The following is a 144,179-nucleotide window of genomic DNA, read 5'->3' as shown; positions in this document are numbered from 1 at the left end:
TTATCTCCAATTAGCCATCAGAAAATCAAGTGGAGGTGTGGCTCAAAGTGGTAGAGTGCTAATATTGAGCCCTGAGTTCAAGCCCACAGCTGACAAAAAAAGAAAAGAAATGGAATCTTGGGCTGGGAATGTGGCTTAGTGGTAGAGTGCTTGCCTAGCTTGAATGAAGCCCTGGGTTTGATTCCTCTGTACCACATAAACAGAAGAGGCCAGAAGTGGAGCTGTGGTTCAAGTGGCAGAGTCTAGCCTTAAGCAAAAAAAGCTCAGGGATGGTGCCCAACACCTGAGTTCAAGCCCCAGGACTGACAAAGAGAGAGAGAGAGAGAGAGAGAGACAGACAGACAGACAGACAGAGAGACAGAGACAGAGAGAGAGACAGAGAGAGGAGAGAGAGAAAAACCAAGTCATTTTATAGCTCTGGAATATAAAATCTGAATAGTCCTGAGATTTAACCCATTTGCCACAGACCCCAAACCCAGTGAGAATCCTGAAATGAAGACTGAAAGTGAATAATTTTATTGATTGATTTTTTTTAAAAAAGGCTTTTCACAAGTCAGGTAGTTCCCAGTGGTTTGCTATCAATAATTGGCAGGACACCTTAGCTGATATAACACTGATAATAACACCTAGTAACATAACATAGCAGGTTTGTGATCTAAACTGGGAAGGAGTTCAGAGAACTGAATGACGTTACTATAACAAAATCTTCTTTCCCATCTGCTTATTCAGGGAAACAAATAGGGTTCTGATGTTTTCGCATCTATAAAGTAACAAATCAGCATAGAATCAATGTTAATCTATCTCATTCTACTATAAGTGATATGCAAACATGTTTATAAAATTAATTAAAACTTAGTTCCACATATCTAATTAGAAATGTATTCTCCTGGTTCTGGTGGCTCATACTTATAATCCTAGCTACTGAGAAGCTGAAATTTAAGAATCATGCTTCAAAGCCAGCTCAGCCAGATAAATCTGAGATTCTTATCTCCAATTAACCAGCCAAAAGCCAGAAGTAGAGCTGATAAAACACTAGTTTTGAGTGAATAAAAACCAAGCCAAAGTGTGAGGCCTTGAATTCAAGCTCTAGTACTAGCACACCAAAAAAATGAATTCTAATAAATAAAATTATTCTTTTGTTGTTTCTTTTTTTCTTTCTTTTGTTGTTTCTTAAAAGGCTGTTGAGTTGTAATTTTTTTAATTTAGAATAGTAATTTTATATGCTTATAGAGTATGATGTGGCATTTCAATCCAGATGTAAAATGTATAATGAATGATGAGATCAGTCAACTGGCATAACAAGCACCTCAGGCACACAAATTTTACTTTTTACTTTCATAATTGCAGATCAAAATAGATCATGTTTATATATATATATATATATATATATATATATATATTTGGTTATCTGTACTATTAATAACTGTCATAAGCTGGGCGCCAGTGGCTCATGCCTATAATCTTCATGCCTATAATCCTAGCAACTCAGGAGGCTGGGATCTGAGGATTGTGGTTCAAAGCCAGCCCAAGCAAGAAAGTCCGTGAGACTCTTATCTCCAATAAACCAGCGGAAAACTGGAAGTGGCGCTGTGGCTCAAGTGGTAGAGTGCTAGCCTTGAGCTGAAGATGTGAGGGACAGCGCCCAAACCCAGAGTTCAAGCCCCACAACTGACAAAGAAAAACAACAAAAATAACTGTTATAACTCAGCTCTGAAGAAAATTTGAACAATCTGAGACCTGTAATCACATGAAACTTTAAAATTTTATATTTAAATGATTTATAAACATTTTGGCAGAAGTCTACTCATAGAGGACTTTGGGATATAAAAATATATGAAATTGAGAGGGAAAGTAAGAATGGAATAAAAATACAAGTTTTGGGAGAAAAAATGAACACAGTACTATTTTCATTTGTTGAAGATGAACTCATGATAGAGGAGGAGAGACTGTTAAGAATACAATAGAATAGCAGATACTAAGCAAAAGGAAAGAAATATACATTTCACCTGATTTGTAAAAAAATAGTTTTATTGTTAAAGAGTTCATAAGCAATGTAGATTAAGATATGATGACTATCATTGTGAAGATTAAAAGGTGTTTTAAACTTAATTTTTTTTAAAATCAAAACAAAGAAAATACAGTAGAAATTGTGTAGAAATGTAACTGTGAAATACCCTCTCTGTATAATAAAATCTAATTTAAAATACATATATATATCTAAAGCCAAGGGCTGGTGGCTCACACCTGTAATCTTAATTACCTGAAAGGATAGGATCTGAGGATCCCAGTTTGTCCAGCCTGGACAGAAAATTCCATGAGACTCTCTCCAACTAACCAGCAAATAACTGGAAGTAGAGGTATAGCTCAAATGGTAGAGTACCAGCCTTGAGCAAAAAAGCCAAGTGAAAGTAAAAAACATGAATTTAAGCCCTGTCAGTACCAGCACCAAAAATATAAAAATAAAGATTAACAAAGGTAAAAAAATAATATGAGCTCATTAATGTATATTTAAGGAAATAAAAGCAAGACTCAAGTTGATGTGGTATTTTATTTCTAGTTACTATATTCTGCTTTTTAGTGTCAATTTAAGAGGTTAGAAATTATATCCTTAGCAACAATTTAAATCTACAACTTCAAAAACAGATGGCTTGAAATGTATAAGGGTGCCAATTGTCTTGTTTTAAAATTATTTGTGGGCTTAAGGAGTAGGCACATTTGAATAGTGCCATTTCAAAGATCTGAGGTTCATGCAAATTCTAAATAATAGTGGCTTTGCTACTCCACAATTTCTCATCAAAGAAATAAACACATTGGTACACCAGGTACAAAGTACTATATTGTTTCAGAAAATGGTCCAATTAGCTAATTAATGTTTATATTACTATAACACATGCAATTGAGTTGAATTAAGATGGTTCTTAGGAAAAATTGACATTTACAAGTTCCAAAAACATATTCCAGAGGCTGAGATTAAATCCCATTTAACAATCATTGACAGCAGCTGACAAATACTGTGGGAATCCCTGGGAGCCCAGTCTGAACCAGTGTCCTCCACTTCTGGAGAAAAGCAACATAAATAAACTAAACAAGTATGCCAAGGGAGGCCATGAGTTCAAACCCCAGTACATACCACACACACATACAAACACACACACACACCACACCACACCACACCACCACATCCAGCAACAACCCAATTTCTATAAAGACTCAATTTCTGTAAAGCATAAATTATAAAGTCACAGACTTAACAATATAACTGTCAAGTAAATCTAAAATACTAAGCACACAAACTGATGACTAATGAAGAACAACCACCCACACAAGGATCTCTTTAAAGCTGACTTTAAGATCCTGATAGTTACCACTTCCCTCCTCTCTCCTTAAAGTCCTTACCTCCTTGCTTTTTTTCTGTTTACTGAGGGACTGCTTTGTTCTGGCATAGGTCTAGAGGTCAATCTAGAGGTCAGATATCAGCTTGAAGCTCAGTAAAGGAAACAGGCATCACATAAAGAATTTATTGGTTGTTACTGTGTTGTCTGCTACTAACAGAAATTTAAGATGCATGGGAGCTTGTCAGGACATGAACCTAGTCTGGGAAGATAGGAAAGTTTCCCCTGATGCAACTAAAGCCTGGTGGACAACAAAGGATTAGGCATGTGAGGGTTGAAGGAAGAACAAACATTCCAGGCAGAAGATTAGTGGGAGCACTAAGAGCAAGTAATGTACCAGGCAGTCCTGTGTATTTTCTTACAATAAATATTTTTAAAGGCATGGAGTTGAGAGAAGCCGGTAGTTTATGCTTTTAAATGTCTGCTATGGTTTCTTTCAAGATTTGTCTTCGTGAGTTTGGAATAGTATCCATAGCTTCTTTAATAGAGCTAAGATTCTGTAAAGGTCTTTAAAGTAAAAACACAGCTGAAATTATGTTAAGATTCCCATCTGAAACAGAAGTATGACTGACACAAATAGACGAGGACCTAGATACAAGGTAATCTCATTTTAAAGTTTTGTAGTCACAGTCAATTTTTTTTTTTTTCTGTCCGTCATGAGGCTTGAACCTAAGGCCGGGGCTCTGTCCCTGCTTTTATGTTCAAGATTAGTGTTCTACCACTTTGACCCACAGCTCCACTTCAGCCACAGTCAATTTTACATAGCGGCCCTCAGGTCAATCTACTATCTTCAGCCACCTGCCTCCCCCCACTTTCATAAGTTACGAACTCATAACTTAAGTAGATTCATCTATGTTATAAATGATTTCATTGATTCCTTCCTTTCTTCCGTTCCTTCTTCCTTCCTTCCATTCTTCCTGCCTTCCTTCTTCCTTCCTTCCTTCTTTCCTTCCTTCCTTCTTTCCCTCCTTCCCTAAGGGATTTTTTTTAATTCAAAAAAGTCATTTTATGACCAGGTGTGGTAGCAAACACTTATAATCCCAGCACTCAAGAGGTAGAGACAGGAGGATTATGCATTTGAGGCCAACCTGGGCTATGTAGTAAATTCAAACCTGGATTAGATAGTGAGTTTGGGGTCAGTCTAGGCTACCCAGCAAAACCCAGTCTCAAAACACCAAAGCCAAACTAAACGAACAAAACAGTCACTTCCTACAGGAAAACTAGAAGTTTCTTCTCCCCCAGGCAAGATAAACCATTCCCTATGCTGCACTGTGAATAGCACTGTTGCTCACACTGTGATATAGTTCACTTATCCCCCTTACAGAGCTGATGTGGGGCATTTTTACATTCTATTCTAATTTGTTTTACAAATCCCAGTGATCTCTATCAAGGGTTCTGCCTCTACTTTCGTAAATGAAGTTTTATCCAAAGACAACCAGGCTTACCTGGCTCCTGTCTCTGATTGCCTTCACATGGCAACAGCAGAGTGAATATTTTGCACAGAGCCTCAGAGTCTAAATTATCTCATCCTTTACAAAGACAAACATGCCAACTTCTGTCTTTGATGGTTCCCTGAAAGTACTCCCAGATCTTAGGATATGCCCTGGAAGTATTAATTATCTAGAAAGAAATGTAGTCCAAGAGTAAAAGACAGAAATTCAAAGCACATTTAAGCATGTTGACACAAAAGCAAGGGAGAGAGAAACGTGTCTCTGTGTATACCACATTCATTTAAGGGAAATACTCATGGGCTGTTTGCAAAACAAAAGAACACAGTTTTTTTTTAATTTTTTTTGTCATGCTAGGGATTGAACATAGGACCTCAAGCATGTAAGCTAAGCAGTTCTATCACTGTACTACACAGTCCCAACCCTGAACTGGTTAGTCTCATTCCAAATAAATAAATTTGATTTAGCCTAAAGATGAATGGATTCTCAAAAAGAAATTTGGTTGCTTCTGTGTTTCAGTTACCATCTGGAATTCTGGAAGAAGTAAGCAAATATCCCATGTTGGATGTATCTTAAATTGAGACAAGCTTGAAAGTCTTTCTAGCATAACTAAATTAATTCACATTTGCAGCCTGGAAGTCCTGGCCCACGTGAGGGAGAGACAAGTGAACTTTGACCTGATCTCATTGTCTCTCTATTGGATATTTTTAAAGAAATATGAAAATTACATTAACAAGATCTTTTGCATGAATAATTTGGCTGAACACACTCAGGTCTTTGTAGTTGTTTTGTGTAGTTCTACATCTGCATGCAAAACTGACTGGTAAGGGATTTTATTATTGTATGACAGATAGGGGAAATGTGAATTGTGTCCTGTGTGGTACTGATGAGTAGAGCTTATTATTTAAGCTTAGAAGATTTTTTTATTATTATGAGACAAGGTCTCACTGTTACCCAGGCTGGTCTCAAATACCTGGGCTCAAGTCATCCTTGTACATCTGGAGTAGCTGGGATTATAAGAATATTCCTCTGTGCATAGCGGGAAAATAAATCTTTTTTTGAGACACAGTCTCACTATGCAGCCCAAGTTGACCTGGAAGTCATTGTGTACCTCAGGTCTACAATTCACAATCCTCCTGCCTCTGCCTCCCACACCATAAGATTCCAAGCATATGACATCACCATACCTGGTGTGTGTGTGTGTGTGTGTGTGTGTGTATTGATGGTCCTGGGGCTTGAACTCAAGGCCTCAGTGGTGTTGCTGTCTATAGGCTTCTTTTACTCAAGGTTGGCAAACTAACCCTTGAGCCACAGCTCCACTTCCAGCTTTTTTGGTGGTCAATTGGAGATAAGAGTCTCATGGGTTTTTCTACCTGGGCTGGCCATGATCTGTAGATCTTAGCCTCATGAGAAGCTAGGATTACAGGCCTGAATGAGTCACCAAATCCTGGCTTAAAAATAATTTTGATTACTGTTACAAGCAAGAAATCAAAGCATCTAGCACTAACCATCGAAGCGATTTAACTATTAGCAGTTCTTCACAATGATAAAACTTGAACCATTGAAAACAAGTATTAAAATATAATCAATACAAGGGGGAAAATGACTCTGTATGTGACAACTGGTTCTTCTTTATAGACAAATAGCTCATGCATACATTCTATTTGTACGGTGCTGAGGAATCGAACCTAGGGCCTCATGTGTGCTAGGCAAGCATTCTGCCACTAAGCCACATTCCCAGACCTATGCATTGATTTTTAAGAAATATTATAAGCAACAAGAAAGGCTCTGAAGAAACTAGGAATAAAAGGAATGTATGATGTTGACAAACTTATAGTCCACATTATAGGAAGTAGGATAAAACTAAAAATCATTTCCTCTGAAGTCAAGAATGAGGGCAAAGGTATTTACTCACCCTTCTTATTCAATATAGTACTGGAATTCTTAGTTAGCAATAAGGCAAGAAAAAGAAATAAAAAGGATCCAAATATGGAAAGAAGTCAAATTATCCCCATTTGCAGATTATATGATGCTGTAACTAATGGACCCTAAAGATTTCACCCCAAAACTCCTAGCGATGACAAACAACTTCAGCACACAACAGGATATAAAAGTCAACATTAAAAATCCAGTAGCTTTACTGTATACCAACAATAAATGAACAAAAACTCTAGAAATAAATTTAACTAAGCAGGTGAAAGACCTCTACAATAAAAACTATTAAACTTCAAAGAAATAAATTGAAAAAGAAATCAGAATTAGAAGATTTATCATGTCTATGGATTGGAAGAATTGATACCATGAAAATGGCCATATTGCCAAAAGTAATCTACCAATTCAATACAAAATCCATTTTTTAAAAATGCCAATGTCATTCTTCAAAGAAATAGAAAAATCCATCCTGAAATTCACTTAGAAGTATTCACTTTGAGCCAAGCACAGTGTCTCACACCTGTGCCTAGCTACTCAGAAGGATCCCCATTTGAAGCCAGCCTAGGCAGGAAAGTTATGAGACTCTCACCTCCAATTAACCACTAGAAAAAATGGAAGTAGTGCTGTGGCTCTAAGTGGAAAAGTGTTAACCTTGAGTGAAAAAGCTCAGGGGCGAAGTATTCACTTAGAAGTATTTACTTAGGGGCTAGGAAGGTGGTTCAGTGGTAGAGTGCTTGCCTTGCATGCATGAGGCCCTGGGTTTGATTCTTCAAGACCACATAAGCTGAAAAAGTCTGAAGTGGCACTGTGGCTCAAGTGGTAGAGCGCTAGCCCTGAGGGACAGCATCCAGGCCCAGAGTTCAGGTCCCACAACTGACAAAACAAACAAACAAACAAAAAACAAGTATTTACTTAGAAAATTCAAATAACCAAAGCAATACTGAGGTGGGGAGGTAGGAAACAAATTGTTGAGGTATAACAACGCTGACCTTCAAATTATACTATAGAACTATAGTATCTTGGGGCTAGGAAGGTGGCTCAGTGGTAGAGCGCTTGCCTTGCATGCCTGAGGCCCTGGGTTCGATTCCTCAGCACCACATAAGCAAAAAAGAAAAAAGCTGGAAGTGGCACTATGGCTCAAGTGCTAGAGTGCTAGCCTTGAGCTGAAGAGCTGAGGGACAGTGCCCAGGCCCAGAGTTCAGGCCCCACGACCGCCCCCCCCCCCCCAAAAAAAAAGCAAAAACAACTTACAGACAAGGTTTGCTTTTCCTGAAGGAAAGTAAAAGTATGAGCTAGAGATGTGGTTCAGTGGTAGAGTACTTGGCTAACATGTACAAGGTCCTGAGTTCAATCTCTAGCACTCAATTAGGGGGCACCCAGTATTTAAATGCATTCTAAGATATTTTCTTCTCAGATCCTCTCTTTCCCATTTCTTCATTACCACCAATGCAGAGGTGACTTACAAATTTATATCTCCAATCCAAGCCTCTGTCTCCTCAGGTTTCAAACCTGGTTGTATAGGAGATAACTTGCCTTGTACTCAGGATTCTCAAAGATGCACAAGCTTAACAGGAATTCATGTTCTTCCCATCCTACCTACAACCATATTCCTTACTTGGTTTGCTTCAATGGACCTCAAACTCAATGAACTACTCATCCAGCTGAACAAGCTCAAAACCCATAGCAATTCTCTCTCACCTCCCTCTCATTCATACCCAACGTACTAAAGTTCTATCTTCAATTCTTCCTCTTCCTCCTCCTCCTCCTCCTCCTCCTCCTCCCTCCTCCTCCTCCTCCTCCCTCCTCCTCCTCCTCTTCTTCTCCTTCTTCTTCTTCTCCTTCTTCTTTTTCTTCATTACCTAAAGAAAAAGACTTTGTTTTTCTTTCTGCCAGTCTTGAGGCTTGGACTCAGGGCCTGGGCACTGTAGTTCAAGGCTAGCACTCTACCACTTGAGCCACAGTGCCACTTCCACTTTTTCTGTGTATGTGATACTGAGAAATCGAACCCATGGCTTCATGCATTCTAGGCAAGCACCGTACCCATGAGCCACTATTCCAGCCTTTGTGAAGAATTTTAATTCATTTTTTCCTTTCCTTTTCCTTCCTTCCCTCCATCCCTCTTTCCTTCCTTCCTTTTTTTTTTAATTAAAAAATTTTTTTTTGTCGGTTGTGAGGCTTGAACTCTGGACCTGGGTGCTGTCCCTGAGCTCTTCAGCTCAAGACTAGCTCTTGAGCCACAGTGCCACTTCCCATTTTCTGAGTGGTTTATTGGAGATAAGACTCTCATGGACTTCCCTGCCCGAGCTGGCTTTGAACCGTGATCCTCAGACGTCAGCCTCCTGAGTAGCTAGGATTACAGGCATGAGCCACCAGCACCTAGCTAGCTTCCTTCCTTCCTTCCATCTTTCCTTCCTTCCTTCCTTTTGACAGTAGTGAAGTCTGAACTCTGGGTCTTACATATAAGTTATGTCCCCAATGCTTTTTGCCTTAATTTCTATTTAATTAAATAATAATGATAACTATTATTATTATTATTGAGGTAATGTGCAGAGGGATTGCCATTTTGCTTTAGTTTTTCAAATGAGGTTTCATGCTTTTGCCTGTGCTAGCCTTGGACCATCATCCAAGAATTATAGGTATAGATCATCATGCCAAGACCTGTGAATAGTCTACCTAGAGCCCTTTTAACCTCAGCCAAATCTGTTTATCATGTTAAAGCAAAAGTAAAAATTTTAATACATATCATACCCCTTCACCCTCTAGTACCACAGATACTTTGCACAGTAGAGCTGATTTGAAATACTCTTCATCTCCTCTTAACTAACTCCAACTTCTTCATATCAGTTTTCTGTGAAGCTTTCCTTGCTTTCATGACCATGTTGAACCCACTGTCAATCCTAGCTACTAAGGAGGCTGACATCTGAGGATCATGATTCAAAGCCAGCCCAGGCAGGAAAAAGGCTGTGAGACTCTTATGTCCAATTAACCACAAGAAATCTAGAAGTGGCGCTGTGGCTCAATTAGAGCACTCGCCTTGAGCTGAAGAGCTGAGGGACAGGGCCCAGGCCCAAGTTCAAGCCCCACAACCAACAACAACAAAAAAAAAAAAACACTGTCGCCCAGCACTTTAACCATCTCTTTCATAGTGCTCATCCTATTGTGAGACGAAATAAATTTGTGTTATTATATTGTCTTACTTGCTAGTTCAAGTCATATCATAGATAAGTCTAATTTTTAAAATTAGATCCAAACACCTAGCACACTGTTTTATACATTGTAGTATCTCAAGAACTTTTTACTAGGTAAATAAATGCATGAATTAAAATGTAAATTAGCAACATCAAATCCTTTCCCACCAGTAGGTTTTTATGATAAATGCCAACCGGGATGCTAATCAAGTATTTTCTTCAACATTTGAAAAAACTGCCTTGTAAAAAATCTATCTGCTGTCTAGCTTTTCATGAAATCAATATCTGAAGTCTGTCCTTTATTTATGGAAAATGGAACCAGAGCAATGCAATTTGCTTCCAGAATGCTAACAATGGAATGTTGCTTTTTGCTCTGTGTAAATTTAGAAGGACCTCATGAAACATATCAGGCCAAATGAAAGCAAGAATTTCTACTTTGCAAGTTGGTCAAGATGTGCAGGGACCATGTATACATCTTCCCATTAAACAGACGTACTTACTGTCCAGTCTTAAGGCCCACATCAAGACTTCCCAAGAATGAAAATTCTCTCTAAATTCAGGCCAGAGAATTAAGATTTCAAGTTTAGCTTCCTCAATGTGTGAGTAAGACACTCAAAGGGATAGAAGTGTTTAATCTGCATGAGTTCACATAAGGACATGTCCCAATAAGGAAAAGCTGTAGGGCATATGATTGTTTTATAAAAACAGCGTGAAGAGAATTGTTCAGCACTGTTTGCACATGACAGACTCACAATTCATTTCTTTAAATATGAAGCCCTAAATCACATCTAAAATTGTTTCTTACCAAGATTGCTTATTCTATGTAGAAACAGAGCTGGGGCCTGGAAGTTAACACCCTCAGCTCTCCTCAGATAAACACTTCCTCTTCCATTTACTCAGATGCTGGTCCAGACACTTCCTGTTTCTGTCCCATTTCTCCACCACTAATTAGCTTTGTGGTTCTCACAAGGTCTCAGTGCTTCCTATGTAAAATGAGAGGGTTGGATATTTTAAGTTGTTAATGTCTCTTACAGTTCTGACTTCTCTGATTCAGGCCTGAATTACTGCCAGCTGACTGGGTTTATTAACTCACCTACATGATTTGTTCCATATCATGAGTATTTAGCAGAGGGTCCCTCCTCCCAGGAAGGAGCCATTCATAGAAGGGATTTATGCCACCTTATTAAAATGAGCAGAGAGAAACCTGTCTTTTCTTTCCAGGGGCATAAACAGCCTCAAAGTGGAAACTGGCTAAACCAGTGGAGAGAAAGACAAGCATCTGAGGTAAGAAGCTGCCATGCTAGTGATGAACTAAAGTGGCTCCAGTCCATACCGGTGAGGTTTCCCTTCCCACTGCTGTGCTCTGGGCATGAAGCCCTGACACCCCCTCCTCCCTCCTCCCCCACTCAACTGAAGAATCAAGACTTCTGTGCCACATTTGTCATGAGTTTTGTTGTTGTTGTTGTTTAAATATTTGTTGGTCCTGGGGCTTAAACTCTGGGCCTGGGCACTGTCCCTGGGCTACTTTTGCTTAAGGCTAATGCTCTACCATTTGAAGCACAAAGCCATTTCCATCTTTTTCTGTGATTAACTGGAGATGAGCATCTCACAGAGTTTCTTGTCTGGGCTGGCTTCAATCCATGATCCTCAGAACTAAGCCTCCAGAGTAGCTAGGGTTACAGGCATAAACCACTGGTGTCCAGCTTATTTATCATGTTTTATAGACAACTCTTCCTATATTAAAAACAAAACAAAGCAAAACAAAAACATATAATCCAGGTGCCGGTGGTTTATGCCTGTAATCCTACCTACTTAGGAGGCTAATATATGAGGAATGTGGTTATAAATCTGGGCTAGAAACACCTCGAGACTCTTATCTCCAATTAACCACCTAAAAACCAGAAGTAAAGCTGCAGCTTTACTTCTGCAGTGGTAGCGTGCTAGCCTTGAGCAAAAAAACTCAAGAACATTGCCTAGGCCCTGAGTTCAAGCATGACATCCAACAAGGAAGGAAAGAGGGAAGGAAGGAAGGAAGGGAGGGAGGGAGGGAAAGAAGAGAGGGAGGGAGGGAAAGAAAGAAACAAAGAAAAGTTAAAAGTAAATCTTGGGCAGGGCTATTTATAACTGGGCCAGGAGCGGGAAGATCAGAAGCAAAGGAACTTATGCAAACACAGTGTGTGTGTGTGTGTGTGTGTGTGTGTGTGTATGTGTGTGTGTGTGTGTGTGTGTGTGTGTGTGTGTGTGTGTGTGTGTGTGTGTGTTACTGGGGTTTGAACTCAGCACCTTGGGCTTGCTAGGTTAATACTGAGCCTTTTGAGTTACTTTACCCATTTCAGTCCCCAACAAGGACTCTGAAATAAGAGGCAAAGGTGAGTGCACTGGTGCAAGCCAGCAGTCCTAGCTACTTGAGAAATTGATCCATGGAACAAAGGTCAGATACTGTGAAAACATTACAGGAAGGGGTGGGAGAAATCCTAAGCCTTCTAGGCACAGGGAGAAACTTCCTAAACAAAGATCCAGAATCACAACAAATCAAAGAAAGGCTGGATATTGGGATTGTATCAAGCTGAAGAGCTTCTGCTTAGCAAAGGATATAGCTAGCAAGAAAAATAGAAAGCCTACAGAATGGGAGAAAACCTTGACTAGCTATATATCAGACAAGGGCTTTATATCTAAAATACACTTAGAGCTCAAAAAATTAACTCCCCCAAAAATAAACCCTCAAAAACACAACTCACTCAACAAATGGGCTAATGACAGAGACTTCTCAGAGGAAGAAAAAAGAATGGTCAATAGACACAAAAAGAACAACATTTCTGTCCATAAAAGAAATGCAAATGAAAACAACAATTAGAATGGCCATTATCAGGAAAACTGACAATAACAAATGCTGGCAGGGATGTGGCCAAAAAGGAATGCTACTACACTTTGTGGGAATGTGAACTTGTTCAACCACTCTGGAAAACAGTATGAAGTTTCCTTAAAAGACTAAACATAGAGTTTCCCTATTATCCAGCAATTCCACTCCTAGGCATTTATCCAATGGACCACAAACAAAGCCACCCTAAAGCCACCAGCACAACCATGTTTATTTTAGCATTATTTACCAAAGCCAAGATATGGAATCAACCTAGTTGTCCCTCAGTAGATAAATGGATCAAGAAAATGTGATATATTATATACACACATACACACACAGACACACACATACACACACAGACACACACACACACATATACACACACACACACACAATGGAATTCTACTTATCCATCAGAAAGAATGATATTGTAAGGAAATGGAAAGACTTGGAAAAAAATCATATTAAGCAAAGAAAGCCAGAGCCAAAGAAACACAGGCTGCATGTTTTCCCTCATTTGTGGTAACTAGAGTGTGCCTATAAATCTACAAGTAAACACACTGAATGACTAAAATAAATAACACTATCACATGATAAATTATATAGGACCCTAGTCATTAATATACAGAGGCCAAAGGAGGCTATGCATAGGAGTGGTGAACAAAGGCTCAATAGCTGTGGAGAGATGATCACATAAAATAATATTCTATGAAATGAACTCCAAGCAAAGGGAACAAGAGACATTTTTTCAGTTGCCATTGTTGCTGTTTTCTTTTCATTTTGTCTTGTTTGTTCATTTGTTCATATTTGGGAGGGTAAGGAAGGGCACATAAATGGTGGAACAAGAATGAATAAATATAACAGTGATACTCACGAGACACTATGTGGAAAATGAACTAGATATCTTGTGGGTGAGGATGGGAGGGAAAGCCCAGGAGAGAGCAATGAAGAGGAGACATGGTTCAAAAAGAATTGTACTGATTGTACCTGATTCCTGTAACTGTAACCCCTTTGTATATCAACTATACAACAACAACAATAATAATAAAATTTTTTTAAAAAAGAGACTGGTGCATGGGGTCTATGGTTCAAAAAGGGGACCTTTCTTAAAAAAGAAAAGAAAAGAGATGAAAAGAAGGAAGGATGAGAAGTACCGAGAAATGAATAAATAAAATGAAATAAATGAAAAAGAAAGGAAAACATAGGAGACACGACTTCAAGTAGCCTCATTGCTTTGTGCTTCCTTTCACCACAGAAAGACACTCCCCTTTTCCAAATGAGGTATTTTGTGCCCTGTTCAAGACTCTACCTTGGGTAGGAAGATGAATGTCAATTTCTTGCTGAATAGGACCAAGTCTATATACCCCTATAAAGAAAGCTTTGTTCAACTAACCTAGAAGAGATTCTTTAATATTTTTACCTTGTTTTACATATGAGAGCTACATTGCCTTGTAAAGGATAATATTCTGTTTTGTTTTGTTTTGTTTTGACAAGATCTTGCTACATAGCCTAGGCTACCTTGAACTCATGATCCTCCTGCCACAGCCTCTCAATGCTGGAATTATAGACTACACTACCACATCCAGTTCATATTTTTGTTAACGTTGTTCAAAATAAAACATGTCAAAATAATTTTCACATGTAGTATCTACAATTAGACAATTTCTAAAATGTGATAAAATATAGTTTCCTTAAGAGAAATATTGATACTTAGGGGAGGAACACAAAGGCAGAACACTGCCGTGCCTCTGATCATATAAAATAATATTTATTGAAATGAACTCAGGAAAAAAATGTTGAAAATTGGCTATTGTATACAGTTGTCCCTTCTTGGACAAATGTTTTGTTGACTGCCTATGGAATCATGTTTGCCTCTGTAAATGGAATCAAAGATTAACTTAAATCATGTGGTTAAAGAGAACTTTGGTCTTGAAAATCCACAATATGAACTCATTCTTTTAGTATCCAGTCTTACAAGTTTTTGTTGACTATTTTTAGCCTAAACCAATTTTCAATATTTATTTAATGTATGTAAATAACACATGGTTCTTCTGGCCATGCTACTTACATTCTTAAAAAAAAAAAACAGTAACTCTGTCCCATTTTGTCATGGGCATCTTGAAATTCTAGTTCAAGTTTCCTGAGTGACTGTGGACATTGCCCTCATCTATTGGAGCATTATGGACAACACAGCATATGGATAATGACGCTTGTAATTACTGACAGCTTGCCATTCTCTTTGAAGTTCCCCAAAGCAAACCATTCCAAATGTCTGTGCACAATTGTTTATTCGTCTACCAGATGACCAACACAAATATTAATTTACTCAAAATAAAACAGCACTGTTATATTTTTTAATTTGACTTATAATAGCTCTAAGTTAAACATGGAATATGTATATAGATGCAGAACCTATTTGCATATAAAGTGCCACCATCAGTGCAAGTCAACATAGAATGGTGTTTGTTTTAAGGGGACTGTTAGTAATGTTGAAAATGGTTGAATTTCACTTTTCAGATAAAATGATACTGTTTTTCTTGGAAGGTAAATGGTGTATTGCAATGGTGGTGATTTGCAAATCATCATTTCAAATTGCTTAGATTTTAGTGACCTAATGTCTAAAGTTCTATATTCACTGTACTTCCTGCTCCTCACTACATTATAAATTAAATCTCTTTATATTGTTTGGAAAGCCTTTGTCTGGACTTCCTTCTGGGCATCCTATTTTTATATTTCATATTTCCTGACAATCTGAAGTCTAAAACTCTGTGCCTATTTTCATCATTTCCATAGTAACTACACATTCAGCACACTGTAAAACACTGAAGACAGAAACATATAGCTGAGAAGAAATTGTTTCCTAAGCACTGGCTCTGGGAGCCAGGTGGTACATTTAGTACTGATTCCATCTCTGCATCTTTGTAATGGAATTAACTGCTGGGGGGAAAAAATGACATAATATCCTGAAGAATTGCTCAAGATTCAATAGTAAAGACAAAGAATGGCGCACACTGAAATCCAAATGGGAAGGCAAATTACAAGACCAAGTAGAACTTCAGCAAAACAATTACTTGAGCAAAACAATTACTTCCTCCAAGAGAGCAATTACCCCTCCCAGCAGGAAATTCCCTGGAACTCTTCCTAGTTACTTGCAAAGAATGTTGTTATAGATATGACATCAACTTATACCCACCATCATAATCTTATAATCCTTCCATGACCACTCCAAATCCAAAGGTGTCACAGTCTTGCACATTTTCTAGATAAAGACAACACATTCTACAATGATATTAGCCAAGGTGACAGTAACCCTGTAGATCCCTGCCTGGGAAGACTAACTACATGTTTATAGATCAATTTCCCAGCACCTGTCATTTCAGTGTTGAAGTGTACAACACATGAAATATTCCAAGACAAGAGATTGTCACAGACATATACAAACTATGAAGTCATAGTGTCATTGGCCAGTGAGTCAAATAATTAAAACAAAAATAACATCAGCCCAAAGTTTGTAAACTGAACTAAATATTAAAGAAAACAAATGAAGCTTTACTGTGTAGAGGATGCAAGTTCTGGCCTAGAATCACAGAACCCTCTAGTTAGAAAATGCCTTCGAGATTATCTAGTTCAGCCACTTACTCGGTACAGAAATTATTTTTCTACCCTGTTCTTGACAAGTGGCTACTCAGCCTCTCTGTGTTCCTGTCCTGTGTGCAAGAGTACCTGCTACTGAGTCCAAATTAGATTTTCTGAAACTTCCAATTATTGATTCTGTTGTTCTTAGAGCTTTTAGATAAATTCTGTTCTTCCTTATACTAGTACAGTTGGTTTTGCAAAGCACATTATAAAAATAATAGCAAGCATTATTGAGTACTTGCTAAGTGCCAGGCTTTTGACTGGGTATTTTAATATGAACTATTTTATTTATGTGGTGATTATGAGCATAAACTCTGGAGCCCCACTGTCTGAGTGAGAATTCCAGCTCTGCCTAAACTTTTGACAAGCTATTTAATCTCGCTGTGTGCTACAGTTCTTCAACTATCTAAAAAAGGGATGACAATAATGACTATCTCAGAGGTTTAGGAAGACTAAATGCTATGCATAAAGTGTTTAAAACTGTACCTAAGCTGGGCACTGGTGGCTCACGTCTGTAATCGTAGCTTTTCAGAAGGCTGAAATCTGAGAGTTGTGGTTCAAATTCAGCCTGGGAAAGAAAGTTCATGAGATTCTTATCTCTAATTAACTAAAGGTAGAAGTGGAGCTGTGGCTCAAGTGGTAGAGCATAAGCCTTGAGCTAAAAAGCTTAGGGACAGTGCTCAGGCCCTGAGTTCAAGCCCGGACTGGCAACCCCCATCCCTCACTCCCCTATCCTTTTAAAGCCAGGCATGGTAATTCCTGCATGTAGTCCCAATTAGGAGACAGGAGGCTTGCAAGGTGGAGGCTAGCCTTGGCTATACACTTAAACCCTGTCACAAATAAACAGAAAATAAAGAAAAAAGCTGTATTCAGTATATGAAGAAAGCTGTAGAGATGTACTAGTCAGTGTCATTACTATTTCTTCTTGCAGCACTGAGGTTTAAATCCAGTTTTGTGCATGATAAGCAAATACTTCACCTCTGAAATATATCCCCAATCCTAATATTTCTATTATATTCCCGTTTTATGGATGAGGAGACTGAAGTTTAGTAAGGAGGTTGGACAACATAAGTGGGCTTTTCAACCACTATTGTAAAATCACACCAGGAATCAATTTATTTCCTGAATTGTTTGCAATTACTTGCATATTTACTATTTAGTTTTGACTCTTAATTTGGCATACTAATTTATTTTTAAACAGATTCAATTCCAGGAATTCTTTTCATTGTTTGATGTGTTCTAAGAATTTGGAACCAAAAGCGCAACTTATCTCCTCTCCTGCCCCCCCAAAAATTTATATTATATTATCACATTAAATCATCTAGTGTTAACCCCAAAATAATAAAAGTATATATAGACAATAATATTACATATGAACCAAGAATCATCCATTTGAGCTGAATATTGTCATATACACCTGCAATTTCAGCACTTGGACTGGTCTACCTACTAACTTCAAGTCCAGCTTGAGGTATATATTGTTTAAAAAAACAAAAACAAAAACAAAGTCATGGGATGTAGTTCAGTGATAGAAAGCTTATCTATCATGCACAAGGCTGGTCTTGATTCTTAGTACCACAAAGAAAAGAAAAACATTATGCAGTTGTCCAATAAACAAATTCTAGTCCTAGAAAGTTATTCGAGGGAAATAATGTAACTAAACAAAGAAGGTACATGATTCCAGATCTTCATTATAATATTACAAAATCCATTCCCCCAAAACATATTAGATGAAAACTATTAGAGCTATAGTTAGGCAAAATTGATAAGTAAAGATGAAGAAAAATTATGAAAACAACCATATTACATATGAAAATACAAAGAACCCAAATTGAATTATAATGAGATTGACACTACAATAATGTGTGTGCTTGGTTGAGGGATGGAGGGAGATGTCTCATGCTAGGACGCATGCTTTGTATGCCCAAGGCGCTGGGTTCAATTATCAACACACACACACACACACACACACACACACACACACACACACAAACATTGTAAACATAATTAATTATAATGTGACTTGTTGAACTGTAACTTCTTTTTTTTTTTTTTTTTGGTCCAGTCATGGGGCCTGAACTCTGGGCCTGGGCACTGTCCCTCAGCTCTTCAGCTCAAGGCTAGCGCTCTACCACTCACTTGAGCCACAGCGCCACTTCCGGCTTTTTTCTTTTTGCTTATGTGGTGCTGAGGAATCGAACCCAGGGCCTCAGGCATGCAAGGCAAGCCCTCTACCACTGAGCCACCTTCCCAGCCCGAACTCTAACTTCTTCATACTTAAAATTTAAAATAATATTTAGGTCTGGGAATGTGGCTTAGTGGTAGATTGCTTGCCTAGCATGCATGAAACCCTTGGTTCGATTCCTCAGTACCACATACACAGAAAAGGCCTGAAGTGGCACTGTGGCTCAAGTGGTAGAACACTATCCTTGAGCAAAGGAAGCTCAGGGAAAGTACCCAGGCCCTGAATTCAAGCCCCAGGACTGGCGAATAATAATAATAATAACAATGATAATAATAATTTTTAAATATGTCAGGTGGCATCAAATCCGTAGAAGTCAGGCTTCTCCCAGGAGGCATTAGGAGAGGTTGGTGGTTTCTGATTGATAAAGTGTCTATTTAGTGCTTAGCTGGTGGTTCCTGAATAGTTATACTTAAATTGCATTCTTATCAGTTATGATCATTCACAGAGTTGAGGGTCGATGTGACCATAGTAATTCTAGGTATCAGAACCATCTCAATCTAATGGCTCCAAATTAACTTTTAATATCTTGGCAATAGTATGCCCAGAGAATGGAAATCATTTTGCCAAAATACTTCAGAAATAATTTTCAAATATTTCTAGGGTGGAATGAAGTAATGCAGATGGATAATCAATACATAAATCAATATGATTAAAGCAAGTTAAAGAAAAGTATATATATTAATCCACTGACAGAAAATTTTAAATCATAGCACATAGCATATGCTGTTTGGTGTTATAAATATGTGTGCACATACTGGAGAAGGATGGAGGCTGTAGCTCAGTAATGGAGTGCTTTCCTAGCATGTACAAGGCTCTGGATTTGGTCCCCAGGACTGCAAAACAATAAAAAATAAAATAAAAAGAGAAAAAAAGAATAGAAATAGTTGTATGAGAATTATAAACACCATATTAATTCTACTGGGTTTTTTTTCTGAGGCTAGGAAGGCATTAAGATCAAGAAGAAATTATTTCACTGGCTGTGGAAGGCGGCAACAAGGCTGAAGATCCCTCTCCACCCTCCCTGGGCCCCCCACTGCCTCACCCCTCCAGGCCCAGCTTCACCCAGCTGACTCACAAAGAGGTTGCTAAGCCCTCAAGCCTCCAGTTTTTGTGCCCTGATCTTTTAAATAAAGCTCTTTGAAACATTAAAAAAAAGAAGAAGAAGAACAAGAAGAAGAAATTATTTCTTAATCTGGTTAGAGAGTAAAGTGTTTTGTTTTTTATTTTGGAGTGTATGTGTTCAGATGGAGCCAGGGTCCTGTATATGCTAGCCAAGTACTCTACAAATTACCCCCACAGTGGCTCTTTTCAATTATCTTCTACCAATGAGTCTCAGCACATGTGAGGAACTCATAAATACCAGTGAGCATTTGGAGAAGGCCACGAGGAAGTCTTCAGTTTTATGATACCTGGTAGTCTTATCTTGGATAAAATCCCATATTTCCACAGTGTCCACACAGTTCATCCTTTCCTATACTGACCACCTCACCCCATTGATGTATACATTTACTTTGATAAAAGTCATTCTTTTGTGCCAGTCCTGGGGCTTGAACTCAGGGCCTGGCCTTTATCCCTGAGGTTTTTCAATCAAGGTTGGCACCCTACCACTTAAGCCAAGTAGATCTGTGGCTCAAGTAGTAGTGAGCAAAAAGCTAAAGGACCAGGCTCCTCAGGGTCATGCCCTAATCCTTCCTACTCAGGAGGCTGAGATCTGAGGACAAAGGTTCAAAGCCAGCCTAGGCAGAAAAGAAGCCTTATCTCCAATTTACTACCAAAAAGCCAGAAGTTGAGCTGTAGCTCTAGTTGTAGAATACTTGAACAAAAACGCTCAGGGATGGGGCTGAGAATATGGGCTTAGTGGAAGAGTGCTTGCCTAGCATGCATGAAGCCCTGGGTTGGATTCCTCAGTACCACATAAACAGAAAAGGCTAGAAGTGCCATTGAGGCTCAAGTGGTAGAGTAGTAGCCTTGAGCAAAAGAAGCTGGGCGGGAGTGGGGGGTGGGGGGGAGGGTTGGCAGCGGGGAAGCTCAGGGACAGTCTCTCAGTTCAAGCTCCAGGATAAGCACACACACACACACACACACACACACACACACACACACACACACACACACACACACACACACACACACACACACACAGCTCTCAAACACAAGAAGCTAAAGATATAGCCCAGGCCCTGAGTTTAAGCCTCAGTACTGTGACCAAAAGAGATAGAGAGACAGAGAGACAGAGACAGATAGAATGATTATGAGTAAATTATTTAACTGGCCTTTCATATTGATATATCGGTTTAGTGATTTAAAAATAGAAGAATGTATCTTGGAGTCTCTTTTTGACTCATAAAATTAGATAATTCTACAACTTGGCAAGCACAGCTCTCTGTGGGTTCTCTTCTATCCACAGCACACACAACCTGGCATGTGCATTATGCAAGAGTGGAAACCCAGCCCAAACACATCAGTGAAACAGTGCTGTTTAAATTGTCATGCCAGCAACAGCACAACTGAATATGACACCCCCACAGTATTGTTTTCCCCTCCCAGTGAATTTCCTTGTACACTCAGACTTCCTCCTTCTCTGGGCCTAAAGGAAAAAAGAGAGAGAAACTGATCAGTTACATCTGCACAGGCAGGCTTGTCAGATTTCCACTGTGCTAGGCCAGCAGGTCCAGTGGCAGAATCACCCTGCAGGCCAACAAGGAAGCTCATCAACTGCCAACTGTAGCAGTCTGCTCTGAGCAGAAGCCAAAGGAAGCTGCAGGAGTCAAATCTTGCTTCAGGTTAGTAGAAAGGAGCCCAGCAGTTGCCTGACCACCCACCACTCACCAGCTCTCTCCTGTTCCACTTGCTAAATCTGTTTACCTTGAACTTCTGTCTTCACCCTTACTCTTATGCAAATTTTCTTAGGAAACCAGTGGTTTATGCCTCTAATCCTAGCGACAAGAGGCTGAGAGCTGAGGATCAAGGTTTGAAGCCATTCAGGCAAGATTCATATCTACAATTAACCAGTAAAATGTCAGAAGTGGAGATATGGCTCAAGTAGTAGAGTACCAGCTATGAGTAGAGAACTTAAGGTCATGAGATCAAGCCTCAGTTCACCATGCATGCGCATACCTGCACACACACACACACACACACACACACACACACACACACACACACACACACACACACATACCACAAAGAATGAGAGGGTCTCTTAGGCAGAAATGAAATTATTTTTTTGTTGGTTGGTAGTTGGTTTGGTTTGGGTTGGGAATTTAGAGAAGTCCAAGCTGACACCCCATCTTCCTGCCTCAGTTGCTCAAAAGCTAGGATTACATCTATGCTTTGAAGTTATTATTGCAGCAGAAAAGATCAATGAAATGAATGAATAACTAGGAAAGAGCCAAATTAACAAAATAGCTGGTATGGACTTAACTGTTTCCATAGTAACTTATAGAGAATAGAAATGCTTGCTTAGGCAGACAAACTAGTAGCTCACTATCCACTCTTTGCTGTTCAACTTGTCCTCAACTGTAAGAACATCCAAGATGTATAAGGCGTATAAAGGGACTTAGAAATTCACTGATTCGTTAATATGTATTGATATACTGTTTAATGCTTTTTAAAAAAAATAGAAGATGTAGCCGGGCACAGGTGGCTCATGCCTATAATCCTAGGTACTCAGGAGGCTGAGAGCTGAGGAGCACAGTTCAAAGCCAGCCCAGGCAGGAATGTTTGTGAGACTCTTATCTCCAATAAAGCACTCAGAAAACCAGAAGTGGCACTGTGGCTCAAGAGGTTGACTGCTAGCCTTGAGCTGAAGAGCTGAGGGACAGCGCCAAGGCCCAGAGTTCATGCCCCATGACCAACAAAAAAAAAAAAAAGGAAAAAGAAAAAGATGTGTGTGTATGTATATATATGCACATATGTATCTTAGAGTCTCTACATAACTCAAAATTAGAGAACCCTACAGTTCAGCCAGAGCTATTAATCCTACTTTAATTTTTAGGATTATCAAGAAAAGAAAACACATATGGAATAAAAATTCATTTCTACTAACCTGTGATTATCTAATTGTTTGTTAGTTTGTTTGTTTGTTTTTGTGGTGATAGGGACTGAATCCAGGACCTTACACATAATAAACACTGTACAAGACTCTGAAATAGGAATATGTCAATAAAATATTCTGGCCAGAAGAACTACCACATATATTCTTTGGTTTTTGTTTTTGTTTTTGCCTGGCCTGAGGCTTGAATTCAGGACCTAGGCACTGTTGCTGACCTTCTCTTGCACTTTAACTTGAGCCACAGAGATACTTCTGGCTTTTTCTGTTTATGTGGTACTGAAGAATTGAACCCAGGGGGCTGGGAAGGTGGCTCAGTGGTAGAATGCTTGTCTTGCATGCTTGAGGCTCTGGGTTCGATTCCTCAGCACCACATAAGCAAAAAGCCGGAAATGGCGCTGTGGCTCAAGTGGTAGAGTGCTAGCCTTGAGCTGAAGAGCTGAGGGACAGTGCCTAGGCCCAGAGTTCAGGCCATGACTAGACAAAAAAAAAAAATGAATTGAACCCAGGCCTTTGTACATGCTAGGCAGCATTCTACCACTAAGCCACATTCCCAGTCCCTTATACGTATCTTTTTTTTTGGTCAGTCATGGGGCTTGAAAGTTGGGCCTGGGCACTGTCCCTGAGCTCTTCAGCTCAAAGCAAGCGCTCTACCACTTGAGCCACAGCACCACTTTCAGTTTTCTGGTGGTTAATTGGAGATAAGAGTCTCACAGGGCTGGGAAGGTGGCTCAGTGGTAGAGGGCTTGCCTTGCATGCATGAGGCCCTGGGTTCAATTCCTCAGCACCACATAAACAGAAAAAAAAAAAAAAGCTGGAAGTGGCGCTGTGGCTCAAGTGGTAGAGCGCTAGCCTTGAGCTGAAGAGATGAGGGACAGCACTCAGGCCCAGAGTTCAGGCCCACGACTGGACCAAAAAATAAAAATACAAACACATAAATAAATAAAAGAGTCTCACAGACTTTCCTGGCCAGGTGGGCTTTGAACCGTGATCCTCAGATCTCAGACTCCTGAGTAGCTAGGATTACAGATGTGAGCCACTGGCTCCTGGCACATTTCTTCTTCTTCTTCTTCCTCTTCCTCTTCCTCTTCCTCTTCCTCTTCTTCTTCTTCTTCTTCTTCTTCCTCTTCCTCTTCCTCTTCCTCTTCTTCTTCTTCTTCTTCTTCTTCTTCTTCTTCTTCTTCTTCTTCTTCTTCTTCTTCTTCTTCTTCCTCTTCCTCTTCTTCTTCCTCCTCTTCTTCTTCTTCTTCCTCTTCTTCTTCTTCTTCCTTCTTCTTCTTCCTCCTCCTCTTCTTCTTTCTTCTTCTTCTTCTTCTTCCTCTTCTTCTTCTTCTTCTTCTTCTTCTTCTTCTTCTTCTTCTTCTTCTTCTTCTTCTTCTTCTTCTTCTTCTTCTTCTTCTTCTTCTTCTTCTTCTTCTCATATCTTCTTAAAAACAGTAATTTTTTTGCTCAGAAAATTAAATTTTTGTCACTGAGTGGTTCCTTGGGCTCCTTTGTCTGAAAAAATTCATTTGCAAAGGCTCAGGGAAAAGGTCTATCAGTTTTCTCTAGACTATCAGGACAATGATGAACTCAGACTTTGCAGCTGATGTTAACCTGCATGTGAACACGTGTGCAGAAGCAGGAAGGTTAAGGAATGCTATCATTGTTGTTATGGCTGGCAGATAATCTTGCCCACAGCTAATCATCCTTGCATCAGAAAACAAATCTGAAGAATCAAGCTCTGTTCCATAATCACAGTTTTGATAATTTTAATTATACTAGTAAAGAAACTCAGAGCAAACATAAACAAATGAGAGATATTTTAACTTTATTGAAAAGTCATGGTTTTCCAGATGAAAAAGGCCTACATAATAGGAGAAAAATTATTTTTAATCTCCCAAAGGAAGTCTAGCCATTAAGACCAAACACTTATTCTACAAAGGAAGGAGAAGAAAGCATTTGGCTACTGTGATAAACAGTGAAGTATGCCAGGCACTGGTGGCTCATGCCTGTAATCCCAGCAACTCAGTAGGCCCAGATCTGAAGATCACAGTTCAAAGCCAGCCAGGATAGCAAAGTCTGTGAGACTCTTATCACCAATTAACTACCAGAAAAGGCCAGAAGTGCAGTTGTGTCTCAAAGTGGTAGAGGTCTAGCCTTGAGCAAAAGAGCTCAGAGACAACACCCAAGCCAGAGTTCAAGCCCCAGGACTGTCAAAAAACAAAAAAGAAAAAAAGGTTCTCCTAGACATTCCTGCCTACCATGAGGTTGGCTTAACCTCAATCCTCAGATCTTGGTCTCCTGAGTCTCCTTGGTCTCTAGAATTACAATCTCCTAGCACATTGTGATATTTTAAATTAAAAAAATATTATTATTAAGATGATGTTCAGAGGACTGGGGAGGTGGCTCAGTGGTAGAGCGCTTGCCTTGCATTCCTGAGGCCCTGGGTTCGATTCCTCACCACCACATAAGCAAAAAGAAAAAAAAAAGCCAGACGTGTTGCTGTGACTCAAGTGGTAGAGCGCTAGCCTTGAGCTGAAGAGCTGAGGGACAGCGCCCAGGCCCAGAGTTCAGGCCCCACGACCGGACCCAAAAAAAGAAAAAAGAAAAAAAAAAAAAAAGGTGATGTCCAGAGGGGTTACAGTTATATGTCAGGTAAAGACACTGGTATTTTTTTTTAAAGAAAATTAAAAAACATCCTAATGACTTACACCTACTGGTGATTCTGGAACTGCAAAACAAGCAAGGTTATCTAACAAGAATGTGCCTCAAACTCATTAGTCATACGTGTAAGAAGGAAAGCAAAGACTTTTATGTAGCTTGATGTCTTCAGAAACAAGTACCAGTCAGACAAGTTTCCAGTTAGAAATAAAAATAAATGTAAAAAAATAAAGTAGAGATTGGAATTATATGGAGAAGGTAGAGATTGTCAATAAAGAGAAGTGGACAATTCTTGGTTTTGCATGAATTAAAAACTCATTGTTCACTTAAAACAGATTAATTTAAAACACAAAAAGTAAATTAAAGCAATACTATCATTTAGATATCTAAATATACTACTTCGGTAGATCAATCTGGATTAGAAACATGACAACAATAGCTCTTACACGTGAGTTTGCCATCAAGATATAATACAATTCACAGACATTATCTCATTAATTTCACACCCCTATGAAGAATAGGTGGGAGGAAAAAAATGCTTAAAGCCACCTCACCCATTTCTAAAATTGCTAACCTAAGTGCTTCATTGGATTAAAGCTGAAACACCCTTTGGGTAGATTGAAGATGTCAAAAAGAAAATTGGAAAAGAGGTGAGTTCTAGATGAGTGGAAAAAAGGTCTATCAATTTTCTGTAGACTAGAGGGATAATTTTTCTCCACATATTCTACAACATTGCTTTCTAAGCTGTAAATCACATACCTTTGGTAAGTAGTCCTCCTTCAAGGATCTTGGATGCATTTCTTCCATAATCACGCTGTACATTTCTTCAGCATAGGTGTGTCAATAGTAAATATGATGTTCTAATATTCTATATGTATGGCATAAGTCCTTCTGAGAAGCTGGGTGCTGGTGGCTCACACCTGTAATCCTAGCTACTAAGGAGACTGAGATCTGAGGTTCTTGGTTCAAAGCCAGCCCAAGCAGGAAAGAGACTCAGTCCATGAGACTATTATCCTCAACTAACCACCAGAAAAACCAGAAATGGTGCTCAAAGTGGTAGAGTGCTAGCCTTGAGCAAAAGGACAGCACTCAGCTCAAGGACAGCACCCAGGCCCTGAGTTCAAGCCCTAAGACTGACCTAAATAAATAAATAAATTCCATCTGAGATTCCATTTTGAGATTGCCTCTAGACTGGCTAAAATGGTAGAATGGCCCGGGCGCCGGTGGCTCACGCCTGTAATCCTAGCTACTCAGGAGGCTGAGATCTGAGGATCGTGGTTCAAAGCCAGCCAGGGCAAGAAAGTTGGTGAGACTCTAATCTCCAATAAAAAACCACTTGAAAACCGGAAGTGGCCCTATGGCTCAAGTGGTAGAGCACTCTCCGTAAGCTGAAGAGTGCAGGGACAGCACCCAAGCCCAGAGTTCAAGCCCCATGACCGACAAAAAAATAAATAAATAAATGGTAGAACGGCTGTCTTGTAAATATGAGTCCCTAACTTCAAACCCCAGGAGTGTGGGGGGTGAGGGGTGGGTGGCAGAGAGAAGAAGAGAGATTTTCATACATTTCTTTCTATTGATTTCATACATTTCTTTCTATTGTTTGGAGGCTATATCCTAGTGGTGGTATTTGCTAAGGCTTATTTCTGGAATTGCTCTCTTTTTATTCATTCATTCATCCATTCACTTATTACTGATTCATTAGTGATTTCAAAGGGTGTTTTAATAGGACATTAAACTTGCCCTACTTTTTTTCATTTGGTGGTCATAAGGCTTGAACTCAGGACATGGGCGCTGTCTCTGAGATTTTATGCTCAAGGCTAGCACTCTACCACTTTGAGCCACAGTGCCACTTCTGGTTCTCTGGCAGTTAACTGGAGATAAGAGTCTCACAAACTGCTGCCCTATCTGGCTCCAAACTGCCATCCTCAGATCACAGCCTCCTTAGTAACTAGGATTACAGATGTGAGCCACCAGCACCCCATTAAACTAGTCCTTTTTATCACCATTATTATCACCATATATAATTTAAATTTAAGCCCCCCTTTTTCCAAATCTAACCAAATAATCACTTCTAAGTCATTTCTATAACAAAATACTAGAGATATTATTGCATTCATCTTTCACAAATACTTTTTCAGGCAGTAGGCTGAAATCTAAGGCTATTGCTAAGAACAAGCTCTGTCCTGGTTCTTATCTTTACAGTGGTAGAGCTGAGATAGTGTGTCTTCAGATGAGATGAGGGACAGGATACACTTAGAATAAGAGAATTCTGACTTCTCACAGTTCTAAGGCTAGGAGTGACCTACAGAAGGATCACTGATGTAGATATCCCTAAAAACTCCCAATTTAACAAAGGTAGAAAATATAACTTTATTACATTCCCATAGTGTACTTTTCAGAAATAAGTTTAAAAGTAATAAACTCCAAAATACATAAATGCTTCCTGATTTACATACATCTAATACTGATTCTTGCTCTAACAGAGCAGAACACTCTGCAAATGCTCTGAAACATTTACAATTCGGTTTCGTAGTTCTTCACTGAGAGGTAAAATAACTGGTTCAAGATCACATGCCAGTAACTGGAGAAGAGGGCTTTCTATCCTGCCCATCTGTTCCTAGGCCTTGTACCTTAACTACCATTCTCAGCATGAGCTGTGGATGCTCCTGTTTCCCCAGTTCTCATATTCTGGAAACCTTCACAATGTAATGACAGTAATTATTTTCAAAGACTTCTCTGTGATGTAATGAAAATAACTCAACAGAATTCTGTTCTTGTCTTTGCTCTGCTAATTAGCCCCATGAAAAGACAAATGTCTTCACCTCACCACCTTTCAGTCCCCTCATTTAAAACATGCTGACATAGAAATGAATAGTCTTTAAAGACTTTTTCATTCCAAAAATTCCAAGCTTTAAGAAGTTTATTTTTTGAACTAAGGAGTATGTAGCAACTTAAATCACTTCTTAAACTATAATGATAGGCTTGAACTTAAGCATTCCTTGATAGGAATTTTTAACAGCAGGCCTTAAAATTTGAATTTTAGGGTTGGGGAAGGAATGGCTTATGATCAACCACTAGCATGTACAGGGTCCTTGGTTTGATCCACAGCACTGCAAAATAAATAAATATGAATTAATCGATCATATTTTAGGAAACTGGACGCCAATGGCTCATGCCTGTAATACTAATTACTCAGGAGGCTGAGATCTGAGGATCACAATCCAAAGGCAGTCTGAGCAGAAAAGTCCTTGAGACTCTTATCTCCAATAAACCACTAGAAAACGGGAAGTGGCTCAAGTGGTAGGGTGCTAGCCTTGAGCTGAAGAGCTGAGGGACAGTGCCCAGGCCCAGAGTTCAAACCCCATGACTGGCAAAATAGAGAGAGAGAGAGAGAGAAACAATACAACTGTCTATCTACAAGGATGAGAAAGAACAATGAACAACCCTGATGAGCTTTTCTTTTTTAAGTATTTCATCACACACACACACACACACACACACACACACACACACACACACACTGCACAGAGTGAAGAATCCTGAGCCAGACTCAGAAAGGCCCCATCCTATTTCCACCACTCTCACTGGGAGACTCAGAGGAAAATTACTTAACCTTCCTGTGCTTGGCTTCGGCCTCATAGGTCATAAGCCCCACAGGGGCTATGTGAGAACCTCTCACAAGTTAAAATATACCAAGCATTTAATGTTAGCTGTTGTTAGAGGCAGCATTTGTTCTTCAAATTATACCCACCGGAAAGATGCTTTGTAAATGTCTTGCTGAGGAAACAAAAAAACCTGTCAAATCCAATCAATGCATGTCAGTGATATGCCTGAGATAGTCCAGGACACCTAGTAGACGTCAGTATTACAACATCTGTGCCTCTAGGTCTTTCTCAAGGTAATCTGAAGATGTCTCCTCACTCTTACAGAGTGTGTAATAAATTGTGCACTAGTACAAACACGCACATACATGATACCCTCTAAGGATAAATTATTCTCAAAGAATAGTACATAAAGCTGGGCATACTGTACATGACTGTAAGCCCAGCACTCAAGAGGATCATATGATCATGAATGTGAGGTCAGCCTGGACTAAACAGTGGGAACCTGTCAAGAGAGGGAAAAAAAAGGGAGAATGGGAGAGAAAGAGAAAGAGGGAGAAGAGAGAGAGAAAGAGAAATATAGAGAGGGAGAGAGAGAGAATATCCAAAGGCAGTATACTAGGAAGGAATATTAAGAGAATGTAATAGTTCTCTGAATACAAGATGGTCAGCAGTGACACTGCTTGCATGACTGTCTATCCATATTGGCATCTGCTTGTTGAGCAAATTCCTAGCTTCTGGACTCACCCAGCTTATTATTTGTACACATACTAGGTCAAAAATTCAAAATTGCAGTCTTTTTTTTTTTAAAGCACAATTAGATTCAGTAGCAAGACATGGCTAATCTCCTGTGTTAATTTCTGCAAAGGAAGGATTACAAACACAAGTTCTTATTAACTTCCTGTGTAATGTCCAGACTCCAAGGAGCATGAGGATGAGAGAGAAAGATCTGTTCTCCAAAGTATATGACTGGCAATGTTTTCGTATGATCTTAGAAAAAATTGAACTTGTATCATTTCAATCAAACAAAACATTTATATGTATGTTATTTGTGTGAAGTGCTTGGTTCATTAACATATTCATAAAATATGCTAAACAAAATAGTGATATAAGACTGTTGACTGAGAGTTAAATCTCTCAATGAATTCACAACTGTTAGTTTTAAATGCTTTGTTTCCCTGCTTAGCAGCAGAAATAATTTGATAAATTATCAAAACAAATAGCCACTTGAAATGTATAGCATAAGCCTTCTAGAAATGAAACTACATTTATTTATAAGTAGAAAACCCAATTATGATTATCAAACAAGAGATAGTAAACTTCAGTCAAAATAATTACATTTCATCTTCACTCAGACTGCTAAGTAGTAATCTAAATTTAAATCTAAATCAATTCACACTAAATTATGTACATAAATGCAATCACATTGAATAGTAGATGGAACAGACAAAGAAAAATACTCAGAGATTAGTAGGATGACTAGAAAAGTAGCTGCTATCTTGTCCTAATTAGATGAAATATCAAGGAAAAGTAATCATGAGTACTGGGAAGAAAGCCTTCAATTCACATTTGTCAGATCAACCTACCTAGATCTCTTAAACTTTTCTTACCAATTCATTTTAGTTGATGTTAATCAACTCAAAATTTAAAAAGAAGTGTGCATAAGAAGAAATGCAAAAGATAAGGTGTAAGAAGTTAAATAATCAGTCAGTATTATGAAATTTCATCTTGTTTCCAGATCATCTGCTTATATTTCAAATTTATTTTTACCTTATAGCATATGTCAGTTTTTATCCAAATCATCAATGAATATAGATGACTCTAGATGAAATAGTTCCAGCATGTTCTAACTAAGAAAACAGTTACAGAGGAGCCAATGGTTTACAAACGCAATCCTAGCAATTTGGGAGGCTAAGATCTGAGCACCTTGCTTAGAGTCTAGGCTAGTCAGAAAAGTCCATAAGACTCCATCTCTAATTAACCTGAAAAAAAAAATCTGGACTAGATGTGGCTCCAATGGTAGAGTACTAGCCATGAGCAGAAACAGCTAAGGCCCTGAGTTTAAGCTCCTTCACAAGAAATGAGAATGGGCAGAGAAAAGAGAGAGACAGAGAGACAGAGACATCAAGAGACAGAGACAGAGACAGAGAGACAGAGAGAGACAGAGAGAGAGAAAAAAACAATTAGAGAAAAATTGTTTTGATATGCCAGATGCCAGTGGCTCATGCCTGTAATCCTAGCTACTCAGGAGGCTGAAATCTGAGAGGATCATGGTTCAAAGCCAGCCTAGGCAGGAAAGTTCATAAGACTTTTATCTCCAATTAACCACAAGAAAACCAAAAAGCAGTGCTGTGGTTCAAGTGGTAGAGCGCTTACTTTGAGCTGAAGATCTGAGGGACAGAGAGCACCCAGGCCCAGAGTTCAAGCCCCATGACTGACCAAAGAAAGAGAGAGAGCGAGAGAAAGAGAGAGAGAGGGAAAGAAGGAAAGAAAGAAACAAAGAGAAACAAAGAGAAAGAAAGAGGGAAAGAGAGAAAGAAAGAAGAGAGAGAAAGAAAGAAAAAAGAAGAAAGAAAGAAAGAAGGAAAGAAAAAAAGAAAGAAAGAAATTGTTTTGACATAAAAAACTATTGCTCTTTGGAAGCAAAAGAAATTCAGGTTCCTATCCACTATGATTATGGATAGTATGGATAGTTATGAAAGTAAATTACCACAATATACTTGTTCTTTATCATCAGCACCAGAACTCTATTTTGTTGAGTTTCCTTCCATTCTCCTGCCTGTCTGTGACCCTGGTCATTGTTGAATAACAGACAGTGTTTTATTTCTTTGGGTGTGGTTTCATGTTGGATAGAATAATAGAGCAAAGCAGGATGCATACGTATGACAAAAACAGGAATGTTTGCAACTCTATGGACTTATACCTAATGGTGTTGCATATTAATTTCCTGTGATTTGATGCCTCAACTCTGAATTGCTCCATTTTGCAATTAACTACCTGCTGCCAATAAAGCAGGTTACAGTCACCAGATGAGTCAGCCTCACACTCTGAAACTATTTTGTACATTTGTCAACAATGTTCAGAACAGAAGCACCAAAGGGCCACAATAGTCAGACTGGTAAGGAAAGATGGTAGACAGCAGTGGTTTTCTCAAACTGTGGTCCCAGGATAGCAGTATCAGAATTGCCCCCAGAAATTTGCTGGAAATTAATTACTTTATTTATTATAATAGGATCCTACTAGGTATTCCAGGCTGCCATCCTTTACTTAAACCAGGCACTGGTGGCTCATGTTTATAATTCTGACTATTCACGAAACTAACGTCTGAGGATCAAGATTCAAAGCCAGCCCAGGTAGAAAAGTTAGTGAGACTCTTATTTCCAATAAACTACTCAGAAAAAGCCGGAAGTGGTGTTGTGGTTCAAATGGTAGACACTAGCCTTGAACACAAAGAGGCTCAAGGACAGTACCTAGACCCAGAGTTCAAGCCCTAGGACCAACAAAAAACAAAACAAGGGGCTGGGAAGGTGGCTCAGTCAATGATAGAGTGCTTGCCTTGCATGCATGAAGCCCTGGGTTTGATTCCTCAGTACCACATAAATAGAAAAAGCCAGAAGTGGAGCTATGGCTCAAGTGGTAGAACGCTAGCTTTGAGCTGAAGAGCTGAGGGACAGCGCCCAGGCCCAGAGTTCAAGCCCCATATCCGATTAAAAAAAAAATCTTTCTTTACTTCCTTGGTGCTGAGATTAGCAGGCATGCTTCTCCAGGCCTGACTAGAAACCCTGTGTATATACCTGGTGTGTTTGTGGGGAGGGGGGTGTAATACAGGGGTTTGAACTCAGGGCCTCCCACTCCTGCTTAACAATTTTGCTCAAGGACAGCACTATACCACTGGAGCCACACCTTCATAGACTCTTTTGCCCAAACTGGCTTTGAACAAGGACCCTTAGATCTCAACTTCCTAACTAGCTAGGATTACAGGTGTGACCCATCATGCCCAGCTTAAAACACACATTCTTGAGTCCTACACTACACCTTCTGACACTGAAACTGTTAAAAGAGGGTTGGAGATTTCATAGGCTACAAAGATGATTGTAATATGCACTAAAGTAATTCAGTCTATTCAGGAGGCTGAGATTTTTTTTTACAGTTGTGTAAGTATCTCTCATTTTATTTTATTTTTATTTTTTAAATTTTTTATTGTAAAGATATTATACAGAGGGTTACAGTTACATGAGCAAGGAAATGAGAGATTTGAGGATTGCAGTTCAAAGCCAGCCTGGGTAGAAAACTCCATGAGACTCATATCTCCAATTAACCAGTAAAAAGCTAGAAGTGAGGGTATGGTTCAAGTGGTAGGTTGCCAGCCTTGAGTGAAAAAGCCAAGGCCCTGAGCTCAAGCCCCAGTACCAGAACAAACAATAAAGTTTTCGAACCATCAGACTGATGTCATTCCCCAATGCTTTGATTTTTTTCTTAATTTTTACTATTTCCATGTTATAACAAAACTACAAAAAACCACAAAATAATATTTATGTTACTTTGCCTTATATACAGCTATGAAAAATTAGGGGAAATGATTTTTAGGGAGGATTTGTGGGGCTACTAACGAGCATAATACTCTAAAACTTTATATTTATAGGGGTGGAGTTTGGGTAGACAGGATGTGAATCAGCTTTCTAAGACAAAGGCTCTGCTGCAGTGGCTTTCTTGTTGTCCCTGCATGGAACATGGAAACAGCTTGATGAGGGAGGAGACCCCTGTGTCAATCCCAGGTGCAGGGTCACGGCCATCCGCTTGTGGGGTGCACCTAGGGCAGGAACCATCTGGCTCTGCCCAGTGCTGCCATCCAGTTCCCTCTCTTTCATCTTGGCCAGGTCCCACAGCCAATACCTGCCTGTTGCCAAGGCAGCCTGTACTCCCCTCTCAGCTCCACATCTTCCTCTCTCTGGTCTCTGGGGCTCTAAGCAGGATGACAGTGGAGTAGGGCCACGTAGAAGCAGTACAGTGTACTCTCCAGCCCCTCCCATTCTCCTCCTGTTCATTTCCACTGTTCCCTAGAACTGGTGGGATGCTGTAAACCGTCAGAGTCCAAGGGGGCCAAATGCTCAACCTAGGCCAAAAGCTTCTGAAGATGCTAAGAAACCTTCAAGTGCAGCTTGGTGTCTCCCTCAGTCATTCTGCCACTTTCTGGTTGTTCTATACTACATATCCTCCTCTTCCATCTCTTCCTCCTCTACTATCAGCTTCTGGGCCTGGAGATTCCCATGACTCTGTGTTTTCTTGGGGTGGGGGTCAGTCTTGAAGGGGGTCCCTGCTGGACAGCACAGATACTTGATACATGAGCAGAAGATGGGCAGAAGGGAAGGCCTTATGCAATTTTTTTTGAATATTGTGACCTGCTGGCCCTTCCAGACATACTTAGGTTCATGCTTCATGTTGAAGGAGCCACCAACTCATACCAGGACTCTGGTCCTTAGGACCCTTGCATTTGGCCTAGGTCAGATCAAAGGAGGGTAGGAATTTTTTTTTTTTTTTGCCGGTCATGGGGCCTGAACTCTGGGCCTGGGCGCTGTCCCTCAGCTCTTCAGCTCAAGGCTAGCACTCTACCACTGGAGCCACAGCGCCACTTCTGGCTTTTTCTGTTTATGTGGTGCCGAGGAATCGAACCCAGGGCCTCATGCTTGCAAGGCATGCACTCTACCGCTGAGCTACCTTCCCAGCCCTGAGGGTAGGAATTTTTTAAAAACGTTTCTCTCTAGCCAGCACTGGTGTCTCATGCCTATAATTTTTTATTTATTTAATATTTTATTTTATTTGTGAACATACTGTACAGAGGGGTTACAATTACATGGGCAGGATAATGCATACATTTCTTACCAAGTACTGCAGCCTCCTCCTTTGTTTACCCTTCACATCCCTTCCCAGCCTCCCCCCTCCCCCCCCCAGTCCCAATCCTTCCTCCCCCTCCCCCCCCATCGACGTTGTAAAGCTCGTTTTGGACATGACAACTTGTACTTCTCATTGTTGCAACAGGTCCACCTGTATCCTTAAACGACTTGTTTTTCCCCATCTCCTCCACAAGTTATACTGACATCAAATATAGTGAAAGCAGGGGTTATACTGTGGGAGAGGGACATACAAAGCAACAAAGAAATAATCTTATAAATGCGTCAGAAACACATTCATGCCTTTAATTTTAGCTACTTAAGAGGCTGAGACCTAGAACATCTCTGTTCAAAGCCAGCCTGGACAGAAAAATCTGTGGGACTCCATTTACAATTAACCAGCAAAAAACCAAGCTGGAGGAGTGACTCAAGTATAGAGCACAAGCCAAGTGAGAACACAGGGACTGGGTTTGAGCTCCAGAAACCAGACAACCTCTCCACCATTTCTGACTTCTACTCTTCTTTCAAGCAAAAAACAGCTTACTAAGGAGTGCTTACTATCTCCCCTCAAGCTCCAACTAACCATCAAAAGGAAACTGGGATCTACATACTTACCTGATTAAATCAGGCCCATCCAGGACTTCCTCTCTGTATAGTGACTTAAAACTCTTAGGACTATCTTTTTTTTTTCAGTGATGGGGCTTGAACTCTGGGCCTGGGTGCTGTGCCTCAGCTCTTCAGCTCAAGGTGAGCGCTCTACTACTTGAGCCACTGCACTACTTCCAGTTTTCTGGTGGTTAATTGGAGATAAGAGTCTCACAGACTTTCCTGCCAGGGGTTGGCTCTGAACTGACATCTTCATTTCTCAGTCTCCTGAGTAGCTAGGATTACAGGCACCAGGCCCTCCTGGGACTTTGACTATACCAGTCAAATGCCTTCAGGTAGCTCCTCAACTAACATGTGATTGGCTCAATGGGAAAGGATGCATTTGATTTGCACTACAAGAATCCCAAAGGGGGCTGGGAAGGTGGCTCAGTGGTAGAACGCTTGCCTTGCATGCATGAGGCTCTGAGTTCGATTCTTCAGCACCACATAAGCAAAAAGAAAAAAGCCGGAAGTGGCGCTGTGGCTCAAGTGGTAGAGCACTAGCCTTGAGCTGAAGAGCTGAGGGACAGTGCCCAGGCCCAGAGTTCAGGCCCCACGATTGGACTCCCCCCCCCCCCCCCAAAAAAAAAAAGAATCCCAAAGGATTCTGGGTCCCACAGCCTCATTGCAGGACCAGTTTTCAGACTCTACAAATGCCAGTCACAGTTTCTGAATTTTTCCCGTCTCATTGAGAGTTTTCATTAACATTAGACCAGAGCAGATGTTTTCTTCTGTCTGGAAGTAACAGTTCAGGCATTAAAGGTTGTTTCTATGAGCAGCAGCAATAATTTTTAAAATCCTACAAAGAAAGGAGGAAATGTTCTTTTCTTTTTACAGATTTTGTATTACCATACATTAGTGTACAAGGAGACTTTTAATGTAACATTGCCATGCATGCATACAATGTACTCCAGCCCTCTCACCCCATCTATCACGCTCGCTTATCCCCACGCCACCTTCTGTTGAAACGATTTCAACAGATTTCATTGTTCTTTTTTATTTTTTTAATTAATTTAATTTTTTTATTGTGAAAATACTGTACAGAGGGGTTACAATTACATGGGCAAGATAATGAGTACATTTCTTATCAAGCATTGTAGCCTCCTCCTTTGTTTCCCCTTCCCATCCCTTCCCATCCTCCCTCATTGTTCTTTTTTCATACAGGCAAATAAACTACATTGACCATATTCCCCCTCATTCATCCTTTCCATTGGCCCTTACGCTTCCCTGATCTCTACCCCCAACATACACACACTCACAACACAGGCTGTTTTCCTTTCCTGTGATTCATCTTTCTTACTTTTTAGCATATACTAAGTGCACAAAAGGGTTTTACTAATGCAATTCATAACATATCATAATTTGGTCAGATTAGCCCCATCATTGGTCAGAAAGGAGGACATTTTTTCACTCCAATATTTTTTAAAAATCTACAAGCATATCACACTTAAAGGTAAAACATTCAAAAATCTTCCTCTGCATTGGAGATTGAGACAAGAAAAAGGACAGATGATGAGACAGGGAAATTAAAATTAAAAAGTACTAAATGTGGGCAAGGGAGATTTAGATCTCCCCAATTAGGTAGATAGGGATAAAAATGGTGGGCATGACATGTGACGGATAACATGTAGTCCATCATGGCCCATTTCCCACAATGCCTTGGGTGCCCATTCATCTAATGAAAAAAACCAGAGCAGCAAATGCATAAACCCTCAAATAATTAGCACAAGACCCTGGGGGAAGGTCTGAGCTGGCAACAGCTTTATGATTTTTTTTCTTTTCTTGTGCTGGTACTCAGGGCTTGGACACTGTTCCTTAGCTTTTTCTGCTCACAGCTACATCATCAACATAGAAGAGCCATAGCTCTACTTCTACCTCTTTGGTGGTTAACTGGAGATAAGAATTTCTCAGACTTTCCTTCCCCAAGTGGGCTTCAAACTTTCATCCTCAGATTTTGGCCCTCTAAGTATCTATGCTTTTGTCTTCTCTGATATAATGCAAACTCTACCAGAGGTAAGAACACAAAATTGGAAGGCATGCCTGATCAAAGGAAGTCCTGAAATCACCTATTGTCTAGTGCTTTGGATGGGATGATCTTACCCACCTAAACCCATTGTTTAAGAATTATGGTGTAGGGCTGGGAAGGTGGCTCAGTGGTAGAGCGCTTGCCTTGCATGCATGAGGCCCTGGGTTCAATTCCTCAGCACCACATAAGCAAAAGGAAAAAAAAAGCTGGAAGTGGTGCTGTGGCTCAAGTGGTAGAGCGCTAGCCTTGAGCTGAAGAGCTGAGGGACAGTGCCCAGGCCCAGGGTTCAGGCCCCACAACCGGACCCCAAAAAAAAAAAATTATGGTGTATTCTTTCAGCTCAGAAAATATAAAGGCTACCCTGATGTTGAGTCTTTAACTCCCATTCCCTGAATGAGGAGCAGGAAAAGTCTGTGGGTTGCTTTTTGTTATTGTTGTTGTTGTTTTACTATTTTATTTCCCCCTCCTTTCTTCTGTTCAATTAGATTCTTGATAAAACTTGTACCTTGTGAGATTTCTTCTTGTGAGACCCCTTGAAATGCTTTTCATGTATGGATCTCAAGGACTTAATTTTTTTTGGAAATTGATGATACAGGGTTAGAAAACAGGCAGGGAATTTCAGCCTATACAGCTTTCAGATGGCAGAATAAGCTAATAAACCACAACCTGCCTGGCAACTAAAAGTAGCTACCCCTACAAAAGGGAAAATGACATAGAAAGATGTGTAATACTGACAAAAGAATGGAAAAGTGAGCCAGGCATCAGTGGCTCACATCTGTAATCCAGACTACTTAAGAGTCTGAGCTCTGAGGATTAAGGTTTGAAGCCAGACAGGGCAGGAAAGTCTATGAGCCTCTTATCTCCAATTAACCAGCAAAAAGTTGGAACTAAAGGGCTAGGAATATGGCTTAGTGGTGGAATGCTTGCCTAGCATGAATGCATGAAGCCCTGGGTTCGATTCCTCAGTATCATATAAATAGAAAAAGTCAGAAGTGGCTCTGTGGCTCAACTAGTAGAGTGCTAGCCTTGAGCAAAAGAAGCTCAGGGACACGCATTTATAAGATTATTTCTTTGTTGCTTCGTATGTCCCTCCCCCACAGTGTAACCCCTGCTTTCACTATATTTGATGTCAGTATAACTTGTGGAGGAGATGGGGACAAACAAGTCGTTTAAGGATTCAGGTGGACCTGTTGCAACAATGAGAAGTACAAAATGTCATGTCAAAAAGGAGCTTTACAATGTCGGTGGGGGGGGGGTATGATTGGGTGGGGGGGAGGGGGGAGGCTAGGAAGGGAGGTGAAGGGTAAACAAAGGAGGAGGCTGCAATGCTTGGTAAGAAATGTACGCATTATTCTGCCCATGTAATTGTAACCCCTCTATACAGTATGTTCTCAAATAAAATAAAATTAAATTTAAAAAAAAAAAAAAAAAGAAGCTCAGGGACAGTGCCCAGGCCTTGAGTTCAAGCCCCAGGACTGGGGAAAAACAATCTGGAAGTAAAACTGTGGCTCAAGTGAGAGATTACTACTCTTGTATGAAAAAGCTACGGGATTATGCCCAGGCCCACAGTTTAAATCCCAGTACTGGAACAAAACAAAACATGCTTGTAATCCTAACAACTCAAGAGGATATCCCAGGTATTACTAAAATAACCAGACAAAATCTGGACTGGAGGCATGTTCAGATGGTAGAGCACAATCCAAATAAATACTAGCCCCTGTATTCACATTCCAGTACTGAAAAAAAAAAATCTGAGAAATGTGACACTGCAGGATATAGTCATGAGAGAAGATTTCTCCAAAGTTTTCTATTGCTATTCTAAAATTATAATCATGCTCTAAACATTCTATTGGACCTAAGATATCTTTTGGTATATGTTTAATAAAGTCCAAAGCAACAGACAAAATATCTGTAATAGAATAATGGCCCCAAAGGTGTCTGGTTCCTATGCCCCAGCATCTGTGAATGGCTAGGCTATAGGACAAAGGGAAATTCATGCTGAAGACAGGAGGAAAACTGCTAATTAGCTGATGTCATTTGGTAGGGAGAGTAGGCTGGGCTGTCTATGTGGGCCTCATTCTCTCGTGAGAGTTCTAACTGAGGAGAAAGGCAGAAGAGGTAAGAGTAGGAGATAGGCAGAGGGAAGCAGGATTGCAAGATGTACTTCAAGAAGGATTCAACCTTCTATGGCTAGCCTTTGAAGATGGGAAAAAGGCCACCAGCCAAACAATGCAGGTGGCCTCCCAGAACTGGAGAAGCCAGAGAGGGAACTCCCCCTAGAGCCTTCAGAGAGCCGCAGCCCTGCAACACCAAAATTGAAAGTTACATGTGGGTTTTTTGGAAGTTATTTGTATATATTTTGGGTATTTTGTTGGTATTATATTTGGATTTTGGTTTGTTTGGGTCAGTATTGGAGTTTGAACTCAAGACCTTGAGCTTGCTGGGATTGCTTGCTCAACTGGTACCCTACTACCTGAGCAACATCTCCAATTCAGGTTTTCTGTATAGCTTTGGGGCAATCTTTCAGCCTTTTCTGCCTTGGCTGGCCACAAACCTGGATCCTCTGAATCTCATACTTCTAAGTAGCTAGGATTACAAGCATGAGCCACCAGAACCTGACATCAAAAGATTCTTTAGGCTGGGTACCAGCAATCATAATCTGTATTCCAGAAGTTTATGTCATTTACAATGTTGGAGGCTGAATGTCCAAGATCAGCAGCTCCATAAATTCAGCATCTGTGAGGACCTCTGGGTAGATGGCCTCAAAATAGTGGGTGGTGTACCAAAAAGAACAGAGGAAGATAACGGATAGTGGGCAACATGGGGCCAGCCCTGATTATTGAAAATAACTCACTGTCATGAAAATTAACTCTAAAAATAAATAAATAAATAAATATCTGACCAGATTAGAAAACATCAGAAGGGCCGGGAGTTGGTGGCTCATGCCTGTAATCCTTGCTACTTAGGAGGCTGAGATCTGAGGATTGTGGTTCCAAGCCAGCCCGGGCAGGAAACTCCATGAGACTCTTAGCTCCAAGAAACCACTCAGAAAACTGGAAGTGGTGACATGGCTCAAGTGGTAGAGTGCTAGCCTTGAACTGAAGAGCTGAGGGACAGCGTCCAGGCCCAGAGTTCAAGCCTCACAACTGACAAAAAAAAAAAAGAAAGAAAAAAGAAAAGAAAGAAAAAGAAAACATTAGAAGGGGAGATGTACTGCAGTTTTATTCCACTGGATATATCCCAAAATTTTTTGTGAGGTTTTATGCTTTTTCAGAATTTTATGTTTTGTATTTTCAAGAAAGGTGAACACTGGGCTGGGAAGGTGGCTCAGTGGTAGAGCGTTTGCCTTGCATGCCTGAGGCCCTGGGTTTGATTCCTCAGCACCACATAAGAAAAAAGAAAAAAGCCGGAAGTGGCGCTGTAGCTCAAGTGGTATAGCGCTAGCCTTGAGCTGAAGAGCTGAGGGACAGCGCCTAGGCCCAGAGTTCAGGGCCCCACGACTGGACCCCCCAAAAAATAAAAAATAAAAGAAAGGTGAACACTTTTATCCATGCAGCTTGTAGAGTGGGGGAAAGGAGAGAAACTGCCTGGTCTGGATTGTACAGATAGAAGGGAGCTGTAGATGCACCCAAATCTTTAACAAGGCCTGGTAGAAAGCAATTCCAGTGTGGAAGAGGTGTGGTGGAAGGGCAAACTAGTGGATCTGATTATTTAGAAGTTCATCTGACTCTGTGTTGAGTATCAATATCTGCACAGACACTTTGTTTTGTTTGTTTGTTTATGGCCAATCCTGGGTCTTGATCTCAGTGCCTAAGAGCTGTCCCTGAGCCTCTTCATGCTCGAGGTTAACACTCTACCATTTGAGCCACAGCACCACTTCCCGCTTTTTTTTTTTTTTCGGTCCGGTTGTAGGGCCACCTTCCCAGCCCCATTTCCCGCTTTGTCTGAGTAGTTTATTGGAGATAAGAGTCTCATGGAATTTCCTGCCCAGGCTGGCTTCAATATCATCAGGTCAGCCTCCTGAGTAGCTAGAATTATAGGCATGAGAAATTGGTACCTGGTTTTCTTTCATTTTTAGCTACAGGGTCTTGTTATGTTGTCCGGACTGGCTTTGAATTCACTATCCTCCCGCCTCTTCTTCCTAAGAGCTGAGATTATAGACACAAACCACATTCAGCCAGCGTAGACCTTTTTTTTCCTTCTCTGTGTGTGTGTGTGTGTGTGTGTGCCAGTACTGAAATTTGAACTCACGGTCTGGGCATTGTCACTTAGCTCTTTCACTGAAGGCTGGTGCTCCACAACTTGAGCCACAGTTCCGCTTCTGGGGCCGGAGTGGGGGAGTTGAGGGGTAGGGGAGGGGGGCATTAATGAGATAAAAGTCTCCCAGTCTTTCTTGCTTCAAACCATGATCCTCAGATCTCAACCTCCTAAGTAAGTACATTTATAGGTGTGAGCCACTGGTGCTATATGCTAGCATAGACTTTTAAAAATCAACCAGAATTAACAAGATACACGTAACAACCATGGTTTAAATGTTCAGCCTCTACCAGAATTAAAGTTAGAAAATAAAGAAATGGTTTACTGGAAACAACAGGGTTTGACATCATCCTAACCCTGGATGAGGTCATTACCATTGGGAGGAAGCTGATGTGTCAGTGGGGTTATAGGGAAATAACTGCATAGTGGTATACAGGACTTAGTTGGGCAGCTGGCCCCTTAAACTGCCTGTCTCCCAGAAGCAGAGAAGCCCAAACCCTTCAATCTGCCTCTGTTCTCCAGCCTAACTGATGCCAATTTCTCCAAGCATAAAATTTGGGTGGTGGGATTTGCCATGTCTGTATAGCCAAGGCCTGTGGTGAGGACTAATTAGTGTTTTTAAAGTGCTGTGGGTCTGGATTGGTTTCTGCATTTTCTCAGGCTGAAAGCCAGGAGGCAGCATGTGTGTTACTGGCTAGGGTTCCACATGTGTTACTTGAGATGTGCTGTCTGGCAGGGAAGTACTGGGACTGGAGATGGTAGGGCTGCTCTCTGCATCCAAAAGGCCACATTTCCAAACAAATGTTGGTTCTCCTCAGTATAGAGGAGCAGACTAGAGGCCTCTGAAAACTTAAAAGGAGCAACATGGTCTGGAATGACGAGTGGCCAAGGACAGACTTTGGCAGCTAGAAGCACATTCTGTGAACATCGTGACCAGCTGTGAAATAAGCCTTATTGGATAGAGAGAAAGAATCTCATGGCAGTGGGGCCGGGGGGGAGGGGGTGTGTGTGCAGGTTATTGAGGGCTGACAGGCAAGGAAAAGGAAAAGTTTTGTCACACTATGACCTCTCTGACAGACAGGTGGGCAGAGGTACAGTCACAGCTTTGCAGACAGCAAGGCCTACCCATATGAACACATTGACACCTGGATTGTGGGAGAGTCTGAGGTCACAGAATGCCATCACTGGTTGCCAAGGTGAGCTGAGGTCTCAGGGGGGGAGAAGAGGTTAACCTGGTCCTTCAAAAGGACTCACTTTTTCTAAGGCAATCAAAGTGATGCTCCTGGCATCTGAGTTAGTCTAGCTTGGGTAGAGAAACAAGATGGAGCTTGGCATTGGAGCACTGCCAGTCCTCACTATAGTGGGATCCCAGCAGCCCCTCCACTGCAGACTTTTTCCAGGCCTGGGATTCCAGCTGCTTGCTGGTCACTTCCCCTGCCCACCCTGTCCTGTTGAGGAAGACACTGAGTAAGGCCAACTAGCTAGAAAGAAAGACTTTCAAGACAGAGGCTATAAATAATTCTTTAATTTTTTTTTTTCTTGAAGGGAAGGAAGAAAAAGGAAAAGGTGCTATCTAAACAGAGAACCAAAATACTTCAAGGATCCCTCAGAACAAAGCCTCCAAAGATGAATAAGAAGAGGCCTCAAAGCTCACAGGAAAGCAATTACAGCCCACACGCCTAAAGCTGCCCAGGGAGCAGGGGTGGGGGAGGATAAAAGCAGAGCTGGTTTCAGGGCACTGAGGGGACCAGTGACCGAAGCAACAATGAGAGGGACCTTCCCAGGGAGGGAGGAATAGAACCAAACACAAGGAACAGCTAAAGGAGGGACTGCCTGGACTCAGAGGGAGTTGGGGGAGCCAAGCCAGAGGCAGGGCTTCCTAAATCTCTACTCACTAGCCAAGTGTGTGTGATGTACATACTTGTAGTTCCTGCTTCTGGGATAGAAGCAGGAGGATCTTCAATTTGACACCAGTGTGGGAAAAATAGTAAGACCCTATCCCAAAACTAAAGGTTGAGGATATAGTTCAGAGATACAGAACTTACCTAGAATGCTTTAGGTCCAGGATTCACATCCCTGCCCAGAGAGAGAGGTGTGTGTGTGTGTAGGGGGGAATAATTGTCATCTAGAGGTACTTTCAGGTTCAGGAAAAGCTATGAGATGATAATATTACTAGTCAGCTTTCCATCACTATGACAAAACATCTGAGAAGAGAGGAAAGAGAGTGAGTTAGTATCAGGATCCATTCAAGAGCATACCCTAAAGCCAGGCACTGATGGCTCACACCTATAATCCTAGCTACTAAGGAGGCTGAGGTCTGAGGATTGTGGTTCAAAGCCAGCCCGAGCAGGAAGTCTGTGGGACTCTTATCTTCAACAGACCACCAGAAAACCGGAAGTGGTGCTGTGGTTCAAGTGGTAGAGTACTAGCCTTGAGCTGAATAGTTGAAGGACAGCATTCAGAGTTCAAGGTCCAGAGTTCAAGCCCCACAACTGACAAAAAAAAAAAAAAAAAGCATACCCTACTAACCTAATTTCATCCAACTGGTTCCTACCTCTTTTCTTTTCTTTCTTTTTTTTTTTTTTTTAACTCAAACTTGGTACCTGATACTTTTGCTCATTTGGCTAGTGCTCTCCCTACTAAGTCATAACTCCAAACTCTTGATTCTTAATTCTTAAAGGTTCTATCACTTCCCAATAACAATACCATCTAGAGACTAGATGTGAGCTCTGCAGTACATTTAAAATTGAAACCATAGCCTGAGAATGTAGCTTTGTGGTAGATTGCTTGTCTAGTATGCATGAAGCTCTGGGTTCAATTCCTTAGTACCACATAAACAGAAGAGGCCAGAAGTGGTGCTGTGGCTCAATTGGTAGAGTGCTAATCTTGAGCAAAAGAAGCTCAGGAACAGTACCCAGGCCCTGAGTTAAAGCCCCAGGACTTGGATAGGGGGGAGGGGAGGGGAGAGATCTACAGGAAACAAGGGGCCTTGAGCGCATCATGATATATAAACAGACCTGATTGGGCAAAGTACATTTCCCATGCTTTCAGTGATTTGAAGGCCCTTTAAGTAGGCTTTAATCTACACTAAGACAAGGTCTTACCTAGAAGACCTCAGGGGTACTTTAAAACATTCATACTGATAGGGCAGGTAAAATACTAGAATCCCCCCCCCCCCTTTTTTTTTTGGTCAGTTGTGGGGCTTGAACTCTGGGCTTGGGCACTGTCCCTCAGCTCTTCAGCTCAAGGCCAGCACTCTACCACTTGAGCCACAGTGCCACTTTCAGTTTTCTGGTGGTTTACTGGAGATATGAGTCTCATGGACTTCCTGCCCAGGCTGGCTTTGAACATTAATCCTCAGATCTCAGCTTTCTAAGTAGCTAAGATTACAGGCATGAGCCACCTGTGCCCAGTCTCTCTATATTATTGAGGGCTTTTTTTTTTTTTTTTTGTCAGTTGTGGGGCCTGAATTCTGGGCCTGGGAACTGAGCCTGAGCTCTTAAGCTCAAGCCTAGTGCTTTGCCACTTGAGCCATAGCGCCACTTCCAGCTTTTTCTGGTTATATGGTGCTGAGGAATGGAACCCAGGGCCTCATGCTTGCAAGGCAGCACTCTACCACCAGCCCCCCCTCTTTTTTTTTTTTTTGAGTGCAGATAAAAGTGAGATCATACATACAATCCTGTCCTCACCCTCCTCAATCTACGTTTGTCTCTCAGTTCCTGGCTTATTTCACTTAGTACATCATCTACGGCAGTTATTCCTAATTAAAATATATTTTGTGTGCAGTATAGCAAGCAAGTTGGGGGGTTGTGTGGTCATGTCTTGGAAGCTAATGGCTGAGCAGCCACTAAGGTTGCAGACCACAGGCTCTGAGGAAGTTTTTTCCATTTTTTTTGACAGTGATGTTGGCAGAACCATAATCAAGGAAATGGGAACTGTACTGAGGTGTCTTGGCAGTATCCCACAAACGGAGTCATAGGGGGTATGGTTTTGCAGGGTGTATCTTGTCACCACCCCCTTTTTAAGGGTCTTTCTGCCTCATGTCCATGAGGTGAACCACTTTTCTTCCCCATGTGATATTAGGTTTCACCACACACTGGCTCAGAAGCAATGGAGCCAAAGGTTTCATAGACTGAAACCCCTAAACTCATGAGCCAAAATATAGCCTTCTTACATTAAGCTGCTTTCTTAGACATTGTGTCATCGCCAGGACTACAACAGGGAGTTTGGTAGTCCAAGTCTAGCTGGTAGTATTTATTGAAAGCTTCCTAATCTAAGGGGTTCAGCTCATTGGTAGAGTGTTTTCCTATCTAGCTTGTACAAGTCTGTGTGTGCCCCAAAAGTGGCAAAAGGATAACAACAAAAAAAAAAGTCTCACACCTATAATACTAGCTAATCAGGAGGCTGACATCTGAGGATCCAAGTTTGAAGCTAGCCCAGGTAAGAAAGTCTTGAGACTCTTATCTCTACTAAACTACCAAAAAAGCCTGAAGTGGAGCTGTGGTTCACATGATAGAGTGCTATCCTGGAGCTAAAAGAAGCCCAAGGTCAGAGTCCAACCCCTGAGTTCAAGACCAGGACCCCCCCCCCCCCAAAAAAAAAAAGTAAGAAAAAATAATTCTGCTTTTCCATCTATCACTTAACTTTTCTCTCAATCAACAGACATACTAATCAATAGGTCCTCTCCCCTCTGAATCAGGCCCACTGTGTCTTCTTCCCAGTGGAGTGACTCACACATTGGGGACTTGGATTAGACCTGCCAAATGCCTTCAGGCAGCCCCATAACTAATCTATGATTGGCTCAGTGGGAGAGCATGTGTCTGATTTCACTATTACTTTTTCTCTTTTAGGGTATGAGAAACAGATCTGCAATAAAAGAATTGGGATTGATGAAGAAAATATCCTCTAGTGTCTCCTGTATAAAGCATTATATGAGAGATTGTTTTATTTTGGAATTTAGTGCTAGAGAAGAATTCCCTTCCCAATTTTCTATTCCCAAAGTTATGCAACACATTGTATTCTTTCTGGTTAGCAGAAATTGAGTTCACTGTTCACATTTATTATATCAGTCTTTGGGGCTATCAACTCTAAATAATGAAGTCAGAGAGATTGTGAAGACAACTAAGTTTAAGTTACATAAACATACATTTTTTTTTTTGGGTCCGGTTGTGGGGCCTGAACTCTGGGCCTGGGCGCTGTCCCTCAGCTCTTCAGCTCAAGGCTAGCGCCCTACCACTACATTTTTTTTTCCAGTCGTGTACCCTTAACTCTGGACCTGGGAGCTGTCCCTCAGCTCTTCAGCTGAAGGCTAGTGATCTACCACTTGAGCCACAGCACCTCTTCTGGTGCCTTTTTCTGCTTATGTGATGCTGAGAAATCAAACCCAGGGCCTCATGAATGCAAGGCAAGCACTCTACCACTGAGCCACCTTCCTAGCCCTAAACATACAATTTTATGGTGACCTAATGCAATAATGCAATGTATAGACATATTTCTTATTTAATTTTTTTTTTTTTGGGTGCTGGTCCTGGAGATTGAGGGCTTGTGCTCTGTCCCTGAGCTTCTTTTTGCTCACAGCTAGCACTCTACCACTTTAGCCACAGCACTACTTGCTTTTTCTGAGTAGTTTATTAGAGATAAGTCTCATGGACTTTCTTGCTAGAAGATGACTCTGAACCAAGATTCTGAGCTCTCAGCCTCCAGAGTACTTCGATTATAGGTGTGAGCCCAAGCTAGCCTTGTAATCCTTTTGCTGTAACCTCCTGAGGGCTGGGGTTATACATATGTACCCCTACAATTCAGATCTTAAAATTTAGAGTTGTGGGGGCTAGGAGGGTGCTCAGTGATTCAGTGCTTGCCTTGCATGCATGAGGTCCTAAATTTGACTCCTCAGCACCTCATAAGCAAAAAAAGCCAGAAGTGGTGCTGTGGCTCAAGTGGTAGAGTGCTAGCCTTGAGCTGAAGAGCTGAGGGACAGTGCCCACCAACTGACAAAAAAAAAAAAATTGGGGCTGGGAAGGTGGCTCAGTGGTAGAGCGCTTGCCTTGCATGCATAAGGCCCTGGGTTCGATTCTTCAGCACCACATAAGCAAAAAGAAAAAAAAAGCCAGAAGTGGCGCTGTGGCTCAAGTGGTAGAGCGCTAGCCTTGAGCTGAAGAGCTGAGGGACAGCACCCAGGCCCAGAGTTCAGACCCCACGACCGGACCCCCCCCCCAAAAAAAAAATCAGATATGTGTGGCTATGAAACCAAGAGCCCTTAAAGCTATGGGCCAAGATTGATATTCTCCATAAATGCTATATGCACTTAATAGCTATGTCCTCCTGAAGAGATAGATTTCTTATTAGCTTATATAAGTTATACAGAGAAGGATTTCTTTGTTATATTTCCACACGTTTACAATATATTCCAATCAATCTCTATCACTGTCCCTTCTCCCCTTCCCTCCTTTCCAAAGCAGTTTCAACAGGACTCCTTATTAAGTTTTCATTGTTGCAAAGAATTATGACATAATCCATGATCACTTATGAGGGAAAGTAAATTAATATCTGAAAGTCTCAAAGGAGCAGGGGGGTTGAGGAGTTAGCTCAGTGTGGAACATTTACTTTGTACCACAAAAAATGTAAAATATTTGAAAATTCGAGGTTATTTTCCACTAAAATCTGAAGTTATTAGTATTTTATATGGTACGTGGATAGGAAATATGCAAATCTTGTATATCAAGCAAGTGGGTGGCAAGACTCATTCTATTTGGCAAGCGGAGAAACTTGCCCATAATTCTTGGCTCAGAGAGTATGTACATCACTGAGTTCTGGGCCAGGGCCAGAACTTTTCCTAATAAACACTTTTGCCCCTCATTCTGATAACTGCAGATTTGTGTGACATTTGTCTTCCTAGCTTTCTACTTAGAAGGAAGAGATAAGGTTGACTTGGAAACATTTCAGAGCAGGTATATTCAATTTTGTCCCACAGTCATAGGAAAAGTCCCATAATAGTCCTGTGGAACATTTGATTCTGAGCAGCACCATTTCCTGACATGCTTGCCAGAATGTATTAGCTACAGAATGAACAGCCACCTGCACAACTTGACCTGCTGCATGGAGTTATTTAAATTCTGGTGACTGCCCAAAAGAGGCAGTCATCGACACTTGAGCCATTAGCTAGGAAGAACCATTGCTTACAGAGCCTTCCTATAATGAATACTATATCATCATTTGCTTTGGTTAAAATAAAAAAGGCGGCTTGTATTCCAGTCATCTGAAAGTGGCCTCCCCGACTAAAGAAGCATAGGTTAAGGAGCAGGGCTGATAAAGCATAGTCCTGTTTCATAACCCTTGAGATTGTTATTTGAGTTCACCACTTTTGGCACCCTTGGATTAAAAAAAAAGAGAGAGAGAAGGTACTCATTCATATTTTTTGCTTTCTCTTTTCCTTCTTTTATTCCATTCATTAATACTTCCAGACTGCTTGATGGTGCTATCCACATTCAACGAAGTTCGCTTTGAGGATCTGGGACCTCTACCAGGTATAGAAATGCATGCCCAGGGGCTGGGAAGGTGACTCAGTGGTAGAGTGCTTGCCTTGCAAGCCAGAGGCCCTGGGTTCGATTCCTCAGCACCACATGAGCAAAAAGCAAAAAACCGGAAGTGGCGCTGTGGCTCAAGTGGTAGAGCGCTAGCCTTGAGCTGAAGAGCTGAGGGACAGCGCCCAGGCCCAGAGTTCAGGCCTCATGACCGGACCCAAAAAAAAAAAAAAAAAAAAAGCATGCCCAGGGCTGGGATGGTGGCTCAATGGTAGAGCGCTGCCCGGACGCTGGTGGCTCACGCCTGTAATCCTAGCTACTCAGGAGGCTGAGATCTGAGGATCGCGGTTCAAAGCCAGCCCGGGCAGGAGAGACTGTGAGACTCCTATCTCCAATAAACCACCAGAAAACCGGAAGTGGCGCTGTAGCTCAAGTGGTAGAGGGCTCACCTTGAGCTGAAGAGCTGAGGGACAACACCCAGGCCCAGAGTTCAGGCCCTACGACCGACCCAAATAAAATAAAATAAAAATGCATGCCTGTAATCCCATTACTCCAGAGACTAAGGCAGGAAGATCACAAATTTTAAGCTATCCTGGGCTGCATAGTGAGACCTGTCTCAAACTCCAACCTCCACAAGACTCCCTATCTTTAAAAAAGCAAAAGAATGCCAGCGCTGGCAGCTCACGCCTTTAATCCAGGCTGAGATCTGAGGATCATGGTTCAAAGCCAGCCCGGGCAGGAAAGTCCGTGAGACTCTTATCTCCAATAAACCACTAGAAAACCCGAAGTGGCGAAGTGGCGTTGTGGCTCAAGTGGCAGAGCGCTAGCCTTGAGCTAAAGAGCTGAGGGACAGTGCCCAGGCCCAGAGTTCAAGCCCTAACTGACAAAAAAAGAAAAAGTACACAAGGGTTAGAGATTTCCATCAAGGTCTGTGAAGACCAACAGTATGAATTATCTAATGAGGAGAATAGCAGTTCCAACATGGCCTGTCATTGAAATCTGAGAGACTCTCATCTCCAATTAACCAAGAGAAATGCTTACTGGAGGTGTGGCTCAATGATAGAGCTCCAACCGTGAGCAAGGATGCCAAGCAAGAGCAAAAGGTCCTGTGTTCGTTCAAGCCTCAATTTTGGCATGCATATACAAAAAAAAAAAATTCAACTTATAACTCCAGGCTGTACAAATCAAGCCTCTATCTGAATTTTTTCCACAAGATCAAAAGTTGACTGGATTGCAAAGAAGGTAACTGTAAGCGTTGCCAAAAGGAGATAAGCACAGGGCTCAGGCAGAAGAGAATTTATTGGGAGAGAAAACAAACTTCCAGCTTGCACCAGATGGAGGTATGCAGAGAGCAAGAACTAATGGCAGGAGATTATATAGGGAAAGGTAGGGAGGAGGTGGTTTCTGGCAAGGCTAAGTGCCATTGTCCTTCAAGAAGAGGAAGGGGGAGAGGACTATTTTCCTGGCAGAGTTAACAGTAGCCATCATATTTGCTGCCCAATTAACTGATTATTAAATGTGAAACACAAAATGAATTTTTTCTTTCCAATTAGCATAGGCTGGAGGTGGATACATTTCCATGACTTACTTCTAACCTATTATCCTAAAGATTTTCTTATTCCAGTTTTCCTTCTTTTCTCTCTTTTTCTTTCTTTCTCTCTTTTTTTCTCTTTCTTTCTTTTTGTGCCTATCCTTGAACTCAGGACCCTGGTGCTGTCCCTGAGTTTCTTTTGCTCAAGGAAACCTGGGTAGACAAATCTGAGAGACTTTTATCTCCTTTTAACCAGCAAGAAGCCTGAAAGTAGAGGTGTGACTCAAGTAATAAAGCTCAAACCTCATGTAAAAAAGTTTAACAAGAGTATGAGACTGAGTTCAACTTCTAGTATTGGCCTATACAAAAAGAAAAAAGGAAAAAAAAAAAGAATTAAGTGGAAGAAATGTTAGATAAAATTAAAATTCTGTGATAGGTTCTCTGGAGTTATATACAATTCAAGAATAAAAGGAAAGAGGGGCTGGGAAGATGGCTCAGTGGTGAAGTGCTTGCCTTGTATGCTTGAGGCCCTGGGTTCCATTCCTCAGTACCACAGAAGCAGAAAAGGCCGGAAGTGGTGCTGTGGCTCAAGTGGTAGAGTGCTAGCCTTGAGCTGAAGAGCTGAGGGACAGCGCCCAGGCCCACAGTTCAGGCCCCATGAGCGACCAAAAAAAAAAAAATTGAGGGTTTTGGGGGTTCTTTTTTGGGTGGGGAAGTAGAGTTCTGGGGTTTGAACTCAGGGCCTGGGAGCTGTCTCAGAATTTTTGGGTTTTGTCCATTGTAGGGCTTGAACTTAGGGCCTGAGTTCTATCCCTGAGCTCTTTTGCCCAAGGCTAGGGCTCTACTACATTAAGCCATAGTGCCTTTTGTTAGGTTTTTAAGAACTGCACCACCCACGTGTATTCAGGTAAGGGGTAGGTTTATTCAGTAGACCTGCTGGGACCAGGCAAGGTTGGCACTCCACGCGGCTGGCAAAGGCCTGGGAATGAGAGAGAGCTAGGAAAGAGAGGAAAGAGCTAGAAAAGAACAGAGAGAGCAGAGAGAGCTAAAAAGAGCAGAGAGAGAGATAGAAAAGAGCAGCAGAGAGAGCTAGAAAAGAACAGAGAGCGAGCCTGGGGCTGCGCTAGGCCTTATGTAGGGGATGGGCGGAGAAAGGTGTGGCCACATCAAATTCAGATGTGACCTCAACAGATGCAGATGTGACCTCTTCCAGGTGTCCCAGTTGCCTAGGTAACGCAGGTACTGGGTGGAGACCTTGCTGCGAGGAGGGTGGAGTTTGCTGGCCATCCAGGAGCAGACCTTACACCTTTCCAGTTTTTGAGTGGCTAATCGAAGAGTCTCATGGAGACTTATATACCTGGGCTGGCTTCACACTGCAAACGTCAGATCTCAGCCTCCTGAGTAGCTAGGATTACAGACTAGCACTCTACCATTTACGCTGTAACTCCTCTTCTTCCAGCTTTAGTCTCAGAGACTTTCCTGCTCATCCTGGCTTTGATCTGTGATCCTCAGATCTCATCCTCCAAAGTAGCTAAGCTTACAGGCATGAGCCACTGGTACCTGGCTGAACTTTTTATTCTTATTGACTGATATTTTAAAGCTAACAGACCTTAACTTTTAGACTATGTTTAGGTTTACAATAAAACTAAGCAGAAAGTATGAAATTGCCATATTTGCCCTCCATTGACATAAATATGCTCTCTAGGAACCATTGGAGTCATAAAAATAGACACGAAAATAAAGAATTGTTTCAGCAAGACAAAATTTATTTCAGCAGAAGGGTGTGGTATCAGCCAAAAATCTGGCAGGCAAGCACACAGCCGGCAGGGGGGCTGCCCCCACAAATTTACCCCTAATGCAGCAGGCTCTGCTTCTTTGCTCTGATTGGCTGAGATCTAGATTACAATCTGCTTATGACTGGCTAGTTTGAATAGGGTAAAATTTATTTACATAAGGTCACTTTGAAATGAGGTAAGCAGTACCCAAGTAATCTTTTTTTTTTAATTTAATTTAATTTTATTTGAAAACATACTGTACAGAGGGGTTACAATTACATGGGCAGGATAATGCGTACATTTTTTACCAAGCATTGCAGCCTCCTCCTTTGTTTACCCTTCACCTCCCTTCCCAGCCTCCCCCCTCCCCCCACCCAATCCTTCCCCCGCCCCCACACCGACATTGTAAAGCTCTCGTTTTTGACATGACATTTTGTACTTCTCATTGTTGCAACAGGTCCACCTGAATCCTTAAACGACTTGTTTGTCCCCATCTCCTCCACAAGTTATACTGACATCAAATATAGTGAAAGCGGGGGTTACACTGTGGGGGAGGGACATACAAAGCAACAAAGAAATAATCTTATAAATGCGTTAGAAACACATGCATGAGAGAAAAAAAACATTAAAATACATATTTAAGGGTTCGTTTTCCTAACATCACATTATCTGACCTTTTCTGCTTGACTCATACATATACTAGATATTGCAAATAAGGGAAACCATGGGACCTATGTTTCTTTGGGCCTGGCTTACTTCACTTAATATAATTTTTTCCAAGCCTTTCCATTTCCTAACAAATGGGGAAATGTCATTCTTTCTGATGGAGGCATAGAATTCCATTGTGTATATATACCACATTTTCTTGATCCATTCATCTACTGAGGGGCATTTGGGTTGGTTCCATATCTTAGCTATGGTAAATAATGCTGCAATAAACATAGTTGTGCTGGTAGCTTTAGTGTGGTCTTGTTTGTAAACATTTGGGTAAATGCCCAAAAGTGGGATTGCTGGGTCATAGGGGAGTTCTATGTGAAGTCTTTTGAGGAACCTCCATACTGCTTTCCAAAGTGGTTGAACAAGTTTACATTCCCACCAACAATGAAGTAAGGTTCCTTTCTGTCCACATCCCCTCCAGCATCTGTTGTTGTTAGAGTTCTTGATTTTTGCAGTTCTAACTGGAGTGAGGTGATATCTCAATGTTGTTTTGATTTGCATTTCTTTTATGGCTAGGGATGTTGAACATTTCTTCATGTGTCTATTGGCCATCCTTCTTTCTTCTTCAGAGAAGTTTCTCTTTCGCCCACTTATTTATTGGGCAGTTGTTTCTTTGAGGATTTGTTGTTGGGGGGTTTAATTTTTTGAGTTCCAAGTATATTTTAGATATGAGACCCTTGTCCGTTGTATGGCTAGTAAAGATCTTCTCCCAATCCGTGGGCTTTTTATTGATCTTGCTAGCTATGTCATTTGCCCTGCAGAAGCTCTGCAACTTTATGCAATCCCATTTGTCCAACCTTTCTTTGATTTGTTGTGTTTCCGGGTCTCTATTCAGAAAATTTCGGCCTGAGCCAAGGAGACCTAGGGTTTCTCCTATTCCATCCTGTAATGTTTTCAGAGTGTCTGCTTTGAGTTCAAGGTCTTTGATCCATTTGGAGTTGATTCTGGTGCAGGGTGATATATAAGGATCTAGCTTTAGTTTTCTACATGTAGTTAACCAGTTTTGCCAGCACCATTTACTGAAGAGGCTGTCTGTCTTCCATTCTATTGTTTTAGCTCCCTTATCGAAGATTAGATGGCTATAGGTCTGTAGGTTCATTTCTGGGTTTTCAATTCTATTCCATTGGTCCTGAGGTCTGTTCTTATGCCAATACCAAGCTGTTTTGATTACTATGGCTTTATAGTAGAGTTTGAAATTTGGTATTGATATTCCTCCAGCAGTGTTCTTTCCGTTGAGGAGCGTTTTTGCTATTTGGGGTCTTTTATTGTTCCATATGAATTTTTGGATTGCCTCTTCTATTTCCTTGAAGAATGAGGGTGGAATTTTGATAGGTATCGCGTTGAATTTGTAGATAGCCTTGGGAAGTATTGCCATTTTCACGATGTTAATCTTTCCAATCCAGGAGCATGGGAGGTTTTGCCATTTTGTAAGTTCTGTGTTGATTTCCTTTTTCAAGACTTTAAAGTTTTCATCATAGAGGTCCTTCACTTCTTTAGTTAATTCCTAGGTATTTTATTTTTTGTGGGGCTATTACAAATGGAGTTGCTTTCCTAATTTCAGCCACACTTTTCTCATTGTTGGCATACAGAAAAGCCATTGATTTTTGGGGGTTAATTTTATAACCTGCTACTTTGCCAAAGTTTTGAATCAGCTTGAGTAATTTGGGAGTGGAGTCTATGGGATTCTTTAAATACAAGATCATGTCATCTGCAAAGAGGGAGAGTTTTATTTCTTCTTTCCCTATTTGGATCCCCTTTATGTCTGCATCTTGTCTTATTGCTGTAGCTAGGCATTCTAATACTAGATTGAAGAGAAGTGGAGAGAGTGGGCATCCTTGTCTTGTTCCTGAGTTAAGAGGAAATCACCCAAGTAATCTTAAAGTACACTAGCACCCTCTGCTATTTCTTGAATAATCTGAGGTGTGCCTTAATTCCATCTTGAAAAGAAACTAGTTTAAGACATAACCTTACATTTCAAAATTCTTCCTTATCCCAAGGCAGTTCCTTTTTTCCTGAACGAGAGCCAAGCCACTAAGCCAAAGGAATTTTTTTTTTTTTTTTTAGGTCCGGTCGTGGTGCCTGAACTCTGGGCTTGGGCGCTGTCCCTCAGCTCTTCAGCTCAAGGCTAGCGCTCTACCACTTGAGCCACAGCGCCACTTCTGGCATTTTTCTTTTTGCTTATATGGTGCTGAGGAATCGAACCCAGGGCCTCATGAATGCAAGGCAAGCGCTCTACCACTGAGCAACTTCCCAGCCCAAGCCAAAGGAATTTTTAAGCAACATTTTGGTAGAAAAGACCATAATCTCCCCCACTGTTAATCTTGTGCCCAGATAAGGATCCCCAAAGACCACCAAGGAGCAGATTCTGATGCAAGTACATGAGATACATCCGAGTCGTTTATTACAGCTGGAGTGGGATTCACAAACCTTCCCTGATACAACAGGTCAGAAATTGTGAGCCCCGATCCTTCCTCTAACAGGGTTTTAGGGACTTCCATGTGCCATTGCAACACTTAACAAATCATATCACACTGTGGGAAAATTATAAAATAATTCACCCTGATGGGTCTTTTCAAGCACTTACCAAGACTTTGGACTTTAACTCTCAGTGCTTCTTTGGGTCCTGGGGAAAGGCCAGCTGCAAGGTGACCTGAGATTCCACCAAGGATCTGAACATTCAGGATTTAGTTCTCAGTCATTCCAAATTAGGAAGGAGGAAAAGAAATTGCAGGCATTCGTTTGAAGAGTTATGGCTAGATAGCAAAGAAACATGAAAGAATTGAAAATTTGCCAAGAGTTGGCAATGAATGTAAATGACAAGATCCAGTCTAATTTGTGGGTAGGCAACATGTGTGGAGATGTTTTTCACATTTCTTAGTCATCTAGAATTAACAAAGAGATGCAATATAGCTCGAGGAATGAATAGGACCAGCTCTTCATACCTCATTATGATTGCCTTATAGCTGTCTATGAAGAACAAAGGATTTTTTCTTTTTGAGACAGGGTCTGGCTATGCAGCCTAGACTAGACGTAAACTCTGGATCCTCTAGCCTCAGCCTCTTGAGTGCTGGGATTATAGGTGTGTACTACCACATCCGACTCCAAAGTATTTTCTTAATAGGCATCCTGTTTTAACCAAAGAGAATCCTGAATGATTATTCAGTTTTTTCTTTAAATTCTAATTCTATTATCTGTATTCTAGCTATAAATTTCAATTCATATTTGAACAGTAACATTAAATAGTAGCATCAGATAGTAACATGTTCTAGGCATGGTGATGTATGTCTGAAATTCCAGCACCCAACTGATGGGGTCAGGGGAATCTAGTCCAAGGCCAACCTGGGCTACACACACACACACACACACACACACACACACACACACAGACACACACACACACACACACACACACACACACGTACATTGCATAAATGTAAAGTCATTCTGTTTGGGTGTTTGTACTAGAGATGGAATAACTTTGGTTAAATTTATTTTATTTTATTTTATTTTGGCCAGTCCTGGGGCTTGAACTCAGGGCCTGGGCACTGTCCTTGAGCCACAGTGCCACTTGTGGCTTTTTCTGTGTATGTGGTACTGAGGAATTGAACCCAGGGCATCATGCATGCTAGGCAAGCACTCTACCACAAAGCCACATCCTCAGCCTAAAACTCTGGCTTTACAAAATGGAGTGAGTCAAAATTTAGGCACATCTTACAAGTTACTGCTGTTACACCCATCCTAGAGAAACTCAGCAAACCCAGCCTGTTCTCTTCAAGTAACATGTTTATGGGAAACAAAACTATCCCCAGGGAACCTCCCTACAGACCACCTACCAGACAACTATCTATTGACCAGTGAAGGCAACCTTAACACCTTCTCCTGAAATCCTCCCAAAATAAGGAAATAATTAGTCAACTAGGACTGTTTAATAATGATTCCCACTGTCTCAAGTTCCCAGTCTCCTCACCACTATACTTCAAAGATGGCTGAAGATGTATTAAAGTTTTGGTCTTCTTATTGCTGTCATGTAATAAATCTTGTTCTTCACTATGTTTCTTTTTTTGTGTATATGGGCAAGTAGCCAGATCTGACATGTGGAACTCCTGGAGGTTTTCCCTGGGATCTAAAAATTCTGATTTTACTCTGTGTGTGTGTGTGTGTGTGTGTGTGTGTGCGCGTGCGCACATACGAGTGCACTCAGCAATCCTGAGGCTTGAATTCAGGGCTTGGGCTCTGTATTTGAGCTTTTGTTCTCAAGGCTAATGCTCCAACACTTGAGCCACAGCTCTACTTCTGGATTTTTGGTGTTTAATTGGAGCTAAAGAGTCTCAGCAGCTTTTCTATCCAGAGTTGGTTTGGGGTCACGATTCTCAGACCTCAGCCTCCTGAGTAGCTAGGATTACCCATGTGATCCATTGGTGCCCAGCTGGTTTTATTTTCTTTCCCACCTCCAAGGCTAGAAACTATGCAAGCCAGAGAGCAGGTTAGATTTTCCCAAAAGAGCTTTATAGGCATGGCACTAGCATCATAAAATTAGATTCTAAAAAATAAGTCTAAAAGTTATTTACTTAAATTACTTTTTATTCTATAACTGTTGTTCACAAATATGATGCTTCAAAAACTGTTTTGGGGTTTTGTTGTTTTTTTTTTTTTTTTTTTGAGCCAGGATCTGGTTAGTTTAGTCTGACCTTGAACTTAAAACTCTCTTGCCTCAGCCTGCTGAGTAGAGGGATTATAAGTATATATCACCAGGCCTGGTTTAAAAAATATGTGTTTGTTTATGCTTGCTGTGCTGGGGATCCTACCCAAGGCTTTGTGAATGCCAGGGAAGTACTCTACCACTGTGCCCTGAAGCTGTACTTTATAATAGGATTTGTGTTCATAAGCCAATCACAAAAATATCATGCTCTAATAAGCATACCTCATTTTCAAACCATACTAACAGAAAAATATATGTGGAGCATCAGTACACTAAAGTACATACTAATAAGTTCTATAAAACCTATCTCTTCAAAAGAGTCCACAGATCAAATTAGATTCGAATACTTTAATACATATTCCTCCTAGAAAGGTACAATGAACTTTGCACATTAAATGATCTAGAAGACTCAATATAGAACATCTTTCTTTTTTATTTTCTGTTGGTACTAGGGCTTGAACTCAGGGTCTTGAGCTCTTACTCAGATTTATTATTTACAGCTGGTACTCTACCCCTTGAGTCACACCTCCAACCTTGGTTTTCACTGGTTATTTTGGAGATAGACTCTCAAGCACTTTTCTGTCTTCAAACTGCCCTCCTCCATCTCTCAGGATCCTGAGTAGCTAGGATTATAGGCATGAGTCACTGAGTCCCTAGACACCCAATGGAGTTTTCTCATTCTATTTAGCACACTGTTCTTTCACATGTATTTTCTGTCATAACAATGATAATTATCCTGCTCAACCAGATTTTAATAAATAAACATAATGTCTGGGACCATGAATCCAGACAGTAACTAGGATGCTAAGGATGTCCAAGGAATGATGAGGTTGGGATGGGAAAGAATGTGGAACTTGGACTCACATACATGTTTTTAAAATCCAAGTTCAAAAAACAAACAAAGATCAAAGTTCAAGGGGAGCCTGGACAAAAATTTGAGACCCTCATCTCAATAAACAAATGGTAAACAAAGGCAAAAGTGGTAATACCAGTTGTGAAGAAGGAATAGCTATGTCTATTGCTGTCTAAGACCAACGCTAAGCAAAAGCACTAATTTTGTTTTTTTGAACTCAGGTCCTGGGCGTGTCCCTGTGCTCAAGGCTAGCACAACACCACTTGAGCGACAGTGCCACTTCCAGCTTTTTCTGAGTAGTTTATTGGAGATAAGAGTCTCAAGGACTTTCCTGCCTCGACTGGCTTTGAAGCACAATCCTCAGAACTCAGCCCTCTGAGTAGACAGGATTACAGGAGTAAGCCACCAGCACCAGGCTCATATCTCTTTCTTACTGTTAATGACTTCACCGAGATAAAAGAAAGCAGCTAGACGATAAATGTTTGAAAAATCTTTCATATAGAAAAGGAACTAGACTACCAAAAGTCCATTCTGAAGGTGGAGAGAAAACTGGTGGGTTTAGAATTTGCTAACTCTTAAAATATGATACCTTGGCCTTTGCAGAACTTCAGAAGCTGAAAGATCTCTAAGACCTTCTCTGATGAAGCAGCTCATAAACTTGCATTCCAGGGGTGCCCTCCTTCTCCTCCCAGGAAAAGAGCATGCTGATCCTCAAAGACACAGAGACGCCAAAAAGAATCTCAACAAACAGGCTTGCTAAGTTCTCCTAGCTTTTTACTATTAGGTCATCATCCAATCACACCTCTGAATCACTGTCCACTCTTCATCGGGGAAGTGGGGGTTGGGTCTTTCTTTGTCTGAAAGTTCTGATGTCATAGAAAAGTGGTAGTAAATAAATTTGCATGTTTTTCTTTCTTTCTTTCTTATTTTTGGGTCCGGTCGTGGGGCTTGAACTCTGGGCCTGGGCGCTGTCCCTCAGCTCTTCAGCTCAAGGCTAGCACTCTACCACTTGAGCCACAGCACCACTTCCAGCTCTTTGCTTTTTGCTTATGTGGTGCTGAGGAATTGAACCCAGGGCCTCATGCATGCAAGGCAAGCACTCTACCACTGAGCCACCTTCTCAGCCCACATGTTTTTCTTTGATTAACCTATCTTTTGTTAGAGGTACCTCAGCCCTCAACAAAAATATTGAGTGAAAAAAATACTGCCTTTTGTCCTCTTCAGAACCAATGGGCAGAAGCTGTAAAAATGAATTTTTACCCATGCGAAAATGTGCTTTATAATACTTAAGCAAAGAGTGAAAATGCTGCCAAATGAAACACTGAGTATCATGGACCCCCCCTCCCCCCTTAAATGGCTGGAGATTGATATGGTGAATAGTTTAAGTTAGAATCATGCAATGGTGGAAGATCCCTTCAAATCCAGAGTTGTCTCTTTCCACACATATCTCATCTCAGTGGTCCATGCCTATAAAAGTAAATCAACACTAAACTTTCATCTGTGAAGCTCCTATCTTTCTCTCAGGTTGGGAGAGAGACTACCTCTTGGCTGTATAATGACTATAAATGTGAGGGGAGATTTGATGAGTCAATCAAACCATTTATTTCTTGTGTTGGAACCACGCCATTTCTTCCTTTCCCCATTTTGGTATTATATACTCAAAGGCTATTCTTTTACTTCTCAATCTCCAACATGGTATTGCATGCTTAGGACATATTCCTTTTCCTTGAGCTTCTGCTCACCTCGTTCCTCTATTTCTTTTTAAATACCATCCCCAACAAAATAGATGTTAAATAGCACACAAAAAATACTAAAATTGACAGCTGGGAATGTGGCTTAGTGGTAGAGTACTTGCCTACCGTGCATGAAAGCCTGGGTTTGATTCCTCAGTTAAACATAAACAGAGAAAATGTCATACTTGGTGCTGTGGCTCAAGTGATAGAGTGCTAGTCAAGTTCAACCCCCAGGACTGGCAAAAAAAAAAAATAAGTAGGTCTGGGAAGATGGCTCAGTGGTAGAGTGCTTACCTTGCATGCATGAGGCCCTGGGCTCGATTCCTCAGCACCACATAAGCAGAAAAAGCCGGGAGTGGCACTGTGGCTCAAGTGGTAGAGTGCTAGCCTTGAGCTGAAGAGCTGAAGGACCGTGCCCAGGCCCAGTGTTCAGGTGCCACGACCGACCTAAAAAAATAAAAAAATAAATAGACTAAAATTCTGCTAAGAAAGATGAATCCTAGAAGAGATTAAACCTTAATGTTTGTGATAACAAAGATTTGGACAAGGCAAATGAAGCATTCACCCAAGTCTATGTTATTAAATCAACTGTACCTCATCGAGTTTGAAGCAGTTTGTTAATTTATGGTGCTGAGGATCAAATTCAGGTCTATGAACAGGAAAGACAAGTGCTCCACCACTGGGCCACATCCCTGAGCCTAGAGTAATTCTGTTTTGTGACCTGCTTCAGGAGAAGATGAGATGATCTAAGGAAATTTTCTGCTTTTGTCAGTTTCCAAATGCCAACATATCATACTTTGGAGTCCTAAATCTCACTACTTTTTTTCCTACCATTTGAACAGGATTGTAGTAGTCTATTTTCTCTTCTATATGCAAAGGTTTTCAAATGTTATCTATCTTCTTCCAGCTCTCTATGTAAACACTTAGGTGACTATGCCAGACATTTCCTATTCCTCTACATCCTACCTCTGGGACCCAACCCCACAGACCTACCTCTAGGAAGTACTTCAATAGATGCTATTGCCTTTTGGCTTCCTGTTGGGGTTGGCCAGTGGAAATCATTGGCCAGGATTGGACAAAGGGGCAAAATGAAGTTGGGGTGTTATTCTACTACCAGAGGCTAAATGTCTCCTTCACAGATGATCTTAGTTCCTGTAGGGTGGCCCTCTCCACACAGTCCCTCTTGGTCTCCATTTCTAGGACCAATTCTACCCTGTTCTGGAAGGGTTTTAAGACAAGAGTATGCCATGTGGTTTTGAAGCATGATAAATAGATGAAGAGACAGATCAATTATATCATTTTAAACAAATATTAAGAGGGCCAGACTCAAAAGTTAGAAGCAGGAAGTAAACTGAAAAAGCAAATGATGGGCTGGGAATGTGGCTTAGAGGTAGAGTGCTTGCCTAGCATGCACGAACCCCTGGGTTCAATTCCTCAGTACCAAATCCACAGAAAACGCCGGAAGTGGCACTGCGGCTTAAGCAGTAGAGTGCTAGCCTTGAGCAAAAGCTTAGGGACAGTGCCCAGGCCTAGAATTCAACCCCCAAGACTGGTTAAAAAAAAAAAAAAAGCAAATGAATTCCTGTCAAACCATACCTCTTGGGTTTTTGTTTGTTTGTTTTTGTTTTTATCTATTATTTTGGGTTAGGAAGAGGGGTGGGTCTAACTCATGGCCTATGAGCCATCATCCTTCAGCTTTTTTCTCCAGGCTGGTGAGCTCTTTTTTAAAGTTAAGTAACAGGATTAGGAGATATAGAAGAAGCTATCTAAAACTACCTTGTCCTTTAAAATGTAGGAAAGGTTATCTAAATCTATCTTTGCCTTTGAAATAGAAGTTTCGCAAACACTTTTGACCAAACAGATTCTCATAGAATGAAAGGACACATCATGTAAAAGGGAGTTACCTGAGTTTAGGTAGGCCTCATCCATCCTACTTACACAGAGCCTTTTTTTATTTTATTAAGTCACTAGATGTTGTAACCACTCCCCCAACTAAGAAAGAATAAAGACAGCAAATAACAGCTGCCATTTGAATTTTGAATTCCCATTTCCTGCATGAGAAACAGGAAATGTTTCTATTTTGCCCCACTTTAACACTGTTATACTAAATTCTTGTTAAAACTTTAACCTTGTTATACTCTCCTTTAAAAAAAAAAGTCTCTTTATAAAGGTGATATACAGAGGGGTTATAGTTAGAGACTCTCCTTTTTGTGAGACACCCTGAGATGTTTTTCCCAAGTGGTCTCAGGGACCTGGATTTTGTGTGGCAACTATGAAGTTGAGTGAAGCCTTCATCCATACTCCAGGGACACACACACACACACACACACACACACACACACACACACACACACACACACACACACACACACACACACACACACACACACACACACACACACACACACACACACACACACACACACACACACACACACACACACACACACACACACACACACACAGCTTTGTTCCTAGTTCCTTCATGTAATGTACAGCACTCTGTTCTCACATCAGAACTTTGACTAACACAACTTTTTCTCATGTGTGCTATCAAGTGTTTGGGCAATGGCTGTCACTCAGCTTGTACTTGCACTGTCCCTGAGTCTCTCTGTGATCAAGGCTAATGTGCTATCACTTGAGCCACAGCTCCACTTCTGACAATTTTCTGAGTATTTTACTGGAGATAAGAATCTCATGGACGGGCTGGGAAGGTGGCTCAGTGGTAGAGCGCTTGCCTTGCATGCCTGAGGCCCTGGGTTCGATTCCTCAGCACCACATAAGCAAAACGAAAAAAAAAAAGCCGGAAGTGGCACTATGGCTCAAGTGGTAGAGTGCTAGCCTTGAGCTGAAGAGCTGAGGGACAGCGCCCAGGCCCAGAGTTCAGGTCCCACGACCGGACCAAAAATTAAAAAAAAAAGAATCTCATGGACTTTCCTGCCTGGACTGGCTTCAAAATGTGATTCTCAGATCTCAGCCTTCTGAGTAGCTAGGATTACAGGCCTGAGACATGGGCACCCAGCTGGTCCAGTAGTTTTCAAAGTTAAGAGTACATAAGAATCATCCCAGTCAGGGGTGATGTCATATGCCTGAAATTCCAGCTCTTGAAAGGCAGAGGCAGGTGAATGGCATTAAGTTCTAGGCAAATTGGGGCTACATATGGAGATCCTATCTTGAAAGTGGGAAAGAAAGAAGAAAGGAAGGAAGGAAGGAAGGAAAGAAGGAATGAAGGAAGTTACACCAGAAGTTTGTATAAGCTTGTTATAAATACATTTCTGATGGTTCTCCCTCCAAAGATGTTTTCATTCAGATGTGACCTAAGAGTTGCATGTTAAATTCTCCAGAGAATTCTGATACAGATCATAAGTATTATCTATAGTTGCAAAATAAATTACCCAAATTTAGTTGCTTAAAAGAAGAAACATTTACTATCTTGAACATCAAGAATTTTGTAGTGACTAGGCTGGGTGGCGCTGCCTCAGTCTTTCAAGAGATTGTGGTTAAGCTGTTCCCAGAGGCTAAATTTATCCCAAGCCTCTACAGGGCTGAGGAGTCTCACTTCCAAGTCCAAGCTTGTTGCCAGAGGCTTTAGTCTTTTAGTCTGCACATGACCTTTCCATAGGGTACTCATAATGAGACAATAAACTTCCTTCAGCTTGAGCAACCAAAGATTAGGGAGAAGAGAGAGGAGGGAAGGAGGGAGAGGAGAGAGGGGGATGGGGAGGAGGGAGACAGAGAGAGAGAGAGAGAGAGAGAGAGAGAAAGAGAAAGAGAAAGAGAAAGAGAGCCCAAGCGAGCGAGCTCAGACTAAGATCTACTTCCTCGGCAAAAATGGAATAGGCAGTCCAGTGAGGAAACAAAGAGGTTTTGAGGTAGGAGGGAGAAAAGAGAACTGAGAAAAGAGTACAGAAAGGTTATACTAAAGAGGGGGGGAGGATTGGGGGGGGCAGGGGGGGGGGGAGACTGGGAAGGGATGTGAAGGGTAAACAAAGGAGGAGGCTGCAATGCTTGATAAGAAATGTACTCATCTTGCCCATGTAATTGTAACCCCTCTGTACAGTATGTTCACAATTTAAAAAAATAAATAAAATAAAAATAAAAAAGGTTATACTAAAGAGTACCCCATGGGCTGGGAAGGTGGCTCAGTGGTAGAGCGCTTGCCTTGCATGCATGAGGCCCTGGGTTCGATTCCTCAGCACCACATAAGCAAAAAGAAAAAAAAAAAGCTGGAAATGGCGCTGTGGCTCAAGTGGTAGAGCGTTAGCCTTGAGCTGAAGAGCTGAGGGACAGCGCCCAGGCCCAGAGTTCAGGCCCCATGACCGGATCTAAAAAAAAAAAAAGAAGAAAAAAGAGTACCCCAGAAAACTACCTGTAGCAGGTGCTCATGACTCCCACCTACAATCCTAACAACTCAGGAGGCTGAGACCTGGAGGATCAAATTTCAAGTCCAACCTAGGCAGAAAAGTCTTCAAGACTCCAAACTAATCAGCAAGATGCCAGACTGGAGTTGTGGCTCAAGTGGCAGAGCAACAACAGAACTGTAAGGTCCTCTCCTGGATGGCTAGCAGACTCCACCCTCCTCGCAGCAAAGTCTCCACCCAGTACCTGCGTTACCTAGGCAACTGGGACACCTGGAAGAGGTCACATCTGCATCCGCTGAGGTCACATCTGAATTTGATGTGGCCACACCTTTCCCTGCCCATCCCCTACATAAGGCCTAGCCCAGGCCCAGACTCTCTCTTTTCTCTCTCTGTTCGTTTCTAGCTCTTGCTCTTGCTCTTCTAGCTCTCTTGTTCTTGCTCTTCTTTTCTAGCTCTCTCTGCTCTCTCTCTGCTCTAGCTCTTTCCTCTCTCTTTCCCAGCCACGTGGAGTGCCAACCTTGCCTGGTCCCAGCAGGTCTACTGGATAAACCTACCCCTTACCTGAATACCACGTGAGTGCTACTGTTCTTAACCCTCTCTCTGCTCTTTTCTAGCTCTTTCCTCTCTTTCCCAGCTCTCTCTCATTGCCAGGCCTTTCAAAACCACGTGGAGTGCCAACCTTGCCTGGTCCCAGCAGGTCTACTGAATAAACCTACCCCTTACCTGAAAACCACGTGAGTGCTACTGTTCTTACCCCTCTCTGCTCTTTTCTAGCTCTTTCCTCTCTTTCCCAGCTCTCTCTCATTGCCAGGCCTTTCAAAACCACGTGGAGTGCCAACCTTGCCTGGTCCCAGCAGGTCTACTGAATAAACCTACCCCTTACCTGAAAACCACGTGCGTGCTGGTGCTGTTCTTACTCGGTTACCTCTTTTTAAAAACCTAACAAGAACAACTAGGAGACACTGAGTTTAAACCCTAGTACTGGAAAAGAAAAAAAATGTTAAAAGCTACCTCCCCTCTCAACTCCCTCCCCCCAAACCAAAAAACCACCCAACTCTCTTATTTATATAGATAGTTACATAGAGTTATATATAGAGTTATATAGAGTTATATAGATAGAGTTTCCAAGCTGAATTGTTTTATTACCTACTTGGTAGGTAATAAAAATAGAAAATGTGTTACATAATAGGCTGGATAATCTTCAATTTGAGCAGTAAAACCAGAGCTAAACTGTCATTCATCAGGCAACTAGGAAAACTCAGCCTGTACTGGGGTACTTTGTAACTTGCAGGACAAGGAGCAGGAACCTGTTCAAAGTAGCTCTTTGTGGCAGCATGATGTCACATAGCTTTGTGAGCATCACTGCTTCCTTTATGACTTTTTTTGATCATAGAAGGATTATGGTTGTCACTAGGGCCAACCAATCAGAAACTGGGCCTCTGGCCTCCTTGTACTCTAGCATAATGTCTCCTTTTATAGGCTGAGTTCTGAGATCATCCAAGACTATTTTCTTTTCCCATTCTGGACGTGGAAGAGAAGCTCAGAAGGCAGTGACCCTTTATATTCATAAATTCAAATCTTGGAGTGTGTGTGTGTGTGTGTGTGTGTGTGTGTGTGTGTGGTGTGTGTGTGTGTGTATATATATATATATATGCCCTCTGACATATATATATATAGTATGTGTGTGTTGTGTGTGTATATAGTGTGTGAGTGTGTGTGTGTGTGTGTGTGTGTGTGTGTGAGAGAGAGAGAGAGAGAGAGAGAGTACTAGAGTTTGAACTCAGGGCCTGGGAACTGAACCCACTTCTGACTTTTTGGTGGTTAATTGGTGATGAGTATCATAGACTTTCCTGCCCAGGCTGGCTTTGAACTGTAATACTCAGTCTTCTTAGTAGCTAGAATTAGAGATGATGTGGTTTTTTTTTTTTTTTTGGGTCCGGTCGTGGGGCCTGTATTCTGGGCCTGGGCGCTGTCCCTCAGCTCTTCAGCTCAAGACTAGCACTCTACCACTTGAGCCACAGCGCCATTTCCAGCTTTTTTTTTCTTTTTGCTTATGTGGTGCTGAGGAATCGAACCCAGGGCCTCATGCATGCAAGGCAAGCGCTCTACCACTGAGCCATCTTCCCAGCCCCAGAGGTGTGATTTTTTAATTCAACTATACTGAACATATAGACTTTTTTTCTTGTTATAAATCTATAAATAATATAGTATAATGGCTATTTACATAATGATTATATTGCATTAGATATCATAAGTAATCTATAGATGATTACTTATACATCACAGTATATGCATAGGTTATATACAATTACATTTTATATGAGAAACTTGAGCATCCACCTATCTTCATGGGGTCCTGGAATCAATCTCTGACCAAGTTATAACTTTATCTTGTCTTGTATCAATCTGGGTCCCACGGTTGGTTGGTTGGTTTTTATGGTGGTTGTTTGATTTTATTTTGTTTGTTTATGAGATAAGATCTTGCTATGTAGCCTAGGCTGACTTTGAACTCACAATCTTCTCTTTCAGTCTCCTGTGTGCTAGAATTACGAGCACATTACTCTACACCTGGCTAATTGTGTGTGTGTGTGTGTGTGTGTGTGTGTGTGTGTGTGCGTTTTGCTGGGAATTGAACCCAATGCCTCATCATGCTAGGCAAGCACTTTACCATTATAACTATGTACCCAGCATGAACGTTAGGATACAAGGCCCTGGGAAAAGTTAAGATGTGGCTGGAGTATAATGAACTACAGTTCTGAGACCTTGAACTTCCTGGGTCTGAGTAAGTTCAATGTTCTTCTACTGCAGCAATGCAGTTTGACACACAAAAATAACTGGGAGTGTAAGCATTTGGAGATTCATTAAATCAATGATTTGAAGTTAGTGGAGGGAAAAAAATGGGTTCAGCAAGCATACACTAAAAAAAAAGACAATGTGGGTTGATTGAGGACATCCTTTTCCTTTCTTTTCCCCTGTTCTCTCCTTTTTCCACTTTTTTCCTTTCCTCTCCCTCCCTTCTCTCCCCCTTTCCTTTCCATTCAAACCAAATGTTGGGGTTGACTTGAGTTGTTTTCATTATAACCAAAGGAAGAGACTAATCTAATAGAAGGTTTAATCTCTTTTTAAAAATAGGAAATATATCAAACATACCAAGAATCACAGAGTAACATAATAGACACCTTTGTTTAATGCCTAAATTTAGCCAATCAGAACATCTGGAAATTGTACCCATATTGCTCCCCAATACTATTCATTTATTGTCTCTTTCTGTCTCTGTCTGTCTGTCTCTCTTTCAGGGAAAACTATTTGGATCTTGATGTACATCCTGCCTTTGCACTAATATATATATATATATATACATGTATATATATATATATATATATATATATATATATATATGGTTGAGGGTATAGTTTAGTGGTAGCATGTCTGGCATGATCAAAGGCATTAGGTTTGATTTTTTGATACATAAAATATAAGTATAGTCCCATGAAGAATACAGATTTTTGTTTTTAGTTCTAGATCCTAAATTAAGGGACTTGAACATGGCAGAAAAGTACTTTACCACTTCCTGAGTTATACCACCATTCTCTCTCTCCTTCAGAAATGTGTAAATATAGCAAGCTATAAGCAAAGAAGACAAGGGGACGAATGAAGGTTACTTATGGCATTCCAATGCTAATCAGGGCTAGAAATATATCTCAATGCTAAAGGGTATACCAGAATGTTATGACTCAAGTGGTAAAACACTTACCTAGCTAGCCCAGAGCCCCAAGTTCAAGCCTTAGGGCTGCCAACAACCATAACAAGAACAACCGCCCCCCCATGTCCAAATATAAAACTTTGATGTGCTGAGAAAAATCTTTGGAACTACTCTAGCTAGCATGAAAAGTGGAGGAAGGAGGCCACATGGCTTGGAACAGGAATTGTAGAAAGGCCAAGGAAGAGATTCTGCTCAGAGCCCCAGAAGAAACATACATATCTTGGTTTTAGCTCTTTGAGCCTCATTTAATACTTTGACTTCCAGAACTGTCATTTAATAAATTTGTGAGACTTTTTTTAATATTCTTCAAGACCAGGATAAATTTGTGTTTTAAATCATTGAGTTTGTGGAATTTTGTTCTAGAAAAACCACTGAAAATTAATGCAAACCATGTATATAAAATAAGTAATTGTCATTTGAGAGGAGAGGAAGGAAGACCATGAGTTTGAGGTCAGCCTGAACTACATAGATCCTGTCCCAGTTAGGTGCTGTAATCTCAGCTACTCAGGAGGCTGAGATCTGAAGATCAAGCCATCCCACACACAGACAAATCTTGAGAGTCTTATCTTCAATTAGCAAGAAGCAGGAAGTAGAGTTGTGGCTTAAGTGGTAGAGCACTAGCCTAGATTCTAGACTTTATTAAACTCATCTAGACTTTCTTTGGTGCTGGTCCTGGGTGTGAACTCAGAGCCTGGGCTCTGTCCCTGAGCTTTCTCCCCCCCCTCCCCCCCCCTCCCCCCCAAGGCTAGGTTCTATTACTTGAGCCACCATTCCACTTCTAGCATTCTTTGGTGCTTAATTAGAGCTAAGAGTCTCACATACTTTTCTTCCTGGACTGGCTTCAAATCACCATCCTCAGATCTCAGCCTCCAGTGTTGCTAGGATTACAGGCATGAGCCAGAGGTGCCTAGATTTATCTAGACTTTTTTTTTTTTTTTTACAATCAAGTAAAAGGAGTATGAAGGGTTCTGTGCAATGTGAAAGAACCCAGTCTCTATTTGGTATTTTGCTTAGAAGCTGAAAAATCATTTCAAACTAAATAATGAAGTTGCATTCTAGAAACTGGTCAATTTCTAATTTCTGAGAAAGAAATCATGGTAATCCAGTGAAACTGAAGTCAGTGATGAGGATGTGAGCACCACATTCATACTGATATTGGTGTCCTCAATGTGCCATGAATCAATGAGTGAATAGTAAGAAGCTTTTCAAAGCACAGATGGTGTTGGCGGCAGCCATGAGAATATGCCTTTCCCATCACTGCATAATCAACAGATGGCCCAGGCTGTCTCATTCAGAATCTATCACCCTCCCCACAGGCTGCTCCCAGCATATAACTGAGTGAGCATGGACACTGAGAGGCCTTGTTCCAGGGAGACATAGAAGTCCTTGGACAGGTGGTTCAGAATGGAGGGCACCCAACTACATTGGATTTTACTCTATGATGCTTTACACAGAGCTTTCCTTTCTTTGCTCTCTCCTTCACATGGGTCAAACTGACTATACGTTGGGAATACTCAGAGTGCCAAAGGACTATTGGAGGCAGAGTCTAAGTTGACACTGATTCTTTTTTTTTTTTTTGTCAGTTGTAAAGCTTGAACTCAGGGCCTGGGCACTGTCCCTGAGCTTCTTTGCTCAAGGCTAGCACTCTACCACTTTTAGCTGGAACTGGTTTCCTGGTGGTTAATTAGAGATAAGAGACTCATGGACTTTCCTGCCTGGGCTGCTGGCTTTGAACCCTGATCCTCAGATCTCAGCCTCCTGTGTGGTTAGGATTACAGGCCTGAGCCACCAGTTCCCAGCTTGACACTGATTCTTAGTGACCTGAAACTTCATCATGGTCTCTTTATTAGAGTGAAAGCACATAAGGGCTAAGTATAAATCGACTATTGGCCAAAGTATGACTTCAAGGAGTCTGAATTTATGTGGTAGTCATTTTGCTGGTCCCTAAACTTATCATTAGGATTGGTATATGGGACAATTCAAGTAAACCATACACTGGATCTGTTGATGAGAACTATCACAACAGGAAGGGCTCTCTCTAAGTTTCTAAAACTACTTTCCTTCCACCCAACAAGAGAGTGAATACAAACTAGAAAAGCCAGGAAAGATCAGAACCAGTTTGTCCTGGGGCTATGTTAACTCTCTAATCATCTATCATAATATAGCCCCAAGACATCAGTACCATCTGGACCTATCAAAGAATATCGCATTGATTCATTACACTGATGACATCATGCTTATCTAGCAGCATAAATTATAGGGTGCTAATATGCTGGAGTCTTTGATATGTGCTATAAGGGGAGTGAGATAAAATTTGTTGCAGTAACACATTCTGTGGTCAGGTGTATATGAGAACCTTAGAGGCCCTTACAAGTAAGGGCCTCTAAGGCCTTTTTGGGTTTTGGAGGCAACACATTCTACAACTAGGAAAGTTGTTCCTGTCTATTTCTTAGTTCATACAGAAGGCTGCCAGCTTTGAGGGGGACTCACAGTAGAATGGCTATGCAAGGCATGTAGTCCTATGGATTGAAACAAATCATCCCAGCACCCTCACTGTATATTATTCAAGATATCAGGAGTAGGAAAAGCAATGGTATGAAGTTACGACAAGCTGCAGTAGAAGAATCACAAGCTAGGGCCCTGGTGTTAGGCAGCATCTACAACAGAGTTACAAGCCTTTTGTAAAATCAACTGTTAAGGCTTGGATAGAGTTGGAACATTTGACCTTGAGATGCTGAGGGCCTCTAAGTCTGGAAATCCCCAAAATGAGTTGTAAACATAGAAATGAACTCAGGGCCTGGGCACCCTCTTTTAGCTTTTACATCTCAAGGCTAGTACTATACCACTTGAGCCATAGCTCCACTTTTTTTTTTTTTTTGGAAATAAGAGAGCCACAAATTTTCTGCAGGGGCTGATTTTTAAACTAAGATCCTTAGATCTCAGGTGTGAGCCACTGGTGCCCAGCTCCATTATAGACCTTTATAAGACACTGTATCCCCAGTAAGAAGAACACCTGAGTCTCGGAACCAAGAGGAATGGCCTTATTCATTATACTCTTAGAAACATACACCACCCTGGGTCCTTCACAGCCAATGATCATTTCAGTAGTAACTTTATCAGGCATTTTTTCACAGCTACTTTTTCAAAGAAAAGGAAAATTTTCTATAACGTGCTTTAGCTTGCTTAGGTGTTAATTCTGACATAGTGTGTTTTCTCTCTTCTAATCAATTTTTCTTATTTTTCTTTATTTTTACAGTGTTGGGGATTTTATCCAGGGCTTTATGTATAAGGGGCAAACACTTAACCACTGAAGTATATCCAAAGCTCTTTCTTATTTGAAAGTCATGCCTTTGATTTACATTTGAGAGTTCACAGTTCCCAACTTTGAAAATATGTGGTTACATATAAAGAACTATAAAAAGGTTAAAGACCAAGGTTCTTTTTCTTTTTTGCTCCTCCTGATCAAAGTACCTTTTTGTGGGGGCAAGCATAGAGTTTCAATGCCAAAATACAAGTCTAAAATGTTCAGCCAAGTAACAGGTTTAAAGCTTGGCATGAGTTCAGGAGTCAGGCCAATATTAAACTAAGCATAGAGGAGAATGCAAGGGTAATCCAAATGGTTTCACATGCATTTTAGAAATGTGGACAAAAGTAAAAGGATAATTCTCAATATACTGTATGGTACTTTATTGTGGTATTTTACTGCACTATCATTGGGGCACAAAATTTTTTTAAAAGTCAAAAATATAAATTAGATTATAAAATCTACCAAGCAACATTATTATTATTATTATTATTGTGCCAGTTCTGGGGGCTTGAACTCAGGGCCTGGGCACTGTTCTTTGCGTTATTGTAGCTTTTTTTCATTCAAGGTTGGTGCTACATCACTTGAGTGACAGGTACACTTCTAGCTCTTTCCTGTCCAGGCTGGCTTTAAACTGTAATTGGCAGATCTCAGCCTCTCCAGCAGCTAGGATCATAGGTATGAACCATGTTAAGAATATGTTTCATCACAGTTGAATATGAGCAGCAGAGTTCTGTAGATTGACAGGACTTCTCTTTTGCACAAGCGTTCTGGGAATTCTAATGATTGAAAGCAACTGGAAAAGGGTTAAAGCCCAGAGATCTCCACGAGGCTCACTCATGGAACAGTACACAATGATGAAACCTGAAGCAATAAAGCATGGATTAACCCACATATAAATGTCCATATTCCTCACATGACTGTTTTCATTTTATTTTGCTTTATAGTACTTGTGCTTTAAAAAAAATTCACTGTTATAAAGGTGATGTGTAAAGGGGTTACAGTTACATAAGTCTGGTAAAGTGTACATTTCTTTTTCTTTTTTTGCCAGTCCTGGGGCTTGAACTCAGAGCCTGCACATTGTCCCTGGGCTTCTTTTGTTCAAGGGTAGCACTCTACCACTTGAGCCACAGCACCACTTTTGGCCTTTTCTGTTTATGTGGTAATAAGAAATCAAACCCAGGGCTTCATGCATGCTAGGCAAGCACTCTACCACTAAGCCACATTCCCAGCCCAAAGTGTACATTTCTTTTTGGACAATGTCACCCCTTTCCTTATTCTCTCCCAGTTTCTCCCTCCCATTGCCCTCCCCCCCCCCAGTTGTATAGATTATTTTCTCTTTCTTTCTTTTTGTCAGTCGTGGGACTTGAACTCTGGGCCTGGGAGCTGTCCCTCAGCTCTTCAGTTCAAGGGGAGCGCCCTACCACTGGAACCACAGAACTACTTTCGGTTTTCTGAGTAGTTTATTGGAGATAAGAGTTTCACGGGGTTTTCAGCCCAGGCTGGCTTTGAACCATGATCCTCAGATCTCAGCCTCCTAAGTAGCTAGGATTACAGGCGTGAGCCACCACGCCCGGCTTTGTATAGATTATTTTCAACACAGTATCTGGTGAGTACAACTGCTGCATTTGTTCACCCTTTGTTTCTTCCTTTCTACGCCTCCCCTTACCCTTTCAAAGACAGATAAGCCAACAAAACAAGGCAAAAAGAAATCAAAAACAGTTCATTTTACTGTTTTTTTTTTTAAACTTTACTATCTTAAAGGTTGTCTTAGAACTGTAACTCCTTTCACCTTTATAATAGCGATAAAAAAAACTAAACAAAAACTGACCTAAGGATGTTTGAGGATATCTAACAGTTGGGAAGACTCTACCAACGTCTGGGGTTCCCATGCTGTTCCAGATTACTTTTCTCAGAACACAGTTGTCTATCTGATTCCCTCAAAAAATTCACAGGAGGGTACCTCTGAATGCCCGGATTTCCAAAAGCCTCAGATCTTCTACCCTTGTTCCTTGTTCCTCAGGGTTTCAGGCTATCCGTGTAGTAGGACACAGCTGCCCCTCTCACTATGCTGGGGTACGGGTAGCAGGCCGGCGCCAGGATCCAGGAGCCGGGATCCAAGCAGGGGAAGCCGGAGGCTGGGCACCAAGTAGTCGGAAGCGCGGCGGCTGGAGGGCGGGGCTGGACGACGCGGATGGGCGGGGCGAGAAGGCGCGCTCGCGCGGGAACGGAGCGCGCCGCCGCCGCCGCCGCCGCGTCACCAGCGTGCGGCACGTGCCCGTGTTTACGTCCCTCGTGGAGCCGCCGACGTCAGCAACCAAATGGCAACATTGTGGCGACGGTGAGCGGCAGAGTTTAGGAGACGGCGTCTCCCGGTCACGTCGACTCGGAGCGGTGGGTAGGAGAAGAGCAGGGGCGGGGACCCCGGTAGGCCCCTGCAAGGTCCAGAACGCATCCTTGGCCGTCCGGGCCCCGCGGCCCCCGCGCCTCACGCCGGGAGCCCCGCAGACGCGGCCCCGCGGCCTCGCGCAGGGGAGGCCGGGCGGCCCTCGGCGAGGCGCTGCGGCAGCGCGGGGCTTGTAAACAGATCCGGCCGCACGTGACCATGTGAACTACCTGCCCGGGCGACGTGTATTGTCCTCCCCGGGAGCCGCGCCACAAAGGAGCCGGGCGGTGGAGCGCGGGGGAAGAGCGAGCGAGCGAGCGGGGAAGAGCCGGCCGGCGTGCTAAGATGGCTGAAGGCGCCCGGCGAGGGTGAGCGGGGGGCGCGGCGCAGGACAGCCGTCCTGACCTCGGGGCCCCGCGGCCCGGCGCCGGGAGCCACCATGTCCTTCGCGCTGGAAGAGACTCTGGAGTCGGACTGGGTGGCTGTTCGGCCCCATGTGTTCGACGAACGCGAGAAGCACAAGTTCGTCTTCATTGTGGCCTGGAACGAGATCGAAGGCAAGTTTGCCATAACCTGCCATAACCGGACGGCCCAGAGGCAGAGGAGCGGTTCCCGGGAGCAGGCGGGGGCGCGGGGAGGCGCCGAGCCCGGCGCCCCGGCCTCCGAGGGGACCCGCGGGCCTGGCAGCCCGGCGGGCAAGTGCCGACCCGAGGCCGGTGCTTCTGCTACACCCGTCCGGAGCCCCGGGCCCCGGAGGAGCCCGATTTGGGCGGACGGCGGCTCTCCGCGGAGCCCGCGCAGCCTTCGAGGGGACCCACTGCTGCGGGGTCCGGCGGGCAAAGGGGCGGAGAGTCCACTCCGGAGCCCCGCGCGGGCCCAGCCCAGCCCGGTCCGGAAAGGAGCTGAACCCAGAGATGCGACGAGGCCTGCCAATGCAGCATCCCCACCGGCGCCCAGGGAGGCCCCCGTGTCCTCGGTGCGGGTAGTAAGCGCCTCCGGGGCGGTCTCCGAGGAGATCGAGGTGCTGGAAATGGTGCGGGAGGACGAGACGCCCCTAACAGTCACCGACGCGGAGCAGCCGCCGCCCGCCGCCGCCACCACCGAGGCTGAGTCTCCCGCCGAGGAGTGCAGTTGGGCAGGGCTCTTCTCCTTCCAGGATCTGCGCGCCGTGCACCAGCAGCTCTGCTCGGTGAATTCGCAGCTGGAGCCCTGCTTGCCGGTGTTCCCCGAAGAGCCTTCCGGAATGTGGACGGTGCTGTTTGGGGGCGCCCCTGAGATGTCCGAGCAGGAGATCGACGCTCTGTGTTACCAGCTCCAGGTTTACCTTGGACACGGCCTGGACACTTGTGGCTGGAAGATCCTTTCCCAGGTGCTCTTCACGGAGACCGATGATCCTGAGGAGTATTACGAGAGCCTCAGCGAGTTGAGGCAAAAGGGCTATGAAGAAGTGCTTCAGCGGGCCCGGAAGCGCATTCAGGAGGTAAGAAAGGACCCCCCTTTGCAAAGCCCGCGGTCATCAGGGTTCTTATCCGTCTCTGTGGGGGAGTGTGCCCGTGGGTGTTTTCTTTTCTGCACTCAGGAAAAAGTAGAGCCGCCTAGGAGTTCCTGTCTCCCCTTCATTCCTTCCATTGGCTCGGTGAAGGGCCTTTGGTAAGTCTTAAGATTGCTCCCCCACTTTTCAAACAGATCTCATGGAGTAAGTGTATCCAGTTTATTATTCAGTTCCAGTGATAAGACGAAAGCCACTCAAAGGAAAAACAAAAAAAGAGAAAGATATCATGAACTAAGTGAGTTTTACTCAGCCCCTAAAGCTTTTGCAGCAGCAGTAACTGCCCAGATAATCAACACTTTCCTGCTGTTTACTCATACCAATTTGTCTTAATGGAGCAGAATTGATCTGCTTTTTTTCCCTCCTTGTGCTGTCTGAGAATGTGGGCAGATTTAAAATACTTATTTCCTTTGCAGGGTTGGGAATGAAATACAGTGCAGTAAGCATGCTATACCTTAGCCCTGGATTCATTTTAAAATGTGACTTGTCCTAGTGGAAACCAACCAACTAACAATTGGAAGTAAGCTGTATTTTTTTTTAGGTTAACTCAAGCCTTTACAGATGGCTCAGGTTTCAGTCCTGTTTTAGGGAGAAGGAAGGCTCTATGTGAGTGCATTATGCATTTGTACTTTGTAGAAGAGTAAAGAGCGGAAAACGTTTTTTGTTTTTGTTTTCTTCAAATTATTTAACCCTTAAAATAACAGGAAATAATGGGGTATTCCTGAACAGCTAAGCTATACTTACAGAGCTCTACTGAGTGTGTGTGTGTGTGTATGTGTATGTGTATGTGTGTATATGTATTCATGTATGATGTCATTCCAATTTCATTCCTAATTACTGAGGAAACTTTACTAAGAAAAAAAGTACTTAAAGCTAGTTTCTTCTAATGGACAGTACATGTAGTTTCTCAAGCAAATTACTGCTTTTAGAATTAGTACAAAGATTGGATTTGGGGAGGAAAATGCTTTCTATGGTGTTTTTATTGGAATCTTGCCATTAGACAAAGTTTCAGTCTTCTATGGTGTTTTTACTTTAATCTTGCCATTAGACAAAGCTTCAGTCCTCAGTTTGTCTTCATAGAATATTAGGTATTTTTTTTCTTTTTCTTGCCAGTCCTGGGGATTGAACTCAAGGCCCTGGACACTATTCTTGAGCTTCTTTTGCTCAAGGCTAGCACTCTACCACTTGAGCCCCAGCATCACTTCCAGCTTTTTCTGTTCATGTGGTCCTGAGAAATCGAACCCCAGGCTTCATGCATGCTAGGCAAGCACTCTACCACTAAGCCACATTCCCAGCCCTGTTAGATATTTTTCTGCCACTGCTTTTACACTTCCTGTATCCACATTTTTCACTCCTTCAGATTGATTACTTTCTGTTAAGTGTTACCCATGGTAATATGAACCTAGAGTTCTAGGAATCTGTTTTTATTTCCATCTCACTTTTGCAGTCTTTTCTTCCTTAAAGTCTTTGTGGAAGGAAGTTACAGACACTATGTATTCTTGGTATTAATATTGAGCTGTACACTTCTTTTAAACTTTAGAACAAAGTTAGTGCTTCTCTTAGTCCATTACATATATATGTAGCATTTTTTCCATATTAGAATTATTTTCATCCTTGAATGGACTGGTCTGATTTCAATTTTAATGATACTGAAAAAAGGTGTCTGTCTTTGGTTTTAGAATTCAAATGGGTAGCTGAGCGCCCGGTGGCTCATGCCTGTAAAATCCTAGCTAATCAGGAGGCTGAGATCTGAGGATTACCGTTCAAGACAGCCCAGGCAGGATAGGCCATGAGACTTTTTTTTTTTTGGGTCCGGTCATAGGGCCTGAACTCTGGGCCTGGGCGCTGTCCCTCAGCTCTTCAGCTCAAGGCTAGCACTCTATCACTTGAGCCACAGCGCCACTTCCGGCTTTTTTCTTTTTTTGCTTATGTGGTGCTGAGGAATCAAACCCAGGGCCTCATGCATGCAAAGCAAGCGCTCTACCACTGAGCCACCTTCCCAGCTCCCAGGCCTTGAGACTCTTTATCTCCAATAAACCACTCAGAAAACTGGAAGTGGCTCTGTGGCTCTAGTGGTGTAGAGTGCTTGCCTTGAGCTGAAGAGCTGAAGGAGAGTGCCCAGGCCCAGGGTTCAAGCCCCAGGACCGACAAGACAAAAAAAAAAAAAAAATCAAATGGGTTGAAAATGAACTGCCAAAAAAGTACTCTTCTAGTTAAATTTTTAAAAAGAATTGCTTTCCTAATTAAAATTCTATTTTTTGGGGGGGGGGGGGTCCGAAACTCTGGGCCTGGGTACTGTCCCTCAGCTCTTCAGCTCAAGGCTAGCACTCTACCACTTGAGCCACAGCGCCACTTCCGGCTTTTTATTTCTGCTTATGTGGTGCTGAGGATTCGAACCCATGGCCTCCAGCATGCAAGGCAAGCGCTCTACCACTGAGCCACCTTCCTAGCCCTTAAATTCTATTGACCATATGCTTTTTTCTCCTTAACAGGAAAAATTTAAGCTTTCAGAGCATTTAGTAATTTGAGAAGCAACTGAAAATGCTTATTATAAATTAAAGAGTGAATGTATAAATTTTGGTTCTTTATATGTAGTTGACAGAACAGAGCAGAACTTGAACACTGGCTCTTAGGGACAGTAAATAAGTTTGTAACTTCCACTCTCCTTTGTACAATAGGATTATCTTGAGAAATTGAGATTTGGGAAGGTGTGATGTGATTAGTGATGTCTGACCAACAATATGACAGTGGAAGTATATAGGATATTGCCTTGCATTTGTGTTCTCCAGCTGCTTAAAGTCTTATTTATTTAGCAGTACTGGGGATTGAACCCAGGGCTTGGTGCATGTATGTTCTATCCCTCTATCCATGCTTCCAGCCTTTAAAGTTTTCTTTATCTTAATAACTTGGGAGAGTTATTTGCCTTGGCTTGCAGGTTTTTTGGGGAAGGGCAGGCAAGAGGGAGAGGTATTGATATATCAAGCTCTTACCCAGCATTTTCTTTAATCATTTTCTTGATCATGCCTGAATTCTACCATTTTTGCAGGTTAATTGGATTTTTATGCCACGGGCTAGCTTCTCAGATGCTCAGATCTCAGCCTCAAAAGCTAGCTCAGCCTCTGAGGTAGCTAGGATTATAGGCATGAGCCACCCATCATCTAGCTTGAAGATTTTTTTTTTTCGGTTGTGGGGCTTGAACTCAGGGCCTGGTTGCTGTCCCTCAGCTCTTCAGTTCAAGATGAATGCTCTACCACTTGAGCCACAGCGCCACTTCTGGTCTTCTGGTGGTTAATTGGCGATGAGTAGCTATGATTACAGGTTGAGCCATCGGCGCCTGGCTCTGCAAGTTTTTTTTTTTTTTTTTTTTTAAAGATTTCTTTTATTAGCATGCATTACTTGTATACAAGGAAGGGTTTTATTGTGACATTTTCATACATACATACAATGTATACTATCTACTTTACTCCCTTGTGTCACTCCCTTTACCCATCCTTTTAAAACAGTTTGGACACTGGTTCATACCTGTAACCCTAGCTAATCTGGAGGCTGAGATTTGAGCAACCAGCCCAGGGAAGAAAGTTTGTGAGACTTCTCTCCAATTAGCCACCCCAAATCCCAAAGTGGAGTTTTGGCTAAAGTGGTAGAACACTAGCCTTGAGGGAAAAAAGGAAAACAATTAAAGTTCAAACTCTGACAGCATCCAGGCCCTGAGTTCAAGTTCCAGGACCAGCACAAATACAAAAAATATGGGGCTGGGAGGTTGGCTCAGTGGTAGTTCTTGCCTCACATGCCTGAGGCCCTGGGTTCTATTCCTCAGCACCACATGAGCAGAAAAACCAGAAGTGACACTGTGGCTTAAGTGGTAGAGCACTAGCCTTGAGCTGAAGAGCTCAGGGAGGGACAGGTCCTGGCCCAAAGTTCAAGCCCTCCCCCCCCCCAAAAAAAAAGAATTTGAAGCTGTGTATAGAGGATTGCTCCAATAATGCTGGCCACTTGGGAGCTAGAGATTGGGAAGACTGAGGTTTGAGAACATCCTGGGCAAAAAGCTCCCCAGACTACATCTAAAAGAAGTGGTACCTGTGAGAAGTGAGGCCCACCAATTACCATCTAGGAAAGGCTGAAGACAAGGGTCTAGCATTCTGTGGGAGGCAGGTAGGAGATGTTCTAGGCAGTTGCTGAGTCAGGGCCTCTGTCTTAATGGGCTTTCCCTCCTTTTGTCTGTCTCCAGGACTGGAGGGGTGGGGCTGAGTAAGAATTGCTGTCTTTTCTATTGTCCTGATGATGTGGGAGTAGATTCCTGTGTAGCTCAGGGCAGTGAATGATATTCTGAGAGCAGGGCTATGGGGGGGAGGCTTTGGCCAGGCCCCTTCTCTTAGGCAGGAAGCAAGCAGGGCTGGGGGTCGATCTTGGGTCTCTTACCTAGTGCTAGCCTAGCTCCCAGGGCTATGCTTGGAGGAGCAGGCTTCCTGCCCTTCTTCCTTGAAGACTCTGTGGTTTGGGAAAGCCTGAGAATAGTGGGGTTGCCTCATCCTCAGTTCCTGGCAAGAGACTGAGACTCAGGTATCACTTAATAAAGATCTTTTTCTTTTTCTTTTTTTGGTCGGTCATGGGGCTTGAACTCTGGGCCTGGGCGCTGTCCCTCAGCTCTTCAGCTCAAGGCTAGCGCTCTACCACTTGAGCTACAGCATCACTTACTGTTTTCTAGTGGTTTATTGGAAATAAGAGTTTCATGGACTTTTCCTGCCTGGGCTGGCTTTGAACTGCCATCCTCAGATCTCAGCCTCCTGAGTATCTAGGATTACAGGCGTGAGTAACTGGAGCCCGGCTTAATAAAAGATCTTAAGCTCAAAAAAGAAAAAGGCTGGATGGGCACCACCACTACTACCACGTCCAGCCTGTGAGAAATATATAGCTGGAGTGCGATCCAGCCTGGTCTATATGTAAAGGCAAGATCTTCTTGTCTCCTAGGGATTTGGCTGGAATGGTAAAGCACCTGCTTAGCAAACTGAGGCCCTGAGTTTAAATCCTAGTGTAACCCCCCCCCCCCACACACACAGATTCTTCCCACCTCCACCAAAGGATCTTAAAACAAGTAGTTGTAGTCAAAGTTAGTGGTACATTCAGCATTTTGGAGGTGAAGCAGGAAGATTACTTGCCTAGCATTTCAAGACCAACTTGAGCAACAAATTGAGACATTGCCTCAAAAAACAAGAGAATATAACTGTGTGCTAGAGTTTCATACCTTTAATCCTAGGTGAGATCTGAGAGTTACAGTTCAAAGTCAGTCTGGGCAAGAAATCTGTGAGACATCTCCAGTTAACTACTAAGAAAAAAGAAGCCAAAAGTAGAGCTGTGGCTCAAGTGCTAGAGCATTAGTTTTCCATGAGAAAGTTAAGGGACAGCATCTAGGCCCTTAGTTCAAAGTACCAGCTCTCTTCTCTCCCTCCCTCTCCTCTGTCCCTCCCTATTCCCTCCTCTTCTCCCGCCCTCCCTCCACACTCACTCTTAACAACAAAACCAAAAGAGAACAAGCTGGCCATTGAAAACTCACTCTGTAATCCAGTTATTCAGGAGACTAAAATCCAGAAGAAAAATCCACCAGATTCCTCTCCCATAAACCTGCAAAAAACTGGGTGGAGGCCCAGCTTAGCTAACAAGAGTACTATCCTGAGTAAGCAAGTCCAGCAAACTTGAGATTCTGAGTTTTAAGTCACAGCACCAACAAAAAGCAAACCAAAAAGACATCATCCAGAAAACAAAACCCCTACATTGTGAAATTTTCTGTTTCAAGGTTATTGGAATCTGGATTGGAATTTAATCTTGGGGCTATTGTTATAAGAGTTCATAAGTATTACGGTTGTCTTTGGTCAACTGAATTGAAATTATTATAATTTGTGAGATCTTCAGTATACAATTTTTTAGATATCAGTGTTAAAGATTTTAATTATTTTTTACTACTGAAACCCTCAATCCAGATAAAATGTGAAATTTAGCTGGGTTTTAGTGACTCAAGCCTATAATACTCAGAAGGCTGAGATCTAATTGTTGCTGCTCAAAGCCAGCCCTAGCAGGAAAGTCTAGAGATTCTCATCTCCAGTTAACCACCAAAAAGCCAAATGAAGCTTAGGGTCAGTGCCCACGCCCTGAGTGCAAATACTGGGTCCAGCAGAAAAAAAAGTGGAATTTGTTACTGGTAGGTTTGTCTTGCACTTTTCCAATGGTGTACTGTAGGATCCGCTATCCATGCAGCAGGCACTCAAGCTCTGTATGAGTGCAAGTGCCACAAAGACCGTTTTTTTGTTTTTTGGTTTTTTTTGGGTCCAGTCGTGAGCCCTGAACTCTGGGCCTGGGCGCTGTCCCTCAGCTCTTCAGCTTAATGCTAGCGCTCTACCAACTTGAGCCACAGCGCCACTTCTGGCTTTTTTCTTTTTGCTTATGTGGTGCTGAGGAATCGAACCCAGGGCCTCAGGCATGCAAGGCAAGCGCTCTACCACTGAGCCACCTTCCCAGCCCTGTTTTTTGGTTTTTTTTGGTCGTGGGGCTTGAACTCTAGGCTTGGGCCCTGTCCCTTCGCTCTTCAGCTCAAGCTGAGTGCTGTACTGCATGAGCCACAGTGGTTTTCTAGTGGTTTATTGGAGATAAGAGTGTCATGGACTTTCCTGCCCGGGCTGGCTTGAACCATGATCCTCAGATCTCAGCCTCCTGAGTAGCTAGGATTATAGGCGTGAGCCACTGGCGCCAGGCTCACAGACTTTTTTGACTATAGCAGTATGCTTTGGCTGTAGGAGCTAAGGTTGTATTGTAGTGTGTGTGTATAGGTGACTGTTTTGTTGAGGTTTACATTTGATGACCTGTAAATAATGGTTTCTGTATAATCACAGTATTCCTGAAATAACTAATGTGGTGCTTTAGATAGTAAGCCACAATTATGATTAAGATCTAAAAATCAGTATCTACTTGGAATTTATTATGTTTACAAAAATGTGCTTAATTCTAACTTGTTTGCAGTGGAAACCACTGAGAGCAGCATGTGCTCCCAGAACTGGCACACAGTAAACACCATATTAAGTGTTTTGGAGTCAGAAAGATCTGGGTTTCAGGGACTCATCAATTCTAATGACATGCTTAGTTATTTAACATCTCTCTCTCTCTCCCCCTCCCCCCCCGTGTGTGTGTGTGTGTGTGTGTGTGTGTGTGTGTGTGTGTGTGTGTGTGTGTGTGTGTGTGTGTGTGTGTGTGTGTGTGTGTGTGTGTGTGTGTGTGTGTGTGTGTGTGGTAGGTTTGAACAAAGGACCTCAAATTTGTTAGGCTTGTGTTCCAACATTTGAACCATACTCTAATTCTGCCTTTTTGCTATTTTGGAGGTAGAATCTGGTGGACTTTTCAAAGACTCAGGCTGTCTTTGAACGAAGATTCTACAGATTTCCCAAGGAGCTAGAGTTACAGACATGAGCCAGAGAATGGTCCCAACTTATTTTTTAGCTTCTTCAAAGCAAGGAATTACCTAAGGATAGTTTACAAATTAAGTAAGACTACATGAAAAATTTTTAACAAATGCCTGGCACTTTTCATGGTGGTTTCCAAAAATTATTATTTTTCTTTTCTATCATGTAATAGATTTTTCAGCTTTTCATTCAGCCCTTTTTCCTCCAGAGATAATAACTTTAATTTTTATTTTATATTTTTAAATTTTTATTTTTTGTTGGTCATGGGGCATGAACTCTAGGTCTGGGCGCTGTTCCTGAGCTCTTCAGCTTAAGGCTGTAGCTCTACCACTTGAACCACAGTCCCACTTCCATTTTTCTGGTGGTTCATTGGAGTTGCGTCTCACGGACTTTCTTGCCCAGGCTGGCTTTGAATCGAGATCCTCAGATATCAGCTTCCTGAGTAGCTAGGATTACAGGTGTGAGCCACTGGCACCTGGCAAATTTTTTATTTTTGTACTGGTATTGGGGCTTGAACTCAGGGCCTGGTGCTCTTGCCTGGCTTTTTTCCACTTAAGGCTAGTGTTCTACCACTTAAGCCACACCCCTTCTACATTTTTGCTGACTAATTAGAGATAAGAAGCTTTCTTATCAGGGCTGGCTTCAATGAGATCCTCAGATCTCAGCCTTCTGAGTATGTAAGATTACAGGTGGAAGAATACATACAGGTGGGAAGCACTGGTGCCCAGCTCTAAAGAGAACTGCTTACTTTGGAGGTGATTTAACAGAAGGGGTAAGAAAGAAGACTGTTTTACTGACCATGCCTTCTTCCTATTAAGGCTTTCCAAATTTTTCAAACTAAGTTACTCAACTCTGGAGACCTGCTGAAGTTTCAGATGTATACATTTGAGAATTGGCAGTACTGTAGAAGGCCTTTGATGCTGTTTTTCATTGGGCCAGGTCTTGCTGTGGAGCCAGGACTCATGTCTGTAATCCTAGCTACTCAGCAAGATCCCAGTTTCCTGAGTCGGAAAGTCTTTGAGACTCACAACTCCAGTTAATCATATTAAAAAAAGCCAGAAGTGGAGCTGTGGCCCAAATGGTAGAGCGTTAGCCTTGAGCACAGAAGCTTAGGGACAGTGTGCAAGCCTAGGGTTCAAGCCCCAGGTTGATTGCAATGGAGAGAGTGATTCTGTCTGGTAGTTTTTAGCTGGAGATATTAAAAGTCTGGCTATTACATATTGAAGGCACAAGGCAGCTTCAGCTTTTTGGAACTGAGGTAATATATCAACATTGTAGCTTGATGTCTTATCTTAATCATAATCGAGAAAATATTGCAAAGTGCTGTTACTGTAAAACAGAATAATGGAGCTAAGTGAAGTTTATGATTCTTAAAGACTTGCAAGCTGGATGATGTTAAATATTTTGCTTCTGATAACTTTTTGCTTTTTTTTTTTGTCGGTTGTGGGGCATGAACTCTGGCCTGGGCGCTGTCTCTCAGCTCTTCAGCTCAAGGCTAGCACTCTACCACTTGAGCCACAGCACCACTTCCAGCTTTTTTCTTTCTGCTTATGTGGTGCTGAGGAATCAAACCCAGGGTCTCATGCATGCAAGCAAGCGCTCTACCACTGAGCCACTTTCCCAGCCCTGTTTTGTTTTGTTTTGTTTTTATAGTAGTACTAGGGCTTTGAATTCAGAGCCTGTGGTTTCACTTGGCATTTTTGCTTAAGGCTGGTACTCTACCACTTGAACCATACCTCCATTTACTTGAATTTTAAATTATGTATATTTACATATAATAGACCTTTCAAGCTATAAAGAATGTTTAATAAAATAAGCTAGGAATAAAAATAGGGGAAAATGGTTGTAAGAATAAATATATCAAATTAACTTGTCAAATTGAGAATGGTTGTAAGAATAAATTAACTATTGTCAAATTGAAATAGGATTATAACATGATAATTTTTCAACAGGCTTTTTCAGAGAGGGAAAGAAACACTGTTGTTACATGAATGTTACTTTTTGAAAATTAGCTTTCATTAGTTAGAGATGGGAATTTCATTGTTAAATTTTTACACAGTACATGCTAATGTTTAAAAGCATCCTTATCCAGAAATAATCCTTATGACTTTAAAAGTGGAAAAATAGGAAGTCTTGAGGTGTGGTTTAGACAGTGGTAGAGTTTGCTTAACAGGCTCTAGGCCTTGAGTTTGATACCTAGTATTTCAAAAGCAAAATAGAATTTTAAAAAACCAAACTAGAATAACTCTCACGTCTTCTTTTTAACTGTTTTTTTTGGTGGGGGAGGGCTCCCAGTCCTCCTCTAACTTCTTCTAGTTTGCATTTTATTGCTTTTGTTCCCCCTTAGTCTCAACCTTCTTTACTTCAACCCTGGACTGATTGTACCTTTCTTGGCTAATGTCTTCCTTTCAATATAGTCTCTCTGTACCTAGTTCCTAAACTTTTAAAATGCTACTTTTACCAGTGCTGGTGGCTCACACCTGTAATACTAGCTACTAAGGAGGTTGAGATCTGAGGATTGTGGTTCAAAGCCAGCCTGGACAGGAAAGTCCGTGAAACTCTTATCTTCAGTGAACCACCAAAAAACTGAAGTGGTTCTCAAGTGATAGAGCGCTCACCTTGAGCTGAAGAGCTTAGGGACAGTGCTCAGGCCCAGATTCAATTTCCACAGCTGACAAAAAAATAAAATGCTGCTTTTTTTTTTTTTTGGGTCCGGTTGTGAGGCCTGAACTCTGGGCCTGGGCGCTGTCCCTCAGCTCAAGGCTAGCACTCTACGAGTCACTTAGCCACAGCGCCACTTCTGGCTTTTTTCTTTTTGCTTATGTGGTGCTGAGGAATCAAACCCAGGGCCTCATGCATATAAGGCAAGCACTCTACCACTGAGCCACCTTCCCAGCCCAAAATGCGACTTTTTATACCTTCTTTTACTCACCTCTCCTGTCTTAACAAATGCATATAGGTCACTAGTCAAGCTGTTCCATGACTTGTTTTGTAGGCAAATCATGCCATTTAGGGTCACCAAGTCTTGGTTGACCTCGCTCTAGTCTTTTATCTGAACACTCTCATTCTAGCCAAGCTTTTTTATTATTTGCTGAACCTACTGTATACTCTTGGTTTCTTTTTTGTTTTGTTGTAGTTTTTATGCTGGTCCTGGGGCTTGAACTCAGGGTCTGGGTACTGTCTCTCTCTGAGCCCTTTTGCTCAAGGCTAGTGCTCTACCACTTGAGCCATAGCTCTATTTTCTTCTGGCTTTTTGATGATTAATTGGAGATGAGAGTCTCGGACTTTCCTGCCCTGGCTGTCTTTAAACTAGGATCCTCAGATCTCAACTTCCTGAGTAACTAGAATTAAAGGCATGAACCAGCAGTGCCTGGCATATTTTTAATTCAGTTTTATTCCAGTGTATAGGACACCACTCTCTATACTTTGTGTGTGTGTGTGTGTGTGTGTGTGTGTCAAGTTCTGCCTCTTTAGGGAAAGATCAAAGGCCCTTCTATGAGAAGGGCTATGAAAAATTGGAAATTTCTTGCAGAAGTTTAAAAATTAGAAGCCTAATGTTAGAGCATGTCTTTTTTTTTTTCTTCTTTTTTTAAAATCCAGATTGTTTTCAAACTCACAATCCTCCTGCCTCAGTTTCCCCTGCTCTGGGATTATGGGGGGGAGCTAAACTATATAAGTAATATATATTGCTGCTATTTCTCCTTGTGTATGTGTATGTATATGTGTATGTGTGTCTGTGTCTGTATGTCTCTATGATGGTACTAGGGCTTAAACCTCAGGTGCATCCTCAGGTGTCAGTTTCCTAAGTGGCCAGGATTATAGATATGAGTCACCAGCATCAGGATATGTTGCTTTTTAAACGTCTCTTTAATTAAGGAAAAAAGAAGTTGGAGGCATGGCTCAAGTGGTAGAGCACCTGCCTATCAAACTAGAGGCCATGAGTTCAAACTACTAAAAAAAAAAACGAAATATGAGTCAGTCTATAAAGTTTGATAACTTACATTAGAGAAAACAATCATTAATGTCTAGGAGGTTGTAGCTTAAAGTTTGTATTAAGATTTTACAAATTTCTTTTAAGATCTTCAAGGATATGGTTTGGATCTTAAATGCTTCTCAAAGGCTATATGATAGATGCCTGGTCACCACATGCTTTTGGGAGATGGTAGAAGCCTTAGGTTCATCGTGAAACCTTAGTGAAGTCTGGTGGAAGTTAAGTCATTGTGAACATTCTCATGAAGAACTGTTTGCGATCCCAGTCCCCTCTTCCTCTTTGCTCTCTTGGCCATAATAAGTTGAGACAGCATTTCTTCACCAAGTACTCCCCACTCTAATGCTCTGCCTTGCTACAAGCCGCAAAACACTGGAACCAACTAATCATGAACTGAAACCTCTGAAAATATTTTACTCTTTCTTAAAAAGGTTTAACTCAAGCATTTTGTCAGTGACAGAAATTAGTATAGATAGTAGCAGTGTTACATTCCCCAAGTACCAACTCCATCTGAAAGGAGCAAGTGGTACAGGATTGCACGGCAGTTTCCTCTTTTGCTGGGATTTTGAAGAAAAGTCTTAAAAAAAAGTTATTATTATTATTTTTTGTTGGTCTTGGGGCTTGAATTCTAGGCCTGGGCGCTGTCCCTCAGCTCTTCAGCTCAAGCCTAGCACTTCACCACTTGAACCACAGTGCCACTTCTGGTCTTTACTGTTTATGTGGTGCTGAGGAATTGCACCCAGGGCCTCATGCATGAGGGGCAAGCACTCTACCACTGAGCCACTTTCCCAGCCCCCCCAAAAGTTATTAAAAAAAAATAACAATAGTAGCTCACAACAGGCTTCAGATTGGAGTATACTGTGATGTTTTGGTACATTTATACATTATATATTGATTGACTCAAGATATGTGGAATATCCATCTTCTTGAAAATTTACCACTATATGTTATAAACATATAAAGTATTATTTTTGTATTCTCTATGCAGAATTGTAGTCATTGTAGTCATCTTTTTTGTACTAATCACCAACAGTTCTTCCTATCTGACTTTGTGTCATTAAGCAATGTCTCACTGTTCCCCACAGCTTTGCTCCTTGCCTTTGATAACTACCCACTGTTCTGCTCAATAGTTCCATGAGCTTGTCTGAATTTTTTCCCCCTTTGAATTGCCATCCCTGACTTCCTTAAGAACAATCCTTACACTGGAGAAATAGTTTCATTTCAAATACATTGTAGTAGAGACTTCTATGTCTTGTTCTTATCAGGATTAGATTTTGATTGCAAATACTCTACCACTAAGCCACACCCCAAGCCCTGTATTGAATTCTTTCATAATATATTACAGAAAATGATTTAAGCTAAAATCTGTGTAGTAAATTGAATCTTTTGCAGTGCAGTTTTACAATGAATTTTAAGATTATTTTTAGTTACTTTAAGATTCAAATAAGATTGGTCATTTGGAGTTATAATTGCTTCTAAAGTAATCTAGTGTTGGAAAAACAGGAAACTTAATAGCAAAGACAAATAAATAAATTAGCAGTGTTAGATGAGATGCCTTAGGCTTCTTTGCAAGAGTATTGAGTTTAGGGGCTGCATAATAGCTTTGTAAAGTACTACTGTATTTGAGGATAAAAGATGTGGGAAGTAATATACAATAAATATTTTAGTATTTCAATACAGCTAATTTTCTGACTTCATGTATTTGGATAGAACTTACTGTGATTAATACATGTATAGTAACTTGATGCTTTGTTTGGGCAGAAAATAACATCTAAATTATATTATACCTATGTTAGTGTTTCTAAAAGAACTCAAAGAAGCCTAGTGAGAGGGAATTTCTTTCTTTTGAGTTGTGGCATTTGATCCCTGTAAATAGCTCACTGGTGAATGACGACCTATGGGAGAAAGATGTTACTCCTTTTTTTTTTCCTTTCTTTCTTTCTTTTTTTTTTTTTTTGCTCAGCCACAGTGCCACTTCTGGCGTTTTCTGAGTAGTTTATTAGAGATAATAGTCATGACTTTCCTGCCTAGGCTGGCTCCAAACCACAATCCTCAGATCTCAGTCTCCTGAGTAGCTAGAATTACAGGCGTAAGCCACTGTCGTCCACCCCCTTCCCCTTTTTGTCTTTTACAGTTTTTCTGTGCTGGAAACTTGGTAGAAAATGCTTGTCTTAAAACCCATTTTCAGTAGAATACAAGAAAAGTCTTCTGTGAATGTACCTCTTCCTTTCTTTTTCTTTTTTTGGTAGTACTGGGGTTTGAACTCAGTCTTGTGACCCCTTGGCTTGCTTGCTGCTCATAGGGCTGGTGCTCTTAATACTTTAGCTATACTCAGACTACTTTTTTGCTAATTATTTTGGAGATGGAGTCTCCCAGTTGCTGACCTTGAATCATGATTCTTCAGATATAAACCTCCTGAGTAGCTAGGATTACAAGCATGAGCTTCTAGCTTCAGTGTATTTTTTTCTTAGAGGAGAGAATAATGGCCTCTAAAACTGTAAAGGGGTATTTATTAATATCACATTTTTATTTTAGTTTTCTTGTCCCATCTACCTGTTTTTGTTTGGTTTCTGATATGCTGAATGTAGCAGCCTTGAGGTGGTAAGTTATAGTGGAAGTGATTGCCCTTATCTGAATTGATTTTGGGACCTGAGAAATGGTCTCTGTGATTAGAGCTTCTTGTTTCTACAGCAGTTGGCACTACTACTTTCATAATACTTTTCACACGTAGCTTAAACTAGATGATTTCAACCTGATTTAGTCACTTTTTTTAAAACATGACAAACTATTTGAGTTTACTCATAAAATCATGATTAAGTATTTAGCAGAGAGAAACTTCGTAAAATCTTTGACATTAGGAATAGGAGATTTTGAAATACACAAGATCTCTCAGTACTTAGTTCTCATACACAAAGATGTGGCCAGTCAGGAAAACAAGTGTAGCAAACTGATTTATAGATTAATTTCAGTGGCAAATTCTTTTAGACAAGGCTTACAGTACCAGTTTTGGCAATTTAGGGTAAATTAATCTGTGTAATTTTTGGCACTTTTGGCTTTTGGAACTGGTCACTTGACTTCTGGTGAATTGATCTTTGGCAAACTGATTTTCATCACAGTTATTTTTCATCGGCCTTACTATTACCATTGATTGATTATGTTACAATTACACCTTCTCTAGGTAGGCACATTCTTAGCACCTTAAGATGATATAGCAAAACCCTGATTGAGTCTGTCAGTTTTATTGTTTCCTGGGGGAAGGCGGTTTTGAAGCTTTAGGAACATGTTCCTAATTCTTGCTGGTGGTGTTTATTAGTTTATGCATTTTGTTCATAGAGTTAAGGCATGTAAACCTTCATGCTGATAATTTCCTGGGTTTATCTTGCAATAATCATTCTCAGTGGAGTCATATTATTGGGGAGGTGTTTTGGAAACCTATGGTGGGATTTTTATAAATTAAAATTATATATGTAGGTAGGTTTTTTATCAAGAATGTTATTTCTAGATGACAACATGGAAATTATGCTGATGTGTCTGAAGTTGAGGACAATGGTCCTGGACTTTCTCCCTGCACTGCTCCTGGAAATAAGCTTTCTTCTTTCATCTTATTTCTGACTATTTCCTTGAAGGGAAGTAGGGAGGCTTGCTTCCAGGAGCTTTGTAGTCCACCTAGACTTTAGGGCAGACAAAAATAGCCTCTGAGGAGATCTGGCTTCTAGAGTGTTCAGAACCCTGAGGCTGTTGACTTCTTGTGTTGCCACTTGAAACATCTTCCCCACTACTCTTCCTATCTTATCACTTCTGGTCACAGGCTGACAGCTGGAGGCTTCATGGTGAAAACACTTCATCCCACTTGGTCCTGCTGTGAATGAAGCAATACAAGAGGGAAATGCCTAGAGAATCCCTAAAACTTGACCTAACTCAGTGGTCTCTACTTTGGGACTTTCAGCTAAAACAATAATATTTTTCAAAATCTTCTATTTAGTAACAAGTCTACTGGGGAAGTAGTGAGTGGAAGCCTAGCCAGGCTCTATGCAAGAGAATGCAGGCCTCTACAGAAAGGGCTGTTGTGTGGAAGAGAGAGGTTCCTGGCTGGGAACTGGTCAGAAACTTTGGTGTTAACTCCATGTGAGACAGTGGTGAGGTGGGCTAGAGGAACACAGACTTAACCAGTGCCACCGACCTAGCTACTTCTGAATAATGGGTGTTGGTGAAGAAGGGAGAAAGAGAAGATTTATTGTTTTCAGACTTCTCTTACCTCATCTCATGAAAAAGTTACATGTGTAGTTGGGAATAATTTTCCTTTTGATATGTAAGCCGACCGACATATAAAAACATTTCCAAGTTATATAACAGGTATGTGTGTATGATGTGGTGGTACATGCCTATAAACCACTGCTGCCCTCAGGAGACTGAAGCCAAGAGGATTCTGAATTTAAGGTCAGCCTTGTTTACATAGTGTCACCTTGACTCACAAAACAAAACTACATTTATAACTCTACTTGACTAATAAAATATGTGTAAGTGAAATGTTCATCTTTGTCTCTATTTTTTTTTGGGGGGGGGGCAGTCTTGATGCTTGAACTCAGGGCCTGAGTACTGTCCCTGAGTTTTTGCTGAATGCTATGATTTGATCAACAGCTCCACTTCCAACTTTCTGGTGGTTACTTGGAGCTAAGAGTCTCATGGACTTTTCTGTCTCAGCTGGCTTGGAACTGAGTTCCTCAGATCTAGGCTTCCTATCGGTTAGGGCTTGAACTCAGATTCTGGGCAATGTCCCTGAACTTTTTTGGGCAAGGCTGGCTCTCAACCACTTTAAGCCACAGTGCCACTTCCAGTTCTTGAGTGGTTAATTGGAGATAGTCTGTGCCCAAGCTGGCTATGTACTACTATCCTCAGATCTCAGCCTCCTGAATAGCTAGGATTATAGGCTTGAGCCACTGGTGCCTGGCTTATCTATCCTACTTTTTGAGACAGAATCTGTATAGCCCACACTGGCTTTGAATCCTGCCCCTTCTTCTACCTCCAGAGTTTTGTTCATGTCTCACCACTTCTTATACTTCTTATGTATTCTGACATACTGTATGCCTTTAGATTGTTTAGTTTGCATTTACTATCATTGTATTTAATGGCATTCTTTAAAAACTGTATTTAGGACTACTTGTTTCCTATTGCTGAGTTTTGTCTTTATTCCTCATCCCCATCCCGCTCCTTGTACTGGGGTTTGAATCCAAGGCCCCTAGCTTATTGGGCAAGCATATTACTACCCCTTTAATTTTGTTTTTGAGGTAGGCTCTTGTTAACTTTTATTTACCTGAACTAACTGAACTTATCCTTCTATATGCCTTTTAAGTAGCCTCATTTAAAGTTATTTGAACTTTAGTTTATTGAATTTATCGACATTCTCCTTTTGCTTATATTTTGCTTAATATGGTACCACTTCTAGTGTGTGTCCTTATAGATTCATGTTCACTCCTGTTTTTTATGTTATTGGTAATATATAAAAGTCACATATAAGCTGGGCACTGGTGGCTCACACCTATAATCCTAGCTACTCAGGAGGCTGAGGTCTCAGGGTCACTGTTCAAAGCCAGCCCGGGCAAGAAAGGCCATGCTACTCTTATCTCCAATAAACCACTCAGAAAACCAGAAGTGGTGCTGTGGTTCAAGTGGTAGAGCTCTAGCCTTGAGCTGAAGATCTCAGGGACAGCACCCAGCAAACCCCATGACTAACAAAAAAAAAAAAGTCACATGTATTATAAACCATATATTACACTATTTTTGCTTAAAACACTCATTTTATAAAAGAAGAAAAATGGTCCCTCTGCTTATTTATTTATATATTTGTCAGTCATGAGGCTTGAACTCTAGGTCTGAACACTGTCCCTGAGATCTTCAGCTCAAGGCTAGAGCTCTACCACTTGAGCCATTCCGCCACTTCTGGTTTTCTGGTGGTTCACTTGAGATAAGAGTCTCATGGACTTTCCTTCCCTTCCTGGGCTGGTTTTTGAACCATGATCCTCAGCTCTTAGCCTCCTGAGTAGCTAGGATTACAGGCCAACGGTGCCCAGTTTCTGTGCTCATTTATTTACCATTTATTGTATTTTTTTCAAATTCTTTATCTATTGTTGTACAACAGTCTTAGTTAAACAAATCAGTTCATTTATGGTTTTTGTCCTGTTCACAGCTACTGGACAAGCACAAAAATATAGAGAGCATGGTGGAGCTTTTAGACTTGTACCAGATGGAAGATGAAGCCTATAGCAGCCTTGCAGAAGCTACAACTGAACTCTATCAGTATTTACTTCAGCCGTTTCGAGACATGAGAGAACTTGCCATGCTACGAAGGCAGCAGATTAAGGTACTTTTATTTTCCTGTACTTTTTTTTTTGGGGGGGGGAGAGAATTTGCTTTGGTGGGGTGCTGTGTTGAAATAGAAACAATTTCAAAATTTTGTATTTTTTTTTTGGTCCGCTCGTGGGGCCTGAACTCTGGGCCTGGACGCTGTCCCTCAGCTCTTCAGCTCAAGGCTAGCGCTCTACCACTTGAGCCACAGCGCCACTTCTTTTTTTTTTTTCTTTTTTGCTTATGTGGTGCTGAGGAATCGAGCCCAGGGCCTCATGCATGCAAGGCAAACACTCTACCACTGAGCCACCTTCCCAGCCCAAGATTTTGTATTAAATGAGAAAAGAATTAGCACAATGTATATAATTTTTTAATAGAAAACTGTGCTATGATAATATAAAGGTGTGCACATTGCTATATAAATATTAAAAATGTTGATAAAAGGATCCAAAAGAAACTTTGGAAAAAATGAGTGTAATTTTATTTTCCATTTTATGTAATACCTTTATGTGTTATTTGAATTTGTTAGTAATATGATATTTGAATTTGTTTTTATTAGCATATCTGAATTGTGAAAAATAGTAAGTTTCATTCTGAAATTTTCATACGTCTTCATTTCTAAAGCATCTTGGGTTAAGGGTATGGCTTTAAGTGGTAAAAGGCTTTCCTAGAATCATGAGGTAACAAGTTTAGTCCCTGGTTCCACAAAATTTAGAAAGAGAGACAGGCATGTAGACATATATAACTGGTTCTTTCTAACGAGCTTGTAGTTGAAGAATAGCCCCAGTATCTGATATTAAGGCATGTCTAAAATGATGTTGCTGGGCTGGGAAGGTGGCTCAGTGGTAGAGCACTTGCCTTGCATGCCTGACGCCCTGGGTTCGATTCCTCAGCACCATATAAGCAAAAAGAAAAAAAAGCCGGAAGTGGCGCTGTGGCTCAAGTGGTAGAGAGCTAGCCTTGAGCTGAAGAGCTGAGGGACAACACTCAGGCCCAGAGTTCAGGCCCTACAACCGGACCAAAAATAAAAAAAAAAAATGATGTTTCTGAGTAGACAGAGAGTGGAACAGCTTAGAAAGTAATCTGTTATACTTAATAGGTTAGGATACCCCCATTTTCCACTCTTCTGGGTACTGTGTAGTCCCATACTTTAACCAGAAGTTTTGGAAACATTTCTTTGGGGAAAAAACCTTACCCATCTATAATTCTAGTACTTGGGAGGCTGTGGTAAGAGAATTATGAGCTCAAGGCCTGTGTGGGCTACATCAAGGTCAGTGTGTGAGGAGAGCTTTAAGATTCATGACATTTAGTTTTTATTTTATGTTTTAGAATAGTGTATTTTATTTTTTTCTAAGGCAAATTTTTAGAGTTCAGTTCTATATTGGGCTTCTTTTGTTATTAGGTTTAACCAGTACTGACGTATTTCTACCTTTTTTTTTTTTTTTTTAAACAGTAGTATATCTGAACTGGGAACAGTGAAACTTTCTCTGGGGCTGGGATATGGCTCAGGTATGAAGCCCTAGGTTTAATCTGTAGCATCCACAAGAAAGGACAATAGACAGTGTGGTTAGCACAATGGATGGAAAGCGTGTATTTGAGAAAATTAGCCCTTTCTGTAATGAGAGCTTTATGGTTGGAGACAGAGATGAGTAGTAGTTGAAAAGGTATGAAAAGATAAAGCACGCCTTTGTGTCTTTTCCTCCTTTATTAATAAAACAGGCTAGAGAATAGCTCAGACATATGATTTTGACATACTTGCCTTTGCTAATACTTTTGAAAAAGAGCTAGTTGGCATCCAGTTTTGTCATAAACTTGGAATCTGGATTAAAATGATATCACATAGCTAAGACTTTCTGGATGTCATTTCCATAGTTTTGTAAAATGAACTGTAGTTTGTTGAGACGCTCACTAGAAGGGAAGGAAAAATCTGGATGGCTGGGTGTCTCACATATTTGTAGACTGCTGCAATATCTAGCAGACATCAGTCATCTCTGCAGTTCAGCATTGAGTCTCTGTGTCTTGGTCTCATTATAGCATGCCTTGTGTTAGATTTGACTAACTTTAGAAAATGGAATGAACTTGCTTCTTAAACTGTTGACCAGTATTGTTACTTATTGTTCTTATTTTCTCTTGGGAAGTAGATTTTAGATGAGATAGTTTTTAACTTTTCTTAAAGTAAAAGTGATAGTCTATTGTCTTTTTTTGGTGTGTGTGCTTATCCTGGGGCTTGAACTCAGGGTCTTAAGCTGTTCACAGGCTTTTTTGCTGGAGTGTGGTGTTCTACTTAAGCTGTATACACCTCCACTTGCAAATCCAGTGCCCAGCACATTTTACTGCATCTCTTTTTCTAAGATGTTCAAACTATTTCAACTATAGCTGTTTTATTCTTCTTAAGAATATCCAACTACAGGGCTGGGAAGGTGGCTCAGTGGTAGAGCGCTTGCCTTGCATGCCTGAGGCCCTGGGTTCGATTCCTCAGCACCACATAAGCAAAAAGAAAAAAGCCGGAAGTGGCTCTGTGGCTCAGGTGGTAGAGCTCTAGCCTTGAGCTGAAGAGCTGAGGGACAGCGCCCAGGCCCAGAGTTCAGGCCCCACGACCGGACCCAAAAAAAAAAAAAAAAAAAAAAAGAATATCCAACTACATGTATATTTGCTAATAATGACTAGATTTATGTGAGCTCATTGTATTAGATGAATATGTGAAGTTGTGCTTTTAAATAAATAAACTTATTTAATTCCCAGAACAACCCTGTATGTTATTCGTGCTTCATAGATAAGAAAACTATTAGGACAATTTATGTTCTTTTTCCCACTTCGTAATAGACCTGATAAAAATATATGTGTTTGTAAGCCCCCAAAATAATTTAAGCTGTGTTTCTAAGCTGGTACCAGTGGCTCATACATGTAACTCTAGATACTCAGGAGGCTGAGAGTTGCAGATACTTATTTGAAGATGTCTCAGGCAGAGAAATCCTTAATACTTGTTGCTAGTTAACCAGCAAAAAGGCAGAAGTAATCCCATGGCACAAGTAGTAGAGGGACAGTCTTGAATGAAAAAGCTAAGGGACAGCACCCAGATCCTGAGTTAAAGTTCCAGTACTGGCACACAGACATACAACAAAGGGAATGTGGATTCTAAAGATATTTAAATGGATTATAAAGAAGGTTTTGTTGTTGTTATTGTTGTTGTTGTTGTGGGGCTTGAACTCAGAGCCTGGGTGCTGTCCCCGAACTTTTCCCTCAAGGCTAGCTCCCTACCGCTTGGAACCTCAGGCCACTTCCAGTTTTCTGGTGATTAATTGAAGATAAGCGTCTTGTGGACTTTGCGGCCTGGGCTGGCTTTTGAACCAAGATCATCAGATCTCAGCCTCCTGAGCAGCTAGGATTATAGGAGTGTGCCATGGACGCCCAGATATAAGGAAGTTTGTGCAACTTTAGGTGAAATGGTTTCACTGCTAAGAAAAGTACAAGTTAGGAAAATTGTTTCAAGACAAACATTTTGGCATCCCTGTATCCATTAACAAAATTAAATTAATTATTTAAAGCTTTTTCACCTAGAAAACTCTAGCCCTAGAGAGCATTAGTGGGGATTTCTGTCAAATAATAGGAGAAAGAAATAATACCAATCCTAGATAAACTCTTGTAGAAAAAAGAGTAAGATGATATTTCCCACCTTATTTTATGTAGTCAGTGTTTATCCTGATACAAAATGCAAGACTCAATATTTGCTTATCATTGAAGTGTCATCATCTTCAGGCAGTCTCAAAGCCTAGAAATTTTGTGTTGTGAGTGCTACAGTCAAAAGTTTTTCATGGCATTTGCTTCGTAGAGAATCTAAATTAGGTAATCCCCTACCCAAGTAGCCTATCAAGAGACAGAGTAACAATAATTTTTCATAAAACTCAGTATCAGAACAAGTGATGTACCTTGCCAGGAAATTTGTGTTTTATAAACTGGTTTCACTCTCCTAGCTACCTAAACCAACACAGACTTTTTTCCCCGTGTTACAACAGGCACTGGTTTCTTTCTAGCCTTGAAATTCAAAACAGAGCTGTCATTGTTTTTAGCACATGATCCAGCTAACCAGTGCTGTATGCCTTCAAGTTTTCCAAGTTAGGAAAAGAAGTTGGGAGTATCCTTTCTTCATGTCTTAGGTATAATAAAACTCTTAGACAATGTCCTTAACAATTGGTTGCACAATTGTATCTACTAAGTTTAAAAAAACGTAGGACAAAAAAGCATGGAAACTGTACTTATGTTTTAAGTATTTAGGAATATCCATTTCTAGTGAAGGTGAAGATATTTATCCAATAGCAATAAAGTAAGTTTTAATCCAATTATAGTAAGTGCCATAGGATTTTTTTTTTTAATTTAATTTAATTTTATTTGTGAACATACTGTACAGAGGAGTTACAGTTACATGGGCAGGATAATGTGTACATTTCTTACCAAGCATTGCAGCCTCCTCCTTTGTTTATCCTTCACATCCCTTCCCAGCCTCCCCCCTCCCCCCGCCATAGGATTTTTTTTACCCTTCTCCAAAAGCTATAGCACAAATTTCATAGTCTAATTCCATCCCATTTTCTGTTGATCATGTAAGTGAAAATGATTCCTATCTTAATGTTGTTAGCAGTTTTAAATTTAATACCTTCTTTGTTTTACTGTTTATATTCCATAGTTATATCTGTAATTCTGATCAGAAAATTAGACTAGTCATTTTGCCAGCATTCAATATAATGTTTTGTATAAATATTGATTAATAGTTAATGGTTAAGGGTTAGCTAGGTAATGAAGAATAACTCAGGATCTGTGAAGGTATCTCAGTGGTAGAGCACTTGCCTTGCATGCATGAGGCCCTGGCTTCAATTCCTCAGCACCACATAAGCAGAAAAAGCTGGAAGTGGCACTGTGGCTCAAGTGGTAGAGCGCTAGCCTTGATCTGAAGAGCTGAGGGACAGCGCCCAGGGCCAGAGTTCAAGCCCTATGACCGACCAAAAAGAATAACTCAGCTACCTCAGAGGAATCAATTGTTAAAAAGTAGCCATTGGAAGGAAGGTTGGGAGCCAGATGTCAGGTGCCACATGTCTTATCTTACTCAAGAAGCTGAGATTGAGATCTGAGGATCACAGTTTGAAGCCAGCCTGGGCAGATTAGTCATCTTTTTTTTATTTTTTATTTTTTGGTCAGTTGTGAGGCTTGAACTCTGGGCCTGAGTGTTGTCTGTCAAATCTTCAGCTCAAGGCGAGAGCTCTACCACTTGAGCCACAGCACCACTTGTGGTTTTCTGGTAGTTTATTGGAGCTAAGAGTCTCACGGGCAGGAGGACTTTCCTGCCCAGTCTGACTTTGAACCATTTTCCTGCCCCAGTTGGATTTGAGCCTCGATCCTCAGAGCCCAGCCTCCTGAGTAGCTAGGATTACAGGTCTGAACCATTGAGGCCTGGTTCAGATGAATCATCTTTGAGATTCTTATCTCCAAATAATTAGGTGGGGTAGAGCTGGAAATGGAGATGTAGCTGGGTAGAGTGAGAATGGCAGGCTCTGAGTTCAAGCTTTACTCTCCCCACCCCACCCCAAAAAGAAAAAAAAAAGAAAGGTTAGAGGAACAAAGGGACAAGATTGAGGTTATTAAATTGAAAGCAGGGCTGGGAAGGTGCTCAGTGGTAGAGCACTTGCCTTGAATGCATGAGGCCCTGGGTTCGATTCCTCGGCACCGCATAAACAGAAAAAGCCAGAAGTGGCACTGTGCTCAAGTGGTAGAGCACTAGCCTTGAGCTGAAGAGCTGAGGGACAGCGCCCATGCCCAGAGTTCAGGCCCCAGGACTGGGAAAACAAAACAAAACAAAAAACCAAGTAAATAAATAGAAAGCAATAGAGGATAACCCTATGAGTTGCCCTCTGATGAAAAGACTAATGCTTCCATAGTGTCCTCAATGGAGGCACTCAGATCTGTAGAGGGAGGAGGGAGATACTGGAGCTGCAGTGCTGGCTTGTCTTGGGGTAGGGAAGAGTTAGACTATGAGGACAGGGTTGAAAAAAAAAACTTGTGAGCTGAATTCTGTTGCTGCTTGAGGCTTATACTGCTAATGCTGGGAAGAGTCAAATCTTGGGATAATGCTCATAGAAATTTCAAAGTCAAGGGATGTGGACAAGGAGGAACCAAATCTCTTCTCTCTAACTCCTTTCATCATTGGCAGAGCTTAAAAGGAATTTTCAGATTCTAATCCTAACATTACAAGCCAGAAGAACAAACTTGGAGATGTTGGACAAAAATCTGTATATATCTTCAGATTTTGTAGGTTATAGCTGCTAGGTTTGAAAAGTGAGTTTTTAAAAAGCAGCTTAGAAGAAAAGCATAGTGGATATGTTCACTCCATATTCTGTATATTTGAATATATAAAGCATAAGTTATTTTCAAATAGTAAAATATTTGAACTTTCTTTCAACAAGTGCTCAGGGTGTGAACCAAGTTGTAGAAGCACACCTGCCTAGCAACTGTGAGGCCTTGAGTTCAAAAGCCAGAATTAACCCTCCCCCTCCCAAAAAAAATCTATACAACAACTTTTTATTTCCATTTCTCTCTCTTTGCACTGTTTTGTGAATAGAAGATAACTTTAATCAAGTCATAATGTCCGAAATAGAAGATTAACATTTTTACTGATTTTTAAAATAAAAATAATTGAGGGGCTGGTAGAATGCTTGCTTTGTATGCATGAGGCTCTAGATTCGATTCCTCAGCACCACATAAGCAGAAAAAGCCGGAAGTGGCGCTGTGGTAGAGTGCTAGCCTTGAGCTGAAGAGCTCAGGGACAGCACCTAGGCCCAGAGTTAAGGTCCACAACTCACAAAAAAAAAAAAAGAAAACAAGAAAGAATAAACCTTGATGATTTTGCTATATTAAACGTTAATCTAAGATCAAATCTCTAAATATACACTCAGCACTTTAAATCTCATCCTGTTATCTTGTTGCCTGTGAAGTTAAGCACATACTTCATCAGCTTGACATTTAAAGACTTCCTCACTGTGGCCACAAGTGGTTTTTCTAGTTTTATCTCCCTTTGCTTTGACTATTTTAAGCTCCCTCTTGACTGAACTGGGGCTTTGGCTTTGGCTTTGAGGTAGGTTTTGCTATGGAGCTGAGGTTGGGCTTCATCTCATAAACCTGCCTTAGCCTCCCTAGTAGCTAGGATTTACTTGGCTCTCTAGCATCATCATTACTTGGTAATTTGATTAAAAATTAGTTTGTAAAACATCTGATCATTAGAGCTCTGTCTGCTACTTTCAAAACAGATTTTGCATCACAGCTGTATCTGCTATCCACCAATTACATTATAAGTTTCTTTTTTGTGTATGCATGTACTTGGGCTTGAATTTTGGATTTAGGAACTGTATCTGAGCTTCTTAGCTCAAGACTGATACTCTTCCACTTGAGCTTTTTGGTTGGGTTGGCTTCAAACCAGGATCCTCAGATTTCAGCCTCTTGAGAGCTAGGGTTTCAGGAATGAACTACCAGTACCTCACTAGATTGTAAGTTTTTCTTTCTTTTCTTTTTGTCGTGGGGCCTGAACTCTGGGCCTGGGTGCTGTCCCTCAGCTCTTCAGCTCAAGGCTAGCGCTCTTCCACTTGAGTCACAGCCCCACTTTTGGTTTTCTGAGTGGTTTATTGGAGATAAGAGTCTCATGGACTTTCCTGGGTGGGCTGGCTTTGAACTGCGATCCCCAGATCTCAGCTTCCCCAGTAGCTAGGATTATAGGTGTGAGCCACCCATGCCTGGCTGATTGTAAGTTTATTAAGAAAGGAACACACACACACACACACACACACACACACACACACACACAAATTTGTTCTTCCTGAAGCTCTACCTAGTAACTAGTGTTACTAGTGTATAACTCAAGTTATACAATTGAGATAATTTCTTGTTACTAGCTACCTCTAAAAAGGGAGGGGAAAAAACCCAACCCATATCCAATGCATATTTATGTTTACTCCAGAGGAGTCAAATAGAGTAATGATCTTCTAGAGAAAATTAAAATTTAGAGCCGAGCGCTGGTGGCTCTTGCCTCCTAGCTACTCAGGAGACTGAGATCTGAGGGTCACAGTTCAAAGAGCTAAGGGACAGCGCCCAGGCCCACAGTTGAAGCCCCACAACACCCCCTCCAAAAATAATTTTTTTTAAAAAGATGTACACAGAACTTGACCAGCAAGAACCCAAAATTCTTCTTGGTTTACTTTTCTTTGTTTGGCATTGCTTTTATGGTTAGTCCCTGAAATGACACATCAGCTTACTTGGCGGCTGTTAAGGGAGATTTTTAGGTTTTGATCCTATCTTTACTTCCCTCTCTTCCCTGTACACTGGTAAAAAAGAGATAATTTCAGATTTTGCCTCCTTTTGGCTTTGTATGTGAAAACATGAGTTCATTGTTGGCTTGACCAGAAACAGGAAACTTCTGGGCTTGTGAATCCAAGAGGAAAGAAATCCATTTTCTTTTGTTTATGACCATAATACGGTCATCTGTCACAAGAATATGACATCACTAACATTTTTTGGTCTTTTTTTTGGAAAACTTTTATATAATTGAAATTACAATTTTGATCTCTTTTTACTTCATATAATAAAATTTCTTGTTATATTAAAAGCTTTCCATAAATAGTAATTATTGAATAAGATTGTTATTTTATAAGTGTATCCTATATAATGTTGTTACATGTTCTGGGATCTATTTTCTTCCTTTTATAACTTTGTAGGCTGAACATCTTTCCTACTATCAGTTTAGATTCTCACTCCATTGAGTACTTCTTTCTTGTTAACACATACTGCTTTGTGGGAGCTTCCATTAAGATATGACCTAAATAAATAAACCCAAAAGAAGACCCATCTGTGTGCTGAAATCTCCCCCAAAGTTTTCAGCAGAGTATTTATATAGGTACCAACATTCCTCTCATTACCAAAAATGTATAGAATTGAATTTTCCATTTTATTGGTTTAGGAAATACTTTAGACAGCCTCATTCATTCTGGACAGTTACAAACAAACCTTGAACTTCTTGCCTAAGAAGGGAAAGAAGGTCCATGTTTACATATTAAGAATAACAAACATGATTATAATGAGTGCTACAGAAAGGCATAGGCATTGTGCCAATCAGGTTATTATGGGAAGTCCAAGAAGACTTTATGAATTATTAGTAGAGTTGAGATATAAAAATGTAATGGAGTTAATAGTCAAATTAAGGTTATCTATTACCTTAGAACTGGCATTGCTAAGTTCAGCGACTGTCATGCTGTAGATGCCAGTCTTGTCCTACTCCAGTGTTTCATGGAGTATGACCAGGACAGATTCACTTCCTTTGACTCTTGCTGCTGCTGCTCTCCTTCTGGATCCTTCTTCACCCAACTTCAGAATTCCTCAAACCTTTTTCAGGGATCAGTCTTGAGCCTTTTTCTTTCTTACTTAGGCTTCTATGAGTCATTCATGCCCAGATTTCTATCTGGCTATGACCATTGCAAAGTTAGTTTAACACATGAACACTAAATCCCTGATCTTCTCTTTGAGACCTGCTTTTCCTCCATTGTTTACTTTTTTGAGAAACCTCTTGGCAGCAGATTGTTGCTTCAGGACTAAAACTTCCCCTCTGGTTTGGAAGTGTTAAACCATGTGATTAAATTGGTAGTTCACACCTGTAATCCTAGCTATTTAGGAAGCTGAGATCTGAGGATTGGGATTGGAAGCCAGCCTTGGGCAAGAAAATCTGTGAGACTGCTATGTCCATTTAACTGCTAAAAAAATAAACCAGAAGTAGAGCTGTGGCTCAAGTGGTAGAGCAACAGCAACAACAACAACAACAAAACAACCGAAGGAACGGACCCAGGTCCTGAGTTAAAGCCTCAGGACCTGCACGAGAAAAAAATATTACACTGCTGATTTCTTTCCATTGTTTATAGAATGTCTTGTATTTGTACTTTCAAAAATTCATTAAATACTTTCTAGTGATTGGTACTTTTTTTGGGGGGGGGGGGTCTGGTTGCAGGGCCTGTGCGCTGTCCCTCAGCTCTTCAGCTCAAGGCTAGCGCTCTTCCACTTGAGCCTCAGTGCCACTTCCGGCTTTTTTCTTTTTTGCTTATGTGGTGCTGAGGAATCAAACCCAGGGCCTCATGCATGCAAGGCAAGTGCTCTCACTGAGCCACCTTCCCAGCCCGTGATTGGTACTTTTATGTTTTTGATTATCTTAATCATAGTATAATAAACTTTTCACTTTTTTTTCTTTTTTTGACGGTCGTGGGGCTTGAACTCTGGACCTGGGCACTTTCCCTCAGCTCTTCAGCTCAAGGGGAGCACTCTACCACTTGAGCTACAGCACCACTTCCGGTTTTCTGGTGGTTTATTGGAGATAGGAGTCTCACGGTCTCTCCTGCCCGGGCTGGCTTTGAACGGCGATCCTCAGATCTCAGCCTCCTCAGTAGCTAGGATTATAGGCGTGAGCCACCAGCGCCCGGCTACTTTTCACTATTTTTAACAATCTTTTCTATATGTATTATAAAGCCAAATTATATGTTCAAAAAATCCATTGCTATTCTTCCCTGTTAAATTTGTAGTTTTGAAATATACATCTGTGTTAATACTGTTAATACCATTTTTGCAGCTGTTTCAGCATTTACCTTGCATATTTCTGTATTTGTTCTTGTTTCCTTTTTTGTGGATGACTTGTAATATAAGCTAATTTTTTCTTGCTTTTTAATCAAAAGAGCACTCTTGTTAGTGATAGAGTGATTGCTTAGTATGTGTAAGGCTTTGTGTTCAAACCAAAGCACTGGAAAATAAAAGCATAAAGGCTGATATTTACATTATCAACTTTAAAAACAAAGTTTTTAATATTTCATTCAATGACATTTTATTAAATATATTATTAATAATTCTTAATCAGAAAATACAGTTACCATAAAGGAACATAGAAATTGCTCACCATCTATAAGCCTAAACAGCATTTTATTTATTTTTTTGCTGGTCATAGGGCTTGAACTCTAGGCCTGGGTGATGTCCCTGAACTCTTCAGCTCAAGGCTAGAGCTCTACCACTTGAACCATAGTACTACTTCTGGCTTTTTCTGTTTATGTGGTGTTGAGAAATCAAACTCAGGGCCTCATGAGTGCGAGGCAAGCACTCTACCGCTGAGCCACCTTCCTACCCCATAAACATCATGCACGCTCTGTTTATGTATTGAAGGAACATGGGACAGGTTTGTTTCTCCTCTAGAGCAGACTAAAACAAGTAGTAGAGTAGTATTGTTTTTACTTTATATTAAACACATGCTTGACACAAACATTTGATAAGTATTTGAGGAATCAGTAAAAGGAAAAAAATGAATTTATTTTTTCCCTTTTCTTCAAAGATTTCTATGGAGAATGATTATCTGGGACCTCGAAGAATTGAGAGTCTACAAAAGGAAGATGCTGATTGGCAACGGAAAGCTCACATGGCCGTTCTGTCTATCCAGGATCTTACTGTCAAATATTTTGAAATCACAGCTAAAGCTCAAAAAGGTAAATCTTATAGTAAAGTTATTATTTTTAAAAATTAGTATTTTTGAAATTAGCTTACACTATTTATACAGAGGGGGATTTCATTACTATATTGCTCTTGTTAGATGTTTTCGAAGGTGAGTAGTTAAAAGTGTTTTATGTTCAGAATAATTACACAGAAAACTGTATTAGGATTACTTGTGCCAACAGTTCAAGAATTACCACTATTAGCAGATTCTTTTTTCTTTCAGTCATATTAGAGCGATTAGGTATACACATTTCTTTCCTCTAAATTAGTGAAATATAAAGCAGAAGGTAGAGTAATATTTACACAAATATGACCATTTAATTTTTTTTTCCAGTCTGGGGCTTGAACTCAGGGGCTGGGCATTGTCCCTGAGCTTCTTTTGCTCAAGGCTAGCATTCTACCAATTGAGCTATAGCACCTCTTCTAGCCTTTTCTATGTATGTAGTACTGAGGAATCAAACCCAGGGCTTCATGCATGGTAGGCAAGCACTCTACCACTAAGCCACATTCCCAGCCTGACCATTTAATCTTTAATAGAGCAAGTTCATGGAGAAAAACAATGACATTAACATTTCTTTGTTGCTTTGTAGGTCCCTCCACCATGGTGTAACTCGTTTTCACTATATTTGATGTTGGTATAATTTGTGGAGGGGAAGGGAAAAAACAAATTGTTTAAATAGGGATACAGGTGGACCCATTGCAACAATGAGACGCTCAAGTCCTTATGTTGAAAAAAGGAACTTTACAACTTTGGCCGGGGGGTGGGGGATAGATGGGAAAGGTAGGAAGGGGAAACAAAGGAGGAGGCAACAATGCTTGATAAGAAATGTACTCATTACCTTGCCCATATGTAATTGTAACCCCTCTGTACAGTATTTTCACAATTAAAATAAGTTAATGATAAACCAGTATTACAAGGGAAAAGAAACAATGATAGTAACTCAGTTGGACTTCTTTTTTTTGGGGGGGGGGGCGGTTGAGGGGCTTGAACTCTGGGGCTGGGCACTGTCCCTCAGCTCTTCAGCTCAAGGCTAGCGCTCTACCACTTGAGCCACAGCGACACTTACGGCTTTTTTCTTTTTGCTTATGTGGTGCTGAGGAATTGAACCCAGGGCCTCATGCATGCAAGGCAAGCGCTATACCACTGAGCCACCTTCCCAGCCCCGCAGTTGGACATTTATATGCAGAAAAATAACTTACTTATATAAATTATAGGTAATATGTAAAACAATACTAAATATAAATAATAAAACTATAAAACTTCCAAAAGAAAATATGAAAGAAAAACATCTATTTGTCTTAGAATTATATGTGTGTTACAAAGGGGATTCTTAGCAATTACTGAAAAGAAAAAACCATAAAACTTAAAAGTGAATAAAGAACACAGACAATAAATGAAAAATCTGACAAAATGGATTTCATCTTTTTTTTTGGTTAGTCGTGGGGCTTGAACTCTGGGCTTGGGCCCTGTCCCTGTGCTCTTCAGCTCAAGATGAGGGCTCTACCACTTGAGCCACTGGGCCACTTCCAGTTTTCTGGTGGTTAATTGTAGATAAGAGTCTCATGGGCTTTCCTGCCCAGGCTGGCTTTGAACTGTGATCCTCAGATCTCAGCCTCCTGAGTAGCTAGGTTTACAGGCATGAGCCGCTGGCTCCTGGCTGGCTTTTGTTTCTTTAAGCTGTGCTGGACACTGTCAAGAGCATGAAAAGATAAGAGTATTTGAGAGAAAATATTTTCAAATCACATGTTTAACAAAATGTGTATTTAGAATATATAATGAACCCTCACTTAATAAGAAAACAGTCCAGTTAAAAATCTGGGAAAGGGACATTATCAAACATGTCACATGAAGATAAGGATGATAAGCACAGGAAAGAAGTGTCATGTAATTTATATTTAAAAAATATAAATTAAAATCACAATGAGAAAGATAACACCACATGCAGTACAATGGCTAAAGTAAAAAATACCATCAATCTAAAATGCTGGGGAGGATATAGGGTAACCAAAACTCTTTTTGCATTGTTGAGGGAATGCAGAATTGGATAGTTAAAATTCTAGAAATTTGGAAAATGATTTTGTAGTTTTCTTATAAAAAAAGATAAACCAAGATGGGTTGCTGGTACGTCACTCCTTTAATTGTAGCTACTCAGGAGGCTGAGATCTGAGGATCTAGGTTAAAAGTCAGTCCATGACACTCTTGTCTCCAGTAACTTCCAAAAAACAAAATGAAGCTGTGGCACAAGTGGTTTAGAGGTAGCGTTGAGCAAAAAAAAAAACAACAAAAAGGCCCGGGGAAGTAGCACGCAGGGTTCAGGTTCCAGGTCTAGCACAAAAATAAGCTTCCATGTGACCTAGGCAGCCTAATAATAATTTGTAAAGTTTGCAAAGGGAAACTACCACATTATATTAAGCACTAGTGGCTGACATCTGTAATGCTAGGTACTCTGAAAAGGCTGAGATCTCCATTGTGGTTCAAAGTCAGCCTGGGAAGGAAAGTTCATGACACTATTATCTCCAGTTAAACAACCCAAAAGCCAGAAGTGGAGCTCTGGCTCAAATGGTAAAAATTAGTCTTGAGCATAAAAGCTCAGGGACAGCACCAAGGCCCTGAGTTGAAGCCCCAGGATTGCACGCACGTTCACACATACAAAAGGATAGTATCTTTTAAAAAAAACTTTGAAGTGAAATGTTCAGGATGCTTTGATCTACTATAAACTGTTCTTACAAATCTGTACCTCATTTAGAGTCTGCTTTCCAGATACTGTTCTCTAATTTAAAAAAATCCCTTTATATTACAGTTAAATAATATAATCAAAATTTTAAAAATTTAAATATTAGGGCTGGGAAGGTGGCTCAGTGGTAGGGTGCTTGCCTTGCATGCATGAGGCCCTGGGTTCGATTCCTCAGCACTACATAAGCAAAAAGAAAAACGCTGGAAGTGGCACTGCGGCTCAAGTGGTAGAGCGCTAGCCTTGAGCTGAAGAGCTGAAGGACAGTGCCCAGGCCCAGAGTTCAGGCCCCACAACTGGACCCTCCCCCCCCCCCAAACAAAAACAAAAACATATAACTTTAATTGATAGCTAGGCTGGGAAGGTGGCTCAGTGGTAGAGTGCTTGCCTTGCATGCATGAGGCCCTGGGTTTGATTCCTCAGCACCGCATAAGCAAAAAAAGCTGGAAGTGGTACTCTGGCTCAAGTGGTAGAGCACTAGCCTTGAGCTTTAGAGCTAAAAAAAAAAAAAAAGGAGTTACTGAGTTGGAGTTCTTGAAATTGATTCCTTTTTCTGCACATTTCTATATAATGAACTTGTACAAGAGAAACACTATAGGTCTCTAAACATTTTTAAGCTTCTTAAGAGTTTTAGCCTTTCTTTATGTCTCCATTCAAAGTGGCTTTCTAGTTTTTCTTTTTAATTTATTATTATTATTATTATTATTTTATCTATTTTTTTTTTTGGTTGGTCATGGGGCTTGAATGCTCTTCAACTCAAGGAGAGCACTCTACCGCTTGAGCCACAGCACTACTTCCAAGTTTTTATTATTTTTAAAATTATCTTTAAGTTCTTGTACAAAGGCTTTTAAATTTACATGTCAAGTTACAAATATAATATATCTTTTTTGGGGGGGCGGGGGTCCGGTCGTGGGGCCTGAACTCTGGGCCTGGGCGCTGTCCCTCAGCTCTTCAGCTCAAGGCTAGCGCTCTACCACCTGAGCCACAGCGCCACTTCTGGCTTTTTTTCTTTTTGCTTATGTGGTGCTGAGGAATCAAACCCAGGGCCCCAGGCATGCAAGGCAAGTGCTTTACCACTGAGTCACCTTCCCAGCCCACGAATATATATATCTTGATGAGTGTTATCTCTTCCTTCGTTTTCCCCACCCCATTTATCATATTCCTATCCCATCCCTTCAAGTTTATTCACATATTTATGTTGATTATTATGACCATATTTACCCTACCCTCTTAACAAGAGGAGTTAAATAGGCCCTTGTATTTCTTTCTCTTTTCCTTTCTTAAGATAGGGTTTCATTATATTGGTCTCAGGCTGGCCTCAGATTGGCTATGGCTATGTAGCCTAGATTGGCCTTGAACTTTTTTTATCTTTCAACCTCTTGGGTAGCTGGGATTACTGGCAAGTACTACCACAGCTGCCAGTAGGCCTTTGTATTTCTTCCTATATACTAAGTCAGATGTGACCTAATTTTAACATAATATTGCTTTGCTTCAAAAAATACTTTAAAGGACCTGTTTTTGACAAGTATTCATGTTAGACCATCATGCTTTAAAGGTAGGTTTAACATGCTACCTTTTAAATACCAGTTCTGTTATCTTTAAAGGTTTTTTTTTTTTTTTTTTTTTACCTAATATGATGGTATTATGGAAATAGTGGTACTGCTACCGGGATAGGGCAAATGGTTATCTTAGCAAGAGACTTTCTTGCCAATAAAAGGTAGAGAATGATTTTAGGAGTGATAGTGTTCTAGGGTATCAAAACATTTCACATTTACAAATAATTTCGAAAATCTTCATAATATTGAGCTGTTTTATGAAATTAATAGTATTTAAGTATAAGAATATATTTTATCCAAACACATTGAAAGACAATATCATGTAGCTAGTATGAAAGATAATAACATGAAACAGAACAGGATCACACATGGTTCTGAAATGGAGTAAGAAAAGCCTTCTAATTATTGTAAATGTAAAGAGAATGATAATAGTGAACGATTTATACAACTTCCATGTTTGTGGTGTAGATGAGTGACCTTCCATTAAATTGCCACAGTTTGGCAGTTTCTTAGATCTATACAAGAAGTTTCATAATGAATACTTGGCTTGTTCTCTTAAGGATACTGGGCAAATTCATAATAAAAATATGAAAAATTACTTTGAAAGTAATTTATCACATGTATTGATGGTTATGATGGTATGTACAAGAGTGAAAAAAATGAAACAAGAGACCTTCATTGAGATTCAAAGAGATTATGAATAGAAATCAGTACCATCTATTTTTTTTTTGGGTCCGGTTGTGGGGTCTGAACTCTGGGCCTGGGCGCTGTCCCTCAGCTCTTCAGCTCAAAGCTAGCGCTCTACCACTTGAGCCACAGCTCCACTTCCGGCTTTTTTCTTTTTGCTTATGTGGTGCTGAGGAATCGAACCCAGGACCTCGAGCATACAAGGCAAGCGCTCTACCACTGAGCCACCTTCCCAGCCCCCACAGTACCATCTATTATTAAGAAGTTAAGGGTCACAGGAATTGGGAGTTGTTTTCTACTCTGACCTTCTGGAAGAATTTTGTGCTAATATGTAGGATTTAGTTCCCCATATTATTACAGTTTTTTTGAAGACAAAAGAAAACATGGAACATGGATTTGAGTTTTTTAATCTTAACAGTTGTGGTTCCAATTCAATGTACATAATCCACATAGGCATGCTGAATTATTTTTAAGCTTTTAAAAATTAGTTGGTCAATGGAGATGGGAGAGAATGGGATAGAATGAAGGAACAGATGACACTGTACAAAAGGAATATACCAATTGCCTGATGTATGTAAATGAAATCCCTCTGTATGTCATCTCTACAATAACACTAAAGTAAATTAATGAAAAATAAAGTTGGTCAGTTAAGTTTCATCTGCAAAAAACATTTTGAGGCTGGGAATGTGGCTTAGTGGTAGAGTGATTGCCTACCATGCATGAAGCCCTGGGTTCAATTCCTCAGTACCACCTAAAAAGAAAAAGCCAGAAGTGACGCTGTGGCTCAAGTGTTAGAGTGCTAGCCTTGAGCAAAAGAAGCTCAGGGACAGTGTGCAGGCCCTGAGTTCAAGCCTCAAGACGGGCAAAAAAAAAGAAATAGAAAAATCTTTGAGTATGAATTAAAGTTAAGAGAGAATGCATGATATTGAATTATATTTTAGAGGTGTTGTAAGCAGTTGACCTCAGGGATGGGATTTATGTATGGTCAATGAAATCTTAAGATAATTCTAATTCTTCAGTACCAGGTTTTGTGTTTAATGGCTCTTTAAAAATTGTTTATAGCTGTGTATGATCGAATGCGAGCAGATCAGAAGAAGTTTGGAAAAGCATCATGGGCAGCAGCTGCTGAACGTATGGAAAAGCTCCAGTATGCAGTTTCTAAAGAGACTTTACAGATGATGAGAGCTAAAGAGATCTGTTTGGAACAGAGGAAACATGCACTAAAAGAAGAGGTAATAGAACCCACTACAAAAAAATAGATAAAATAAAAGTAGTTAAGATTTGACATTTTTATGTTAATACAACAGTGTTTTTCTTGCCAATTGATACTCATATACTTTTTCCATGAAATAAACACTTACGATCGGGTTTAAACTTGAATGCCACTACTAGTAGATACTTCCCAGTAGTTCTTCTGTGATGCTAGGCAGCAGCTCTACACTAGCTGTACACTGCTTAAAGATAGAGACCCAGTGCCAGACTTTGTTGTCTTTTATGAAAGCTTTACTGTCTAGAGGGAGAAAAAAAATTAGGAAAAATTCTAAAGCAGTAAGTAACATTGTGTCTAATTGGTTAAATCATCTCCATCTCTTCACCTATGCAACCCTCTCTTTTATGCCTGATGGACCAAAAAGAGTTGGTTTTCTTGACATTGCTTCATTCAGAAGACCTTCATTGAGAAGGATGGGGGAGGGAGGAAGAACTCTAAAAGGTGATGTTGAAATATGATGCTAGGTGGAGCTAGAAGGAATCATGTTGAGCGAGGTAAGCCAAGAGCAAAGAGACAAACAGTACATGGTCTCCCTGATAAGTGGATGCTAAATCCAAAGTGTTAGGTGACACGACAGAATTAACAGGACTTAAGAAACAAAGAACTCCCACTCATCTGGTCGAACCACTACTAAATATCCCCATGCTGCTGATCACATGTATGGTATATATGTGTACACCGTTATATGTTACAAACTGTGATAGACAATTTGCTCCAGGAAAGTTAGAATGAACTTGTGACTTTAAATGAGCATCATTATTCCACAATACTGTGAAATTTGGGAAATTATGTAATCACTTAATCACAATTAAAAAAAAAAAAAAACCTCCGGGAAGGTAGGGAGGGAAGGGATGGTAGCGGGAAAACAATGGAGGGGGTAACAATGCTCAATAGGAAGTATACTCATTATCTTGCTCATGTGACTGTAACCCTCTGTATAGTATCTTTACAATAAAAAATTAAAAAACAAAACAAAAAAACCCATCAAAAAATATTAAAAAAAAAAAAAACAAAAAAGAAATACGATGCTAGGGCTTGGCTGCTGTACCTGAGCTTTTGTGCACAAGGCTAGCACTCTACCAGTTTGAGCCACAGAGATAATTCCAGTTTTCTGGTGGTTAATTGGAGATGAGTGTAATGGACTTTACTGCCACTGGCTAGTTTTTAACTGTGATCCTCAGATCTCAGCCTCTTGAGTAGCTAGGATTACAGGTGTGAGTTACGCTGCTGCTGCCTTTTTTTTTTTTTTTTTTTAGCTTATATTTGGCTACACTGCTGATTCTTTCCATTGTTTAGAGAATGTCTTGTATTGTACTTTCAAAATTCATGAAATAATTTCTAGTAATTGGTACTTTTATGTTTTTGATTATCTTAATCATAGTATAATTAACTTTTCACTATTTTTTTTTTGTTGCTTATGTGGTGCTGAGGAATTGAATTGAACCCAGGGCCTCATGCATGCAAGGCAAGCACTCTACCACTGAGCCACCTTCCCAGCCCCACTTTTCACTATTTTTAACAATCTTTTCTGTACGTATTGTAAAGCCAAATTATATGTTCAAAAAATCCATTGCTTATTTTTCCCTGTTAAAGTATAACTCGTGTAGTATTTTGAAATATACATCTATGTTAATACTGTTAATACCACTTTTGCAGCTGTTTTAGCATTTACCTTGTATGTTTCTATATTTGTTCTTAAATTTCCTTCTTTGTGGGTGACTTGTAATATTAGCTAATTTTTTCTTGTTTTTTAATCAAAAGAGCACTTTTTTTTTGTTTGTTTGTTTTGTTTTGTTTTTTTGGTTGGTCGTGGGGCTTGAACTCTGGGTCTGGGCGCTGTCCCTCAGCTCTTCAGCTCAAGGCAAGCATTCTACCGCTTGAGCCACAGTGCCACTTCCAGTTTTCTAGTGGTTTATTGGAGATAAGAGTCTCACAGACTTGAGCTGGGAAGGTGGCTCAGTGGTAGAGCGCTTGCCTTGCATGCCTGAGGCCCCTGGGTTCGATTCCCCAGCACCACATAAGCAAAAAGAAAAAAAAAGCCAGAAGTGGCACTGTGGCTCAAGTGGTAGAGCACTAGCCTTGAGCTGAAGAGCTGAGGGACAGTACCCAGGCCCAGAGTTCAGGCCCCACGACTGGACCCCCCCCCCCCCAAAAAAAAAAAAAAAATAAAAGAGTCGCACAGACTTAACTGCTCTGGCTGGCTTTGAACCGTGATCCTCAGATCTCAGCCTCCTGAGTGGCTAGGATTACAGGCGTGACCCACCTGTGCCCAGGTAAAAGAGCACTCTTGTTAGTGATAGAGTGATTGCTTGATATGTGTAAGGCCTTGTGTTCAAACCACAGCACTGAAAAAAGAAAAAGAAAAGCATAAAGGTTGATACTTACATATTATCAACTTTAAAAAACAAAGTTTTTAATATTTCATTCAATGACATTTTATTAAATATATTATTAATAATTCTTAATCAGAAAATGCAGTTACCATAAAGGAACATAGAAATTGCTCACCATACATAAGATTAAACAGCATTGATTTTTTTGAATACTATCTTAGATATGTTTTTAATAAAAAGAGGCACTTTGTTCAAGGATTATTAAGATTTATTTGGGGGGGGCAAGGATGCAGAAGTGACATAAGGGTAAACATAGTGTAAACCTCATGGAGATATAAAGATGAAAGCTCCCCCTGTATTTCTTTTTGTATTTCTTACTGTGCACAATGAAGTACTGAATATACCATTGATGCCAGTCATATTTCAGAGTATTGAACTTGTTAGATATTACTATTTTTTGTTTGCTTCCTGTGCCATTATTTTAAAATACTATATTTTAGCCAGATGCCACGGGCTGATGTCTATAATCCTAGATGCTTAGGAGGGTGAGATGTGAGGATTGCAATTTGAAGGCAACCTGAGCAGGAAAACCAATTAAGAATCTAACTCCAGTTAACCACCAAGCAGCAAAGAAGTAGAGTTGTGGCTCTAGGGATAAAGCTTTAGTGTTGAGCAGAAAAGCTGGGGGGCAGCACAACCAGAGTCCTGATGGCATACACACACATACCCACCTCCCACGCCTATATTTTTTATTATGATTAAACTTGGCCAGAACAGATTGTGTTTTACCAAAAAGGCACTTAAATAACTACATTAGTTATCTGTCAATAGCTTTTATAATCACTGGAAGTATACCTTTTTTTTTTCCTGTCATGGGGCATGAACTCTGGGCCTGAGTGCCCAGAGTTGAGCTCTTTAGCTCAAGGCTAGCGCTCTAGCCTTTGAGCCACGGCACCACTTTTGGTTTTCTGGAGGTTTATTGGAGATAAGAGTCTCATGGACTTTCCTGCCCAGGCTTTGAACCACAACCCTCTGATCTCAGCCTCCTGAGTAGCTAGGATTACAGGCATGAGCTACCAGCGCCCAGCAAGAAGTATAGTATATTTTGAAATAAGGAAATTTTATGGTTCAGGATTAAAACTAGCATGAAGAACAAGCCTCAGAAAGTGTTCTAGATGGCATATAGTAGAACTTGATTGTTTTAATCTAAACTATTTAGTATGCTTTGTTCCAATATTTCAAATGCAAGAAAATGCTTGAATTACATAAATTTTTTCCTCTATCCATGTTCAACTTTGAGGTAATTAAGTTTATTGTAGCAAGCATATGATCTTTTGGTTTTGGGTTTTTTTTTTGGTTGTTGTTAACATTATACACAGAATATTTCTGGTTTTTTGTTTTGTTTTGTTTTGTTTTTGGGGTCCGGTTGTGGGGCCTGAACTCTGGGCTTGGGCGCTGTCCTCAGCTCTTCAGCTCAAGGCTAGTGCTCTACCACTTGAGCCACAGTGCCACTTCCGGCTTTTTTCTTTTTGCTTATGTGGTACTGAGGAATCGAACCCAGGGCCTCAGGCATGCAAGGCAAGCGCTCTACCATTGAGCCACCTTCCTAGCCCTACACAGAATATTTCTTTTTTTTTAATTTTTATTATTATTTTTTTTAATGTGGTTAACTTTTTTTTTTTAATTATTATTTTTTTTTTTTGTGAACACACTGTACAGAGGGGTTACAATTACATGGGCAGGATAATGAGTACATTTCTTATCAAGCATTGCAGCCTCCTCCTTTGTTTACCCTTCACATCCCTTCCCAGCCTCCCGCCCTCCCCCTCCCCCCCCCCCCCCCCCCCCCCAGCACCTACGTTGTAAAGCTCGTTTTCGACATGACAACTTGTACTTCTCATTGTTGCAACAGGTCCACCTGTATCCTTAAACGACTTGTTTTTCCCCATCTCCTCTACAAGTTATACTGACATCAAATATAATGAAAGCAGGGGTTATACTGTGGGGGAGGGACATACAAAGCAACAAAGAGATGATCTTATAAATGCATTAGAAACAAATGCATGAAAGAAAAAAACATTAAAATACTTATCTAAGGGTTCATTTTCCTGACATCACATTATCTGACCTTTTCCGCTTGACTCATACATATACTAGATATTGCAAATAAGGGAAACCATGGGACCTATGTTTCTTTGGGCCTGGCTTATTTCACTTAATATAATTTTTTCCAAGTTTTTCTATTTCCTAACAAATGAGGCAATGTCATTCTTTCTCATGGAGGCATAGAATTCCATTACACAGAATATTTCTAAAACCAAACTTTATTTCTCCCTAGCAGTTCTGTAAGTTATCATGGTTCTTTGGGCAACTCAGGCCTAAAACTTTAAGGTTCATCTTTTGCGTTTCTATCCAGTGCAAGTGTTCCTCCTCAGTTCACTAACAAAACACTGTGTTTTTCCCAGGTATTCAATGGGCAACAAGAACAAAACTGAATCACCCTTACTCCTGGCCACACATTATTATATTAAGATTTTTTTTAAGGCATGAACAAGATTCTGCCTTGGATTTAGAGGTTTTAGAGTATAGTGAAGTGAGCAGATTCATCAGATTCAAGGTGCACCACTGGAGAAATATATAATCTGACCAGAGAGGCATAGGTGAAGACAAAAGCCTAGACAGGGAAGAAAGAGTCAGTCTAATGATACGAAGAAGGAAAGGTAAGAAAGGAGGTTAAAAAACAAGGTGGCTCAGTGGTAGAGTGCTTGCCTTGCATTCATGAGGCCCTGGTTTCGATTCCTCAGTACCATATAAGCAGAAAAATCCAGAAGTGGTGCCGTGGCTCAAGCGCTAGCCTTGAGCTGAAGAGCTGAGGGACAGTGCCCAGGCCCAGAGTTCAGGCCCTTGACCAACAAAAAAACAAAAAAGTAGATTGGGGGTTAGCTTTCTATATTCCTATCAAGAGTTCAAATTTTGCAAGCAGCATTGTTGGGAGGATTGTAGTTCAAGGACAGGCTAGGAAACAGAGACACTGACTTAATAAAGTATGTGTTTGGAGGGAGGGGGACAGGAGGGAAGGGAAAGAGGGAAGAGGAGAGAGGAGAGGAAATAGGCATGTATCCTTTAACGAAGTTTTGAACCCAGGGCTTTAGCTTAGCTTTTTCCCTCATGGCCCAAGCTGGGTCCTCAAATTGTAGACTATTGAGTGGCTAGGATTTTAGGCATGAGCTAACATTAAACATAAAATTGTGTACACAGTAAAATGCTGCTTTTGTTATGTTGGTTTACTTTCTTGTTGAGACCTGACTGACACTGAGTTGTTCTGGCAATGCAGCATGCCAGAGAGCTGCCAAGAGAAGATTTCTGACTGTTCAGAAATGTGCCCTCATTACACATTGGCTTAAGATTATAAAGGAAGGAAGAGGCTGTTATGGGGCCTAAGGATTTGAGATGACTATCTGTAGATCATATTCTCTTGGTTATAACCCATTACTGAAATAGTCAAGTTCTGGCTTATGGTTGAAATCTTCAAAGGGTTTGTTAAAATTGCCAGTTAGTCATTCTTACCAAGTAGATGCTTGATATATACACACATATATATGTGTGTGTGTGTGTGTGTATATATATATGTGTGTATTATATGTAATAAATATTTGTGTATATGTATTATATATAATATATGTATATATACAGCATCAGTTTATTAGCATTAATTTAAGATGCCCACATTGCTTATGAGACTTACAGCCAATGTGAATTATTAAGCCTGTCCTAGACTCCTAGACAAATGCATTAGCAGTTAAAAACAATAATAAAGCTCAACCTTGTGATTTAGATTATGGGACAAGATCTTCAAAATGTCAGTATATTTTGTCCCTCTAGGTTATTTGAAAAATGAAAAACTTCCTCAAATGACAACAGTTCAATATTATAAATTAAAGATACTTAAGAATGATTTTCATGTGTGTAATGTATCAGCTACAAAAGGGAAAATACAAAATTTTAGGTCCTTTCTTAGTACTTAATGCATACCATCTCATTTAATTCTGAAGCATAGCCCTTTATGCTACAGACATACATGCTTTTATCTGAAATCCTTGAAATGCCATAGGGTTTTTTGTTTGTTTGTTTTTTGTTCATGTGGCCTGAACTCTGGGCACTGTCCCTCAGCTCTTCAGCTCAAGGCTAGAGCCCTACCACTTGAGCCACAGCGCTACTTCGGGTTTTTCTGCTTATGTGGTGCTGAGGAATTGAACCCAGGGCCTCATGCATGCAAGGCAAGTACTCTACCACTGAGCCACCTTCCCAGCCCCAGCCATAGGGTTTTAGAAGAATTCCAAGTGTTTCAAAAGTTTAGAAAGCTAAACAAGTAACATTCAGAAGAAGTATGAATATTCTAATGAAACAGTTACATGGAGTAGATAAGGATTATAAATATACATACATTCCTATGTTTCCTACAAATGAATTGTGGGGTTAAACTTGACATCAAAGAATCTCATTTTCAGTTTGTGAAATATGAAATTGTGAATAATCCTGTCAGCTTGTATTATCTCGTTATGCAGCTGTTACTGTTAGAATCTGTTTATACTCAGGCTTTTCTGGTACAATCTCCTTTTCTCTCTGAAAGAGTAGTCTTCATTGGAGATTGCCCTTCATGGTTCTTCCTTTATGTTGTGCATGGTTCTTATAAGTTCTTTAAGAAATTGCTTTTATTATTATAAAGGTCTGATGTACAGAGGGGTTATAGTTACATAAGGCAGGTAAAAAGTACATTTCTTTTTGGACACTGTCACTCCTTCCCTCCAGTTTTCCCGTCTCATTCCCACCCACAAATTGTGTAGTTTGTTTTCTTTTATTTAATGTTTAATTTTTTTTATTGTGAAAATACTGTACAGAGGGGTTACAATTACATGGGCAAGATAATGAGTACATTTCTTATCAAGCATTGTAGCCTCCCCCTTTGTTTCCCCTGTGTAGTTCATTTTCAACATAGTGTCTAGTGATTACCACTCCTGTGTTAGTTCTTTTTGACCTTCACTTCCCAATTTACTACTACAATCTTTAACTCAGATGATGGAGAATTGGCATATATTTCCTTGTTAGGTTGCATAAACACTTGCCTTTGTTTCTTTCCCGGTATTTTTAAGAATGGTACTCCCACCTGGAAGTGGTTGCTCATGCCTGTTATCCTAGCTATTCAGGAGGCTGAGGGACAGTCCAGCAAAATCCATGACACTGTTAAAATGGAACTCTAATAAAATCTAGTGGCAAAAAACATTCATCATGTAGACATGGGAGAACTGAGCCTAACTCCATCTTTTGTCAGTGAGGTCTCACTGGGAAGTGTTTGGTTTGGTGTCTAAAAAACAAAACAAAAGACATTAACACATAAAGGGTGAATACTTTAAACAAGACTTTTGCTTGATAATCTAGGTATCTGCTCTGGTTTACCCAATGACTAATATAGAAAAACATTTAGTAATTTCCTATTTCAAGTACCTTTAACAAAATTTTAATATTAAAAAAAAAGCAATGGTTAGGTTCTAATCTTAATGTGCTGTGGTATATGTTTAAGACTAGAAGTTGAGCTGATGCTTGTATAATTATAGCTACTCAGGAGAAAGTTTGCGAAACTCCTGTCTCCAGTTAACCACCAAAAAAGCCTGAGTGGAAGTGTGGCTCAAGTGGCAGGGTACTAGCCGTGAGCAAAAAGGTCAGGAACAGTACACAAGCCCTGAGTTCAAGCTGAAGGACTCAGTCCCTCTCTCTCTCTTGCTCTCTCTCTCTCCTCTCTCTCCCTCACTCTCTCCCTCCTTCCCTCCCTCCCTCCCTCCCCCCTGCCTTCCTCTCTCTCCCTCCCTCTCCCTCTCTCTCCTGTCTGTCTGTCTCTCTCTCTAAGGTAGCCAGCTTTTCATTTGAATACTTAATACTTCTTTATTGGCTTTTCCCTTGCCCAAGTGATCCCTGCCTCCATGTGACACCTATCTGTTCTGCACAACTCCATTGTCTTGAATTAGTTCTCTTTTCACTTACAATTCCTTTTCCCTTAGTTCTGGGCCTGTAAGCTAAGGATAGGAAATACCTGTGTGGAAATTTTAGATGTCACAGGGAGACAATTTGGAGCAGGGTGCCCATCCCACACACGTTTCATACCTTATACTAAAGATTTTACCTTTAGCTTGAAGGAATTCTAAACCTCAGAGCACCATTTGCCTTGTCAGAATTCTCTAACAAGTTTTATCTTTCTTTTTAAAAGTTTTATATTCCTGGGGCTGGGAAGGTGGCTCAGTGGTAGAGCGCTTGCCTTGCATGCCTGAGGCCCTGGGTTCGATTCCTCAGCACCACATAAGCAAAAATTAAAAAGCCGGAAATGGTGCTGTGGCTCAAGTGGTAGAGCGCTAGCCTTGAGCTGAAGAGCTGAGGGACAGCGCCCAGGCCCCGAGTTCAAGCCCCACAACCGGACCCAAAAAAAAACAAAAGTTTTATATTCCTAAAAGTTCTATGTACTCTGACCCTACAATCAGCCTTCAGGGATGATCCAGGGCCCTTTTTCTAGGGACCATCACTACCTTATAATCCTCAAGAGTTGAGATTTAGTGGGCTCTTGTCTGCCCATCTGCCTCTGATGTGTATTTGTCCTTCTTAGAATCTATCTATCTCTGGACTCTTGCTCTGGGTAAAACTTACTGAATCTGAAAATTAGGGATTAGGCTACTACTAGTAAGAGAGTACCTATTTCTTCTCTCAGTTGATATTTGATGTTGACAATATCCAACAGAGTACTGCAGTTGAGGAAATTAATAGTGTTCGATACTGTAAAGGATTGACAATTCCCCTTAGTCAAAGGATTGGACAGGAGAGACAACCGTAGTGCTGGGGGAAGATAGCAGAGTTCATGAACCCTGTGAACCAATGTCATTGCAAGCCAGAGAGAATCATAGTACTGTTGATAGAAGAGTTGACACCCAGGCCTGAATATTTTATATGAAGATTTTTAGACTGATTTTCATAAGTAAGCTTATCCAACTCCCTACCTAGAAAATACAGGTATTTTACCTGATTATATGTTACACTAACTGTGAATGTAGGTTTGGGTAACAGAGGAAGATGCATCTTATGGAGTTGTGGCCAGACAGGAGCCCTAAGATAGTATGGAAAGGGATGTATCATTTAATGGAAGACTGAAAATCATCTATGTCCATAGTTGGCATTCTCTTCCCTCGCCACTTGTAATCAAACTCACTTTGAGTTTGTTACTCGTTACTTTAAAATATTTCCTGATGCAGCAAAAATCTTTCCTGATTTATAATGGAACTAATTAGTATTTATAAAATTTATTAAACAGATTTAGCAGGATTTAGAATGGTACACCACTGCATATTTAAGACTAGAACCTAACCATTGCTTTTTTTTTAATGTCAAAATTTTTGTTAAAGGTACTTGAAATAGAAAATTATTAAATTTTTTCGATGTTTTTCTCTAGTCATTGGGCAAATGTGAGCAGATACCTAGATTGTCAACCAAAAACCTTGTTTAAAATAGTTTTTTTTTTTTTTTTAGTAGCAATATGTATTCACTCTCTTTGCTGCCCTAGGCTCTTCTAGAACTACTAGTTAAATATTTTCCTGGTATTCTGGGGTATTTTTCTCTAATTTATCTTTTTGTTTTCTCTTTCTTCCCATCTTTGCTAGTATTACTACTCAGATAGATATGAAACCACTTGAGACAAAATAGGCCACTTCACCATTACTTATTTATATTGAAGGCATACTGATGCTATGCTGGGGGTTTCCTAGGGCTTAAGTTTTGCTATATTCTAGGCAGAATGCTTATTTATTTTGTCTGATAAATTTCATACCAGAAAACTCCTTCCTTCAAGTTTCTTCTTACAGTTTTCTTCTCCATAGAGCTAAATAGAAATCCATGGAGGTAATACACTAGGAACTGATATCTGAAATACATATACACCTTAGTGGTTTCCTTTAAATGCTTGGTAAAAGAATTTGGGGCTCTTGTCTCTACAGGTAAAGAAGCCTTTGTATGACTATCCACCACTGCCTGAACCCTGCCCATAAATTTCTGACTCCTACTTAGAGTCAGTCTAGGACCCTGATTGATTTACTTAAAGATAATTGCAAAGATTTTTGTATTCTTATCTTTACCCTACCTCCTCACCAGCAGTTTCCAGATGCCTAGCTGTGACCCTATCAGACAATGCATAGTTCCAGATATGCAAATTAACTTACCATTGTTTGGTAAACATAGCCTCTGTCATCTTTATATATATCTTACATACGGAGTAACTACATGATTTAGTGTGTACTTTGAGATTGAGGAGGGCAACCATTGACACGTATCAAGGCAGTAGGAATATATTATTCTAAATATACGTGAGTTGTGATAGAAAGATAAAAAACCTTGTATCATATTTACCCTCTTCCAAAATTACATGGTATGACACATAATTGTACGTGTGCATGTGTATATTTTTAAGCATAGGTTTCTTTGTTGAGATGAGTCCTTTCTTTGCCCCTGTTGGCCTCACACTCCACTGCTTTAGTAATGCCTTCCACTCCGCTGTATCTGGCTTAAAAGTCTGATTTCTTGCCTGTATATTTGTTTGTTAGAGCAATTATATTTTTTATTTTTTTATTTTTTATTTTTATTTTTTGGGTTGATCGTGGGGCCTGAACTCTGGGCCTGGGTGTTGTCCCTCAGCTCTTCAGCTCAAGGCTACACTCTACCACTTGAGCCACAGCGCCACTTCCAGCTTTTTTCTTTTTGCTTATGTGGTACTGAGGAATCAAACCCAGGGCCTCATGCATGCAAGGCAAGCGCTCTACCACTGAGCCACCTTCCCAGCCCGAGCAGTTATATTTTGATGAATTCTTTAGTTAGTATTAATGTTTATAATACCCTGACCTTTTATCTTGTTTCTACCAGTGAGAAGTGTTTTTATTTCCATGCAGATGCAGAGTTTGCAGGGTGGTACAGAAGCTATAGCTCAGTTGGATCAGTTAGAAGCTGATTATTATGATCTGCAACTTCAGTTGTATGAAGTACAGTTTGAAATATTGAAGTGTGAAGAGTTATTATTGACAGCACAACTGGAAAGCATCAAAAGACTTATATCAGGTATGGTTATGCATTTGACTACGTAACTCCACAAAAGTATTGCATGGAGAAAATATATGAATGGCAGTTGTGTCCTTTTCTAAAAAGTCTAAACAAATTTTTTTGAGGAAGTCTGGGAAGTCAGAAAGGTCATTTAGTAGAATCAGTGGGGCAACTATATATTAGTTTTGGTTATCTTTGTAGGTTATTTTGTAAAGATCTTTCATCCACAGTCTGAATTTTTAAAGAATTTGAATTTTTCAGGGTGCTATAAGGAATGTGTCAGACACTTGCAGAACAAATGCTTCGTATACACTCAATCTGTGTGGAGTATTTCCTTTTATAACCATTTTACAGAGAAGCTCACTCTTAACCACAATCCCTTGTTGCTCCTCCATAACAGAAAAAAGAGATGAAGTGGTATACTATGATACTTATGAAAGCATGGAGGCCATGCTGGAGAAGGAAGAGATGGCAGCGTCTGTGCACGCACAGAGGGAAGAGCTGCAGAAGCTGCAGCAGAAGGCACGCCAGCTGGAAGCAAGACGGGGACGAGTCTCAGCCAAGAAAGCCTACCTCAGAAATAAAAAGGTATTCCAATCTTTTATTCATTTCTTAATCCCTGATCCAAGTCTAATAATTCTAACGTGATTTGTCACTTGATACTTGAATATTTTAAAAATTAAATAAGCATTACCTCTTTTATTACTCAGTTCATAATATTAAACATTTATGTTTCTACTAGTATTGCTCTGTTAAATAAATTCCAGCAGCTATGGTGATGTGTTCTTTGCTTTTAGCAGCCCTGAGGGTGACTCTCCTAAGGAGTTTTAATAGTACTAAAGAATCTCATGTTCTATATTTCCTGTTAACCTTTTAATTTAATGTGGCTACATATCATTTAATCAGCCCTGGTTCTGACCTCAGCCCTCATTTAGTAGTAAAGGTTTGTTTTTACTTATTTTTAACATGAGTCATATTTCTAAATCCTTGATATTCAGAGTGGTGACATTTACAAAAGAGTGCTTCATAGTTGGGCACTGGGGGCTCATGCGTATGATCCTAGCTACTCAGGAGGTTGAGAGCTGAGGATCATCAGGAAAGCACATGAGACTCTTATCTCTAATCACCACAAAACTAAAAGTGGAACTGTGGCTCAAGTTGTAGAGTACCAGCCTTGAGTATAAAAGCTTAAGGGCCCTGAAGCCACAGGACCAGCAGTAAAAAAGTGGTTCTGAGAAATGGCTAGTTTGTGCTCTTTCAAGAAGTAGAAGGTCAGTAGGACTTATTGGTTTGTGATGAAGGTGTGAAGGGGAAATATTCCTTACTAACTTAACTTCTTCTACTGGGCATTTGTACATTATATGTATGATGGACATATCACAGTGAAACCCCTGTTTATAACATATGCTGAAAAAAGAAAAAAGGCTATTTCAACATGTAGCCCCCTGGACCAGAGAAAGGTTATAAATAAATTGAAGATTAAGCATTGTTACTATCATATTATAATACATTATTTTTATAAAGAAGCACACAGCTCGGCCAATTTATCACAAAATGTATTCTTTTTTTTTTTTTAATTTAATTTAATTTTATTTGTGAACATACTGTACAGAGGAGTTATAGTTACATGGGCAGGATAATGCGTACATTTCTTACCAAGCATTGCAGCCTCCTCCTTTGTTTACCCTTCACATCCCTTCCCAGCCTCCCCCCTCCCCCCCTAACAAAATGTATTCTATATGGAGATTAAAGTATGCATATATTTAAAGCAGTAGTTAATAATGATGTTTTATAATTTTTAACTTTTGAGTCTCTAAGGTCTCTTTGTTCTGACAATGATGACAGAGAGAGCTAGATCTCTTGCTATGTTTATACCAGTCTAGAAAAAGCCAGTGTCTTTAATTTACCTGAGAATGGTCGAAACAGACTGTAGGCTAGTGGCTGTATTTCATTCTTTTTAATTTTAAATAGATTATAATATTAAAACTTAAGAAAGTGGGCACACTTGTAATCCTAGCTACTCAGCAGGCTGAGATCTGAGGATCATGGTTCAAAGCCAGCCCTGGCAAGAAAGTACATGGGATTCTTTTTTTTTTTTTTTTTAATTGGTCGTGGGGCTTGAACTCTGGGCCTGGGCACTGTCCCTCAGCTCTTCAGCTCAAGGCGAGCCCTCTACCACTTGAGCTACAGCGCCACTTCCGGTTTTCTGGTGGTTTATTGGAGATAGGAGTCTCACGGTCTCTCCTGCCCGGGCTGGCTTTGAACCGCGATCCTCAGATCTCAGCCTCCTGAGTAGCTAGGATTACAGGCGTGAGCTACCAGCGCCCAGCTTGTACATGGGATTCTTACCTCCAATTAATCACAGAAAAAGCCAGAAGTGGCACTGGGCTTGTGGTTGAATGCTAGCCTTGAGCAAAAGGAGCCCAGGGACAGTGAACAGACCCAGAGATAAAGCCCCAGGATCAGCTAAACAAAACAAGAAACTTATGAAATAAACCTTGGTGGGGTCTAAATTTCACTTGTATTAAACATGTTTTTTAACTTTATTATTATTTTGATGTACAGAGGTTATAGTTACACGAGTCAGATAAACAATACATTTCCTTTTGGACAGTGTCATCTGTTCCCTTGCTCTAAAACATGTTTTATATATTTATAGGAAATTTGTATTTCAAAACACAATGAAAAATTCCAGCAACGCTTTCGGAGTGAAGAGGAATATAGAAACCATCACACAGCACAACTTGTAAGTTTGCACTCTTGGAGACATAGAGCAAAAGCTTATTTTTCATGCATCTCAGGGTGAATAAATAGGAGAATGAGAGTCATATAACTAGATGTTAGCATTAATTCCTCTGTGTGTGTGTGTGTGTGTGTGTGTGTGTCTGTGTGTGTGAAGTTTTTAGGCAAAATCAAGTACAGAATTCCTATTCCCACCTTAATATTTTATGCCTTTCCCTCCTCCCCATGTGCATACACCAATAGCCCCCCTTCTGCTTGAGTGGTACATTTGTTAGCAGCGAGCCAACTTTGAGACATTTTTACCCAAAGACCATTGTTTCTACTAGGGTTGTTCTTAAGTGTCCTGTGATTGTAAAATGCCCAATTATTGATCTTGGTTTCTTAAAAACAATACATTGTTACGAAACTTTTTCCAGAAAAGGGTATGTTGTAAATTAAAATTTTATAAGATGAGCATGCTTAGGTAATTTATACCCAAATTAGTAAGAAATAAGGACAGGAATGGAAAGCCTCTTTTGTAGCCATCTTTATCATCCCCATCCCATCACTGCAGGTGAGTTAATTTCATTTTATGGGGTCACAAATGAGTTCATCAAAGTTCTTTTATTTATTTATTTTTTGGGTCCGGTCGTGGGGCCTGAACTCTGAGCCTGGGCGCTGTCCCTCAGCTCTTCAGCTCAAGGCTAGTGTTGTACCTCTTGAGCCACAGCGCCACTTCCGGCTTTTTTCTTTTTGCTTATGTGGTGCTGAGGAATCGAACCCAGGACCTCAAGCATGCAAGGCAAGCGCTCTACCACTGAGCCACCTTCCCAGCCCCCATCAAAGTTCTTAAGGTGGAAACTGTCACATATCAGGCTTGCCAACTATTGGCTGTGGGTTTAGGCTCAGTTTACTGTATTACCCTTCCCTACACAAACTCATCAATTCATGCCTCAGAGCTAGAACCATTCTCTTCATCTTTGATCTTTTACATTCTCATTAACTTGAATTTGAGATCATCTAGCTTTCCTTTGAGCCCTATAGCCACCTAACATATATTATGTTTAAATAAGATTCATTGGGTCACAATTGAAAAACTTTCAGTTTTTTCTCAAAAACCATTTTTAAAAATCAACCATTTTCTCAGTGCCAACATCTCCTAGATAAAATACTTTCTCTACATGGCATAATCTGCTCATCCATGGAGTCATATAAAGTTTAGACTCTTTGTCCTCATGGAACTTCATGTCATGTATCTGGATTCAGGAAGATGCAAGCTTATTCTGGATTTCAGGTGTTTTAGTGGGTGTAAACTAGAATTTGTAGCAGTATTCCTTGTACTGAGTTGGGTGAGAGGATTATACATTATAACTATGGAACAGAAGTGTCTGGTGGGCATGGATGTGTTCTTGCTTTGCTTCACTATAATCTCAAACAATTCTTAGCTTCCCTTTCTGAATGGGGAGGATTCCATTGAACTTTAATGCAGAGCTCAGACATGTCTTCTTGCTTTCTTAAGATTATGGAGCTTGTGTTCTGCTACCTGATACTGTTGCTATGAGATGCCCTGCCTTACATCTAATCAAAGTTGATTGTTCTTTTGAGAATTAACTCTTTCTTAAACTTAAGGCAACAGGTCTCTCTGGTGTCTGATAGAGGAAGAGACAAGATTGTTCTTTAGTCACCCATAATTTGTTGTTTCCTGTGCCATAAATCCAAGAGGCCAATGCACACCCAAAGGATTTACTCTGTACTACCAAAAGTCAGAAAGCGTGATGGATAGTTCCAGCCTGTTGGGAAACAGGTGGGCTACCCTGATACTCCTCAAGGCATTTATACCAGTCACCAGTGGCACAGTTGATAAATACTTCCAGTGTCTGTCACCGTTCTCCATAGAACTTCAGTTCTAACACTGTCCCGCTTACAAATTTCTGAAGAAATATTCTAACTTCTAATCTCATGATTCCAGGTTATCTTAATAAGATCTCATTTGATTATTTGTTTTCCCTCCTGAAAACACAGGCCTCTTTTCTCTTGCACTACCAATGTGTTCCCAATCATAGCACATCCATAGTTGGTCAAGTCAGAAAACTTGGAGCTCTTTTACAACCTTGCTATTTGACAGCACTGAACACTATGTCTGAACTTGGCCACTCTCCAGCTCCAGTTTTTAGGATCTGTTTCAGATGTACCTTGTTTACATAGCTGCTCTTTTGATAGATGCAGTCCTGTCTCAACAAGTATAAATGTGTAGACCCTGAACCCATGGCCATTTCCTTTCTCATCTAGGAATGGGGCTAACAGAATCTGGGCCTGTTCTGTTCCTACTCAGAAGGTTAGCTCTGTCCCTTCTTCCAGTTGCCATTCAAGAAGCCTATGCAGTTGGTTTCTCATGTCATTCATAAAACAATCCTATTACCATAGGCTGTCTGTGTTGATAACTGGAGGTGTTTGAACATCTTCCCCCTCAGTAGTAAGAGGTTATTGAAAGGAAAGCTAATATTTTATTTTGTAATATTTTAATTGCATATTTTCCTCCATCTACATTTATTCTGTGGTAAGAAACTAGACATTGATTGATTGATTGCTGCACCTGGGGCTTGAACTCAGAGCTTGGGCTCTGTTCCTGAGCCTTTCTGTGCTGAAAGCTAGCACTCTACCACTTGAGCCACAGTGCCACTTGAGCCACAGCACCACTTCTGGCTTTTTCTGTTTATGTAGCACTGAGGAATTGAACCCAGAGCTTCATGAATGCTAGGTAAGCACTCCAGTGCTAAGCCACATTCCCAGTTCCAAAACCAGATATTTAGGGGAACATTCTCACCTTCTCTATTACTTGTTCCTATTGTTCTATTATATCACTTGCTAAAAATTGGTGGATGTTTTTTTTTTGGGGGGGGGGTCTGGTCGTGAGCCTGAACTCTGGGCCTGGGCGCTGTCCCTCAGCTCTTCAGCTCAAGGCTAGAGCTCTACCGCTTGAGCCACAGCGCCACTTCCGGCTTTTTTCTTTTTGCTTATGTGGTGCTGAAGAATCGAACCCAGGACCTCGAGCATGCAAGGCAAGCGCTCTACCACTGAGCCACCTTTCCAGCCCAAATTGGTGGATTTTTGTTTTTTGTTTTTTTTGTCCGTCATGGGACTTGAACTCTGGGCTTGGGTGCTATCCCTGGGCTCTTCAGCTGAAGGCAAGCACTCTACCATTTGAGCCACAGCACCACTTCTGGTTTCCTGGTGGTTAATTGGAGGTAAGAGCTTCATGGACTTTCCTGCTCTGCTGTCTTTGAACTGCAATTCTCAGATCTCAGCCTCCTGAGTAGCTAGGATTACAGGCGTGAGCCACTGGTACCTGGCTTGAGATTTATTATTTTTTTTAGAGATTCTGTCATATCAGATCTAAAGGTTATTATCATTACTGTTCATTTTGGTCCAAGTTTATTTGGTAAAATTTGGTAGTTGTGTATCATAATATGTAATTTGAAGTGATACCTTTTCTTATTTCATTTAAAAATACCTTTTCTTCTCAAATTTCTACTTTCCATTTGGTTTCAAGGAAGGAAAGAAAAGCCAAGACTGCCTTTCTACGTTTAATTAGAAAGCTTTCTGCTTATAGTTTACGATTATTGAGTATATTATTCTAATGGTAGTTACCAATATGACCTGAAAAATGACCATAATCATTGTCCAGTGTTGCTATGGATTATTATTATTTTTTTTTTTGTAGGGGGGTGGTTGATCCTGGGCTTTGAACTTGGCTTGGGCACTGTCCCTGAGCTTTTGTGATCAAAGCTAGAGTTCTGCCATTTGAGCCATAGCTCTACTTTTTTTTTTTTTTTTTAAGTCTCATGGGAGTTTTTGCCTGGGCTGGCTTCAAACCATGATCCTCAGGTTTTAGCCTCCTGAGTAGCAAGAATACAGGCTTGAGTACCTGGGACTGTGGATTTGTTTGTGTTTGAGTGTAGGGTGGTTCTTAATACCTCTTAATGTGGGTTTGTGCTGATCTCATGCCCTTACTGAGTTTTTTTTTAAATCAATATATATGTATGTGTATATTGTTACTAAATTATATTACATTCAGAGTAATCAGCCTGTACCTTTTTCTATTTCATCTCTTCCATAGATTACTCTTATCCTTCCCCCTAACATCTTTTTTTTTTTTTTTTTGGTTGGTGTTGGGGCTGGAACTCTAGGCCTGGGCGCTGTCCCTCAGCTCTTCAGCTCAAGGCTAATGCTCTACCACTTGAGCCACAGTGCCACTTCTGGCTTTTTCTGCTTATGTGGTGCTGAGGAAATCAAACGCAGGGCCTCATGCATGCAAGGCAAGCACTCTACCACTGAGTCACCTTCCCATCTTCCCCCCCATCCCTAACATCTCTTTAAATACATGAAATAATCACGTGGCAGTTATAACTATCTGTAGACATTATATTATTTAGGGAAAAACTGGTGAGAAATAGAGGTACTAAAGTATGATAATAGTGGAGGGTTGGGTTTAAAAAATATTGTAGTACACCATCTCACTCTGTCATTACAAAGCCCAGACTTTCCTTCTGCTTGTAACTACACCTGTGGATTACAGTGTGCTCTAGAATACATGGCCAGGTTAATTTTTATGTGAAATTGTCTATACTTAAGGAGGTGGCTCCTGTTTTCTATCCAAAAAAAAAAAAAGTCTGTAAAGTATTTGCATGTTGAAAGCCCTCAACTAAAATATAGTCTTCCAAATGAGATTTCATTACAGTTTTTAAATGATTCAACAATAGGGGAGAATTTACAAACTGATAATTGCTGATAGGGTGTGTGATATTAAGTTACAAAATTCATGAACACTGCTTGAAGCATTTTTCCCCCTAAATGTTGGTTATATTGGTGAAACAATGTAATAAATTGCTGAGGAGGTAGTTGCTGATAATTTTTTATTCTCCAATAAAACTTTCTTTACCAAAACAGGTAGCCAGCCTGTTGGTGGTAGCTTGCTGACCTTCTGTCTTTATGTGTCTTACTTATACACAGTTCTGTTGAGAACAGTGATCTTAACCAGCTTAAGAGTTTTAAAGAAGAAATTGTGCACAGGCAGCTATGATTCCAGTGGTTTCCTTCACCTGGTTTATTTTTAAAGCCACCTAGACTTGAATTTGTAAAAGAGAATCCTCTTGCCTCTGTCTCCCAGTGCTGGAACACTGCATATTTGATACTGAAATTGTTTAGGCCAAAGCCACCAATATAAAACAAGATTTCACTTTATCATATGAGAAAGAATTTTAAAGCAATGATTTGGATTAAAAAACATAGTGTTGACTTGTGCCGGTGGTTCATGTCTATAATCTTCGCTACTCAGGAGGCTGAGATCTGAGGATTATGGTTCAAAGCCAGCTGGGGCAGCAAAGTCTGTGAGACTTAAAAAAAATTTTTTTTTAATTTTTAATTTTTGGTTGGTTCTTGTTTTTATTTTTTTTATTGTGAATATACTGTACAGAGAGGTTACAATTACATGGGCAAGATAATGAGTACATTTCTTATCAAGCATTGTAGCCTCCTCCTTTGTTTCCCCTTCCCATCCTCCCCCCAATCCGCCCACCGAATCCTCCTCCCCCAGACTTTTTAAAATATATATATATTTTTTTATTGTTAAGATACTGTACAAAGGGGTTACAGTTACATGAGTAAGGTAATGAGTACACTTCCTATTGAGCATTGTTACCCCCTCCTTTGTTTTTCCCCTACCATCCCTCCCCTCCCGACCTCCCAACTTCTCCCTGAAGTTGTAAAGTTCGTTTTCAACATAGTATCTTGTACATCTCATTGTTAAAATGAGTCAACCTGTATCCTTATTTCCACATTTTATTTCCCTTCCCCTCCCCAAATTAGAAAAATGTATATATAAGATGGAGGGCGCCAGAATCAAATACAGTGAAAACAGGGATTACAATATGGGGGAAAGAACATACAAAAGAAACAAAAAAAAAAAAATCACATAGTACATTGTAAGTACATTAAAAACAATAGCAACAAAAATAGAACCTCTTGTGTCCCTATCTTGGAGTTCATTTTGCTTTAGCATCTGGTCATATGTACATAGCTTTTGACCTTTTCTGCTTTTCCTAGATATATGCTAGTTTTTGCAAATAAGGGAAACCACGGGACCTATGTTTCTTTGAGACTGGCTTACTTCACTTAATAAAATTTTTTCCAAGTCTTTCCATTTCTATCAAATGGGGCGGTGTCATTCTTTCTGATGGAGGCATAGAATTTGTGTGTGTGTGTGTGTGTGTGTGTGTGTGTGTGTGTGTGTGTGTGTGTGTGTGTGTGTGTGTGTGTGTACATGTTTAGTGGTGCTGTGGCTCAAGTGTCAAGTGGTAGAGCACTCGCCTTGAGCTGAAGAGCTTAGGGACAGCGCCCCACGACTAATGAAAAAAACCCCACAAAACATATTGTATTATATTGTAAGGATTTTGTTGAAGCCGGGTGCTGGTGGTTCTTAAGTGTAATCTTAGCTACTCAGGAGGCTGAGATCTGAGTATTGCTGTTCAAAGCCAGCCCCGGGAAGGAAATTCCGTGAGATTTTTATCTCCAATTAACCTCCAGAAAACTGGAAGTGGTTCTGTGGCTCAAATTGGTGGAGCACTAGCCTTCAGCTGAAGAGCTCAGGGACAGTGCCCAGACCCTGACTTCAAGTCCCATGACTACCAACAAAAGATTTTGTTGACTGAAGCATCCCCTTTTAAATACTGGAAGAAAATTCATTCTTATTCTTCCCCCTAGTAATGTGAAAAGTGGATGTGGCATAACATAATGGATTGTTATTACTCTTTTGCTAGAAGAAAGAGAAATTACTTGATGAAGAAGAACGAAAAAGTGCCTGGGTTAGCCAAGAGAGACAGAGGACACTAGATAGACTTCGGACATTTAAGCAGGTAGTAAAAGTATGGTATATTTATTTTTTTTTTCTTATATTAAACAGTACTAAAGTCCTATTCTGTTTTTGTTTAGTGTATTATGATCATGGCAGTAACTGTTTTGATTACATGGCTCCCTTTGCTTTGGTTTTTTCCAGCGCAAATAGTATGACACTTGTCACACGGCTTCAATAGTTTGTTTTTTTTGGGGGGGGGGGGGGTCCGGTCGTGGGGCCTGAACTCTGGGCCTGGGCATTGTCCCTCAGCTCTTCAGCTCAAGGCTAGCGCTCTACCACTTGAGCCACAGCGCCACTTCCGGCTTTTTTCTTTTTGCTTATGTGGTGCTGAGGAATCGAACCCAGGGCCTCGAGCATGCAAGGCAAGCGCTCTACCACTGAGCCACCTTCCCAGCCCACACGGCTTCAATAGTATAAGAGGAATGTCAGACTTTTTGGGAAGATTGGATTCCTCTAGTAACAAGCTGATGCTTGGTACTAATTCCACATACATCAACCTTCGCTGGTCATAAATGGGGTTGACTGTTGGTAAATGTGGATCAACCAATACATCGAGTGCTTGTGCGCTCTCAGCCTCTGTGCAATTCAGAAACCATTGCTGAAGCTTCTGGCTCTAGTTGTTGAAGTGCTTCAGTGCTGTGTGTTGGGGGATCACCTTAGTGGTGAAATGATCTTTTAATTAACCATCTAGTATTATAGAAAAGATGGGTCGTGGTGAGACTACCCCTAAAAGAGTGGTTTCTTTTAGGTAAACCCCTAAGGCTTAAGTTAAACCTAATGCTAAATAAATGTTGTCTCCTAAATGGCATAATGCTATGAAAGTATTGTAAGGCAGTATTCCAAAAATTTTTCATTCATAAATAAATGTATTATTTCAGAGGTTTTGTAAAAAATTGTAAAAAATGTCAATGTTTTCATCTGTAAGCAATTGAAAATATATCATAAACTAGTATTAGTGTCTTAGCTTTCTGCATCCTGTAGCAAATATATTTGACATTATTTCACATACTAATTTTTTCCATTTAAATTAGTAATGTTAATGACTTAAATTACGTGGTAGTTTTGGACAGTTGGCTTCTAAAGTAGATAAGAGAGAACAGGGTCTTAACATATTTGTTAGGCAATAACAAAGGAGTTGGAGATAATTGCTGTGAAAATCAGTAGGTATTGGTATTCTAGTTTATTCTTATAACCACAAAAGAGCCAAAATAATACCCTTCAGTTGAAGGAGGAAATAGCCTTTGTTCATTTTAGTTTTTAAATATATGACAATCAGTTACAATAACTTCTAATATTTTAGAGGTACCCTGGGCAAGTCATACTTAAATCAACCCGATTACGACTGGCCCATGCAAGAAGAAAAAGTGCAGCAAGTCCTATGTCCCAGGAGGATCAGGGTGACTCACTACCAGGAGTGTTGCAGGGAATGGAGAAAGCAGAAGAGTTGGGAGAAAGAAGAGACCCTCTTGGATCACCACAGACAACAGAACCCCAGAGCCTTGCACAACTTGAAGATTCTTCATTAGCACAACTTGAAGCCACTTCATTACCTCTCAGTGGTGTTGCCTCTGAACTGCCTCCCACTGCATCGCTTCCACTTTTGACTAGTAATGACCTCGAACCATGTTCTGGTACCATAGATCCAGTTCCACCACCTCTCCCTCCAACACCCCTGCCTCCACCTCCTCCTCCTCCTCCACCCCCACCTCCACCACCTCTGCCTGTTGCAAAAGATGAATGTGCTGATGTCACCGCAGAGACACTGGAGAAAGGTCTGCCTAGAAAGGAAGGAACTGAGAAGAGAATTCCCAAATCAGCCAGTGCCCCCTCAGCTCACCTCTTTGACAGCAGCCAGTTGGTCAGTGCACGGAAGAAACTCAGAAAGACTGCTGAAAGTTTGCAAAGGAGAAGAGGTAAGTGCACAGACATGTATAAAATGAGGCATAGTGGAAGAACTTTATAATACATTACATTTTGCAAAGTTTAATAGTAAATGTTACTGGATAGTTAACAGGTTTTCAAGCAGAGAATTGAAATCATCTTGAGTTATTAAGACATACTTAAGAAATAATATATTTTGAAGTGACATTTGGTCCATTTTGTGAACGATTTTTTTTTTGTCAGTCATGGGGCTTGAACTCTGGGCCTGGGCGCTGGACCTGAGCTCTTCTGCTCAAGGCTACCACTCTACCAGTTGAACCACAGTACCACTTCCAGTTTCCTGGTGGTTTTTTTGGAGATAAGAGTCTCATAGACTTCGTTGCCCAGGCTGGCTTCGAACCATGATCCTCAGATCTCAGCCTCCGGAGTAGCTATGAGTAGCTAGGATTACAGGCATGAGCCACGGGTGCCTGGCTATGAATGATTCTTTTCGTTAGAAAAAGTCTGTTTTAGGCTGGGCACAATGGCTCATGCCTGTAATCCTAGCTACTCAGGAGGTTGAGATCTGAAGACTGTGGTTCGAAGCTAACCCTAACCTGGGCAGGAAAGTCTAAAAAACTCTTATCTCCAATAAACTACTCAGAAAAGGCTGGAAATGGTGTTGTGGCTCCGGTGGTAGAATGCTAGTCGCCTTGAGCACAAAGAAGTTCAGAGACAGTGCCCAGGTCCTGAGTTCAAACTCCAGGACTGGGGTGAAAAGAAAAAGTCTGATTTAAACCTAGGAGATAAAGTACTCAGTGGCTAGGAGTGTCATTCAGGGTAGAGCATTTGGCAAACATGTTCAAGGTTTTGGGTTCTATATGCCCAGCACTACAAAACAATAGAAAGAAAAACTAATCTCACGTTTGATCTCATTTTGCTTCTGAAGGCTTTATTTCATACCTTGTATGAAAAGGCAAAGAGTAGGAAGTGATATGGGCATTTTATTGTTTGCCTCTCATTTTATTGTTGGCGCTCTCATAAAGGTTCTTTTTTTTGCCTGTCCTGGTACTTGAACTTGTCTGAGCTCTGTCCTTGGGTTTATGCTCAAGGCTAGTACTTTGCCACTTGAGCCACAGCTTTACCTGTTTGTTTCTCGTCATCGTCGTCGTCCTCTTCATCGTCGTTGTTGTTGTTGTTTTTGTGTGATTAATTAGAGATAGAATCTTACCAACTTTTCTACCTTAACCAGGATACTCAGATCTCAGCTTCCTGAGGAACTAGGAATACTGGCCTGAGTCACTGGTAACTGGCTAATAAAGTTACTTTTTAAAAAGGGGAAGTTAGGCTGCCACTGTACCACTGAGCTATTCTCTAATGCATCAAGACACCATTCTGTAGAAGATTTCTTACCATAATCTCAGTAGAAGTTCACATATACAACTAAATGGAGGGAAAAAGCACTGTTAGTACAATGAACCAATGTTTATTCTTTCTTTCTTTAGTTGGTCATGGGGCTTGAACTCTGGGCCTGGGCGCTGTCTCTCAGCTCTTCAGCTCAAGGCTAGTGCTCTACCACTTGAGCCACAATGCCACTTCCAGTTTTCTGGAGGTTAATTGGAGATAAGAGTATTACAGACTTTGGACTTTGAACTGTGATCCTCTGATTTCAGCCTCCTGAGTAGCTATGATTACAGGTGTGAGTCACCAACGCCTAGCTATTCTTTCTTCTCTTTCTCTGTCTTTTCTCTTTCTCTCTCTCTTTTTTCTATTTCTTTCTGTTGTGAGGCTTTAACTCAGGGCCTTGGCACTGTCCCTGAGCTCTCTTGCACAAGGCTAGTACTCTACCACTTTGAGCCACAGCTCCACTTCTCATTTTTGAGTGGTTAAATTGTAGATAAGAGTTTCATGGGGACTTTTCTAGCTGGGTTGGCTTCAAATCACGATTCTCAGATCTCAGCTTCCTGAGTAGCTAGGATTATAGGTGTGAGCCACCAGCACCTGGCAAGTTTAGTTTTTAAAAAGGATATATGTTATCCAGTCACTAAATCTGGATGAGGCAGGGGAAATAGGACTCTCATCTTCACATTAATAAGATTGCCTTTCATCTCTCGGTCTGTTCCTTCTTTCACATTGGAAGTGATAGGAATAGAAAGAGTATCTGATAGGAATAGAAAGAGCACTGGTAGCTCATGCCTGTAATCCTAGCTACTCAGGAGGCTGAGATCTGAGGATCACAGTTCAAAGCCAACCTGGGCAAGAAAGTCTGTGAGACTCTTATCTCCAGTTGATCACAGAAAAAGCCAGAAGAGTACCTGACAAGGAGCTTGAATCTTGCCTTAAGTGATGCTCCCTACTGTTCTGGCAATCTTCTACTCACAGCTTATGATGCCAGTGCCTTGGGCTTTCATAGTCCAATAATCTAGAGGTCATATAGTTTGACTTTTAAGTTCATACCTAACTGTAATTAATTGTTCTTTCCTTTTCTAAAAGTGAGCTCACCCATGGATGAGGTGCTAGCATCCTTGAAGCGTGGTAGTTTCCATTTGAAAAAGGTTGAACAGCGAACTCTACCCCCTTTTCCTGATGAAGATGATAGCAACAATATCTTGGCACAAATAAGGAAAGGGGTAAAATTGAAGAAGGTTCAGAAGGACGTTTTGAGAGAATCCTTCACACTTCTGCCTGATACAGACCCTCTGACACGGAGCATCCATGAAGCTCTAAGAAGAATTAAAGAGGCATCTCCTGAGTCAGAGGATGAAGAAGAGGCCCTGCCTTCCACAGATTGGGAGAACTAACAAGTAAATAACCTATTGTCTTTATTAGCATTCAGTAATACAGCTTTTGTAATTGGTTGATGGGGCCCGGTGTTCTTTTCAAGTCTAGGATCTATTATTTATGCAAATACTATGTTTCCATTAAAAATTATCTCCACTTGAGGTACATCCTAACTAAAAGGACCATCTTATTCTTCCCTTACCCAGAAAAGACTTTTTCTAACTGAACTACTTCATTTAAACAAGTTTGCTTTTCTTGTTTAATTAGCTTACATTAAGTATGGGGGGGAGAGGATTTCATTCTTACATTCCACGTTTATATTACAATCAATTTCATTCCCTTTTATCAGTTCCCCGCCCCTCCCTTCACAAAGGAGTTTCTAAGGTCAGTGTAGAAAATGATTGCATTGTTTGGATAGTTAGCTTTCTGAACCTTTAAAACTAGTAATACATGTAGCATTCTGCTAAGTAATAGAGTTCAGGTCTATTACTTTTTTTTTTTTTTATCAGTTATGAGGTTTGAACTCTGGGCTTGGGCGCTGCCCCTCAGCTCTTCAGCTAAAGGCAAGCGCTCTACCACTTGAGCCACAGAGCCACTTCTGGTTTTCTGGTAGTTTATTGGAGATGAGCCTCACGAACTTTCCTTGCCTGTGCTGGCTTTGAACTGTGATTCTCAGATCTCAGCCTCTTGAGTAGCTAGGATTATAGGTGTGAGCCACCAGAGCCAGGCTCACTACATTTTTAAAAATAAGAATAACTGGGTATGGTTTTGAACATCTACAATTTTCTTTTCTTCTTGCCAGTCCTGGGGCTTGAACACAAGGCCTGGGCACTGTATCTGAGCTTCTTTTGCTCAAGGGTAGCACTCTACTACTTGAACCAGAGCATCACTTCCAGCTTTTTCTGTTTATGTGGTACTGAGGAATCAAACTCAGGGTGTTATGCATGCTAGGCAAGCCCTCTACCACTAAGTCACATTCCCAGCCCAACATCTGTAATTTTGATACTTGGGTGGTGGACATAGGAGGGTTGAAAATTCAATGCCAGCCTAGGCGGAAACGGCATAATCCTGTCTCAAGAACAAGATGGGTATGTTGGCTGACAGCTGCATTCTCAGCTGTGTGGGAGGTTTAAGTAGGAAGAGCATGGTCCAAGGCCACCCAAGTAATAAGCTCAAATTCTATCTGAAAAAGAAATTATTAAATAAAAGCAAAATGTAGCCAGGCACTTGTGGCTCATGCCTGTAATCATAGCTACTCAAGAGTCTGAATGAGAGCTGAATAACATGGTTTGAAACCAGTCTGACGAGGAGAGTCTTTGACACTCTTGGTTTTGTTTTTCTTTTTTTTTGGCCAGTCATAGGGCTTGAACTCTGCGCTTGGGTGCTGTCCCTGCGCTCTTCAGCTCAAGGCAAGCACTCCATCGTTTGAGCCACAGTACCACTTGCAGTTTTTGAGTGGTTTATTGGAGATAAGAGTCTCATGGACTTTCTTGCCTGGGCTGGCTTTGAACCATGATCCTCAGATCTCAGCCTCCTCAGTAGCTAGGATTACAGGTGTGAGCCACCAGCACTCGGTAGTCTTTGACACTCTATCTCCAATCAACTACTCAGAACAATCTGGAGATGGTAATATGGCTCAAGTGGTAGAGCACTAGCCTTGAGCACAAAGAGGCTCAGGGACAGCTCTCAGGTCCTGAGTTCAAGCCCCTAGACTGGCCAAAAAAATTTTTAAAAGAAAAAATGCTGAGGTCATGGCTTCAATCAACTTCAAGTGCTTACCTAGCAAATGTGCAACTCTGAGTTCAAAACTTCAATGTTGCCACAAATTAGAAGTAAAATAATAAATAGTTAAAACATAGAAGACATTATTTGGCTATATCAAATAAAATGTTGCTAAAAGTGGTAATTTTACCTGTGCCTTTAGGATATGGAAATATTAGGGAAATGTTATTCTATTTCTACTCTGTTGCTCCATGTGTACCAGGGTTATGCGTTCATGCTTCAACCAACCTTCAGCAATACCATTGTTCTTGCTTTATTGCAGTCTTATATAAGTCACTTGTATGGCTCACTTATTTAAAATCATTTTGGACTGTACCATAGGTACACTAAATATATCACTATGTCTTCTCAAATATCTTAGACTCAGGTTTGTTCAACTGGGAATGGTTTCTGCTGTAGATACTTGCAGATTCTCTTCCATTGCTCTGTTCTTGTTATATAGCTTGTTGTCTCCCAGACTGTTCCTTAGCATATAGCTAAAACTGTCATGGTGCTGATTCCACATAGTAGCTTTTCATTACAGCTAGCCTGCAGTGGTCTAAACCTGGCACATCAACTGCTCAGGCTGTGTCTTTATCTGTCTTCTCTCTTTTTACCAGATCTGCCTGACAGAAGACATTTCATCAGCATTGTGTATAATTCAACAGTCAGAGGTGTAATTTATAGTTTCTGGCTACTAATGGTATTTCCTTAATATTATGTATTAAGAATACAGTACATGATGTATTTGAATTTTTTGTTGTTGTTTTGTTTTGTTGTGTGGGGCTTGAACTGGGACCTGTATGCTGTCCCTGAACTCTTTTCTCAAGGCTAGTGCTCTACCACTTTGAGCAACAGCACCACTTCTGGTTTTCTGATGGTTAATTTGAGAATCTCACTGACTTTCCTGCCCCTGATGGCTGTGAACTGTGATCCTCAGATGTCAGCCTTGTAGGATTACAGGTGTGAGCCACCACCACCTGGCCTGTGCTTTTTCCTCAGGGTCTGGGCACTGTCCCTGAGCTGCTTTTGCTCAAGGGTAGTACTCTACCATTTGAGCCACAGCACCACTTCTAGCTTTTTCTGTTTATGTGGCACTGAGGAATCAAACCTAGGGCTTCGTGAACTCTAGGCAGGCATTCTGCCACTGAATCACATTCCACTAAGCCACATTCCCAGCCCCTGTGCCTTTTTTTTTTTTTTTAAATTAGATGTAAGGGACTGTTTATGGCTGGCATGTATTCTACAATACTGAAAGGAAAACACACTCTTAGATATCATAGGCATACAGTTATCTCATTTGTATATTGATTTACTTTCCTTTGTATATATGCCCAAGAATGGTCTGGTGGGATCATAAGCTCTGTCTTTAATGTTTTGAGGCTCTTCTGTACTGATTTATAGTAGTTGCATTAGTTTACATTCCCACCAACAGTGTATGAAGGTTTCCTTTTCCTTGTCACCAGAATTTCTTGTTTGCTTTCTTCATGGTCATTTGGACTGTGGTATAATGGGATCTCAATGTAGGTTTGTTTTAGCTTACATTAGTTATATAGAGGGGGAATTTCACTGTAGTTTTGATATATATTTTCTTTGTGGCTAACGATATCAAACATTTCTTTCTAAAGTAGCCATTTTTGTATTTCTCCTGAGAACTGTCTGTTCAGTTCTAATTGGATTATTCATTTGCTTTTTAATTTTTTGAGGTCTTAATATATTCTGGTCATTAACTTTATTGAATTTTGGTGGTGATATTCTCCTTTTGTTACCTATCTTTTGTTCTGGTAATTTTTAATATACAGAAACTTTGATGCAATCCTATTTGTCAATTTTTGTTGGGTTTGCTTGCATTATTAGAGTCCCTAATTCAGGAAATAATTACTTAAGGATTATCTTTCAAAGTTTCCCAGTGTTTTCCCTTAGTAGTTTCAAGTCTTATATTACAATGTTTAATCCATTTGGAGTTTTTTGTTTGTTTTGTTTTGTTTTTGTTTTTAACAACTTGTTAGTCTTCTGCCTTTCTGTAGCCAGTTTGCCCAGAATTTTTGTCTTTTGGCCCTCTGTTAGATGAGTGTAGATGTGTGGTTATTTGTTAAGTCTTCGGTCCATTGCTCTTCAAGTCTCTCTTCATGCTAGTGCCATTTTACTCTGGCTCTTGTACTGTAATTTAAAGTCAGTTATTGTGATACTGCTGATGTTGCTTTTTGCTGAGGATTACTTTTGTTGCTTGGGGTCTTTTGGGTCTCTATATAAATTTTAGTATTGATTTTCAATATAAATAATACTATGAGTACATATAATATATACACACCTTGACTACAGGTAAGTTCATATTTTTGAAACAGTAATTTTGAATAAAAAAACAGGTGGCAGTTTGTGAGACAAACATTTGAGACTGAATTTACCCTGTGATATATAGGTTTTTTTTTTTTTTTTTTTGGTTGTTTTTTTCATTTTATGCTGGTACTGGGGCTTGAATTCAAGGCCCTGCAGTCCTTTGGTTTATCCCCTCTTGGCTGACACTCTATTTGAGCCATGCTTCCATTAACCATCATTTTTGCTAGTTAATTGGATGGAAGAGTCATATGTCTTTTATATTGGGCTGCCTCTGAATCATGATATCTTGGATCTGAGTAGCTTATAAGCATGAGCTGCTGGCACCCAGCCAATATGTAGCTTTTATATAAATTATCAGGACATAAAATATAGTTATGACATAAAAATGACAGTGAGTTTAACAGTCTTTTAGCATTGATCAAAATTCTTTTAAAATCATTGTTTTAATTTTTATTACTTAAAAGACAAACATATCCTTCTAACAAAGGGTTTCTCTTTTTTTGTTTGCTGCTGGTCCTGGGGCTTAAACTCAGGGCCTAAGTGTTGTCCATAAACTCCCCACCCCCCCCCCCCCCCCCCCACTTCTTCTAGCATTCTACCACTTGAGCCACAGCTCTACTTCTGGCTTTTTCAGTGGTTAATTGGAGATGAGTCTTATGAGTTTTCCTGCCAGGGTTGGCTTTTTGGACTATAATCTTCAGATCTCAGTTTTCTGACTAGCCAGGATTATAGGAGTGGGCTACCAGTGCCTGGTTTACAAAAGAGTTTCTTGTGTACCACCACATTTAAAGAAAAACCCATCAGCGTTCATCTTGGGTGTTAGGGAACATATATATATATATATATATATATATATATATATATATATATATACACATACAGTTTTTAAGAAAGCATTTTTAATTGGCATATATTAGCTATACAAAAAAGGGGATTTTATTGTGACATTTTCATGCATTTGTACAATGTATTCCAGTCTCTTTCCCCCATCATTCTTCCATTACCCTCTCCCCTCCCCTTCCTAATACAGTTTTAGTAACTTCCTTCTTCATACTTAAAATCTTTTTTTTAAAAAACATTTTTATTTGTTTACAAACAGGTGTCTTAGAAGAAAGAAAAAACCTACAGATGAAGATTAGTTCCAATCCTTTTGGAAAACAAAACTTTTAAACTCTTGGGTCCAGAATTGGATTATATTAGATCCAAAGTATACTGGCTGAGTAGGCTGAAAAAAAAAAAAAGGAAGCACCATTGGTAGGTTATTGCTTTTTCCAGTCATTCCAGTTGATTAGTTTAGATGTGCAATATTCCTGGCTACAATGGAGAAAAGACCTTCCAGAGACAGCTGTCTTTTATAAATTTTCTCATCCATCCACTTGTATATCTCCTTCTAGTGCCCAGCTAAGCTAGGGGTCACTCTGGCTTGGAAGAAAACACACTGGGTTGACAAAGATCTACTATGAGATATTTTGAGCCTGCTTGGAGATCCATCTTGCAATGTACTGAGAAGATGTACTGAAAAACAGAGCTTCTTCCATATCATCTTGTAGAAATATTACAGCACCCTGAAAAGAAAAGTTTGTTGTGGTAGCTGTTAAGTCAGGAATTAAAATTATCAAGTGGAAATGCACTTAAAATTTCCAAATCACTTATCTCTAAAGGAATTTTCACAAAGATGTTCAACATCTGAAAATCCAACAAGAGTTAGACCTATTAATGTGTGTACTACAACATGATGTATTTAACAAGACTTATTTTTAGAAGGCCACCCAGTCTTACACTTTGTAAGGGTTTGGAGTTCAAATTTCCATGCTTTTAAATAGGTTTTCATAATTCTGAATTTTTAATAGTTTGAATTTATGTGCATCCTTGTTTATCAAAAGCAGTACTTTGTAATTTGATAATATTTCAAATTATTTTTGGTCTTTTTGTTTGAACTATTGTTTATTATAACATGACTTTCCTGTTTAGAATCAGAAATCAGGATTCAAAAATAGGAATACAGATCACAACTCTACCATGCACATTTTGTGTTTTTATTATGATCCACAGTGAGACACACAAGCTCTGCAAAGGTACAGAAAGTAGATAAACAGAAAGCCTCTTTGGCATTTCAGTCTTCAAATGCTTTGACTAGAACTTTGAGAGCGAACCTTTGTTATTGTCACTTGACTTTTAAACATCTGTAGCTCTGGGTTCCGATTTAGCTGCGGATAGGGTCTTGAAGGGTACATTTTTGTGCATAGAGCCGTCATGGAGTATCAGCAGGACTGCTGTGGACTTGCATACCGGGAGGTATGGTGGCCTCGTTTTCAGTGTAATTCTGCTTAAGGCAGAACTTGGTCTTTATGCAGGGAGCTGAGGATTGAAATACCAAAAAGAACTTACTTAACAAGGAGCTCTTTGGCCTCACCCCAGAAAACAGTACAGTAGTAAACACTCCTGTGTGTTTTAACTGTTTTCCTAGAAAAAAAATCATTCATATTCTTGTCATTTTTAAATGTTATTTTCTTTAAAATAATAATGGAGAAAAGTTTGGCCACAGGTTATATAAGACAAAATCTACACACTTAAATGTTAGTATTGTGATTATTAATGAGATTAGGAGCTTCTGCATAGTATCATGAAACTTATTTCAGTTCTAGCCTAATTCCTTATCTGAAATGATTAAAAATACAGATCCTACTATATAAACTTCATCCTAAAATGAGGGTGGATGGGCTTTTGTCAGTAAAACATTAGAATTAGAATATGTTTTATAATCCAAAGTGCTATTGGCCACATTAAT

General features: G+C 40.6%; 1 protein-coding gene and 1 long non-coding RNA gene across 3 annotated transcripts; one reads left to right on the top strand and one right to left on the bottom strand.

Moving 5' to 3' along the window:
• Window positions 1–53,140: 53,140 nt before the first annotated feature.
• Window positions 53,141–60,977, bottom strand: LOC122117200. Its single transcript, XR_006149109.1, has 4 exons — window positions 60,936–60,977; window positions 59,498–59,618; window positions 55,941–56,109; window positions 53,141–53,183 (listed from the first exon to the last, which is right to left on the bottom strand). It is a non-coding gene; the product is annotated as an uncharacterized LOC122117200 (long non-coding RNA).
• A 13,828-nt stretch (window positions 60,978–74,805) lies between these two features.
• Jmy (junction mediating and regulatory protein, p53 cofactor) lies at window positions 74,806–143,828 on the top strand. Of its 2 annotated transcripts, none has more exons than XM_042691058.1 (11): window positions 74,806–75,935; window positions 93,622–93,795; window positions 105,166–105,316; window positions 111,361–111,530; window positions 122,874–123,039; window positions 123,422–123,609; window positions 125,681–125,767; window positions 132,558–132,653; window positions 133,953–134,565; window positions 137,006–137,316; window positions 142,491–143,828. In XM_042691058.1, the coding sequence occupies exons 1-10, from the start codon at window positions 74,895–74,897 to the stop codon at window positions 137,311–137,313; spliced, it is 2,994 nt and encodes a 997-aa protein (XP_042546992.1). In that variant the 5' UTR covers window positions 74,806–74,894; the 3' UTR covers window positions 137,314–137,316; window positions 142,491–143,828. The 2 variants fall into 2 exon arrangements, with proteins under 2 accessions (XP_042546992.1, XP_042546991.1); XM_042691057.1 differs by having other exon boundaries at window positions 132,558–132,662.
• The last annotated feature ends 351 nt before the right edge of the window (window positions 143,829–144,179 follow it).

This window comes from Dipodomys spectabilis, unplaced genomic scaffold (assembly GCF_019054845.1).
Source record: "Dipodomys spectabilis isolate Male_0828 unplaced genomic scaffold, ASM1905484v1 ptg000140l, whole genome shotgun sequence".
NCBI classification, from domain to species: Eukaryota; Metazoa; Chordata; class Mammalia; order Rodentia; family Heteromyidae; genus Dipodomys; species Dipodomys spectabilis.
The sequence above is the reverse complement of the archived record's forward strand: the minus strand, read 5'-3'. Positions and strand labels throughout refer to the sequence as shown.

What these genes read in the sequence shown, in the direction of transcription:
- Jmy (XM_042691057.1), top strand. Translation starts at nt 74,895, where the DNA reads ATGTCCTTCGCGCTGGAAGAGACTCTGGAGTCGGACTGGGTGGCTGTT. An exon ending in TACGAAGGCAGCAGATTAAG is followed by an intron (nt 93,796 to 105,165) that starts GTACTTTTATTT and finishes TTTTCTTCAAAG; the next exon opens with ATTTCTATGGAGAATGATTA. An exon ending in CACAGCTAAAGCTCAAAAAG is followed by an intron (nt 105,317 to 111,360) that starts GTAAATCTTATA and finishes AATTGTTTATAG; the next exon opens with CTGTGTATGATCGAATGCGA.